The sequence below is a fragment of the Bos grunniens genome, chromosome 18 (genome assembly GCF_055505025.1).
Source record: "Bos grunniens cultivar Pamir isolate PY7600 chromosome 18, Bosgru_T2T1.0, whole genome shotgun sequence".
Classification (NCBI taxonomy): domain Eukaryota; kingdom Metazoa; phylum Chordata; class Mammalia; order Artiodactyla; family Bovidae; genus Bos; species Bos grunniens.
Window position 1 is genome coordinate 45,485,196 of NC_141182.1, and position 135,060 is coordinate 45,620,255.

At 42.9% G+C, this 135,060-nt stretch overlaps 3 protein-coding genes and 1 long non-coding RNA gene across 6 annotated transcripts; 2 read left to right on the top strand and 2 right to left on the bottom strand.

Moving 5' to 3' along the window:
• Positions 1–8,216: 8,216 nt before the first annotated feature.
• On the top strand, positions 8,217–67,339 carry LOC147353623 (major allergen I polypeptide chain 2-like). Its single transcript, XM_086352240.1, has 3 exons — positions 8,217–8,300; positions 65,265–65,449; positions 67,103–67,339. The coding sequence occupies exons 1-3, from the start codon at positions 8,231–8,233 to the stop codon at positions 67,202–67,204; spliced, it is 357 nt and encodes a 118-aa protein (XP_086208366.1). The 5' UTR covers positions 8,217–8,230; the 3' UTR covers positions 67,205–67,339.
• LOC147353624 (major allergen I polypeptide chain 1-like) lies at positions 57,281–58,646 on the bottom strand. The gene is made up of 3 exons (XM_086352254.1): positions 58,586–58,646; positions 58,260–58,448; positions 57,281–57,309 (listed from the first exon to the last, which is right to left on the bottom strand). Exons 1-3 carry the CDS (start codon positions 58,644–58,646, stop codon positions 57,281–57,283), a joined length of 279 nt encoding a protein of 92 aa, XP_086208380.1.
• Positions 67,340–71,126: 3,787 nt separating the features above from the next.
• LOC147353625 (zinc finger protein 792-like) lies at positions 71,127–74,409 on the top strand. Its single transcript, XM_086349383.1, has 3 exons — positions 71,127–71,138; positions 73,625–73,752; positions 74,304–74,409. The coding sequence occupies exons 1-3, from the start codon at positions 71,127–71,129 to the stop codon at positions 74,407–74,409; spliced, it is 246 nt and encodes an 81-aa protein (XP_086205509.1).
• Positions 74,410–89,925: 15,516 nt separating this feature from the next.
• Positions 89,926–96,415, bottom strand: LOC147353626 (uncharacterized). Of its 3 annotated transcripts, XR_015145877.1 has the most exons (4): positions 96,178–96,407; positions 92,299–92,472; positions 90,800–90,886; positions 89,926–90,479 (listed from the first exon to the last, which is right to left on the bottom strand). It is a non-coding gene; the product is annotated as an uncharacterized LOC147353626 (long non-coding RNA). The 3 variants fall into 3 exon arrangements; XR_015145876.1 differs by lacking the exon at positions 90,800–90,886 and having other exon boundaries at positions 96,178–96,415; XR_015145875.1 differs by lacking the exons at positions 90,800–90,886; positions 92,299–92,472 and having other exon boundaries at positions 96,178–96,390.
• Between the last annotated feature and the right edge of the window lie 38,645 nt (positions 96,416–135,060).

A 135,060-nucleotide genomic window follows, 5' to 3' on the forward strand; every position in this document is an offset into this window, starting at 1 on the left:
CTTAAAAAGACTGTCTTTTCTCCATTGTAGCTTCCCTCATAGGTCAGTTGGTAAAGAATCCACCTGCAATGCACAAGACCCCAGTTTGATACCTGGGTTGGGAAGATCTGCTGAAGAATGGATAGGCTACCCAGTCCAGTATTCTTGGGCTTTCCTTGTGGCTCAGCTAGTAAAGAACCTGCTGCATTGTGGGAGACCTGGGTTCAACCCCTGGGTTGGGAAGATCCCGTGGAGAAGGGACAGGCTACCCACTCCAGTATTCTGGCCTGGAGAATTCCACGTACTGTATAGTGCATGGGGTGTATAGTGCAAAGACTTGCACATGACTGAGCAATGTTCACGTTCACGTAGTCTTGCCTCCCTTGTTAAAGATAAAATGCCCATAGGTGTGTGTGTGTGTGTTTTTTCTGGTTTTCTATCTTGTTCTGTTAGTCTATGTTTCTGTTTTTCTGCCTGTTCCATACTGTCTTGATGAGTGTGGCTTTGTAGTATACTCTGAAATCAAGAAGATTGATTCCTCCAGCTCCATTCTTCTTTTGCAAGATCACTTTACCTATAAGGGGTCTTTGTGTTTCCGTATGAATTGTGAATTTTTTTGTTCTAATTGTGTGAAAAATCCCATTGGTAATTTGGTATAGATTGCATTGAGTAGTATAGTCATTTTCACATTAATGGTTCTTCCCTTCCAAGAACATGGTATATCTTTCCATCTGTTTATGTCATCTTTAATTTCTTTCATCAGTGTCTTGTAGATTTCTGTATACAGCTCTTTTGTCTCCTTAGGTAGGTTTATTGCTAGGTACTTGATTCTTTTTATGTCAATGGTGAATGGAATTGATTCCTTAATTTATCTTTCTGAATATTCATTGTTAGTGCATAGAATTCCTTTATATGAGTATAAAAATAAATTTACTGTTTAGGTCTAGTAATTTTTTGATACTATCTTTAATATTTTCTATGTATAATATCATGTCAGCTGAAAACAGTGAGTAATTTTTTCAAGTAATTCCTTTATATAACTATAAAATACAAGTAATTCCTTCCTATGATTATAAAAATAAATTCACTGTTTAGGTGTAGTAATTTTTTGATAGTATCTTTAATGTTTGCTATGTATAATATCATGTCATCTGCAAACAGTGAGTTTTACTTCTTCCTTTCCAGTGTGTGTTCCTGTATTTCTCTTTCTTCTCTGATCGCCATGGCTAGGACTTCTAAAACTATGCTGAATAGTAGTGGTCAGAGTGGGCACCCTTGTCTTGTTCCTGATCTTGAAGGAAATGCTTTCTGCTTTTCACCATTGAGAACAACGTTTCCTGTGGGATTATGGTACATGAGTTTTATTAGGTTCAGGTAGATTCCTTCTATGCCAATTTTCTTGAGAATTTCTATCATAAAAGCGTGCTGAACTTTGTTGGAAGTTTTATTGCCTTTATGGAAATTATCATTAATTTTTATGTTTTAATTTGTTAATATGATGCATCACATTGATTGATTTGCATATATTCAAGAATCTTTGCATTGCTTAAAATTACCTGACTTGATCATGGCATATGATCCTTATCTATTTTCAATATCACAGTGTGTACATGAGCATCCCAAACTCCATAACTGTTCCTACCCTCATCCTTCCCTTTCTTTTTTTAAAATTTATTTACTTGAATTGGAGGTTAATCACTTTACAGAATTGTAGTGGGTTTGCTATACACCGAAATGAATCAGCCATGGGTGTACATGTGTTCCCCATCCAGAATCCCCTCCCACCTCCCTCCCCATCCCATCCGTCTGGATCATCCCATGCACCAGCCCCGAGCACCCTGTCTCATGCACTGAACCTGGACTGGCGATATGTTTCACATACGATAATATACATGTTTCAATGCTATTCTCTCAAATCATCCCACCCTCGCCTTCTCCCACAGAGTCCAAAAGACTGTTGTATACATCTGTGTCTCTTTTGCTGTCTTTCATATAGGATTATCATTAACATCTTTCTAAATTCCATAGATATGCGTTCAGTTCAGTTCAGTTCAGTCGCTCAGTCGTGTCCGACTCTTTGCGACCCCATGAATCAGAGCACTCCAGGCTCCCCTGTCCATTACCAACTCCCGGAGTTCACCCAAACCCACGTCTGTCGAGTCGGTGATGCCATTCAGCCATCTCATCGTCTGTCATCCCCTTCTCCTCCTGCCCCCAATCCCTCCCAGCATCAGAGTCTTTTCTAATGAGTCAACTCTTCGCATGAGGTGGCCAAAGTACTGGAGTTTCAGCTTTAGCATCATTCCTTCCAAAGACCACTCAGGACTGATCTCCTTCAGAATGGACTGGTTGGATCTCCTTGCAGTCCAAGGGACTCTCAAGAGTCTTCTCCAACACCACAGTTCAAAAGCATCAATTCTTCAGCACTCAACTTTCTACACGGTCCAACTCTCACATCCATACATGACTACCGGAAAAACCATAGCCTTGACTAGACGGACCTTTGTTGGCAAAGTAATGTCTCTGCTTTTGAATATGGTATCTAGGTTGGTCATAACTTTCCTTCCAAGGAGTAAGCGTCTTTTAATTTCATGGCTGCAATCACCATCTGCAGTGATTTTGGAGCCCCCCGAAATAAAGTCTGACACTGTTTCCACTGTTTCTCCATCTATTTCCCATGAAGTATTGGGACCAGATGCCATGATCTTTGTTTTCTGAATGTTGAGCTTTAAGCCAACTTTTGCACTCTCCTCTTTACTTTCATCAAGAGGCTTTTGAGTTCCTCTTCACTTTCTGCCATAATGGTGGTGTCGTCTGCATATCTGAGGTTATTGATATTTCTCCTGGCAATCTTGATTCCAGCTTGTGCTTCTTCCAGTTAGTACGCTGTATTGGTGTTTTTCTTTCTGGCTTACTTCACTCTGTATAATAGGCTCCAGTTTCATCCACCTCATTAGAACTGATTCCAATCTATTCTTTTGAATGGCTGAGTAATATCCCATTGTGTACATGTACCATGGCTTTCTTATCCATTCGTCTGCCAATGGACATCTAGGTTGCATCCATGTCCTGGCTATTATAAACAGTACTGCAATGAACATTGGGGTACATGTGTCCCTTTCAATTCTGGTTTCCTCGGTGTGTATGCCTAGCAGTGGGATTGATGGGTCATATGGCAGTTCTATTTCCAGTTTTTTAAGGAATCTCCACACTGTTCTCCATAGTGGCTGTACTAGTTTGCATTCCCACCAACACTGTAAGAGGGTTCCCTTTTCTTCACACCCTCTCCAGCATTTATTGTTCCCTCTAGCAATCATAAGTTTGTTCTCTAAGTCTGTCATCACTTTCTGGCTTGTAAATAAATTCCTCTGTATCTTGTCTTTTTAGGTTCTGCATATAAGAGATGTCCTAGGACATTTCTGCTTCTCTGTCTGACATTTCAGTCAGCATGACAGTCTTTAGGTCCCTCAGTTTTTGCAAACTCTTTCACCTCTTGAGTGTCTCTGTACTGTTCCCACCAGACCTCTCCTCTTGACATAAAGCCAAGCCCTTTCTGGGCCACAATCTCTGGGCCAGTTGCACAACCAGCCCTGCACTGTTGCTGCCTCTATGAAGTTATCCTTGCCTTTCTCTCTCCCTCAGTGTCTCCTGTCTGCTTCTTTTTTTTTTTTTTAAACTTTACAATATTGTATTAGTTTTGCCAAATATTGAAATGAATCTGTCACAGGTATACTTGTGTTCCCCATCCTGAACCCTCCTCCCTCCTCCCTCCCCATACCCTCCCTCTGGGTTGTCCCAGTGCACCAGCCCCAAGCATCCAGTATCGTGCATCAAACCTGGACTGGCAACTCGTTTCATACATGATATTATACATGTTTCAATTTCATTCTCCCAAATCTCCCCACCCTCTCCCTCTCCCACAGAGTCCATAAGACTTATCTATCCTGACCAAGTGTGTTCCTGCAGTAGGGCCTCTGCATGTAGAGCCCTCCTGGCCTGGAAGGCTCTTCCTCCAGTGGCTCCATGATTTGCTCCCTCATCCTCAGGTGTCTTCAGGTATCACAAAGCACAGATTTCCCAAACTACTGAGCTCTAATATCAAAGCCTTCTGCCCGTCTTCTCCCCCCACAGCCATCTGTCTTGTCCCCCTGCTTCATCTTCGCCCAGACCACTTCTACTTGTGGGGTCACTCTCTTTCACTCCCTCTTAGGTGATGAAGAGCAGCAGGAGAGCAAAAGCTGTGCTGTGTGCTGCTGCATCCCAGGACTAAGAGAGGGTCCAGCATTCGGTAGATGTTGCACAGTGTTTGTTAGAATAATGGCAGAAATATTGCCTTTCTCTGGAGTCGATAAGCAGGAATATCTTTCATGCTACTTACTGTTGATGTGTTTATGAATATTGCCTGGAATTAATGAGAAATGCTGGCCAGGATTGAGCACACGCTGGAATCAAGATTTCTGGGAGAAATATCAATAACCTCAGATATGCAGATGACACCACCCTTATGGAAGAAAGTGAAGAAAAACTAAAGAGCCTCTTGATGAAAGTGAAAGAGGATAGTGAAAAAATTGGCTTTAACCTCAACATTCAGAAAACAAAGATCATGGCATCCAGTCCCATCACTTCATGGCAAACAGGTGGAGAAACAGTGGAAACAGTGGCAGAGTTTACTTTTGTGGGCTCCACAGTCACTTCAGATGGTGACTGCAGCCATAAAATAAAAAGATGCTTACTTCTTGAAAGAAAACTTATGACCAACCTTAGACAACATATTAAAAAGCAGAGACATTACTTTGCCAACAAACGTCCATCTAGTCAAGGCTATGGATTGTCCAGTAATCATGTATGGATTTAAGAGTTGGACTATAAAGAAAGCTGAGTGCAAAAGAATTGATGCTTTTGAACTGTGGTGTTGGAGAAGACTCCTGAGAGTCCCTTGGACTGCAAGGAGATCCAACCAGTCCATCCTAAAGGAAATCAGTCCTGAATATTCATTGGAATGACTGATGTTGAAGCAGAAATTCCAATATTTTGGCCATGTGACACAATGAGCTGACTCATTTGAAAAGACCCTGATGCTGGAAAAGATTGAAGGCGAGAGGAGAAGGGGACAACAAAGGATGAGGTGGTTGGATGGCATCACCAACTCAATGGACATGAGGTTGAGTAAATTCTGGGAGTTGGTGATGGTCAGGGAGGCCTGGCGTACTGCAGTAATTGGGGTCACAAAGAGTCTGACATGACTCAGTGACTGAACTGACCTGAACTGAGCTGAGCTGAATAAGGTAAATGTTTAAAATGTTTGATAAGTCAGAATCAACTAACTTTTTGCTGGAGGCACCTGGCTGTCCCTTCTCTGAGCCACCTGTGGCAGATTAATGTTTGCTGAAGAGCTAATCTGACACAGGTTCTGTGACAGAGGTTCTGACACGTGGTGTGATAATAGGCAGAACCTTGTGCCAAATAGGATTCACATCCGGTAACTGCTCTTGGCAAAGAGGCACCAAGTACTGAGCTGCAGTGTCAGCTGACCTCCGTGGAGACCTTCCTCACCATGGCTCCTGCTGCCTGGGGTCCACCCCTCTGAAGGTCTCCCCAGGAGGGCCTCAAGTGGCTGCAGGTGTGAGTTAAGGTTTCCTGGGCAGGAAGGTGAACACCACATGGCCCAGGCTGCACATGTTGGCTCTTTGTCTGTGGTGGCAGGACTTCTGTGTGGTGAGACAGCTGCCCATGGATCCCATGCCTCCTGTCCTTGAGAAGACACTGCCCCCAAATGCCCTCTGCAGCTCTATGAGGAGAGGAACCATGGCCTGGAGTGCTGAGTAACACAGGTGGCTACTATGGATCCAGCCCAGTGCCCTTTCAAGGGTGCCACAGGGTCCTCTGAGGCATCCCCAATCATGGGAACATTTGGTGACATCAGAGTGAAGAGCTGGTTAGGGTCAATGTAGAAATGCTGCTGCTGTAGCCCTGTCCTAATGCAGGTCGTTGTTGTTGTTTTTAATGTATTTTAAATTGGAGGATATTACTTTGCAATAGTGTATTGCTTTCTGCCATACAACAACAGGACTCAGCCATAAATAAACATATATCCGTTCTATCTTGGATAATCCCCATCCTCCACCACATCTCACCCCCGTAGGTTGTCACAGAGTACAGAGTTGAGCTTCCTGTTTCAACTTGTTATTAGGAAAATTTTAAGTTGGAATAATTTTAGTTTTATAGAAAAAGTGCAAATATTTTTCAAAACTGAGAGACAACATTGGAACTTTACTGCTAAATAAATGTTACAATTTATCTGAATTTCAGCAGCTTGTCCATTAATCTTGGATTCCAGGATCCTATCCAGACCCAAAACTCACTGCATTCACTGTCATGTGTCCCTAGTGTTCTCTGCTCTGTGGAGTTACTCATTCTCTCCTGGTCTTTCATGGCCTTAACAGTCTTGAGGAGAACTATCAGGGACCAGGGATGGTAGAAGGCCCCCAAGCTAAGTTTAGCTGCTATTGTTCTGATACTGTCGAGTGGGGTTCAGATTTTGGGCTTTGAGGAAGACACCACACAGGTGAAGCTCCCTTCCAGTCCCCTTACATCAGGGTACATGTGACAGCAGTGTGCCTTACCACTGGGAATAATCAGCCTTGCTAAGTCACTTCAGTCGTGTCCGATTCTGTGCAACCCCATAGAAGGCAGCCCACCAGGCTCCCCCGTCCCTGGGATTCTCCAGGCAAGAACACTGGAGTGGGTCGCCATTTCCTTCTCCAATGGATGAAAGTGAAAAGTGAAAGTGAAGTCGCTCAGTCATATCCGACTCTTAGCGACCCCATGGACTGAAGCCCACCAGGCTCCTCCATCCATGGGATTTTCCAGGCAAGAGTACTGGAGGGGGGGTGCCATTGCCTTCTCCTAATCAGCCTTGAGTAGCTGATTATTTGAGTAGCCAGGTTTTTGCAGTGCTTTCTTCTCCTCCTCTTTTCTTTGGAGACGAGTTCCTAAGTCTAGCCCACACTCAGGGAGGGCAGGGCAGTAGGTTCTTCCTCCTGAAGGGGATAGTCTATGTCTATTATTTAGGATGTTTCTGTAAGGAATGGTTGTCTCCTCTCCCACATTTATTTATTTAGACAGTAATTTATATCAGTATGGATTCACACATATTACTTTTTACATTGGTTTATCATCGAATACTCTGTTACTTATTTTGTCTGTCAAACCCTTTCCAGTTTGGCCATTAGGAGATTCTCAGGCTTCCTTCTATTGTTTTCAATGGCCGTCTCAAATGGTTTGTCCCAACAAACTGCTTTCCTAACGTGGAAGGTTGAGTTTGACTCTGAAAGAGTTTTCACATACAGACTGCCAACTCTGATCAACCCAGCCCTCTGGGCCTTAGAACTCCCGTCCACAGTGGCCTGTAGGGCTGTGCACCTCAGAGTCTCTGCCCCAGGAGATAAACCCTCAAACCCACAGCTTCTTCCTGATGTTCCTGGATAGACTGCGCAGTGCAAGCACCTCCTGAGACCAGGCTCACTGTGGAGGAGGAAGGAAAGCCAGGAGAAGGCACAAGGCTGGAGCCTGCTCAGGAACCAGCAGGCTGAAGGGTCTGAGGAAAGCTGGTGGCATTACCCAAAAGTACAGAATTATCAGCACTTGAGAAAAGCCACATGGCCTTAAATCCTGCGAGTTCTTTGTTGGGCATGAATCAGAGCCCAAGGCTGCTGACCAGCGGTGTCAGGGCCCTGTCTAGAGACTGCAGATGTTAAGACATCTGGGGGCTTCAGTAAGGTCCAGCTCCATGTTCTTATTTACAGGAATTAAAGTGTGGGAGAAAAGCCAGAATTCTGGATGACCTTTTTTCTACCTTACAGTGGCGTAGATATGTCCTTGACATTTTTGTGATTCCATCTGCTCAGTTTGGGCAGTGCTTTCCTCAGAGCCAGGTTAGGTTGGGGGAAGGATGATCAGGAAAACAGGTGATGGTTGCGGACCAGAAAACAGAGCCTTTGGCTCCAAATGGAGTCATTTAGTTCCACTCGTTCTTTGGCAAAGATACCCCCACATGTCCTCCAAGAGTTCTGCTCTCAGAGTAGGATGGTCTCCCACAGTAAACATCCCAAGGGCCAAGGGAGTCACATGTGCCTGGAACCTGGCCACAGGCCTGTGGTTCCACTGGGAGGGAAGTGGGCTGGACTTGGGGAGCTAATGGTGTATAAAGCAGGCAAAACCCTGCCCTGAGCAGAGCACTCCAGCTGCCGCCATGATGAAGGGAGCACTGCTTGTACTGGCCTTGCTGGTGACCAGAGAGCTGACCTTCAAGACAAGTGAGGGTAGGAAGGAGGGTCCAGATGGCCCTCCTGATCCATGCCCGTTGCTGTCGCACTGTATTCTTCCCAGTCCTGTCCAAGCTGATTCTAGGGACAGATTCCGAGGGCAGGTGGCAGATCAGTGGTCAGGAGTCCTGCACAAACTCCCTGGGGCTTTCAGTCTTTGAATGGGGGAGGGGGATGGCATGGAGCTGGAAGGGTCATTATCTGCACACACCCTGGGGGATAGTTTCTTGGGGGTAGTGGTGCTCGTTAGCAGGCTGGTATGCCTGCGGGCAGTGGTCAAGGACAGAGGGATCTCCAGGCCTAGCCCCTCTTGCTGCTCCCTTCCGTTGGGAGTGCCGCATAGGGAAGGCCTTCTTCCCTATGTAAGCAGTCCTGGGAGAGGCAGAGTCTCTGTGGAATGTGAATCTGGAAGCTTTGGATGTGTGAGTTCTTACCAAGTGGTGGGAACCAGGAACCTCTGACCTAGTGATTCTTTCAATGAGATGTTTTGTCTCTGCCTGTAGCGGAAGCCTGCCCTGTGTTTTATGAAGCCCTTAGTGCTGTGATCCTTGCACTCCCAAGTAAAGCATTGAATGAAACCTTGGATTCGATTGATTTAGCATCAATGAAGCTGAAAAAGCAGCTGCTGAAAAAATCCGGCAGTGCTTTGTTGAAGCAGGACCTGAGAACAGGCTTATTGATCTGAAATTTAAGGTAACTTACCTTACCCACAGTTACCTTGAGAACTCACATGCAGCATAGTTCAGTATGCCACAAGGTAATAGATCATTCAATCATGGAATGTGTGATAGAGCTATAAACAGAGAAGCACATAAAACTTTTGCCCCAACCTGCAGCACCTGTAATATGCAAGCACAGTCCACCTGCACCCCCAGCCTCTTGTTACCAAATATGTCCATATCATGTCAATCAGCTCACACAGAATAGGGGACTACTGTCAGTGCACTAGGACAAGTGTGTTGACTTCTGTAATTTTCTTTTCTCACTGAGAGGAAGTAGCATGGGAGGAGTAGCACTTTAATCTTTGCAGGAAAAGAAGCATTCAGCTCACACACGTGTAGCAGTCCTGTCATCTCTACTTTAAGAATATTTAAAAGGAGCCCCAGCTTTTAGGTCTTCTTCCAGCATGGGACTCCCTGGCTTATGATCTTTCTGACTTGTGGTCACATCACCTCCTCTTTATCCCTTTTTGATGGCCATTGCTCTGGCTCAGAGCCCCATTTCCACTGACGTGTTCTCAGTGCCTACGAGCCAGAATTTCCACTCTGGGGTTTTGGTGCCTAATATCCTGGGGCAGCTTCTAGGTACGTGCGGCCACTCACTTGGGCTAACAGTATCTCTTGAAGAACCATCTTTTTGCTGTGGTTGTTTTTCTTGTGATTTAGTATTTGAGATTTTGAACAGTCTCTGCATATTTTCCACAAATTGTTAATCATTCAGAAAAGAGAGGTTTGCCACAATCCAGAGTTTCGTGCACTAAATGAAGCTTCCAGGGCACAAGGAGTTGTTTACGACACCTGCATGCACATTCCGTGCACCCGCACACCTGAAAGAATAGGCTCAGGTGCAGGAGGTGTGACCCAGGCCCAGTCTCCAGCACCTTACTCCTCCTTCAGGACCAGCCCCAGCTGTTCCCTGCTGACCCTTGTCATCTCCTCTCCTCCCTGGTGTTACTGGTGTATCTGTCTCCCTCCTGACACCTGTGCCTGGGCTAATAGGGAGCCATCCTCATCCTGGTGCCTGCTGGCAACCCCCTCTCCAGTGGTGGGTCTGTGGGTAGAGGTTCTTGTTGGGGATGGGGCTGAATCCCTGAGAGTGAGGTGTGAGTTGATCCTGGGGAGACAGGATAGCCCAACTGTAGCCTCAAGTGTCCCTCTGCCTCCTTTTCTCTTGCAGCTGTCCATCATCTTCAGTAATGATTGCATTGGCTATAAATTGTCCTTGGTGGTGAATGGTGTTAGAGGATTGGCTTCCAATCTGCTATCTTTGTTGTGATAAGCTCTGCCAGTTGTGCCAGGTCTGCACTTGATCTTCCTGCCCAGTTCTCCTTCTGTTCCCAAAGCTGGAATCCAGACACCTTCCCCACCTGATGTGGCCTCTCTCGGGCTGAAATAAAATCACTGCAGCATTGTTCATTGTGCCCAGTGTCTGTGTTCTGTGCAGGGAGGATGTGAGGCAGGAGGTCTTCAGTGATGGTGAAAAGTGACACACGTGGTCATTGAGAGCTTGGGGACCAGGGTCAGACAGAACCTACACCCCATCCCTGGCAAACTGTGGGAGTATGAGCAAGGTTGTTGTAACTTTCCAAGTCATTCTGTCATCTGCTACATGGGGATTTTGTGTGAAGATTAAGCAAAATAACAAATGTGTAACCCATGACATCACCAGCCTGGGTCGATAAAATTGTTGTTTTGGGGCACAGATAACATGTCTCACTCTGGCCTTCAGCACAGTTTCAAAGTCTCCAGTCCCTCTGGTTGTTGACAGGTGACTTCAGAGATGACCTAAGAGGGTCATCACTGGTCCCCTTTTTCTCCCAATGGCATTCGCCATTTTATGCTTCTTAGGTGGGTGTCTTCTGAGGAGCCAGCATTTCTTCAGGGACACTTAGTGCCACTGATGTTCTTGGTCCTGCACTGAGGACCAGGAACCCTAAGAAGTGTTGAACCAGGATGAAGGGAGTGGCTGGAAGAAGCTACCCCAGTGAGAAATTTGTTTCACTGGAAATAGCTCATGCTGTGAAGTGTGAAATGCAGATATGTCCACTTGGTCTCCTGTCCCAAATCCTCCACCCACTTCTAAAAGCATAAAATGGGTAGTTGCATTACCATAGGAGATTTATGAGGCTAAAAGGGAGGGACTAGATTTTAGCCCTGTGTTCTAGGGTCTAGCACAAAGTCAGGCTACAGTCAGCATGACCCACATAAAGAGTGGCATAACTGGTAAGATATGTCTACCTTCTAACCAGCAGGCATAAGTTTACACACTGGGAACTAAACTTGGGACTTGGGACTAGTGGCTAGGGCCTTGAGTCTCAGCTCTTCTCTGACCTGCTGTGTGAAATTAGGTATTAAATATACTGAATCACTCTTCTACACCTTGATTTTGCATGTACCAAGTTCTGTGTGCTCTGCTAGATTGAGTATTTTGTGTTTGTGCAGCTCGGTTGCTTCAGTTGTATCTTATTCTGTGACTTTATGGGCTGTATCCTGCCAGGCACCTCTGTCATGGGATTCTCCAGTCAAGAATACTCAAGTGGGTTGCTGTGCCGTCCTTCAGGGGATCTTCCCAACCCACATATCACTCCAGGTCTCCTGCATTTTGGGCAGATTCTTTACTATCTGAGCCACCAAGGAAGCCTCTGACTCACCTCCCCATAAATAAATTTTTGTTCTAATGAAATTTGACTTAAAGTTTACCTCCAAAACTAAATTCTTCAAGTCAGCCAAGAAAATTGAGGTAAATAGGAACTGTAAGGAGGATTGTTTTCACCAAATATTACAATAAAAGTTTGTCTCCATAAATAATCTAATTTTAGTGGAATAATAGATATCTGGTCATTGTGACAGAAGACAAAACACATAGATAGAATCAAAGATAGTTTAACATATAATAATAAGTTTATTGAATCATGGAGTGGCCTTTTAAAAAATGACATTGAGAAAAATGACCAAAAGTTAAAACAATCTAGATCGATCTCCCAAGCATTTTCCTCTGGATTTATGTGGAGTAATTATTTAATTGCCATCATCCCAGTAATTAATTATTCATTTTTCACAGCTCATTTCTCCTCCACCCCCACCCCACTCTTTCACTTTGACTTTCATGACATCACAGTTTGTTTTCCTCCTGCTTTACTGGAAGATCCTTCTCAGGTCTGTATGGTTGAGTCCTATACTAGGGATCAGTCTCTGCATGTCTTTCCTTCTGTATATGTGTTCAGTTTGTTAGTGATATCATCCAGCCTCATTTTAACCTTAGTCGTAACATTTGAATTTAAATCTCCAGTCCCAAAACTAAAACATTGAAAAGCACAGAATTGATCTTTGCTTAATATTTATTTACTTAATGGATCTTTTTAAACTTCTAAAATTTTCATGAGGGCCAAATATACACACAATTTATATAAACGGATAGATTATTCAAAGGAAATTTTCAAGCAAATAATGTTTTCCCTTACAAGTAGCAGGTAGTTTGCACTTCCCTGATGGTTCAGTGTTTATGACTCTGAGCTTCCACTACAGGGCACACAGATTCAATGCCTGGTAGAGAACTAGTATCCTGTATTGTCCCTAGCCAGAAACATACAAACAGCAGTTAGTTTAATGTAATCCCAATTTTAAAAAGCAAGATTTTTTTTTGAAGTGGTTTCACATAAGAGTCTATGTTTGTCTTTGCATGTCATTTATTTATTAATTCATTATTGGTCCCACTGTGCAGCATGCAGAATCTTAGTTCCCTAAACCAGGGATCGAACTCTAGCCTGCTGCAGTGGAAGCATGGAATCTTAACTAAGGGACCATCAGAGCAGTCCAAAAAAATTTTTTTAAGTGGTACTCTTATAAAATTGATCTTGTTGTTATTGTTGTTGTTCAGTCACTCAGCCATGTCCTACTCTTTGTGACCCCATGGACTGCAGCCTGCTAGGCTTCCCTGTCTTTCACTATCTCCTGGAGTTTGCTCAAACTCATGTCCATGGAGTCAATGATGCCATCCAACCATCTCATCCTCTGTTGCTCCCTTCTCCCGCTGCCCTCAGTCTTTCCTAGCTTCGGAGTCTTTTCCGATAGTCAGCTCTTCACATCAGATCACCAAAGTATTAGATCTTCAGTTTCAGTATCAGTCCTTCCAATCAATGTCCAGGGTTGATTTTCTTTAGGATCGACTGGTTTGATCTCCTTGTATCCAAGGGACTCTCAAGAGTCTTCTCCAGCACCACAGTTTGAAAGCATCAATTTTTTGGCTTTCAGCCTTCTTTCCGGTCCAACTCTCATATCCATAAGTGACTACTGGCAAAACCATACCTTTGAATATATGGACCTTTGTCAGCAGTGTTGTCTGTGCTTTTTAATACTCTGTCTATGTTTGCCATGGCTTTTCTTCCATGGAGCAAGCATCTTTTGATTTCATGGCTGCAGTCACCATGCACTGTGATTTTGAGGCCCAAGAAAATAAAGTCAGTCACTGTTTCAATTTTTTCCTCATCTATTTGCCATCTATTTACCTCATATCTGAGGCAATTGATATTTATCCCAGCAATCTTGATTCCTGCTTGTGATTCATCATCAGTCCTGAAGCTAAAGCTCCAACACTTTGGTCACCTGACGCGAAAACCTGACTCATTAGAAAAGATCCTGATGCTGGGAAAGATGGAAGGCAGAAGGAGCAGGAGACAACAGAGGATTAGATGGTTAGATGGCATTACTGACTCAATGGACCTGAGTTTGAGCAAGCTCTGGGAGTTGTGATGGACAGGAAAACCTGAAGTGCTGCCATCTATGGGATTGTAAAGTTTTGGACACGACTAGATCTGACAGATAGAGTGCCTGATGAACTATGGAATGAGGTTCATGACATTGTACAGGAGACAGGGATCAAGACCATCCCCATGGAAAAGAAATGCAAAAAATCAAAATGGCTGTCTGGGGAGGCCTTACAAATAGCTGTGAAAAGAAGAGAAGCGAAAAGCAAAGGAAAAAAGGAAAGATATACCCATTTGAACGCAGAGTTCCAAAGAATAGCAAGAAGAGATAAGAAAGCCTTCTTCAGCGATCAATGCAAAGACATAGAGGAAAACAACAGAATGGGAAAGACTAGAGATCTCTTCAGGAAAATTAGAGATACCAAGGGGACATTTCATGCAAAGATGAGCTCAATAAAGGACAGAAATGGTATGGATCTAACAGAAGCAGAAGATATTAAGAAGAGATGACAAGAATACACAGAAGACCGGTACAAAAAAAGATCTTCACGACCAAGATAATCACGATGGTGTGATCACTGACCTAGAGCCAGACATCCTGGAATGTGAAGTCAAGTGGGCCTTAGAAAGCATCACTACGAACAAAGCTAGTGGAGGTGATGGAATTCCAGTGGAGCTATTTCAAATCCTGAAAGATGATGCTGTGAAAGTGCTGCACTCAATATGCCAGCAAATTTGGAAAACTCAGCAGTGGCCACAGGACTGGAAAAGGTCAGTTTTCATTCCAATCCCAAAGAAAGGCAATGCCAAAGAATGCTCAAACTACCGCACAATTGCTCTCATCTCACACGCTAGTAAAATAATGCTCAAAATTCTTCAAGCCAGGCTTCAGCAATATTTAAACCATGATCTTCCAGATGTTCAAGCTGGTTTGAGAAAAGGCAAAGGAACCAGAGATCAAATTGCCAACATCCACTGGATCATGGAAAAAGCAAGAGAGTTTCAGAAAAACATCTATTTCTGCTTTATTGATTATGCCAAACCCTTTGACTGTGTGGATCACAATAAATTGTGGAAAATTTTTCAAGAGATGGGAATACCAGACCACCTGATCTGCCTCTTGAGAAATCTGTATGCAGGTCAGGAAGCAACAGTTAGAACTGGACATGGAACAACAGACTGGTTCCAAATAGGAAAAGGAGTTCGTCAAGGCTGTATATTGTCACCCTGTTTATTTAACTTCTATGCAGAGTACATCATGAGAAACGCTGGACTGGAAGAAACACAAGCTGGAATCATGATTGCCGGGAGAAATCTCAATAACCTCAGATATGCAGATGACACCACCCTTATGGCAGAAAGTGAAGAGGAACTCAAAAGCCTCTTGATGAAAGTGAAAGTGGAGAGCGAAAAAGTTGGCTTAAAGCTCAACATTCAGAAAACGAAGATCATGGCATCCGGTCCCATCACTTCATGGGAAATAGATGGGGAAACAGTGGAAACAGTGTCAGACTTTATTTTTGGGGGGTTCCAAAATCACTGCAGATGGTGATTGCAGCCATGAAATTAAAAGACGCTTACTCCTTGGAAGGAAAGTTATGACCAACCTAGATAGCATATTCAAAAGCAGAGACATTACTTTGCCAACAAAGGTTCGTCTAGTCAAGGCTATGGTTTTTCATGCGGTCATGTATGGATGTGAGAGTTCGACTGTGAAGAAGGCTGAGCGCCAAAGAATTGATGCTTTTGAACTGTGGTGTTGGAGAAGACTCTTGAGAGTCCCTTGGACTGCAAGGAGATCCAACCGGTCCATTCTGAAAGAGATCAGCCCTGGGATTTCTTTGGAAGGACTGATGCTAAAGCTGAAACTCTAGTACTTTGGCCACCTCATGCGAAGAGTTGACTCATTGGCAAAGACTCTGATGCTGGGAGGGATTTGGGGCAGGAGGAGAAGGGGATGACAGAGGATGAGATGGCTGGATGGCATCACCGACTCGATGGACATGAGTCTGGGTGAACTCCGGGAGTTGGTGATGGACAGGGAGGCCTGGCGTGCTGAGATTCATGGGGTCGCAAAGAGTCGGAAACGACTGACCGACTGAACTGAACTGAACTGAACTGTGCAACTGAAATGAACTTATTTGTCATGAAGTCATGGGACAGGATGTTGAGTTTTAAGCCAAGCTTTTCATTCTCTTCTTTCACTTTCATCAGAGGCTCTTTAGTTCCTCTTCATTTTCTGCCATAAGATTGGTGTCATCTGCATAACTGAGTTTATTGACCTTTCTCCTGGCTATCTTGATTCCAGCTTGTGCTTCATCCAGCCCAGCATATTGCATGATGTACTCTACATATAAGTTAAATAAGCAGGGTGACGATATATACCCTTGATGTACTCCTTTCCAAATTTTGAACCAGTTTGTAATTCCATGTCCAGTTCTAACTGTTGCTTCACTCACTCAGGGTACACATTGACAGCTGTGTGTCTTACCACTGGGGATTTCAGCCTTGATTAGTTGATTATGTTGTGTTTGCCAGGTTTCTGCACTGTTTTCCCCCTCCCCTCCTCTTCTCTTTGAAAATAAGTTACTCTGTCTACTGATATTCCAGAGGGGGAGAGCTGTCAGTTACCTGTCCTGGAGGGAATAATCTCTGTCTGTTATTTGGGATGTTTCTATAAGGAATTGTTGTCTCCTCTCCCACATTACTTCAGGTTAGTTTAGGGGTGCTGGGTCTTTGTCTTGCTGTGTCAGCTCTATGTTTCAGCACAAGGACCCTCTGTTTGCAGAGCACGTTCTCTCTAGTTGGTGTGTGAGGGTTTTATAGTGCCCCAGGGCATGTGGATTCTTACTTCCCTGACCAGGGCTTGAACCAGTGTCTACTGCAGTGAATGGTGGGTTCTTAACCACTGGACAACCAAGGAAGTCTGCATTTATTTAATCATTTATTTATATCAATATGGACTCACAAGTATTACTTTATGCTTTGAGTTATCATCTAATACTCTTATTTATTTTGTTTGTCAAACTATTTTCAGTTTGGCCTTTGGGAAGTTTCTAACACTTCCTTCTAGAGTTTTCAAGGACCATCTCATCTTGTTGTGCTAACAAACTGCTTTCCCATCCTGGAAGGTTGAGTTTTCTCTTCAGAGAGTTTTCACACATGGAGTGCCAACTCTGGTGAACTCAACCCAGTGGGCCTTAGAACTCCTGTCCTCAGTGTCCTATAGGGCCGTGGACCTCAGAGTATCTGACACAGGACACGCCCAAACCCAGCAGCTTCTCTCTGGTGTTTCTGCATAGACTGCAGTCCAAACACTTTTGAGACCAGGTTTACTGATGGAGGAGGGTGTGAAGGGGTAAGGCTGGAGTCACTGGGGGTCCAGAAAGTGCCCAGGGACTTGCTTCCTTAAGTACCTGAGAAAAGCTGGTGGCATGATACAAAATTACAGAATTACTAGCACCTGAGAAAACCCATGAGGCCTCAAGTCCTTCTAGTTTCCAGGTTGGGATGATTTGGAGCCCAAGTTTGCTGTCCACCAGTCCTCAGGGTCCAGTCTAGAGACTTTAACCATTAAGATATTTGGGGGCTTCAGTAAGACCTAGCTCCACATTCTTATCTCCAGGACTTAACCTTGGGGAAAAAGGAAGGATGCCCAATCACCTTTTTTTCTACCTGATAGTGGTGTAGACTTGTTGTTGATCCTCCCATGATTCCATCTTCTCAGTTTGGGAGAGTGCTGACCTCAGAACCTGGATAGGCTGGGGGAAGAATGATCAGGAAAACAGGAGATGGTTGGGACCCAGACAACAGAGCATTTGGAAATGTCAGCTCCAGTTGGTTTTTGGCAAAGGTACCCCTACATGTTCTCCAGTAGCTCTGATCTCAGAGTACGATGGGCTTCCACTATAAACACCCCGAGGTCCGAGGGAGCCACGCCTGGCCACAGGCCTGTGGTTCTCCTGCGAGGGATGTGGGCTGGCTTAGGGAGCTAGTGGTTTATATAGCAACAAAAATCCTGCCCTGAGCAGAGCGTTTCAGCTACCACCACAATGAAGGGAGCACTGCTTCTGCTGGCCTTGCTAGTGACCAGAGAGTTGACCTTTGAGATGTTTGAGGGTAGGAAAGAGGGTCCAGATGGCCCTCATGATCCTTGCCCAGTGCCGTCTCACTGCATCCTTCCCAGTCCTGTCCAAGCTGCTTCTGGGGGCAGATTCTGAGGGCAGTTGTCTGATCCGTGCCCAGGAATCCTGCACAAACTCCCTGAGGCTTTCAGCCTTTGAATGGAGGGGGTGCTGTGGAGCTGGAAAGGTCATTATCTGCGCACATCCTGGGGGATAGTTTGTTGGGGGTAGTAGTGCTCGTTGGGAGGGAGGAAGCAGGATGGTATGCCTGGGGGTGGTGGTCAAGGGCAGCAGGGTCTCCAGGCCTAGCCCCTCTTGCTGTTCCCTTCTGCTGTGAGTGCCCATAGATAAGGTTTTCTCTCTGGGATGTAAGAAGTCCTGGGAGAGGGCACGTCCCTGTGGGAGGTGAATCTGGAAGCTTTGGATGTGTGAGTTCCTATCAAGTGGTGGGAAACAGGATTCTTATGACCTGGGAATACTTTTGATGAAGTGTTTTCTGTTGTGCCTTCAGCAGAAGCCTGCCCTATATTTTATGGAATGTTTGGCACAGTGGGCCTTGGAAACAAAACACTGTTAAACACAACACTCGATTTGGTTGATGCTACTGATGCAGAAAAAAACAGCTCTAAGAAAAATCCAAGATTGCTCCAATGAGGTGGGATTTGATGCCTAAGTGTCAGATCTGAAACTCACAGTAATTTACTCTCCCTTGACCCCCACCCTGAGAATTCACATGCCCCACAGTGCAATATATACATGGTAATATATCATGCAGTCATGGGATATATGACAGAGAAGAGCTAAGAACAAAGAAGCATAATAAAACCTTTGTTCCAGCGTGCATCACCTATAACATGCAAGCACAATCCACCTGTATATCCCGTGTCCTGTTACCAACCCTCTTCATATCATGCCAATTAACTCACACAGAGTAGGGGACTGATATCAATGCAATACGCCAAGTGTGTCGACTCATGCGTGTGTGCGTGTGTTTTTTGTTTTGTTTTGTTTTGTTTTGTTTTTGTCCCCCTAAGTGAGAGATGATAGCATCGGAGGACTAGAATTTTAATCGTTGGCAGGAAAGACAGCATTCAGCTCCCACACCTGTAGGAGTCCTGTCAGCTCTACTTTAAGAATATTGAAAAGGAGCTCCTGTCTTTTGAATCTCTTTCCAGCATGGGACTCCTTGGCTTTGTGAAGTTTCTGGCCCATAGTCAATGTCACCTCCTCTTGTTCCCACTCTATTGGCCATTGCACTGGCTCAGAGCCCCATTTCCATCAACATAGTCTCTGTATCTACAAGCCTGATTTTCCACTGTGTTGTTTTGGTGCCTGAAGCTCCTGAGGAGGCTTCTAGTACCTGTGGCTGCTCACCTAGGCTAACAGTGTATCTCCCGAAGGCCTGTCTTTTCTTTCTTGTTCTTGTCATACAGTATTGGAGATTGTGAATAGTCTGTCTCAGCAAATTTTCCTCAAGTTGTTGATTTTTCAAAATGAGAGGTTTTCCACGAACAGAGTTTCATGCACTAATAGGACCTCACAGGACACATGGGGTCATTTACAACAGGCACATTTACTGCATGTACATTCTGTCCACCCAACACACATAACAGAAGAGGCTCGGGTGCAGGAGGTGTGACCCAAACCCAGACTCTAGAACCTTGCTCCTCCCTCAGGACCAGCCCTGGCTGTGTCCTGATGACGCTTTTAATCCCCTCCCTGGCATGGCCAGTGTCTCTGTTTCTCTCCTGATGCCTGTGCCTGGGATGTTAGAGAGCCATCTTACCCCTGGTGCCTGCTGGCAGCCCCTTCTCCAGTGGTGGGTCTGTGGGCAGAGGTTCTTGCTGGGGATGGGGCTGAATTCCTGGGGGTGAGGTGTGAGGTGATCCTGGGGAGACAGGATAGCCCAGCTGTGGGCTCAGGTCCTGTGCATCCTTCCTTTCAGGCTTCCATCAACTTCAGCAAGGATTGCATCAAATATTCAGTGTCTTTGCTGGTGAGTGCAAATCTTCCCTGTTCTCATTCTCAACTGAAACTGGAATCCAGACACCTTTCCCACCTGATGTGGTCTCTGTCAGGCTGACTCTAATAAAATAACTGCAGCATGTTCAGTGTGCCCAGTGTCTATGCGTGATGGTGAGAAGTGTGTGTGTGATGATGATAAGTGACCTATGTGGTTATTGTGAGCATGGTGACCAGGATGAGACAGAATGAGGTAAACCTGTCCCTGGAAAGCTGTGGGACCATGGACAAGTTTTTTGTAGATTTCTCAAAGAATTGTCATCTGCTAAGTGTGGATTGTGTGTCAAGACTGAGCCAATAATGTATAAGTAACCCTGGACTTTACCAGCCTACCTGGATGAGGCTGTTTTTTGTGGGCACAGATAGCATATCTCACTCTGGCCTTTAGCACAGTGGCAGAGCTTCCAGTCCTTTAAATGTCCTTCTAGTTATTGACAGGTGACTCAGGATGTGACCTGAACAGGCTCGTCAGAGGGCCCCTGATCATCCCAGTGGTATTCAAAATTTCCTGCCCCTTAGGAGGGTGACTTCTGAGGAGCCAGACCTTTTCTCAGGGACACTTAGTACCACTGCTGTCCTTGGGTTCTGCCACGGGAACCAGGACCCCCAGTTAAGTCTTGACCAGGAAGAAGGAAGTGAATGGAAGAAGTTACCCCATTGGAGATGTTGTTTCCATGGAAACACCTCATGCTCTGAAGTGTGAATTGCAGAATGTGCCACACAAGCACATGTCCTGAACCCTCCAGCCTACTGCTTTTTTAAAATTTATTTATCTATTTTAATTGGAGGCTAATTACTTTACAATATTGTGGTGCTTTTTGCCATACAATGGAAACAGTGTCAGACTTTATTTTGGGGGGCTCCAAAATCACTGCAGATGGTGATTTCAGCCATGAAATTAAAAGACACTTACTCCTTGGAAGGAAAGTTATGACCAACCTAGATAGCATATTCAAAAGAAGAGACATTACTTTGCCAACAAAGGTCCATCTAGTCAAGGCTATGCTTTTTCCAGTGGTCATGTATGGATGTGAGTGTTGGACTGTGAATAAAGCTGAGCACCGAAGAATTGATGCTTTTGAACTGTGGTGTTGGAGAAGACTCTTGAGAGTCCCTTGCACTGCAAGGAGATCCAACCAGTCCATTCTAAAGCAGATCAGTCCTGGGTGTTTCTTGGAAGGAATGATGCTAAAGCTGAAACTCCAGCTGAAATGCCACCTCATGAAAAGAGTTGACTCATTGGAAAAGACTCTGATGCTGGGAGGGATTGGGGACAGGAGGACAAGGGGACAACAGAGGATGAGATGGCTGGATGGCATCATCTACTCGATGAATGTGAGTTTGAGTGAACTCCGGGAGTTGATGATGGACAGGGAGGCCTGGTGTGCTGCAATTCATGGGGTCACAAAGAGTCAGACACGACTGAGCGACTGAACTGAACTGAACTGAACTGACATGAATCAGCCACGGGTGTACATGTGTCCCCCATCCAGAACCCCTCTCCGATCTCCCTCCTCATCCTATCCTTCTGGTTTGTCCCAGTGCACTGGCTTTAAGTGCCCTGTTTCATGCATGAAATTTGAACTGGTAATCTATTTCACATATGGTAATATACATGTTTCAAAGCTATCCCCTCAAATCAATATGGTAATATACATGTTTCAAAGCTATCCCCTCAAATCATCCCACCCTCACCTTCTCCCAGAGTCCAAAAGGCTGTTCTTTATATCTGTGTCTTTTTTGCTGTCTTGCATATATAGGGTCTTTGTTACCATCTTTCTAAATTCCATATATATGTGTTAATATACTGTTTTGGTATTTTTCTTTCTGGCTTATTTCACTCTGTATAATAGGCTCCAGTTTCATCCACCTCATTAGAACTGATTCAAATACCTTCTTTTTAATAGCTGAGTAATATTCCATTGTGTATATGTACCACAGCTTTCTTATTCATTCATCTGCCGATGGACATCTAGGTTGCTTCCATGTCCTAGCTATTATAAGCAGTGCTGCAATGAACATTGGGGTACACGTGTCTCTTTCAATTCTGGTTTCCTCAGTATGTATGCCCAGCAGTGGGATTGCTGGGTCGTATGGCAGTTCTTTTTCCAGTTTTTAAAGGAATCTCCACACTGGTCTCCACAGTGTCTGTACTAGCTTGTATTCCCACCAACAGTGTAAGAGAGTTCCCTTTTCTCCAAACCCTCTCCAGCTTTTATTGTTTGTAGACTTTTTGATGGCATCCATTCTGACCAGCATGAGACAGTACCTCATAGTGGTTTTGATTTGCATTTCTTTAATAATGCGTGATGTTGAGCATCTTTTCATGTTTGTTAGCCATTTGTATGTCTTCTGTGGAGAAATATCTGTTTAGTTCTTTGGCCCATTTTTTGATTGAGTTGCTTATTTTTCTGGTATTGAGCTGCATGAGCTGCTTGTATATTTTTGAGATTAATTCTTTGTCAGTTCCTTCATTTGCTATTATTTTCTCCCATTCTGAAAGCTTGTCATTTCACCTTGCTTATAGTTTCCTTCATTGTGCAAAAGCTTTTAAGTTTATTTAGTTCCAATTTGTTTATTTTTGCTTTTATTTCCAATATTCTGGGAGGTGGGTCATAGAGGATCCTGCTGTGATATATGTCAGAGAGTGTTCTGCCTATGTTTTCCTCTAGGAGTTTTATAGTTTGGGGTCTTACACTTAGATATTTAATCCATTTTTAGTTTATTTTTGTGTATGGTGTTAGAAAGGTTCTAGTGTCATTATTTTATGGTGGTTGACCAGTTTTCCCAGCATCACTTGTTAAAGAGATTGTCTTTTCTCCATTGTATATTCTTGTCTCCTTTGTCAAAGAAAGGTATCCATGGGTGCATGGATTTATCTCTGGACTTTCTATTTTTTTCCATTGATCTTTATTTCTGTCTTTGTGCCTGTACCATACTGTCTTGATGACTGCCGCTTTGTAGTGCAGTCTGAAATCAGGCAGGTTGACTCCTCCAGTTCCATTTCTCAAGATTTCTTTGGCTATTCGAGTTTTTATTTTTTTCCATACAACATGTGAAATTATTTGTTTTAGTTCTCTGAAAAAATACCATTGGTAGCTTGAAAGAGATTGCACTGAATCCATAGATTGCTTTGGATAGCATATTCATATTCACTATATTGAGTCTTCTGACCCATGAACATGGTATATCTCTCCATCTATTTGTGTCCTCTTTGATTTCTTTCACCAGTGTTTTACAGTTTTCTATATATAGGTCTTTTGTTTCCTTCATTCCTAAGTATTTTCATTCCTAAGTAGATTCATTCCTAAGTATTTTATTCTTTTTGTCACAATGGAGAGTAGGATTGTTTCCTTAATTTCTCTATTTTCTCATTATTAGTGTATAGGAATGCAAGGGATTTCTGTATATTAATTTTATACCTGAAACTTTACTATATTCATTGATTAGCTCTAGTAATTTTCTGATAGTGTCTTTAGGATTTTCTATGTAGAGGATCATGTCATCTGCAAAAAGTGAGACTTTCACTCCTTCTTTTCCAATCTGGATTCCTTTTATTTCTTTTTCTTCTCTGATTGCTGTGGGTAAAACTTCCAAAACTATGTTGAACAGTAGTGGTGAGAGTGGGCACTCTTGTCTTGTTCCTGACTTTAGGGGAAATGCTTTCAATTTTTCATTGAAAAGATAATGTTTGCTGTGGGTTTATCATATATGGCTTTTATTGTGTTGAGGTATGTTCCTTCTATGCCTGCTTCTGGAGGGCTTTTTTTTTTTTTTTTATCATAAATGAGTGTTGAATTTTGTCAAAGGCGTTCTCTGCATCTATTGAGATAATCATATGGATTTTATCTTTCAATTTCTTAATGTGGTGTATTACACTGATTGATTTGTGAATATTGAAGAATCCTTGCATCCCTGGGATAAAACCCACTTGGTCACGATATATGATCTTTTTAATACACTGTTGGATTCTGTTTTCTAGAATTTTGTTGAGGATTTTTGCATCTGTGTGATATTGGCCTGTAGTTTTCTTTTGGGGGGGGGCATCTTTGTCTGGTTTTGATATTAGGGTGATGGTGGCCTCATAGAATGATTTTGGCAATTTACCTTCCTTTGAAATTTTCTGGAAGACTTTGAGTAGGACAGGCGTTAGCTCTTCTCTAAATTTTTGGTAGAATTCAGGCATGAAGCCATCTGGTCCTGGGATTTTGTTTGTTGGAAGATTTCTGATTACAGTTTTTATTTCTGTGTTTGTAATGGGACTGTTAAGATTTTCTACCTCTTCCTGGTTCAGTTTTGGAAGGTTATACTTTTCTAAGAATCTGTCCATTTCTTCAAAGTTGTCCATTTTATTGGCGTATAGTTGCTGATAGTAGTCTCTTATGATCCTTTGTATTTCTGTGTTGTCTGTTGTGATTTCTCTATTTCCATTTCTAATTTTGTTGATTTGATTTTTCTACCTTTGTTTCTTGATGAGTCTGGCTAATGGTTTGTTTATTTTATTTATCTTCTCAAAGAATTAGCTTTTACGGATTTTTTCTATAGTCTCCTTTGTTTCTTTTTCACTTATTTCTGCTCTAATTTTTATTATTTCTTTCCTTCTACTAATCTTAGAATTCTTCATGTCTCCTTTGTCTAGTTGCTTCACATGTAAGGTTAGGTTATTTATTTGATTTTTCTCTTGTTTCATGAGGTAAGCTCATATTGCTATGAACCTTCCCCTTAGCACTGCTTTTACTGAGTCCCATAAGGTTTTGGGTTGCTGTGTTTTCATCTTCATTTGTTTCTATGTATATTTTGGTTTCTTTTTTTTATTTCTTCTGTGATTTTTTGGTTACTCAGAAGTGTGTTGTTCAGCCTCCATATGTTTGTATTTTTAACAGTTTTCGTTTCCTGTAGTTGACATCTAATCTTACTGCATTGTGATCAGAAAAGATGCTTGGAATTAATTCAATTTTTTTGAATTTACCAAGGCTAGATTTATGACCCAGGATGTGATCTATCCTGTAGAAGGTTCCATGTGCACTTGAGAAAAAGGTGAAATTCATTGTTTTGTGGTGAAACGTCCTATAGATATCAATTAGGTCTAACCGGTATATTGTATCATTTAAAGTTTGTGTTGGCTTGTTAATTTTCTGTTTAGTTGATCTATCCATAGGTGTGAGTGGGGTATTAAAGTCTCCCACTATTATTGTGTTGCTGTTAATTTCCCCTTTCATACTTGTTAGCATTTGTCTTACATATTGTGGTGCTCCTATGCTGGGTGCATATATATTTATAATTGTTGTATCTTCCTTTTGGATTGATCCTTTGATCATTATGTAGTGCCCTTCTTTGTCTCTTTTCACAGGCTTTATTTCAAAGTCTATTTTATGTGAGTATTGTTATTTCTGCTTTCTTTTGGTCTCCATTTGCATGAAATATCTTTCTGCACACCTTAACTTTCAGTCTGTATGTGTCCCTTGTTTTGAGGTGGGTCTCTTGTAGACAACATATATATGGGTCTTGTTTTTGTATCCATTCAGCCAGCCTTTGCCTTTTGGTTGGGGCATTCAACCCATTTACGTTTAAGGTAATTAGTGATAAGTATGATCCCATTGCCATTTACTTTGTTGGTTTGGGTTCGAGTTTATACACCCTTTCTGTGTTTCCTGTCTAGAGAAGATCCTTTAGCATTTGTTGAAGAGCTGGTTTGGTGATGCTGAATTCTCTCAGCTTTTGCTTGTCTGTAGAGCTTTTGGTTTCTCTTTCATATTAGAATGAGATCCTTGCTGGGTACAGTAATCTGGGTTGTAGGTTTTTCTCTTTCATCACTTTAAGTATGTCCTGTCATTCCCTTCTGGCCTGAAGAGTTTCTATTGAAAGATCAGCTGTTGTCCTTATGGGGATCCCTTTGTTCTTTGCTGCTTTTCCCTTGCTGGTTTTAATATTTGTTCTTTGTGTTTGATCTTTGTTAATTTGATTAATATATGTCTTGGCATGTTTTGCCTTGGTTTATCCTGTTTGGGACTCTGGGTTTCTTGGACTTGGGTGGCTATTTCCTTCCCCATTTTTGGCAAATTTGCAACTATTATCTCCTCAAGTATTTTCTCATGCCCTTTCTTTTTGTCTTCTTCTTCTGGGACTCCTATGATTCACATGTTCAGGCGTTTAACATTGTCTCAGAGGTCTCTGAGGTTGTCATCATTTCTTTTAATTCTTTTTTCTTTCCTCCTCTCTGCTTCATTTATTCCCACTATTCTATCTTCCATCTCACTTATCCTATCTTTTGCCTCAGTTATTCTACTTTTGGTTCCCTCCAGAGTGCTTTTGATCTCATTTATCACATTATTCATTATTTATTGATCCTTCTTTATTTTTTTCTAGGTCCTTGTTAGACATTTCTTGCATCTTCTCAATCCTTGTCCCTAGTCCATAACTCCGTTTTGTTTTCAAGGTTTTGGATCATCTGTACTATGATTATTCTGAATTATTTTTCAGGTAGACTCCCTATCTCCTCCTCTTTTGTTTGGCTTGGTGGGCATTTATCATGTTCCTTTATCTGCTGAACATTCCTCTGCCTTTTCATTTTGTTTAGATTGCTGTGTTTGGGGTGCCCTTTCTGTAGGCTGGAATTTCGTGGTTCCTCTGTATATTGTGGAGCCTGCTCCCTGTGGGTGGGGTTGGACTAGTGGCTTGTCAGGGCTTCCTGGTTAGGGGAGCTTGCGTCTGTGTTCTGATGGGTGTTAATGGATCTCTTCTCTCTGGAGTGCAATGACGTGTCCAGTAGTAAGTTTTGGGGTGTCTATAGGTTTGGCATGGCTTTGGGAAGCCTGTCTTTTAATGTTCAGAGCTTTGTTCCTCCTTTGCTGGAGAATTAGCATGGTATGTCTTGCTCTGGAACTTGTTGGCTCTTGGGTGGAGCTTGGTTTCAGTGTAGGTATGGAGTCTTTTGGGTGAAAAGCCTCCCTGAAATTATGTTCCCTGAAATCAGTAGTTCTCTGATGTTCTCAAGTTTTGAAGTTAAGCCTCCTGCCTCTGGGTTTGTGTCTTATTCTTATAGTAGCCTCCAGACTTCTCCATCCACACAGCACAGATGATAACCATCTAGGTTAATGGTGAAACAATTCTCCACAGCGAGGGACACCCAGATAGGTTCACAGAGTTACATGGAGAAGAGAAGAGGAAGGTAGGAGATAGAGGTGACCAGGAGGAGAGGAGGGGGAGTCAAAAAGGGAGAGAGCCATCTAGCCAGTAATCAGTTCCCTAAGTGCTGTAAACAGTATGGAACATCCAGAGAGATTCACAGAGTTACATAGAGAAGAGAAGAGTGAGGAGGGAGATAGAGGTGACCAGGAGGAGAAGAGGGGGAGAGAGCAATATAGCCAGTAATCAGTTCCCTAAGTGTTCTCCACAGCCCAGAACACCCAGAGAGAGCCATAGAGTTAAGTAGAGAAGAGGAGGGTGGTCCTAAGATGGCAGAGGAATAGGACGGGGAGACCACTTTGTCCCCCACAAATTCATTGAAAGAACATTTGAACGCTGAGCAAATTCCACAAAACACTTCCGAATGCTGGCAGAGGACATCAGGCACCCAGAAAGGCAGCCCATTGTCTTTGAAAGGAGGTAGGAAAAAATATAAAAGATAAAAAAGAGAGACAAAAGAGGTAGGGACAGAAATCCATCCTGGGAAGGGAGTCTTAAAAAAGTGAAAAGTTTCCAAACACCAGGAAACACTCTCACCAGTGAGTCTGTGGCAAGCCTTGGAACCTCAGAGGACAACATAACCGGGAGGAAAAACAAATAAATAATAAAACCCCACAGATTACGTGCCTAGGCAACTCCCAGCGGAGAAGCAGCACAGACGCTCACGTCCACCACTAGCAGGCTGGGACTGGACAGGGAGGCGCTGGCTGCATTGCTTAGGGTAAGGAACGGGCCTGAATGCCCCGAGGGCAATCTGAGGGAACTAACTAGAGATAGCAACCCAGATTGTGGGATAGCTATCCCGCAAAAAGCCCTAACAGAAGACACCACCAGGCCTGCTCACAGAACAAAGAAATGAACAAAGCTAGCCAGCTGCAGATCAGCCTATCCCCCACCGGAGACAGGCAGGCTAAGGCAGCCAGAGCTGCAAGGGGGCAATCACAGCCCCAGAGAGGCATCATCTACCAAACTGCAAGCAGGCTTTGTAGCTAACCAAGACTTCTTGGGACTCTGGACGGTCGACATCAGTCAGGAGGGTTGCAGCCAGAGACCAGCTCCCCAGAAGAGACACACGGCACACCTGAGAAGGCGCACCAGTTGTACACCCAGAAAACTGAGTGGCAGGGACGGGGGAGGCGATAAGTTGCAGCCCTCACCTGGGGGTGACCGTGCTCGCCAAGCACCTGGTCACCTGACCTGCTCGGACCTGGGAAGGGCACAAAACGCAGGCCCAACCAAGTCTGCCCTTTGTGGAGTATCCAAGAACCTGAACCTGAGTGGTTTAGAACTGGGAAGTGCATGCAACCCAGGGTGCACCTCAGACAGTTTCTGGCAGAGCAACCTAGAGCCTGAACAGGGTAGACTGGGAAAGCACACACGCCGTGAGCGGGGACAAACCCAGTGTGGCCGAAACACTGTGAGCACTCTCCACACATGCCAGTGATATTTGTTTTCAATGTTCCTCCCTCCCCACAGCACAACTGAACAAGTAAGCCTAAAAAAGTGACCACCACTACCCTCTTGTGTCAGGGCAGAAATTAGACACTGAAGAGGCCAGCAAACAGAAGAAGCTAAAATAAACAGAGGGAACCGCTTTGGAAGTGACAGGTGCAATAGATTAAAACCCTGCAGTTAGCACAAACTACATAGAAAGGGACCTATAGATCTTAAGAAGTGTAAGCCAGATCAAGGAAATTTCTGAACATGAACTGACCCCACACTGTCCACAACAACACCAGGGAAAGTCCTAGATATATTTTTGCTATTATCATTTTCTAAATTAAAAAAAAAAATTTAACCTCTCAGTCCTTTAATTATTACTCCTTTAATTTTCATTTGTATAACCTACTACTTTGCAAAAAAAAAAAAAAGAAAGACCCTATTTTTAAAGCAAACTTCATATATATATATATATTTTATAAGTTTTGTGACTTTGTTTTTTTCTTTGATATTGTATTTTTGAGAATCTAACCTCTACTCTAGATTTTTAATCTTTGTTTTTTGGTATTTGTTATCAACGTTGTACCTTTAAGAACCCAATCTTCAGTATCCATTTTTACCTTGGAGCGAGATTACTGGCTGGATTGCTCTATCTTGCTTGGACTGTCCTTTTACTCCACCAGGTCACCTCTATCTCCTCCCTCCCCCTTCTCTTCTCTACCCAACTCTGTGAATCTCTTTGTGTGTTCCGGACTGTGGAGAACACTTAGGGAACTGATTACTGGCTGGATCTATCTCTCTGCTTTTGATTCCCTGCTTTCTCCTTCTGGCCACCTCTGTCTTCTTCCTCCCTCTTCTCTTCTCTTCTCTGTGTAACTCTGTGAACATCTCTGAGGGATCCAGACTGTGGAGAGCACATATGGAAGTGATTACTGGCTAGCTTGCTCTCTCCCCTTTTGATTCCCCCTCTTCTCCGCCTGGTCACTTCTATTCCCCTCCTCCCCCTTCTCTTCTCCATGTAACTCTGTGTACCTCTCTGGGTGTCCCTCACTGTGGAGAAACTTTTCATCTTTAACCTAGAGGTTTTATCATCGGTGCTGTGTAGATGGAGAGGTCTTGAGGATACTGTAAGAATAAGACTGAAAACCAGAGGCAGGAAGCTTTAGTCCAAATCCTGAGAACATCAGAGAACTGACTCCAGGGAACATTAATTTATAGGAGCTCAACAAATGCCTCCATACCTACACTGAAACCAAGCACCACCCAAGGCCCAACAAGTTCCAGAGAAAGACATATCACGCAAATTCTCCAGCAAAACAGGAACATAGCCCTGAGCTCCAATATACAGGCTGCCCAAAGTCACACCAAACCCACTGACACCTCAAAACTCATTACTGGACACTTCATTGCACTTCAGAGAGAAGAAATCCAGCTTCACCCACCAGAACACCTAGACAAGATTCCCTAATCAGGAAACCTTCACAAGCCACCCGTACAACCCCATCCACAATGAGGAACCTCCACAATAAAGAGGAACCACAAACTGCCAGAATATGCAAAGGCCACCTCAAAAACAGCAATATAAACAAAATGAAAAGGCAGAGAAATACCCAGCAGGTAAAGGAACAGGATAAATGCCGACCAAACCAAACAAAAGAGGAAGAGATAGGGAATCTACCTGGTAAAGAATTCCGAATAATGATAGTGAAAATGATCCAAAATCTTGAAAACAAAATGGAATTACAGATAAAGCGCCTGGAGACAAGGATCAAAAAGATGCAAGAAATGTTTAACAAGGACCTAGAAGAAATAAAAAAGAGTCACTCAATAATGAATAATGCAATAAATGATATAAAAAACACTCTGGAGGGAACCAACAGTAGAATAACGGAGACAGAAGAGAGGATAAATGAAGTAGAAGGTAGAATGGTAGAAATAAATGAAATAGAGAAGAAAAAAGAATTAAAAGAAATGAGGACATCAGAGACCTCTGGAACAATGTTAAATGCACCAATATTCAAATCATAGGAGTCCTAGAAGAAGAAGATAAAAAGAAAGACCATGAGAAAATACTTGAGGAGATAATAGTTGAAAACTTCCCTAAAATGGGGAAGGAAATCACCCAAGTCCAAGAAACCCAGAGAGTCCAGGTGAAACACCCCAAGACACATAATAATCAAATTAACAAAGATCGAACACAAAGAACAAATATTAAAACCAGCAAGGGAAAACAACAAATAACACACAAGGGGATTTCCATAAGGATAACAGCTGATCTTTCAATAGAAACTCTTCAGTCCAGGAGGGAATGGCAGGACATACTTAAAGTGATGAAAGAAAATAACCTACAGCCCAGATTACTGCACCCAGCAAGGATCTCATTCAAACATGAAGGAGAAATCAAAAGCTTTACAGACAAGCAAAAGCTGAGAGAATTCAGCACCACCAAACCAGCTTTCCAACAAATACTAAAGGATCTTCTCTAGACAGGAAACACAGAAAAGGTATATAAACTCGAATCCAAAACAATAAAGTAAATGGCAACGGGATCATCAGTTCAGTTCAGTTCAATTCAGTCACTCAGTTGTGTCCGACTCTTTGCGGCCCCATGAATTGCAGCACACCAGACCTCCCTGTCCATCACCAACTCCCGGAGTTCACTGAGACTCATGTCCATCGAGTCAGTGATGCCATCCAGCCATCTCATCCTCTGTCATCCCCTTCTTCTCCTGCCCCCAATCCCTCCCAGGATCAGAGTCTTTTCCAATGAGTCAACTCTTTGCATGAGGTGGCCAAAGTACTGGAGTTTCAGCTTTAGCATCATAACTTCCAAAGAACACCCAGGACTGATCTCATTTAGAATGGACTGGTTGGATCATACTTATCAATAATTACCTTAAATGTAAATAGGTTGAATGCCCCAACCAAAAGACAAAGACTGGCTGAATGGATACCAAAACAAGAACCCTATATATGTTGTCTACAAGAGACCCACCTCAAAACAAGGGACACATATAGACTGAAAGTGAAGGGCTGGAAAAAGATATTCCACGCAATTAGAGACCAAAAGAAAGCAGGAGTAGCAATACTCATATCAGATAAAATAGGCTTTAAAACAAAGCCTGTGAAAAGAGATAAAGTAGGACACTACATAATGATCAAAGCATCAATCCAAGAAGAAGAGGTAACAATTATAAATATATATGCACCCAACATAGGAGCACCGCAATATGGAAGACAAATGCTAACAAGTATGAAAGGGGAAGTTAACAATAAACAATAATAGTGGGAGACTTTAATACCCCACTCACACCTATGGATAGACCAACTAAACAGAAAATTAACAAGGCAACACAAACTTTAAACGATACAATAGACCAGTTAGACCTAACTGATATCTATAGGACATTTCACCCCGAAACAATGAATTTCACCTTTTCCTCAAGCACACACAGAACCTTCTCCAGGATAGATCACATCCTGGGCCATAAATCTAGCCTTGGTAAATTTAAAAAAAATTGAAATCTTTCCAAGCATCTTTTCTGACCACAATGCAGTGAGATTAGATGTCAATTACAGGGGAAAAAAAAAAACTATTTAAAATCCCAACATATGGAGGCTGAACAACACACTGCTGAATAACCAACAAATCACAGAAGAAATCAAAAAAGAAATGAAAATATGCATAGAAACGAATGAAAATGAAAACACAACAACCCAAAACCTAAAGGAAAAAATGAAGAACCCTAGGGTTAGTAGAAGGAAAGAAATCTTAAAAATTAAGGCAGAAATAAATGCAAAGAAACAAAAGAGACCATAGCAAAAATCAACAAAGCTAAAAGTTGGTTCTCTGAGAAGATAAAATTGACCAACCATTAGCCAGACTCATCAAGAAACAAAGGGATAAAAATCAAATCAACAAAATTAGAAATGAAAATGGAGAGATCACAACAGACAACACAGAAATACAAAGGATCATAAGAGACTACCATCAATAATTATATGCCAATAAAATGGACAACATGGAAGAAATGGACAAATTCTTTAAAAAGTACAACTTTCCAAAACTGAACCAGAAAGAAATGGAAAATCTTAACAGACCCATCACAAGCATGGAAATTGAAACTGTAATCAGAAATCTTCCAGCAAACAAAAGCCCAGGACCAGAGGGCTTCACAACTGAATTCTACCAAAAATTTAGAGAAGAGCTAACACCTATCCTACTCAAACTCTTCCAGAAAACTTCAGATGAAGGTAAACTTCCAAACTTATTCTATGAGGCCACCATCACCCTAATACCAAAACCTGACAAAGATGCCCCCCAAAAAGAAAACCACAGGCCAATATCACTGATGAACATAGATGCAAAAATCCTTAACAAAATTCTAGCAAACAGAATCCAACAACATATTAAAAAAATCATACATCATGACCAAGTGGGCTTTATCCAAGGGATGCGAGGATTCTTCAATATCTGCAAATCAATCAATGTAATACACCACATTAACAAATTGAAAAATAAAAAAATATAATTATCTCAATAGATACAGAGAAAACCTTTGACAAAATTCAACATCCATTTATGGTAAAACCCTCCAGAAAGTAGGAATAGAAGGAACATACTTTAACGTAATAAAAGCTATATATGACAAACCCACAGCAAACATTATCCTCAATGGTGAAAAATTGAAAGCATTTCCCCCGAAGTCAGGGAAAAGACAAGGGTGCCCATGCTCAACACTACTATTCAACATAGTTTTGGAAGTTATAGCCACAGCAATCAGAGCAGAAAAAGAATTAAAGGGAATCCAACTGGAGAAGACGAAGTAAAACACTCACTGTTTGCAGATGACGTGATCCTCTACATAGAAAACCCTAAAGACTCCACCAGAAAATTACTAGGGCTAAGACTCTGATTCTGTGAGGGATTGTGGGCAGGAGGAAAAGGACAGAGGATGAGATGGCTGGATGGCATCACCGACTCGATGGACGTGAGTTTGATTGAATTCCGGGAGTTGGTGATGGACAGGGAGTCATGGCGTGCTGCAATCCAAGGGGTTGCAAGGAGTCAGACACGACTGAGTGACTAAACTGAACTGGACTGAATGGAATCAATGAATATAGTAAAGTTACAGGATATAAAATCAACACACAGAAATCCCTTGCATTTTTATACACTAACAATGAGAAAACAGAAAGAGAAATTAAGGAAACAATTCCATTCACCATTGCAATGAAAAGAATAAAATACTTAGGAATATACCTACCTAAAGAAACAAAAGACCTATATATAGAAAACCATAAAACACTGACTTCACATCCCAGGATGTCTGGCTCTAGGTCAGTGATCACACCATTGTGATTATCTGGGTTGTGAAGATCTTTTTGTACAGTTTTGTGAAGTCAAGTGGGCCTTAGAAAGCATCACTACAAACAAAGCTAGTGGAGGTGATGGAATTCCATTTGAGCTATTTCAAATCCTGAAAGATGATGCTGTGAAAGTGATGCACTCAATATGCCAGCAAATTTGGAAAACTCAGCAGTGGCCACAGGACTGGAAAAGGTCAGTTTGCATTCCAATCCAAAAGAAAGGCAATGCCAAAGAATGCTCAAACTACCGCACAATTGCACTCATCTCACACGCTACTAAAGTAATGCTCAAAATTCTCCAAGCCAGGCTTCAGCAATATGTGAACCATGAACTTCCAGATGTTCAAACTGGTTTTAGAAAAGACAGAGGAACCAGAGATCAAATTGCCAACATCTGCTGGATCATGGAAAAAGCAAGAGAGTTCCAGAAAAACATCTATTTCTGCTTTATTGACTATGCCAAAGCATTTGACTGTGTGGATCACAATAAACTGTGGAAAATTCTCAAAGAGATGGGAATACCAGACCACCTGATCTGCCTCTTGAGAAATTTGTATGCAGGTCAGGAAGCAACAGTTAGAACTGGACATGGAACAACAGACTGGTTCCAAATAGGAAAAGGAGTTCGTCAAGGCTGTATATTGTCACCCTGTTTATTTAACTTCTATGCAGAGTACATCATGAGAAACGCTGGACTGGAAGAAACACAAGCTGGAATCATGATTGCCGGGAGAAATATCAATAACTTCAGATATGCAGATGACACCACCCTTATGGCAGAAAGTGAAGAGGAACTCAAAAGCCTCTTGATGAAAGTGAAAGTGGAGAGTGAAAAAGTTGGCTTAAAGCTCAACATTCAGAAAACGAAGATCGTGGCATCCGGTCCCACCACTTCATGGGAAATAGATGGGGAAACAGTGGAAACAGTGTCAGACTTTATTTTGGGGGGCCCCAAAATCACTGAAGATGGTGACTGCAGCCATGAAATTAAAAGACACTTACTCCTTGGAAGGAAAGTTATGACCAACCTAGATAGCATATTCAAAAGCAGAGACATTACTTTGCCAACAAATGTTCATCTAGTCAAGGCTATGGTTTTTCCTGTGGTCATGTATGGATGTGAGAGTTGGACTGTGAAGAAAGCTGAGCGCCGAAGAATTGATGCTTTTGAACTGTGGTGTTGGAGAAGACTCTTGAGAGTCCCTTGGACTGCAAGGACATCCAACCAGTCCATTCTGAAGGAGATCAGCCCTGGGTGTTCTTTGGAAGGAATGATGCTAAAGCTGAAACTCCAGTACTTTGGCCACCTCATGCGAAGAGTTGACTCATTGGAAAAGACTCTGATGCTGGGAGGGATTGGGGGCAGGAGGAGAAGGGGATGACAGAGGATGAGATGGCTGGATGGCATCACTGACTCGATCAGTCTCAGTGAACTCAGGGAATTGGTGATGGACAGGGAGGCCTGGCATGCTGCGATTCATGGGGTCGCAAAGAGTCGGACATGACTGAGCAACTGATCTGATCTGATAAAACACTGGTGAAAGAAATCAAAGAGGACACATATAGATGGAGAAATATACGGGGTTCATGGATCGGAAGAATCAATATAGTGAAAATAAGTATACTACCCAAAGCAATCTATAGATTCAATGCAATCCCTAATGCAATGCCTAGCAAGCTACCAACTTGGTATTTTTCAGAGAACTAGAATAAATAATTTCACAATTTGTATGCAAATACAAAAAAATCGAATATCCAAGACAATCTTGAGAAAGAAGAATGGAACTGGAGGAATCAACCTGCCTGACTTCAGGCTCTACTACAAAGCCACAGTCATCAAGACAGTATGGTATTGGCAGAAAGACAGAAATATAGATCAGTGGAACAAAATAGAAAGCCCAGAGATAAATCCACGCACATATGGACACCTTATCTTTGACAAAGGAGGCAAGAATATACAGTGGAGAAAAGACAATCTCTTTAACAAGTGGTGCTGGGAAAACTGGTCAACCACTTGTAAAAGAATGAAACTAGAACACTTCCTAACACCATACACAAAAATAAACTCAAAATAGATTAAAGATCTAAATGTAAGACCAGAAACTATGCAACTCCTAGAGGAAAACTTGGCAAAACCCTCTCCGACATAAATCACAGCAGGATCCTCTATGACCCACCTCCCAGAATATCGGAAATAAAAGTAAAAATAAACAAATAGGACCTAATTAAAATTAAAAGCCTCTGCACAACAAAGGAAACTAAGGAAGGTGAAAAGACAGCCTTCAGAATGGGAGGAAATAATAGCAAATGAAGCAACTGACAAAAAACGAATCTCAAAAATATACAAGCAACTCCTGCAGCTCAATTCCAGAAAAATAAAAGACCCAATCAAAAAATGGGCCAAAGAACTAAACAGACATTTCTCCAAAGAAGACATACAGATGGCTAACAAACACATGAAAAGATGCTCAACATCACTCATTATCAAAGAAATGCAAATCAAAACCACAATGAGGTTCCATTTCACACCAGTCAGAATAGCTGCTATCCAAAAGTCTACAAGCAATAAATGCTGGAGAGGGCGTGGAGAAAAGGGAACCCTCCTACAGTGTTGGTGGGAATGCAAACTAGAACAGCCACTATGGAGAACAGTGTGGAGATTCCTTAAAAAAACTGGAAATAGAACTGCCATACAACCCAGCAATCCCACTGCTGAGCATACACAGCGAGGAAAGCAGAATTGAAAGAGACATGTGTACCCCAGTGTTCGTCGCAGCACTGTTTATAATAGTCAGGACATGGAAGCAACCTAGATGTCCATCAGCAGATGAATGGATAAGAAAGCTGTGTTACATATACATAATGGAATATTACTCAGCCACTAAAAAGAATACATTTGAATCAGTTCTAATGAGGTGGATGCAACTGGAGCCTATTATACAGAATGAAGTGAGCCAGAAAGGAAAACAACAATGCAGAATCAGTTCAGTTCATTTCAGTCGCTCAGTCGTGTCCGGCTCTTTGCGACCCCATGAATCGCAGCATGCCAGGCCTCCCTGTCCATCACCAACTCCCGAAGTTTATCCAAACCCACGTCCATTGAGTCGGTGATGCCATCCAGCCATCTCATCCTCTGTCATCCCCTTCTCCTCCTGCCCCAAATCCCTCCCAGCATCAGAGTCTTTTGCAATGAGTCAACTCTTCACATGAGGTGGCCAAAGTACTGGAGTTTCAGCTTTAGCATCATTCCTTCCAAAGAAATCCCAGGGCTGATCTCCTTCAGAATGGACTGGTTGGATGTCCTTGCAGGCCAAGGGACTCTCAAGAGTCTTCTCCAACACCACAGTTCAAAAGCATCAATTCTTCGGCGCTCAGCTTTCTTCACAGTCCAACTCTCACATCCATACATGACCACAGGAAAAACCATAGCCTTGACTAGATGGACCTTTGTTGGCAAAGTAATGTCTCTGCTTTTCAATATGCTATCTAGGTTATACTAATGCATATATATGGAATTTAGAAAGATGGTAATGATAACCCTGTGTGCGAGATAGCAAAAGAGACACAGATGTATAGAATAGTCTTTTGGACACTGTGGGAGAGGGTGAGGGTGGGATGACTTGGAAGAATAGCATTCAATCATGTATATTATCATAAGTGAAACGAATCACCAGTCCAGGTTTGATGCATGATACAGGCTGCTTGGGGCTGGTGCACTAGAATGACCCAGAGGGATGGAATGGGGACGGACGTGGAAGAGGGTTCAGGATGGGGAACACATGTACACCCATGGCAGATTCATGTCAATGTATGGCAAAACCAATACAATATTGTAAAGTAATTAGCCTCCAATTAAAATAAATTTGTATTTTTTTTAAAAGTGAGAGAATAGAAAGGGGAGGGAGGAGATAAAATTGACCTGGGGGAGAAAAGGGAAAGTCAAAAGGGGAGAGAGCAATCAAGTCAGGAATCATACCCATAAGTGAAAATGGATACTGAAGATTAGATTCTTAAAGGTACAAAATTGATAACAAATACCAAAAAGCAAAGATTAAAAATCTAGTGTACAGGTTAGACTGTCAAAAAAGCAATATTAAAATACAAAGCAAAATCACAAAAACTATAAAATATATATATATATGAAATTTGCTTTAAAAATAGGGTCTTTTTTTGCAAGGTAATAGTAGATTATAGAAATGAAAATTAAACAAGTAATAAAGAACTTAAATTTAAAAAATTTTTAAATGATAATAGTAAAAATATATATAGGGATTTCTCTGGAATTGTTGTAGGTAGTGTGGGGTCAGTTCAGTTTCACATAGTTCATTGTTCCAGCTTGTACTCAAGGTCGTTGTTCTCAAGGTCTATAGGCCCCCTCCAATGCTTAGTCAATGTTAACTACAGGCTTTTAATCTGTTGCACCTGTCACTTCCAGAGCAGTTCCCTAATCTATGTTTATTTTGACTTCCTCTGTTTGCAAGTCTCTTCAGTGTCTAATTTCTGCCCTGACACAAGGGGGTGAAGGTGATCACTTATTTAGGCTCACTTTTTCAGTTGTGTTTTGGGGAGGGAGGAACACTGCAAACAAATATCACTGGCCATGTGTGGGCAGTGCTCACAGTGTATGAGCCACACTGGGTTTGCCCCAGCTCAAGGCAGTGTGCGCTTCCTGGGTCTGCACTGCTCAGGCTCCAGGGTGTTCTGCTAGGGCACTGTCCAGAGTGGGCCCTGCATTTCATGCACTTCCCAGGTCTAAGCCGCTCAGGTTCTCAGGTACTCTGCACAGACTCAGTTAGACGTGCGTTTTGCGCCCTTCCCAGGTCTGAGCAGCTCAGGAGACCAGGTGTTTGGCAAGTGTACTGTCCCAGGTAGGCTGAGCATCTTAATCATCTCCCTGGTCCCAGCCACTTGGTTTCCTGGGTGCACCATGAGAGCACTGTCTCAGGTGTGCCATGTGTCTCTTCTGGGGAGCTGATCTCAGGCTGCAACCCTCCTGACAGATGTCAAACGTCCAGGATCCCAGGAAGACATGATTAGCAATTGGGAGCCTACTCACAGTTGGGTGGAGGATTCCAGTCTCTGGGGCCGAGATTGGAGCAGCCCCTTGCCTTCCAGCTCTGGCTGTCCTTGCCTGCCTCTCAGCCTTTGGCGGGGGAGAGGGGCCTCTATGCAGCCAGCTAGCTCTCCTTTGGTATTTGCTCAATCCTTTGTTCTGTGAGCAGGCCAGGCTGCATGTTACAGCCTTTCAGGAGAAAGTTCTCTTTTTTTCTGTCTCTCTGGTGATTCCACAGTTTGGGTTGCTATCTCATGTTAGCTCCCTCAGATTGTCCTCAGGACATTCAGGACTGGTACTTACCCTAAGCACCGATTGTGCAGCCCACGCCTCCCTGTCCAGCCCCTACTCACTGGTGGTGGATGCGAGCATCTGGGCTGCTTCTCCACTGGCAGTTGCAGTTAGGCATCTATTCTGTGGGTTGTTCCCCGCCCCCGCCCACCGCCGGTTATAATGCCCTCTGAGATTCCTAAATTCCTTACAGACCCGCCTGTGAGAGGGTTTCCTACTGTTTGGAAACTTCTCCTTCACTAGTGCTTCCCCAGGATGGGTCTCCATCCCTAAGTCTTTTGTCTCTCGTTTTGTCTTTTATATGTTGTCCTACCTCCTTTTGAAGACAATGACCTGCCTTTCTGGGTACCTGGTGTCCTCTGCCAGTTTTCAGAAGTTGTTTTGTGGAAGTTTCTCATCATTCAAATGATCTTTTGATGAATTTGTGGGGGAGAAATTGGACACCCTGTCCTATTCCTCTGCCATCTTGGAAGCGCACCCCCCAGCCTACTTTTAAAAGCATGAAATGGATAGTTGCATTACCTTAGGAGACTTGTGAAATTACAAGGACAGGACAAGGTTTTATCCCTGTTTCCTAGGGTCTAGGGTATTGTCAGACTAGAGTCAGCATGGCCCATATGAAGTGTGGCATAAGTGGTAAAATGTCTCTATCCTCTGGAACAGAGAGAAGAATGACAGGACACTTCTCTTAGGAAACTATGCAATTTAGTCAAGTAAAAAAAAAAAAAAAAAGATACATTGTGAAGCTCTAATTCTCCACCTGGTGAAACTATCTTTTAAAAATAAAGGAAAAAGAAACACTTTTTCACAGAGGCAAAAGCTTGAAATCATTCAGCACCAGCATACCTGCACTATAGAAAATATTAGGGGAAGGCCTGCAGGAGGAATGGATGTGGTGCAAGGTGGAAATCTAAAACTGTACTATAGGAGAGAGACATGGAGGATTGTCAGTCTGAGGATATGTATCCAAATCTTTTTATATCTCTAGCTCTAGCTCTAATTTAGAGAGAATTTAATACATTCACAGTGCATTTTCTTGGACTAAAATATTCAAATAGTACATTCAAGAGCAGATTAATTACAGTTGCTGAGAAAATCAGTAAATTGTAATTTAACTCAGAGAAAAGTATCCCAAATAAAACAGAGAGACCAAAATGTAATAAAATATGGGAAAGTGTGTAAGAGGTAATACGGGATACATTGAAAAGACCCTCTGTAAGTAGGGTCCTGCATTGGAGGGCAGATTCTTTACCACTGGCATCACCAGAGAGGAGGGAATTAGCTGTATATTTAAATATATCCTCCACCACCACATCACCCCCCGTCTGTATTTCCTTCCCTTTTAGGTCACCACAGAACACTCTTACAGTTCCTATACAGTATACAGTAGGTGCTATAGAGTACGTTCTCATTAGTTATGTATTTTGTACATAGTATCAATGTCAGATCAGATCAGTCGCTCAGTCGTATCCAGCTCTTTGCGACCCCATGAATCGCAGCACGCCAGGCCTCCCTGTCCATCACCAACTCCCGGAGTTCACTGAGACTCACGTCCATCGAGTCAGTGATGCCATCCAGCCATCTCATCCTCTGTCATCCCCTTCTCCTCCTGCCCCAAATCCCTCCCAGCATCAGAGTCTTTTGCAGTGAGTCAACTCTTCGCATGAGGTGGCCAAAGTACTGGAGTTTCAGCTTTAGCATCATTCCTTCCAAAGAAATCCCAGGGCTGATCTCCTTCAGAATGGACTGGTTGGATGTCCTTGCAGGCCAAGGGACTCTCAAGAGTCTTCTCCAACACCACAGTTCAAAAGCATCAATTCTTCAGCACTCAGCCTTTTTCACAGTCCAACTCTCACATCCATACATGACCACAGGAAAAACCATAGCCTTGACTAGACGAACCTTTGTTGGCAAAGTAATGTCTCTGCTTTTGAATATGCTATCTAGGTTGGTCATAACTTTCCTTCCAAGGAGTAAGTGTCTTTTAATTTCATGGCTGCAGTCACCATCTTCAGTGATTTTGGGGCCCCCCAAAATAAAGTCTGACACTGTTTCCACTGTTTCCCCATCTATTTCCCATGAAGTGGTGGGACCGGATGCCATGATCTTCGTTTTCTGAATGTTGAGCTTTAAGCCAACTTTTTCACTCTCCACTTTCACTTTCATCAAGAGGCTTTTGAGTTCCTCTTCACTTTCTGCCATAAGGGTGGTGTCATCTGCATATCTGAAGTTATTGATATTTCTCCCGGCAATCTTGATTCCAGCTTGTGTTTCTTCCAGTCCAGCGTTTCTCATGATGTACTCTGCATAGAAGTTAAATAAACAGGGTGACAATATACAGCCTTGACGTACTCCTTTTCCTATTTGGAACCAGTCTGTTGTTCCATGTCCAGTTCTAACTGTTGTTTCCCGACCTGCATACAAATTTCTCAAGAGGCAGATCAGGTGGTCTGGTATTCCCATCTCTTTGAGAATTTTCCACAGTTTATTGTGATCCACACAGTCAAATGCTTTGGCATAGTCAATAAAGCAGAAATAGATGTTTTTCTGGAACTCTCTTGCTTTTCCCATGATCCAGCGGATGTTGGCAATTTGATCTCTGGTATCAATGTATGTCAATTCAAATCTCCTGATTCAACCCACCCCCTCCTTGGTACACATAAATTTGTTCTCTGTGTCTGTTTTTTATTTCTGCTTGCAATATGATCATCTATACCATTTTTCTAGATTCCACATACATGTGTTACAATATTTGTTTTTCTCTACCTTACTTAAATCTGTATGGCAGTCTCTAGGTCAGTCCACATCTCTGCAAATGACATAATTTGGTCCTTTTTATGGCTGAGTAATATTACATTGTATATATGTATAGCATCTTCATTTTTTACAATAAATTTATTTATTTATTGGCTGTGTGGGGTCTTAGTTTCAGCATGCAGGGTCTTCGTTGCAGTATGTAGGATCTTTCCTTACATTTTGTGGGCTTAGTAGTTACAGGGTGTAGGCTTAGTTGCTGCATTGCAGGTGGGATCTTAATTCCCCTACCAGGGATCCAACCCAAGTCCCCTATTTTGGAAAGTGGACTCTTAATCACTAGACCTGTACCATATATTTTTTACAGGAGTGAGTGTGTTGAATTAAGAGTGATAAAACTACAGTCATCTGTTGCAGAGTCCTGGAAGCACCCCAGGGTTCTACTTGGTACAGATTTAGTTGAGAAGTCAGCAGTTGGTTTGACAGGCACAGGAGGCATGGAACTTACAATACCTGAGACAACAGTGGTGGAGGGACTCTTAGAATGTTACAGCAGCAATTATTATGCAAACATGTACAAGTATTTCAGCATTTTTCAAACCAAAACAAATACACTGGAAATAACCAGCTGAAAGTCAGCTCTTCCTGGAACCCATTCCTGATTCCTGTTTACACATGATCCTATCTTTGCTGACATCATTCACTCCCTAATCAGCCTGTATCCTTTGAGAAGCCATAAGTTCATAAGTACCTGTTTCTTGTACTCTCACAACAATTGCTTGGAACATCCTCATTTCATGACAAGTCCTACATGTTCACTGAACTGCGAGCATTGTTAAGGAAAGTCAGACAATAGAGTTGAATGACTTCTCTATACTTTCATGACATCTAATCTCAGCTTACTTCACATTTCTTCTCAAACATCTCTTTTAACTTTTGTGTTGATTCTCATCTTACTCCATTTTTTGGTCCCAAATATTTCCCATTCTTCCTTTAGCCTCCAACCAGATACATTTTGACCATAAAACTGTAAGCTTTAGGGCCACTCACCTTCCTGGGACAGTTTCAATTACTAGAAAAGTATATAGTGATGTGTTGACATAGTCGTATATTTTTAAGTAAAATTTTAAAAAATAAGGTATTTTAAGAACAGTTAAAATAGCAATTCTTTTTATTCATATTTGGCCTCTTTTACGTTGTTGAATGTTTGTAGTTACTTTTTTGTGTAAGTTTTTTTTTTTTTTAATGTATTTTTTAATTGGAGGAAAATTGCTTTACAATGTTATGTTGCTTTCTGCCATACAACCACACAAATCAGTCATAATTATATATATATATATAATTATATATATATTATATACATAATATATATAATATATATAGTGTGTATTATATGTTTACATATATTATATGTTTACATATATTATATGTTTACATATTACATATTACATATATATTACATATTACATATATATGTTTACATATATATTATATGTTTACACATAATATATTACATGTTATAATATGTATTTACATATGTTTACATATTATGTTTTACATATATATGTATTTACATATGTTTTTACAAATATATGTATTTACATATGTTTACACATATGTTTACATATTACATATATATTATATGTTAACATATATTATATGTTTACATATAATATATTACATATGTTTACATATATTATATGTTTACATATTACATATGTTTATATATATGTTTACATATATATTATATGTTTACATATAATATTTTTATTATATGTATGTTTATATTTATGTAAATATATATGTAAACATACATATATATTATATGTTTACATATACATTATATGTTTACATATTACATATGTTTACATATATGTTTACATATATTATATGTTTACATATGATATATTACATATGTTTACATATTATGTTTTTACATATACATGTATTTACATATGTTTTTACAAATATATGTATTTACATGTGTTTACATATTATATATTACATATATGTTTACATATATATTATATGTTTACATATAATATATTACATATTATAATATATGTATTGTGTATATGTATATTGTGTATATATATTTGTGTAAGTTTTTTTTTTAATGTATTTTTTAATTGGAGGAAAATTGCTTTACAATGTTATGTTGCTTTCTGCCATACAACCACACAAATCAGTCATAATTATATATATATATAATTATATATATAATATATATACATAATATATATATATAATATAATAAATATTATATATATATATATATATATTCCTTCCCACTTGAGCCTCCCTCCCATCCCCCCATGTCCTGCTAGGTCATCATAGAGTGCCAGGCTGGGCTCCTTGTGTTATATAGCAACTTCCCACTAGCTATCTGTTTTACACAAGGTAGTGTATATATGTCAGTGCTACTTTCTCATTTCATCTCTTGGTCTCCTTCCCCTGCTGTGTCCACACGTCTGTTTTCTACATTTGAGTCTCCTATCCTTCTCTGCAAATAGGTTCATTACTACCATTTTTTTTATATTCCATATTTCTGAGTTAATATACAATATTTATTTTTCTGTTTCTGGCTTACTTCACTCTGTGTTATAGGTTCTAGGTTCATCCATGTCACTACAACTGACTCAAATTCATTCTTTTAATGGCTGAGTAATATTCCATTGTATACATGTACCACTTCTTTATGCATTCATCTGTTGATGGACATCTAGGTTGCTTCTATGTCCTGGATATTGTAAATAGTGTTGCAATGGACATTGGGGTACATGTGTCTTTTACAATTGTGGTTTGCTCAGGGTATATGCACAGTAGTGGGATTATTTTGTCATTTGTTGTTCAATCACTAAGTCATGTCCACTCTTTGTAACACCATGGACTGTAGCACACCTGGCTCTTCTGTCTTCCACTATATCCCACAGTTTGCTCAAATTCATATCCATTGAGTCATTTATGCTATCTAACCATCTCATCCTCTGTCACCCCCTTCTCCTCCTGCCCTCAATATTTCCCAGCATCAGGGTCTTTTCCAAAGAGTTGGCTCTTTGCATCAGGTGGCCAAAGTTTTGGAGCTTCAGCAGTTGTCCCTCCAAAGAATATTCAGACTTGATTTCCTTTAGGATTGACTAGTTTGATCTTGCAGTCCAAGGGACTCTCAAGACTCTTCTCTAGCACCACCATTCAAAAGAATCCATTGATCGATGTTCAGCCTTCTTTATGATCCAACTCTCACATCCATACATGACTACTGGCAAAACCATAGCTTTAACCATATAGACTTTGTTAGCAAAATGTTATCTCTGCTTTTTCATATTGTATCTAGTTTTGTTATCACTTTCCTTCCAGTGAGCAAACATCTTTTAGTTTAAAGAATGCTGTCACTGTCTGCTGTGATTTTGGAGTCCAAGAATATGAAATCTGTCACTGCTTCTACTTTTTCCCAATCTATTTGCCATGAAATGATGGGACTGAGTGCTGTTATATTAGTTTTTTATTTTATTTTATTTTATTTTTAAACTTTACAATATTGTATTGGTTTTGCCAAATATCGAAATGAATACGCCACAGGTATACATGTGTTCCCCATCTTGAACCCTCCTGCCTCCTCCCTCTCCATACCATCCCTCTGGGTCATCTCAGTGCACCAGCCTCAAGCATCCAGTATCGTGCATCGAACCTGGACTGGCGACTCGTTTCATATATGATATTATACGTATTTCAATGCCATTCTCCCAAATCATCCCACCCTCTCCCTCTCCCACAGAGTCCAAAAGACTGTTCCATACATCAGTGTCTCTTTTGCTGTCTCCTATACAGGGTTATTGTTACCATCTTTCTAAATTCCATATATATGCATTAGTATACTGTATTGGTGTTTTTCTTTCTGGCTTACTTCACCCTGTATAATAGGTTCTAGTTGCATCCACCTCATTAGAACTGATTCAAATGTATTCTTTTGAATGGCTGAGTAATACTCCATTGTGTTATTGTACCAAGGCTTTCTTATCCATTCATCTGCTGATGGACATCTAGGTTGCTTCCATGTCCTGGCTATTATAAACAGTGCTGCAATGAACATTGGGGTACACGTGTCTCTTTCAATTCTGGTTTCCTCAGTGTGTATGCCCTGCAGTGGGATGCTGGATCATAAGGCAGTTCTATTTCCAGTTTTTTAAGGAATCTCCACACTGTTCTCCATAGTGGCTGTACTAGTTTGCATCCCACCAACAGTATAAGAGGGTTCCCTTTTCTCCACACCCTCTCCAGCATTTATTGCTTGTAGACTTTTGGATCGCAGCCATTCTGACTGGCGTGAAATGGTACCTCATAGTGGTTTTGATTTGCATTCCTCTGATAATGAGTGATATTGAGCATCTTTTCATGTGTTTGTTCACCATCTGTATGTCTTCTTTGTAGAAATGTCTGTTTAGTTCTTTGGCCCATTTTTTGATTGGGTCATTTATTTTTCTGGAATTGAGCTGTAGGAGTTGTTTGTATATTTTTGAGATTCATTCTTTGTCAGTTGCTTCATTTGCTATTATTTCCTCCCATTCTGAAGGCTGTCTTTTCACCTTGCTTATAGTTTCCTTTGTTGTACAGAAGCTTTTAAATTTAATTAGGTCCCATTTGTTTATTTTTGCTTTTATTTCCAATATTCTGGGAGGTGGGTCATAGAGGATGTATGTGATGTATGTCGGAGAGTGTTTTGCCTTGCATCCCTGGGATAAAGCCCACTTGGTCATGGTGTATGATCTTTTTAATGTGTTGTTGGATTCTGATTGCTAGAATTTTGTTAAGGATTTTTGCATCTATATTCATCAGTGATATTGGCCTGTGGTTTTCTTTTTTTGTGGGATCTTTGTTAGGTTTTGGTATTAGGGCGGTGGTGGCCTCATAGAATGAGTTTGGAAGTTTACCTTCCTCTGAAATTTTCTGGAAGGGTTTGAGTAGGATAGGTGTTAGCTCTTCTCTAAATTTTTGGTAGAATTCAGCTGTGAAGCCATCTGGACCTGGGCTTTTGTTTGCTGGAAGATTTTTTATTACAGTTTCAATTTCCTTGCTTGTGATGGGTCTGTTAAGATTTTCTATTGCTTCCTGGTTCAGTTTTGGAAAGTTGTACTTTTCTAAGAATTTGTCCATTTCTTCCAAGTTGTCCATTTTATTGGCATATAATTGTTGATGGTAGTCTCTTATGATCCTTTGTATTTCTGTGTTGTCTGTTGTGATCTCTCCATTTTCATTTCTAATTTTATTGATTCGATTTTTCTCCCTTTGTTTCTTGATGAGTCTGGCTAATGGTTTGTCAATTTTATGTATCCTTTCAAAGAACTAGCTTTTGGCTTTGTTGATTTATGCTATGGTCTCTTTTGTTTCTTTTGCATTTATTTCTGCCCTAATTTTTAAGATTTCTTTCTTTCTACTAACCCTGGGGTTCTTCATTTCTTCCTTTTCTAGTTGCTTTAGGTGTAGAGTTAGGTTATTTATTTGACTTTTTTCTTGTTTCTTGAGGTGTGCCAGTATTGCTATGAGCTTTCCCCTTAGGACTGCTTTTACAGTGTCCCACAGGTTTTGGGTTGTTGTGTTTTCATTTTCATTTGTTTCTATGCAAATTTTGATTTCTTTTTTGATTTCTTCTGTGATTTGTTGGTTATTCAGCAGTGTGTTGTTCAGCCTCCATATGTTGGAATTTTTAATAATTTTTCTCCTGTAATTGAGATCTAATCTTACTGCATTGTGGTCAGAAAAGATGCTTGGAAAGATTTCAATTTTTTAAAATTTACCAAGGCTAGATTTATGGCCCAGGATGTGATCTATCCTGGAGAAGGTTCCATGTGCGCTTGAGAAAAAGGTGAAATTCATTGTTTGGGGATGAAATGTCCTACAGATATCAATTAGGTCTAACTGGTCTATTGTATCGTTTAAAGTTTGTGTTTCCTTGTTAATTTTCTGTTTAGTTGGTCTATCCATAGGTGTGAGTGGGGTATTAAAGTCTCCCACTATTATTGTGTTATTGTTAATTTCTCCTTTCATACTTGTTAGCATTTGTCTTACATATTGCAGTGCTCCCGTGTTGGGTGCATATATATTTATAATTGTTATATCTTCTTCTTGGATTGATCCTTTGATCATTATGTAGTGACCATCTTTGTCTCTTTTCACAGCCTTTGCTTTATTTTTTTTTTTTCAGCCTTTGCTTTAAAGTCTATTTTATCTGATATGAGTATTGCTACTCCTGCTTTCTTTTGGTCCCTATTTGCATGGAAAATCTTTTCCCAGCCCTTCACTTTCAGTCTGTATGTGTCCCCTGTTTTGAGGTGGGTCTCTTGTAGACAGCATATGTGGGGGTCTTGTTTTTGTATTCATTCAGCCAGTCTTTGTCTTTTGGTTGGGGCATTCAACCCATTTATGTTTAAGGTAATTATTGATAAGTATGATCCTGTTGCCATTTACTTTATTGTTTTGGGTTCAAATTTGTACACCGTTTTTGTGTTTCCTGTCTAGAGAATATCCTTTAGTATTTGTTGGAGAGCTGGTTTGGTGGTGCTGAATTCTCTCAGCTTTTGCTTGTCTGGAAAGCTTTTGATTTTTCCTTCATATTTGAATGAGATCCTTGCTGGGTACAATAATCTGGGCTGTAGGTTATTTTCTTTCATCACTTTAAGTATGTCTTGCCATTCCCTCCTGGCTTGAGAGTTTCTATTGAAAGATCAGCTGTTATCCTTATGGGAATCCCCTTGTGTGTTATTTGTTGTTTTCCCTTGCTGGTTTTAATATTTGTTCTTTGTGTTTGATCTTTGTTAATTTGATTAATATGTGTCTTGGGGTGTTTCACCTTGGGTTTATCCTGTTTGGGACTCTCTGAGTTTCTTGGACTTGGGTGATTATTTCCTTCCCCATTTTAGGGAAGTTTTCAACTATTATCTTCTCAAGTATTTTCTCATGGTCTTTCTTTTTGTCTTCTTCTTCTGGGACCCCTATGATTCAAATGTTGTAGCGTTTAATATTGTCCTGGAGGTCTCTGAGATTGTCATTTTTTTTAATTCGTTTTTCTTTTTTCCTCTCTGATTCATTTATTTCTACCATTCTATCTTCTAATTCACTAATCCTATCTTCTGCCTCTGTTATTCTATTTGTTGCCTCCAGAGTGTTTTTTATTTCATTTATTGCATTATTCATTATATATTGACTCTTTTTTATGTCTTCTGGGTCCTTGTTAAACCTTTCTTGCATCTTCTAAATCCTTGTCTCCAGGCTATTTATCTGTGATTCCATTTTGATTTCAAGATTTTGGATCAATTTCACTATCATTATTCGGAATTCTTTATCAGGTAGATTCCCTATCTCTTCCTCTTTTGTTTGGTTTGGTGGGCATTTATCCTGTTCCTTTATCTGCTGGGTATTCCTCTGTCTCTTCATCTTGTTTAAATTGCTGAGTTTGGGGTGTCTTCTCTGTAACTGGCAGTTTGTGGAGTTCTCTTTATTGTGGCATTTCCTCACTGTGTGTGGGTTTGTACAGGTGGCTTGTCAAGGTTTCTTGGTTAGGGAAGCTTGTGTCGGTGTTCTGGTGGGTGGAGCTGGATATCTTCTCTCTGGAGTGCAATGAAGTGTCCAGTAATGAGTTATGAGATGTCTATGGTTTGGGGGTGACTTTGGGCAGCCTGTATATTGGAGCTCAGGGCTGTGTTCCTGTGTTGCTGGAGAATTTGCTTGGTATATCTTGCCCTGGAACTTGTTGGACCTTGTGTGGTGCTTGGTTTCAGTGTAGGTATGGAGGCGTTTGATGAGCTCCTGTCAATTAATGATCCCTGGAGTCAGGAGTTCCCTGGAGTCAGGGTTTGGACTTAAGCCTCCTGCTTCCAGTTATCAGTCTTATTTTTACAGTAGTTTCAAAACTTCTCCTTCTATACAGCACCATTGATAAAACATCTACGTTAAAGGTGAAAAGTTTCTCCACCATGAGGGTCACCCGGAGAGGTTCACAGCATTACATGGAGAAGAGAAGAGGGAGGAGGGAGTTAGAGGTGACCCGAATGAGATGAGGTGGAATCAATAGAGGAGAGAGTGGGTTAGCCAGTAATCACTTCCTTATGTGCACTCCACAACTGGACTGCTCAGAGATGTTCACTGAGTTATACAGAGAAGAGAAGAAGGAGGAAGGAGACAGCGGTGGCCAGGAGGATAGAAGAGGGGAATGAAAAGGAGGGAGACAGATCCAGCCAGTAATCAGTTCCCTAAGTGTTCTCCACCGTCTGGAACACACAGAAATTCACAGAGTTGGGTAGAGTAGAGAGGGGTTAGGGAGGAGACACAGGCGACCCAGTGGAGAAAAGGAGAGTCCAAAGGGAGAGAGAGCAGTCAAGCCAGTAATCTCGTTCCCTAGTGAAAAATGGGTACTGAAGATTGGGTTCTTAAAGGTACAAAATTGGTAACAAATATATAAAAGCAAAAATTAAAAATCTAGAGTAGAGTTTGGAATTTCAAAAATACAATTTTAAAGAAAAGAAAAAGGAAAAGAAAGATAGAAAAAAACAAACAAAAACAAAGTTGCAAAAATTATAAAGACAATATAGGTACAAAATTGATAACAAATACCAAAAAGCAAAAGTTAAAAATCTAGAGTAGAGTTTGGAGTTTCAAAATTACACTGTTAAAAAAAAAAAAGAAGAAGAAAAAGAAAGAGAGGGGGGAAAAAGCAAAGTCGCAAAAATTATAAAGAAAATATAGGTACAAAATTGATAACAAATACTAAAAAGCATAAATTAAAAATCTAGAGTAGAGTTTGGAATTTCAGATATACAATGTTATATAAAAGAAGAATAGAAAGAAAGAGGGGAAAAAAAGTCACAAAAATTATTTTAAAAAATATAGGTACAAAATAGATAACAAATACCAAAAAGCTAAAATTAAAAATCTAGAGATTGGAATTCCAAAAATACAATGTTAAAGAAAAGAAGAAAAAAAAAAACAAGGTCACAAAAATTATAAAAAATATATATATGAAGTTTGCTTTAAAAAAAAATAGGGTCTTTTTTTTTTTGCAAAGTAATAGTAGGTTATAAAAGTGAAAATTAAAGGAATAATAGAGGACTTAAAATTTTTTTAATTAAAAAAAATAGAAAGAAAAAATGATGGTAAAAATAGTAAAAATATATCTAGGACTTTTTCTGGTTTTGTTGTGGGTATTGTGGGGTCAGTTCATTTTCGGCTAGTTCCTTGGTCCGACTTATATTTCTCAAGATCTATAGGCCCCTTCCTATGTAGTCGGTACTAACCACAGGGTTTTAATCTATTGCCTGTAGCTTCCAAGGAGGTTCCCTTTGTTATAGCTTCTTCTGTTTGCTGGTCTCTTCAGTGTCTGGTTTCCACCCTGACACAAAGGGGATGGTGGTGGACACTTTTTTTTTTTTTTTAGGCTCACTTGTTCAGTCGCGCTGTGGGGAGGGAGGGATGCTGCAAACAAATAACACTGGCGTGTGCTCGCAGTGCCTCAGCCACACTGGGTCTGCCCCCGCTCACGGCGCATCTAGCCTCCCTGCCTACACTGCTCAGGCTCTAGGTTGCTCCGCCGGGAACCATCCGTGGCCGGCCCTGGGCTTCTTGCACCTCCTGGGTCCAAGCCACTCAGGTTCAGGCACTCGGGTAGTCCTCAGAGGCACAGACTTGGTTGGGCCTGCGTTTTGTGCCCTTCCCAGGTCTGAGCAGCTCAGGTGATGAGGTGTTTGGCGAGCGCGATTGCTGCGACTTATCGCCTCCCTGGCGCTCCGTTATCTAGGTGTACAACTGGCGCACCTTCTCAGGCGGATGTTGACCGTCCAGACCCCCAAGAAGTTTTAGTTAGCAAAGAAGCCTGCTTGCAGTTTTATAATGTCTCTCTGGGGCTGCGATTGCCACCTTCTGGCTCTGGCTGCCTGTCACTGGAGGGGGATGGTCTGCAGCCGGCTATCTCTGTTCAGTCCTTTATTCCATGTGCGGGCCTGGCTGTGTCTTAGGTTAGGGCTGGCTTTTCGCGTGGTAGATATCTCACAGTTTGGTTTACTAGCCCAAATTATTTTGCTCAGATAGCGCTCGGGGTATTCAGGTCAGATCCTTACTCTAAGCGATGCAGCCCGCGCAGTGCCTCCCTGCCCAGCCCCCACTTGCTAGTGCCATGTGCAGGCATCTGCGCTGCTTCTCCACTGGGGGAGTTACTGTAGGGCTCGCAATCTGCGGGTTTTAATTGTTTATTTATTTTTCCTCCCTGTTATGTTGCCCTCTGTGCTTCCAAGGCTCGGCACAGATTTGGCAGTGAGAAGGTTTCCTGGTGTTTGGAAACTTCTTTCTTTTTAAGACTCCCTTCCCAGGACGGAACTCCATCCCTCCCTCTTTTGTCTCTTTTTTTGTCTTTTATATTTTTTCCTACTTCCTTTCAAAGACTTGGGTTGCTTTTCTGGGTGCCTGATGTCCTCTGCCGGCATTCAGAAGTTGTTTTGTGGAATTTACTCAGCGTTTAAATGTTCTTTTGATGAATTTGTGGGGGAGAAAATGTTCTCCCTGTCCTACTCCTCTGCCATCTTAGCTCCTCTTCCCTATGTAAGTTTTTTTTTGTTCATTTTTCTTTTTTGTTTTTGGTAATGGGAAGAGCCCCTGGAGGAAGGCGTGGCAACCAACTCCAGTATTCTTGCCTGGAGAAACCCCATGGACAGAGGAACCCGGCGGGCTACAGTCCATGGGGTCACAAAGAGTTGGACACCACTGGGTGACTAAGAACAATGGGACTGTTGAGTCTCTTCAAAATAATTTATTCAGTAAGAATTCAGGTATAACATTGTTGTTGTTGTTCAGTCACTGTGCTGTGCCTAGTCACTCAGTGGTGTCTGGCTCTTTGTGACCCCATGGACTATAGCCTACCAGGCTCATCTGTTCATGGGAATTCTTCAGGCAAGAATACTGGAGTAGGTTGCCATGCCCTCTTCCAGGGAATCTTCCCAACCCAGGGATCAAACTTGGGACCCCACACTAAAGGCAGATTCTTTACTGTCTGAGCCACCAGGGAAGCCCAAGAATACTGGAGTGGGTAGCCTAACCCTTCTCCAGAAGAGTTATCCCTGTGCCCGACCCAGAGATAGAATTGGGGTCTCCTGCATTGCACCACAATTCGAAAGCATCAGTTCTTCAGAGCTCAGCCTTCCTTATGGTCCAACTCTCACATCTGTACATGACTACTGGAAAAACCATAGCTTTGACTATATGAACCTTCGTCAGCAAAGTGATGTCTTTGCTTTTAAATATCTTGCCTAGGTTTGTCAGAGCTTTTATTCCTGAGGAGTAGGCGTCTTTTAATTTCAAGGCTATGTCACCATCTGCAGTGATTGTGAAGCCCAAGAAAATAAATTTTTTTTTTTTTTTCCCCTTCTATTTGCCATGAAGTGATGGGGTTGGATGCCATGATTTTAGTTTTCTGAATGTTGAGTTTTAAGCCAGCTTTTTCACTCTCCTCTTTCATCAAGAGGTTCTTTAGTTCCTCTTCACTGTCTGCCATTAGAGTCATGTCATCTGCATATCTGAGGTTGTTGATACTTCTCCCGGCAATCTTAATTCCTGCTTGTGATTCATCCACCTGGACATTTCGAATGATTTCCTCTGCATAAAAGTTAAATAAGCAGGGTGACATTATACAGCCTTGATGAACTCCTTTATCATTACTGACCCAGTCCATTGTTTCATGTGTGGTTCTGTTTCTTCTTGGCCTGCATACAAGTTTCTCAGGAGATTGATAAAGTGGGCTGATATTCCAATCTCTTTAAGAATTTTCCACAGTTTGTTGTGATTTACACAGTCAAAGGCTTTTTTTTTTTTTTACGTAGTCAAAGAAGCAGATTTTTTTCTGGAATTCCCTTGGTTTTTCTATGAGCCAACATATGTTGCCAATTTGATCTCTGGTTCCTCTGCCCCTTCTAAACCCAGCTCATACATCTGGAAGTTCTCAGTTCATGTACTGCTGGAGCCTAGCTTGAAGGATTTTGAGCATAACCTTACTAGCATGGGAAATGAGTGCAATTGTACCATAGTCTGAAGATTCTTTGACATTGCCCTTCTTTGGGATTGGAATGAAAACTGACCTTTTCCAGTCCTGAGGCATCTACTGAGTTTTCTGAATTTACTGACCTATTGAGTACAGCAGTTTAACAGTATCATTTAGGATTTTAAATATTCAGCTGGAATTCAATCACCTCCACTAGCTTTGTTCAGAATAACGCTTCCTAAAGCCCCCTTGACTTCACACTTAAGGCTGTCTGCCTCTAGGTGAATGACCACACCATCTTGGTTATCCGGGTCATTAAGATTTTTTTTTTTTTTTTTATCGTTCTGCGTATTCTTGCCACCTCTTCTTAATCTCTTCTGCTTCTGTTAGGTTCTTACTGCTTCTGTCCATTATTATGCTCATCCTTGCATGAAATGTTCCCTTGATATGTCCAATTTTTTGAAGAGATTTCTAGTCTTTCCTATTCTATTGTTTCCTCTGTTTCTTTGACTTGTTCATCAAAGAAGGCATCCTCTTCTCTCCTTGTTATTCTCTGGATTTTGTTGGCTCTATCTTTCACATCTCTTCTTTCCTTGGCTATTTGTAAAGCCTCCTCAGACAACCACTTTGCCTTCTTGCATTTATTTTTCTTGGGGATGGTTTTGATTACTGCTTCCTGTACAATGTTACAAAACCTCCATCCATACTTCTTCAGGCATTCTGTCTACCAGATCTAATCCCTTGAATATATTTGTCACCTCCACTATTTAATGAATCATTAGGGATTGGATTTAGGTCATATCTGAAAGGTCTATGGATTTTCCCTATTTTCTTCAGTTTAAGCCCGAATCTTGCGATTATGAATGTTTTGATATTTTAAATTTTTATTTACTTTTAATTCTAGCATAATAGCTTTACAATATTTGTTGGTTTCTGCCATACATCTAGATGAATCAACCATAGGTGTATACATGTCCCCTCCCTCGGAACCTCCTTCCCACCTCCCACCCCATCCCACTCCTCTAGGTGAATGTTTCAATTTCTAAAACATATTTTCTGCACCTGTTGTGATGATCATATGACTTTTCTCCAGTATTCTGTTAATATGGGGACTTACTTGATTGACTTCGAATTGTAAGCCAAACATGCATTCCCAAGAGAAACATCACTTTGTCTTTATGTGCCAATTCTTTTATGTGCTGCTGGATTTGATATCCTAAGGTTGTGTTAACTTTTTATGTATATTTGTTTATGAATGGTATCAATCCATAGTTTTCCAGTATAATATTTTTCCTGAGATTATATAAAGTGAAGGATGATTCACACAGCTGCTGGTGAATTCAGCGTGGCCTAGGTGGAAATGAGTGGGGTTTCTATGATCTCAGATGGAAATTCATGTGAGAATCAGAGAACAAAAGCCACATGGTTTTGAGTGTTACCTTCCCACCCATCTGAGGTTTGCATGTCAGACAGAAAAGGATTTGGGTGAAATCAGATGCTCCCTTTTCTACTAACTTCAGATTAGATAAGGGTGCTGTAGATTGGAGGAAGGCAGGGAGAGGGGAGGGGACAGATGGGCAATATAGAGGTGTCTCCTCAGCAGCCCCAGGGAGCTCTGTGCAGCTGAGCAAGAGCCAGGAGGACCTATCTGTCTGTCTGTCCCAGGAGGACCAATTGCCCCTCCCTTGTCTTTGCCGCATCCTTGGATAGATCCCCCATAACACCTGTACACTCACTGCAGAGCAGGGTGAGTCTATATTCAAGACATTATAAGAATCACTTAATTCATCAGGGTGGCAACTGTCCTTTCAGAAGCTCTGGAGCTTTTACATCAGTTGGCTGGGGGTGGGGTGGAATATACATCCTGGGTCAGATAATGAGAAGGGTCCCTGCCCCAGGACCTGCTCACACCAGCTCAACTCACCTTAGCTCCCACAGAGGCAGGTCTCCATCTTAGAAGAGCCCCCAGACAGAGCCTAGTGGGGGTGGAGTGGTGGCCAGAGACAAGGGCCCACTGTCACTCTAGGCAAGGAGATCTCCCCTGCACCTCCCAGGGTCCCCTCCACAGGGAGAAGCAGTAGCTCTGAATCATCTTGGGGACCTGTCCTAAGCCTTCTAACTATGAGGACCTTAGAGATTCCCCATCCTAGACCCAGCCCTGTGTGGTAAGCCCAGCAGACTCTTTTCTGGAGGGGGCTGTTGGGTGGGAAGAAGCTCTTAGAGAGCGGGTGGGACCAGATGAAGAAGAATCAGACAGCGTGAGCATGGGATCAGGTTCACGGGCAGGCAGCAGAGGCATAGGAGGAGCGAGAAGCCCCAGACACCTGGACGTCCACTCTGAGCATGAGACCCAACTCAGTGTGTGTTTATGTGGAAGGAGCTGAGTCCACAACTTGGGGGTTGTATTTAGGATAAACTGAGGCCCAAGGAGTGACGGATTTCAGCACATGAACCTTGAGCCTTTGTTCTTCCTCTCCTGTCAGGAGCTTAGGAGAGGGGTCCCTTCTCACCCATTATTTTACTTTGGTTGTAGTTCAATTTTGTTCATGGAAACCAGAGGCCCAAAGAAGGACTATAATATGTGCACAGTCACAGGGTGACCACAGCAGACGTCATCTCCCCAGCATGGATGGGTGGGGGAAGCTATGTATCTTCAGCAGATGTTTTACCTCCTCTGAGCCTCAGATTCTCCCTTGTAAGATGAGGATGGTTATTCCTACCCCTCGAGATTGCTGGGAGGAAGAAATTTGGTGGATGATGCTCTTAACCTGTGGGTCCTGTTGACAGAAGTGATCAGACACTCTGGCTGATGTAATGATCATTAACCCTCCCCCACCTATTGAATTTGTGAAAGGTCAACATTTGGTGGCTCAGACAGTAAAGAATCTTCCTGCAAAGTGAGATCCATGAGTCCAGAAGATCTCCAGGAGAATGGAATGTCTTCCCATTTCAGTATTCTTTCCTATCTGGAGAATTCCATTGACAAGGAAGCCTGTTGGGCTACAATCCATGGGGTCACAAAGAACTGGACATGAATGAGCAACTAACACTTTCACTATCTTTCAGCATCTCACATCATTGAAATCCAGCTGCAGGTGGAAGGCACACTGGTGGTCTCCACTGTGGCCATGTCCTCCCTCTCCCCAACCCCCAAAACCCAATCTCCAGTAAGCACTCTGTTGTGAATTGCAAGGCCTTTTATTTCTGGTATTACCTACTCAGACACTTGGACATGGTGGGTTGCTGACACCACTTAGTGATCAGCCAAGTGACTTCCTTGGGCTCCTGGCAGGGACAGTTCCATCAGCAGAGAGAACTTGAGTATATTTTATTATGTAAGAGGAAGTGCAGAAATCTTGTGGGGCCTCAGGGTTGGATGAGATGTGAAGCTGCACTGAACACAGGGGAGGGGCCTGCAGGTTTGTTTGGAGGGAGGCTTCTGGATGTGAGCAGGTAAAGGTGGATATGTCCCAGGGAATTTTCCTCCAATGGAACAGAGACTGTGGGGTCTCCCTAGAGGGCTGAGGGCAGTCTTCTGGGATAGAATGGAGGACACTGTTGAGGACCATCTGGCAGAGCTCTGGAGTGACATCTGGGAGTCTTCAGGGATGAGCTGACCCCTGTCTGCTTCCTCCCTCTGGCCCTTGTATACTTAAGAGCTGAAATAGCTCCTTGTCTCACCACCTCTAGGGCAGCAGAGAGAGGATTCACCCTTATCCTCAATTCTGGGCATCCCAGGCCTGGGGAGAGCAGGAGGGTAGCTTTTGGAAGCAGCCTTCTCTTAGGGCATGTGAGGCATAAATGTCCCTTTGGGGTCCAGGGAACAATGAGAAATGTAGGGTTAAGTGAGGTGGAGTAGGAACTTAAAAGCAGGAGGGAAAGAACTGATGTTTGGAGAAAAGAAAGACTCAATGTGAATGGATTACAGAAGATTCAGGTTCCTCTGCTGGAGAGGCTGGAGTCAAGGAGGTCAGTGCTGAGGGCCTAACTCCAAGGGTAGGTGGCGCCACAGAGTCAGAAGGGCCTAGAGGGTCCCAGGCGTGTGACCAGGCAGAGCTGAGCACTCAGGGCCAACTCAGGAGCTCCAGGGCTAGACTGAGTTTTCCTGCAGGATCCTTCCCCACCCTGTGGGTGTCCGCCATATCCTCTCTGCCTCCACATTCATGAGGTTCTTTCTGCTCTCAGGTTCTCAGGGAAGAGCCAGGGTGGAGAGGAAATGATCCCCTCCCCCCAACACCTCCCAGTGCCCACACACAGGCACATCCACACACAGCCTGACCTACCAGGACACTGAAAGCATTCTGCTTATCCTCTTCTGTCAACTTCTCATCAACTCTGTCTTTCAGCCTCCTGGCATTGGCCACTATCGCACTGTTTGTGTTGTATTCTTTCACTTTAGCAATGTATTCTTCAGGGGTCCCCCTCACAAACAGGTAAACATCCTCCCTCACTGCTGGGCAGATGTCACAGTCTTAAACAGAAAGATAAGGGGTCATGCCCTGAAAGGCATTTATCAGAACACGCTCTTCCCTTCTCCTCTGGACATGCTCAGTGCTGCCCTGGGAAAGTGTCAGAACCCTTGGGGGAGCCCAGGTCGCAGCCACTCACTTCTGCCCGTGATGAGGAGCAAGGCAGCGCAGAGCAGCAGGACAGCTCCAGCCTGCATCATGGTGCTGGGGGCAGGTGCTCCCTACTCACCTGGACCCCTTTTATACCTGTGCTTGTCCTCACCCCAAGGGACCTTGTGTCGGATGCTTCCTTTTCCGGAAGATTCTGCCAGGCCACAGCCTGATGTTTCCCAAGGCTGCACAGGAGGAGCTGTGTGTGTTGGCAAGATGCTAGTCCTTGAGTCCACAGAGGGCACTGGCTCAGCCTCCTCCCCACTGGAAGGCTCTGTGGGAGGGACAGCTGACACAGGAAACTTAACAACTGAAAATCCCCAGGTTGACTAAATAGGGCAAAAATGCTCAAAAATCAGGCCTCCTGAATGCTGGCCTATGACAGCCCGTCAGAACGACACTTGATCTTAGAAACAGACTGGTATGGACTCTGAGCTTAGGAATGGTCTCACAGGGAGTAAGTGCCAGGCAAGCCAGAGCACAAGGCCTGACCCCTTGGTCAGGCTCTCTGGTGGCTCCTGCCCTGCCCTGCTGTTATCACTGTGTCCTTGATCTTGTCAGTGGCCTCTGCTGGGCCACTTCCCCTGAATCAGTTTCTGGAAGCTGGAAAACTCTTCTAGTGCTGGCTCAGAAATTTCTAGTTTTCTCTTGACCAAGTCCTTCCACTTGGCAACTTTGATAGTATCTCATTCTACACAGAAATATTTTCTGCAACTTCTTTCTTCTTTTCTTTTGAGACTTTTTTTTATTGGATTATAGACGATTAGGAAGGTTATGATAGTTTCGGGAGGACAACAAAGGGACTGAGCCATATATATGCACATGTATCCATTCTTTCACAAACTCCCCTCCTATCCACGCTGCCTCATAACACTGAGCGGAGTTCCCTTGCAATAGTAGGTCTTTGTTGGCCATCCATTTTAAATACAGCATCGTCCATCCCAAAGTTCCTCACTATCTCTCACCTTTCTCCTGGCAACTATAAAATTCGTTCTTTAAGTCTGTGAGTCTCTTTTTGTTTTATAAATAACTTCATTTATATTATGTATTTTTAGATGCCACATATAAAAGGTGTCATAAGATGTGTCTGCTTCTCTGTCTGACTTTCTTCACTCAGTATGACAGTCTCTAGGTCCACCCATTTTCTGCAACCTCTTTCTACTCTTGAGTGTCTCTGCACTGTTCCCCCATCTCTTCTCCAGAGCTACCACTTGAGGAAAAGCCAGGCCCACTCTAGGCCACAATGTCTGGGCCAGTTGCACAACCAGCCCTGCACTGCTGCCGCCTCTATGAACTTATCCCTGCCTTTCTCTCCTCCCTCAGTGCCTCCTGTCTGCTCCTTTACCTGACCAAGTATGCTCCTGCAGCAAGGACTCTGCATGGGGAGCCCTCCTGGCCTGGAAGGCTCTTCCTTCAGTGGCTGCATGATTCATTCCCTCATCCTTCAGGTGTCTTCAAGTATCACAGGGCACAGATTTCCCTGGACTATTGAGGCCTCATATCAAAGCGTGCTGCCCTCTGCTCCTCCCCCTACAGCCCTCTGTCTTCTCCCCCTGCTTCATCTTCGCCCAGAGCACTTCTTCCTGTGGGGTCACTGTCTTTAACTCCCTCTTAGGTGATGAGGAGCTGCAGGAGAGCGAGAGCTGTGCTGTGTGCTGCAGCATCCCCAGGATTGGAGAGGGCCCAGCATTCAGTAGATGATGCACAATGTTTGTTAGAATAATGACAGTAATATTCCACTTTTCTGGATTCAATAAATGAGAATATTTTTTAGTTTTATTTACTATAGCATGTGCTTATAAATACTGCCTGGGAGAAAATAAATAAGGTAAAGATTTAAAATATTTCATAAGTCAGAATCAAATGGCTTTTGGCTGGAGGCACCTGGCTGTTATTTCTGTGAGTCACCTGCAATGGATTAAAGTTTACTGAAGACATGATCTGAAATTGGGACACAATGTATGACCACAGTCAGAACTCTATGCCAAATAGGATTCACATCCGGTAACTGCTCTTGGCAAAGAGTCACCAAGTACTGAGCTGCAGTGTCAGCTGATTTTCATGGAGCCCCTCCTCTCCATGGCTCCTGCTGCCTAGGGCCACTGCTCTGGAGGTCACCCCATCAGGAGCTCAGGTGGCTGCAGATGTGTCTCAGAGGTTCCTGGGCAGGAAGGTGAACACCACATGGCCCAGGCTGCACATGTTGGCTCTTTGTCTGTAGGGGCAGGATTTCTATGTGGTGGGACCCCTGCCCATGGATCCCATGCCTCCTGTCCTTCAGAAGACACTGCCCCCGATGCCGTCTGCAGCTCTGTGAGGAGAGGAGCCAGGGCTTAGAATGCTGAGTAACACAGGTAGCTGCTATAAATCCAGCCAAGTGCCCTTCCAAAGGTGCTACAGGATCCTCTGAGATGTCCCCAAATCGTGGGGACATTTGGTGACATCAGGGTGAAGAGCTGGTCAGGGTCAATGGAGGAATGCCACTGATGTGGCCATTTCCCAATGCAGATTGTTTTTTTAATGTCTTTTTACTTGGAGGATAATTACTTTACAATACTATGTTGGCTTCTGCCATAAAACATGACTCAGCTGTAAGCATAGGTATGTCTCCTGCCTCTTTAATCTACCTCACCTCCCATCCCACCCCATCCCTTTAGCTTTTCACACAGTACCACATTGAGCTTCTTGTGTCAACTTGTTATTAATAACATTACATTTGGAATAATTTGTGATGTATAAAGTAGTTGCAAATATTTGCCGAACCTGAGAAAAAACATTGAAACTTTACTACTAACCGAACCTCATATTTTATTTGGATTTCACCGGAGTGTCCATTAATGTCACTTTGGGTTCCAGGATCCAACCCACAACTACACACAATGCATTCATTGTCATGTGTCCCCAGTATCCTCTCCTCTGTGGATTACTCATTATCCCCTACTCTGTTATGGCCTTGGTAGTCTTGAGGGGAACTGGCCAAGGATGGTAGAGGGACCCTCAAGCTGAATTTGTGTGCTGTGGTTCTCATAATGTACAGTGGGCTCAGACTTTGGGTTTTGAAGAAGACACCACACAGGAGAAGTGCCCTTTAATCAGTGTACACATGACAGCAGTGTGTGTTACCACTGGAAATATCAGCCTTGATTAGTTGATTGTGTGTTTGCCAAGTTTCTGCACTACTTTCCCCTTCCACTCCTCTTCTCTTTGGAAGGTGAAGTCGCTCAGTCGTGTCTTCTCTTGTGTTGTTGGAAGAGGGTGTTTGCTATGACCAGTGCATTCTCTTGGCAAAACTCTATTAGTCTTTGCCCTGCTTCATTCCATACTCCTAGGCCAAATTTGCCTAACAGAAGCAGAAGATATTAAGAAGAGGTGGCAAGAATACACAGAACTGTACAAAAAGATCTTTACAACCCACATAATCACAATGGTGTGATCACTCACCTAGAGCAAGACATCCTGGCATATGAAGTCAAGTGGGCCTTAGAAAGCATCGCTACAAACAAAGCTAGTGGAGGTGATGGAATTCCATTTGAGCTATTCCAAATCCTGAAAGATGATGCTGTGAAAGTGCTGCACTCAATATGCCAGCAAATTTGGAAAACTCAGCAGTGGCCACAGGACTGGAAAAGGTCAGTTTGCATTCCAATCCCAAAGAAAGGCAATGCTCAAACTGCCACACAATTGCATTCATCTCACATACTGGTAAATTAATGCTCAAAATTCTGCAAGCCAGGCTTCAGCAATACACGAACTGTGAACTTCCAGATGTTCAATCTGGTTTTAGAAAAGGCAGAGGAACCAGAGATCAAATAGCCAACATCCGCTGGATCATTGAAAAAGCAAGAGAGTTCCAGAAAAACATATATTTCTGCTTTATTGACTATGCCAAAGCCTTTGACTGTGTGGATCACAACAAACTGTGGAAAATCCTGAAAGAGATAGGAATACTAGACCACCTGACCTGCCTCTTGAGAAACCTATATGCAGGTCAGTAAGCAACAGTTAGAACTGGACATGGAACAACAGACTGGTTCCAAATGGGAAAACGAGTATGTCAAGGCTGTATATTGTCACCCAGCTTATTTAACTTATATGCAGAGTACATCACGAGAAATGCTAGGCTGGAAGAAGCACAAGCTGGAATCAAGATTGCTGGGAGAAATATCAATAACCTCATATATGCAGATGACACCACTCTTATGGCAGAAAGTGAAGAGGAACTCAAAAGCTTCTTGATGAAAGTGAAAGTGGAGAGTGAAAAAGTTGGCTTAAAACTCAACATTCAGAAAACGAAGATCATGGCATCTGGTCCCATCACTTCATGGCAAATAGATGGGGAAACAGTGGAAACAGTGTCAGACTTTATTTTGGGGGGCTCCAAAATCACTGCAGATGGTGGTTGCAGCTATGAAATTAAAAGACGCTTACTCCTTGGAAGGAAAGTATGACCAACCTAAACAGCATATTAAAAAGTAGAGACATTACTTTGCCAACAAAGGTCCGTCTAGTCAAGGCTATGGTTTTTCCAGTGGTCATGTATGGATGTGAGAGTTGGACTGTGAAGAAAGCTGAGCGCTGAAGAATTGATGCTTTTGAACTGTGGTGTTGGAGAAGACTCTTGAGAGTCCCTTGGCCTGCAAGGAGATCCAACCAGTCCATCCTAAAGGAAATCAGTCCTGGGTGTTCATTGGAAGGACTGATGCTAAAGCTGAAACCCCAGTACTTTGGCCACCTGATGTGAAGAACTGACTCATTGGAAAAGACCCTGATGCGGGAAAGATTGAAGGCGGGAGGAGAAAGGGAAAACAGAGGATGAGATGGCTGGATGGCATCACTTACTCAATGGACATGAGTTTGAGTAAACTCCGGGAGTTGGAGATGGACAGAGACGCCTGACGTACTGCAGTCCAAGGGGGCAGAAAGAGTCAGACACAACTGAGCGACTGAACTGAACTGATATGTATATCAGTATGGACTGATACATATTACTTTATACTTTGGGTTATCATCTAATTCTCTTTTATTTATTTTGTCTCCAAACTGTTTCCGGTTTGGCCACTGGGAGTTTCTCAGACTTTGCTTCTAGAGTTTTTAAGGACTATCTCAAACTCTTTGTCCCAAAAAACTGCTTTGGTAGCGTGGAAGGTTGAGTTTGTCTCTTGATAGAGTTTGCCCACATGCACTGCCCTCTTTGGTGGACCCAGCCCTCCGGGTGGACCTCAGAGCCTCTGCCCCAGGAGATAAACTCTACAACCCCACAGCTACTCCCTGATGCCTCTGGATAGACTGAAGTCCAAACATCTCTTGAGACCAGGTTCACAGATGGAGGAGGGTGGGACAGCCAGTAGAAGGGGAAAGACTGGAGCCACTAGGGGTCTAGCACATAGGAACTTTGTCTCTTGAATATTTGAGAAAAGCTGGTGGCATGATTCAAAATTGCAGAATTACCAGCCCCTGAAAAAACCCACATGGACTTAAGTCCTGAGACTTCCTAGATCGGAATGATTCAGAGCCCAAGGCTACTGTCCACCAGTCATCAGGGCCCTGTCTAGAGATATTTGGGAGCTTCAGTAAGATGTTAAGATATTCAGGGGCTTCAATAAGGCCCAGTGCAGCATTCTTATCTCCAGGACTTAAATTTGGGGAAAAAAGGAAGAATTCTGGATGAACTTTTTTCTACCTGACAGTGCTGTAGAGCTGTCTTTGGCCCTCCTGTAATTCCATCTGCTCATTTTGAGAGAGTGCTGCCCTTGGAACCAGGATGGACTGGCGGATGGATGCTCAGGAAAACAGATGATGGTTGGGCTGGGACAACAAAGCACTTGGCTCCAAATGGAGTCAGAAATGTCAGCTCCATTTGGTCTTTGGCAAAGATATCCCCACATGTTCTCCAGAAGCTCTGCTCTCAGAATAGGAAAGGCTTCCGACAGTAAACACCCCCAAGGACCTAGGAAGCCACCTGTGCCAGCAGTATGGCCACAGGCCTTTGGTCCTCCTGGGAGGGATGTGGGCTGGGCTCAGGAAGCTTGTGGTTTATAAAGCAACAGAAACCCTGCCCTGAGCAGAGCACTCCAGCTGCCGCCACAATGAAGGGAGCACTGCTTGTGCTGGCCTTGCTGGTGACCAGAGAGCTGACTTTTGAGACTCGTGAGGGTAGGAAGGAGGGTCTGGATGGCCCTCCTGATCCTTGCCCGGTGCTGTCTCACTGCATCCTTCCCAGTCCTGTCCAAGTCACTTCTAGGGGCAGATTCTGAGGGAAGCTGGCAGATCAGTGCCCAGGAGTCTGGCACAAACTCCCTGAGGCTTTCAGTCTTTGAATGGAGGGGGTGGTGTGGAGCTGGATGGGTCATTATCTGCACACACCCTGGGGGATAGTTTGTTTAGGGTAATGGTGCTCACTGGAAGGGAGGAAGTAGGCTGGTATACCTGCGGGTGGTGGTCAAGGGTGGAGGGATTTCCAGGCCTAGCTCCTCTTGCTGCTCCCTCTGCTGAGAGTGCCTCATAGGGAAGGTCTTCTGTCTAGGATGTAAGCAGTCCTGGGAGAGGGCAGGTCCCTGGGGGAGGTGAGTCTGAATCTTTGGATGCGTGAGTTTCTATCAGATCATGGGAAACAGGAACCTTCTACCTTGGTTATTCTTGTGACAAGGTGTTTTCTGTTGTGCCTTCAGCCGAAGCCTGCCCTATTTTTTATGGAGTCCTTACCACTGTAACCCTTGCATTACCACCGCCATTGTTGAACAAAACCCTCGATTTGGTTGAAGCTACTGATGCAGAAAAAGCAGGACTAGAAAAAATCCAGGATTGCTTCACTGAGAATGGACCTGTGAACAGGTTGAATCATCTGAGAATCACGGTAATCTACTCTCCCCCAGCCCTCACTCTGAGAACTTGTATGCATAGTGCAGTATGCCACATGGTAATGAATTCTGCTGTCTTGGGATGTGTGACAGACAAGAGCTATTAACAGAGAACTACATAAACCTTTGGTCCACCCTACAGCACCTATAATGGGCTTCCCCAGTGGCTCAGTGTTGAAGAATCCACATGCAATGCAGGAGACATGGGTTCCATCTGTGGGTCATTTAGATGCTCTGGAGTAGGGAATGGCAACCCATTCCAGTATTCTTGCCCAGAAAATCCCAGGGACAGAGGAGCCTGGTGGATTGCAAAGAATCAGATATGACTGAAGCGACTAAGCTCTTACACCCCCACAGCACCTATAATATGCAAGCGCAGTCTACCTGCACATCCAGACTCTTGTTACTGAGTATGTCTGTATCATGCCAGTCAGGTCACAGAGAGAGGAATAATAGTGCAATAGGCCAAGTGTGTTGATTCATGTGTTTTTTTTTTTTTTTTTTTTTTTTCCCTCTTCGGTTTTGGAGCCAGCATTGGAGGAGTAGAATTTTAATCTTTGGCAGGAAGGGAAGCATTCACCTCACACATGTGTAGTTTTGTCAGCTCTATTTTGGTGTAGGTGATTTACTCCCTAAGTCATGTCCAACTCTTTGCAATCCCATGGACTGTCACCTCCCAGGTTCCTGTGTCTATGGGATTTTCCAGGCAAGAATCCTGAAATGGGTTGCTATTTCTTTTTCCAGCAGATCTTCCCAACCCAGGGATCAAACCCATGTCTCCCGCTTGGCAGGCAGATTCTTTACCGCTGAGCCACCTAAGAAGCCCCAGATCTATTTTAGGAATATTGAAAAGGAGCCCCTGTCTTTAGAGTCTCTTTCCAGCATGGGACTCCCCGGCTTTGTGAAGTTTCTGGCCTGTGATCCTGTCACCTCCTTTTGCTCCCACTCTGTTGGCCGTTGCTTGGGCTGAGAGCCCCATTTCCACTGAAATGGGCTCCATGTCTACAAGCCTGATTTTCCACTGTGGTGTTTTGGTGCCTGAGGCTCCTGAGGAAGCTTCTAGGTACCTGTGACTGCTCACCTGAGCTAGCAATGTATCTACTGATGGCCTATCTTTTCTTTCTTGTTCTTGTCAGACAGTATTGGAGATTCTGAATAGTCTGTCTCTGCATATTTTTCTGTAATGAAGTGTTTAAAATGAGAAGTTTGCCATGAGCCAAGTTTCAATCACTAATAGAAGCTCACAGGGCACATGGAGTTGTTTACAGCACCTGCATGCACATTCTGTCCATGCAGCACTCCTGACAGAAGAGGCTCAAGGTGCAGGAGATGTGACCCAAACCCAGACTCCAGCACCTTGCTCCTCCCTCAGGACAAGTCCCGGCTGTGCCCTGCTGACCCTTGCCATCTCCTCCCCTTCCTGACTTGGCTGGTGGCTCTGTCTCCCTCCTGGTGCATGTGTCTCAGCTGTTAGGGAGCCATCCTCCCCCTGGTGCCTGCTGGCAACCCCCTCTCCAGTGGTGGGTCTGTGGGCAGAGGTTCTTGCTGGGGATGGGGCTGAATCCCTGAGGGTGAGGCATGAGGTGATTCTGGGGAGACAGGATAGCCTGGATATGGGCTCATATCCTGTCCCTCCTCCTCCCTTCCAGCTTTCCATCATCTTCAGTAAAGACTGCACTGGCTATAAGTTGCCCTCGGTGGTGAACACTGGTTTAGGATTAGGTCTCAGTGTGACATCTTTGCTGAGATAATCTATGCCAGGGATGCCAGCCTGCACTTGGACTTCCTACCATGTTTTCCTTCTCATCTGAAGCTGGAATCCAGACACCTGTCCCACCTGATGTGTCCTGTATCAGTCTGACTCTAATAAAATAACTGCAGCATTACTCAGTGTACCCAGTGTGTGTGTTTGTGCTGTGGGGAGGATGTGAGCCAGGAGGTCTTGGGAGATGGTGAGAAGTGACACATGTGATCATTGAGAGCATGGGGACTAGGGTCAGACAAAACAAAGTAAACCTAGGCCCTGTCCCTGACAAGCTGTGGGACCATAGGCAAGTTTGTGGCAACTTTATCAAGTCGTTCTGTCATCTGTTGAATGGGGATTGGGTATCAACATTAAGCAAAATAACACGTACACAACCCCCCTACTTCAGCAGCCTGGAAGGATTAAAGTGTTGTCCATGGCCACAGATAGCATGTCTCCCACTCTGACCTTTAGCACAGTGGCAGAGCCTCTAATCCTTTAACTGTCCCTCTGGTTATTGACAGGTGTCTCAGGCAAAGACTAAGCAACTTCATTACAGGTCCCTTCTCCCTCCCAGTGGCATCTACTATTTTCTACATCTTAGGTGAGTGACTTCTGAGGAGCCATCATTTCTTCAGGAACACTTAGTACCACTGGTGTTTTTGGTCCTGCCATGGGGATCAGGACCCCCATGAAGTGTTGAACCAGGAAGAAGGGAGTAGATGGAAGAAGCTACCCCAGTGGGAATGTTGTTACCATGGAAACATCTCATGCTGTAAGTGCGAACTGCAGAATGTGCCACATGGGAACACATCCTGAACCCTCCAGCCTACTTCTAAGAGCATGAATGGGTAGTTGCATTACCACAGGAAATTTGTAAGGCTCCAAGAAAGGGCCTAGATTTTATCTGACTCCTAGGGTCTAGTGCAATATCAGGCTATAGTCAGCATGACCCACATAAACAGTGGCATAACTGGTAAAAATCTCTCTACCTTCTGGCCAGGTAGGCATAATAAAATCACATACTGAAAGCTGAACTTGGTACTTGGGGCTAATTGGCCAGGACCTTGAGTCCTGGCTCTTCTTTGACATGCTGGCTAGACTTAGGTTTTTAAATTCACCCATTCACTCTTTCTACACCTTGACTTTACATCTATCAAGTGTTGGATGCTCTGCCAGACCTTGTATTAAAGTGTTCAAGTCATACTAAAAAGGTCTAAACTTTTTTGAAAAGTACAAAATAAAAATTTAATAGATAAAGAGCTAAATCATATCCTTGTATGAGATGAATTGACATTGTAGAAATGTCAACAATTCCAAAATTCATCTACATTTATCTTTGTTTACTCCCCCAAACTAAATTCTTGAAATCAACCAAAAGTGAAACTGTTAGTTGCTCACTCATGTCCATAGCCTGCCAGGCTCCCATGTCCATGGAATTTGCCAAGCAAGAATGCTGGAGTGGATAGTGATTCTCTTTTCCATAGGATCTTCCCGACCCAGGGATTGAACCCGGATATCTTGCATTTCAGGCAGATTCTTTACTGAAGCCACCAGGGTAGCCTCCAAGGAAATTTCAAGAAACTTGAAGTAAAAGGAGACTTGCTCTCACCAGTTATTTCAACAAAATTATAAGTCTGGTGTTTGTGACAGAAAACATATGGCTAGAGTCAAAGATAATTTAAGATATAATAATAGTTTTTTGAATCAGGCCAAGAATCCTGGTGTCTTTCGTGACTCAGCAACAACCTTTCATCTTGGCTTGTCTGGGACTCTTCAGGGAAAGGTAAGGATGCTTGGCGATCTAGTGCTTTCTTCTCTTATCAAACTCATTTTCTACTGTACTTTACTAACTCTACAGTGTGCTTGTGTGTGTGATTGATTCAAAGAGACACACATGTGTGAACCAAGAGCTGGGTCCTAATCTGTGATTCCATGGTGACCTCATACGGCTTATGGCAGAAACCCTGTCGGGGGATTATACCGACTTGCTAATATCAAGAGGCACCCAATGTCTCCTTTGGGGAATGGCCAGAGATGGACAAAGCATGTGGACCGAACTCTCCTTTCGTGGTCTCTTTGACCATTTCATAACTTCCTGGGAATTAGAACTACTAACCTAATCTGTCAGATCATAGACTTTCAAGGGACTTGTGATCTATGTTGTTACTGTGTATTGTTACTTAGTTATCAAACTTGAAATAGTAGTCAGAAAGTGCCTAGCCTCACTAGGAGTCGAAAGTTCATAAGCTAGATGGAGCTCTAGCTCCAAGAGCATCTCTCAGGTTAAAGGTTACTCAGATAGAAAGTACAGTGGCCTTCTTCCTTTGGTAACACTAGTTCTTGGTGGACAAGGGAAGGCTCTGCAGTGGCTTTTGTCCCAACTCCTTAGATATTCTTTCTGTGGAATCTGTGGGAATGAACTGGAAGGACTGGCCTTAATAACTCAAGGACAAAATCACTTTTTCCTCACTGGCCAGCCCTTCACCATCTCTTTTGCTATCGCTTATATCTATATGGTGATGCTTGGAAAGAACATCTTAGTTTTATGTTCATACTAGTCTTATTGTGGTTAGGAATATACTCAGGGATGTGTATAGGCACTCAGGAGAATAATGTTTCCCCCAGTGGTCTTAGCTTGGGAGGCATTCTGGAAGGTTACTCTGTTTGCACCCCAAGTGGCATCAGAGGCGATAAATGTTTTGATGGTGAGGAATTGGACATTAATTAGTCTGGGGTGCCATCAGGTCTACCCCTGGAGAATCTCCACCCGCCTCAGTGGTAGAACCAGGAGGACAAGTACAGTGCCTGCATTGGTAAGGGACAGACTAAGTCTGACCAGGGAAAGAAAGCTTCAGTGGAAAGTCTGTCTACACCCCCATCTTGGCGGAGGCGGGGGTGGGGGGGTGCCTCCAGTGGAAAGATGGTGCTGGTCACTTTTTTCCTCTTACACATGGGAGCTAACAATTCCAGCCTCGCCCTCTTTGAACTATATCCTGAAAAACTCGAGTAGATTTGATCCCCAGAGCTTAAAGAAGACACATCTGATCTTCCTATGTGATACTGCATGGCCACAATATCTATCGAAGAATGGCGAACGGTGGCTGGTTGGAGGGTCTCTTAATTATAATACTGTTTTACAATTAGACTGGTTCTGTAGAAAACAAGGGAAATGGGTAGAAGTAGAAAATGTGTTGCCCTTCTTCTCTCTGTGAGACATGCCAGCCTTTTGTCCTAAGGGTGTAGATTTGGGTATTAAATCTTCAGCTCCATCCTGTCCTCCTACTTTGCCCCCGTAGCCGGGGCTCCAAACTGAACAAACTGAAAGTGTGGGAACCCGCCCCCCACCCCCATCCCACCCAGAAGGGCTGCCTTGGTCTCGGTAAAAACCCAAACTAAGATTCAAACTGCCCAAGTAGAGGTCCAAACAACACATCTCAGTACAACCTCAAACTACTTTAGTTTTAATAGAAACTCAGACAATCAAAGTAAGAGAAGCTCAGACAGCAAAAAACTAAGGGTGAAATACAGGATGAGATGGAGGACAGGAGACAAAGAGATAAAGAAAAGCAGATTTCTCCAATCTATCCTTGGGATATATATGCACAGAGCATATATATTTCCTTGGGATCATATGCACAGAGCAGCCAGAGAGGCTGAGGAACAGCCACACAAGCTGTTGCCTCTTCATGAAGAACTCACCAGGGGAAATAATCAGTCTATGAGAGTTAATAAGCCCATTTCCTATCAAGAAATACAAATAATCAAGGAGGATCTGGGAGACTATTTAGACAACCCAGAAAAATATATTAGAAGTTTTAAGGTGTTACTCTATGACCTTACTTGGAAGGATGTGATGTATATCCTGGGACAAACAGTAACTCCTGACTCAAAAACTTGAGTTTTGGGGAAAGCCATTGCCTATGGAGATGAATGGCTTGGTAATGAATTAGTAAGGAAGAGGGAGGACAAGACAGCCGCCCTCCCTACTGGGAATCAGGTAGTCCCAACTATAGAACCAGATTGGGAATAATAAAGGAAGATGGGATCAGAGTCATTTTGTCAGATGTATTCTTGAAGGACTCGGGCAAGCACATGCTAAGACTTTAAACTATGCCAAATTGGCAAACATAGAACAGGAGGAGAAGGAAGCTCCTGGTAAATTCCTAGATAGGCTGAGGGAAGCTGTTTGCAGATTCACTGAGATTGATCCTGAAAGTGAAGAGGGATGAGTGATCTTAAAAGATAGATTTCTCACTCAGTTGGCTCCAGATACCTGCCATAATCTATTAAAACAGCTATATGGACCAAATCAGTCTAGATAATCTGTTGCAACTGGCTAAGACAGTCTATTAAGGCAGGGAATATGAGGAAAAGAAAGAAAGGCAGAGAAAGGCAAAGGAACTAGTGGAAGCCTTTGTAATGGCTGTCAGAACTGTTCTTAAACAGTCTGATAAGAATTCTTGGAGGGATCCAGGTGAAAAAAGATGGACTTGCTATTACTATGGAAAGAAGGGACACCTCAAGCAGGATTGCCCTCAGGCATCCAAGCCACCCCCGGCTCCACGTCTGGTCTGCAAGGGACCACACTGGAGGAGAGTCTGCACCCAGAGGCATAGGACCCAGGGGTTGGACTCTCAAGACAATCAGGACTGAAGTTGCCTGGGGGTCCCCACACAAGCTCCCAGCATAATTACACCTGGGGAACCCCAGGTATTAATAACTGTTGGGGGCCAATCCATCGATTTCCTTTTGGAACTCGGGAAACTTACTCTGTGCTTACTGAAGCCCCTGTCCCACTTTCTCCCCCATCCGCTTCCATAATGGGACTGTCTGGGTGAGCCAAATGTTATTATTTCAGCCATCCTCGAAGCAGCAGCTGGGACCCTGTGCTATTTTCAAACGTGTTTCTGATCGTGCCAGAGTCTCCCTCACCCATTTTGGGGAGGGATATACTGAGCAAGGTCCATGCCTCTGTTTTCATGAATATTGAGCCCTCCCTTTCTCTCCCTTTAGTTGAACAAAATGTAAATAATCCTAGAGTGTGGGTTGATGGAAAATCTGTGGGTTGACCACAAAATACTATTCCTGTAGTTGTCAAGGTCAAAGACCCGCACTTATTTCCACATAAGCAGCAGTATCCACTGAAACCTGAGGTTAAGGAAGGGTTAAAACCTATCATTGAGAATTTAAAGGAGCAGGGGCTATTAATTGCCTGTAACAGTCCATTCTACATGCCTATTTTGGGTATAAAGATCTCAAATGATAAATGGAGATTAGTTCAAGACTGACAAATAATAAATGAGGCTGTAGTTCCTTTATACCCTGTGGTGCCTAATCCTTATACTCTATTGTCTTCAATAGAAGGTTGTTGCTAAGCTGTGAAAGACGCCAGGATTCTTGGTCTCTGGAGGAGAGGAATTCAATCCGGGGCCAGTGATGAGGCTTCATCACTCAGAGCTTTTGTGTAATAAAGTTTTATTAAAGTATAAAAGAGATAGAGAAAGCTTCTGACATAGACATCAGAAGGGGACAAAAAGAGTGCCTCCCCCTGCTAGTCTTTAGCTGGATGTTATATAGTTACTGCTGCTACTGCTAAGTCGCTTCAGTCGTGTCCGTCTCTGTGCGACCCCATAGACGGCAGCCCACTAGGCTCCCCCGTCCCTGGGATTCTCCAGGCAAGAACACCGGAGTGGGTTGCCATTTCCTTCTCTATAGCTACCAGCAGGCTGCTTATTAGAGAAAGGAAATGTCTCAAAACTCAGAGACTGTTACCAGGCCCGTCACCCACAACATGCATTTTGGGATAACACTGGCACAAGGTGAGCTGTCCCAGGCCAAAAAACGATTGACATGAATCTTGAAGAAAGGCAGGTTCCCAAGCAAAGAGGTAGTCTTATTAACATAGCTTAAGAGAACATTTGCATAAGCAAAACATACTGATTTGTCAAGTTAGTTCTAAGTCTTAGGCAGAACCGACTTGAAGACAGAGTCTAGGGTAAATACATAGTTTATTAACACAGCTTAAGACAAACATTTCTGCGAGAAAAATACATTGGTTAGCTCAAGGTTTAAAAAGTTAAGTTCAGGTGGAACCAGGTATCATTACAGCAACACAGAATTTTAAAAGAAACCTCTTTTTAAATTTGTATAGAGAAGGGGAAAAAAGTGTAACACTTGTAGTTTGTTTCCTCCTGCTACTTAAGAGAGAGAAAAAAATGTTTGACACATGCAGCCTATTTTCTCCATTTGCAGACCCCTGGCCTTCCTGCCTGTTACTCTCTCATTGGCACCAGTGGCCTCTGGGCATGGTAATATCCTAAGTGTTGGAGCTGTAGAGGAGGATGGGCAGGGAGTGGATGTTTGTGGGACTAACTGTCCTGGTGAGAGAGGCTGCTCAGGGACACTGCACACCCCATCATGGTAGGACAGTGTAACCTTTGAGGATGTGGCTGTGGACTTGTCTCAGGAGGAGTGGGAGCTTCCTGATGTGACTCAGAGACTCCTGTACTGTGATGTGATGTTGGAGAATTTTGCATTTGTGGCCTCAACTCAGCATCCTTGACTAAGTTCTTTCCTTCCTTGTGTCTCCATGGACCCCTCTTTTCTTCTAACAACCAGACTGTGGACATTGCTCCCTTCCAATTTTTTCTTACTTAGGTGCTGTGGGTACCAGACCAGACCACAGTGTTGAGTGTATATTCTCATCCTCTCCCAGGCGATCCCTCAGCATCCCTGAAGGCTTGCCGGGAAGATTATGGGAGTAGGAAGTCTGCAGTGAAACCAATGGATCCTGAAGATTTGGTCACCCTGGCAGAGTGACTGTCCAAATTCACTGTACCTCTCTGCCTCAGATTCTGCCCCCTTCCCTCTAGCTGGCATTTCCTCATGCCTGACTGTTCCAAGAATTGGAGGCACCAATATGGTCACTACTTGGAAGGACCACTGTGCTATTCCTGTAAGACACTCCTCCAAGGTTCTTTTTGTAACATTGATTTTTTGGGTTGTTGGTTTTTGTTGTTGGTGGTGGTGGTGGTTTTTATGGTTATGGAGTGTGTTGCTCTGCACCAGTGCTGTATACTCACCAGCCTTTTCTTTCCCTTAAGATCTGCATCTTCCAGGTTCTATGTTGTTACCCAACTGGAGTTGCATGGAGAAATGTGGGTACCTGACAGGGAAGGTATGACTCCAGACATGGCAAGAGGGCCCTAAAGGGGAACTGGCCTTGGGTAGTGGGATAGCTCCATGCCAGGGCTGTCTTCAGATCATACCAAGAACCTCTCCAGCATCTATTGTTTTCATACCAATGTCAGGGGCCATAGCTTAACTTCTACATTGAACCTGTTTTTGACATTTTGCCTGTTTATCATTTCTACTTTGATTTCTGGCCAAGGTTACGTGACACCTGTCCAAACTTCATGTCTGCCCTGTTCCTCTCCACTGCTCTCTTTGAAGTGTTCTTCAACACTGAGCTACACATAATGAGAGTTATAGACATAGTCTAAGCAGTCCACGAACACCAGCTGCTTGCTTGCTGTCAATTTCCTCTGTTGTTCAGTGCTCTTGTCACCAGGAGACAAGCCCCCGCTAAAAGCCATTCATAGAAAAGTGAGTTGGAGACCCAGCCTTTCCTTCCTGTACTGTATCTCACCTCTGTGTATCTGTATCTCACAGTAGACCTCCCCATTTTATGATCTTGCCAGGCTCGGAACTGCACAGCAGACCCTTTCTCATCCTCACTTCAGCCCTCTGACCTCCTTACAGTCCTATGTGCTGATTTCTGAGTTTGTAAGAAGTACATTTGTGATAGGACTGCCCCCTCCCACAGAGTCTATGTGTGCTTCCCCAACATTTCTGTGCTTTCAGGTTGTTGGTTTTGAATGGAGGATGAGAAGGCACCTTCTCAAGGCATGCCCTAACTCCGGGCTCACAAGGTAGGTCCAACCTTGTGGGATGTGTGGCCCAGTCTTGAGACATTTTGTACCTGACTGAGCACCAAGGAATATACCCTATGAAGAAACTGCATATGTGTGAAGCATGTGGGAAACAATTCAGGTTCAGTGTAAGCATTCACCATCACAGTGAAGAGAAATACCTCAGAAGGATTGAGGTCTGGCTTTTGTTGCTAAGAATTGCAGAGTCCAGATGTCAGAGAATCCCTTTATGTGTGGGAGTGGTGGGAAGGGCCTTCTCTCCAGCTTAGGCCTTCTCCAGCACCTTCTCAAGCAAACCTTGTGTGCACCAGGACCCAAAGACCCCACAGAGATGGAGACAGAACAGAGTTTGAGTGTCTCCTGTGCGGATACAGGTCAGCAGTGGACTGCTGCAGAGGCAGGGGCTCTGGGTGCATCAGACGGGTATGGCATAAGCCCTCTTGGAGGAGGTCGCCATTAACCCCACCATAGAGCTGCCAGAACTTACACAGAACTGGGGAAATAGACTCTTGGAGGGCACAAACAGAACTTTGTGTGCACCAGGACCCAGGAGAAAAGAGTAATGACCCCACAAAAGACTGACCAGACTTGCCCATGAGTGTCCAGGAGTCTCCAGAGGAGGCATGGGTCGGTGCTGGCCTGAGGCAGGGTTGGGGGCATTGAGCGTAGCAGTGCCTGCATGGGACCTTTTGAAGGAGGTCACCATTATCTTCATTACCTCCACCATAGTTTGGCCCCAAGTAAATAACAGGGAGGGAACACAGCTCCACCCATCAAAAGAAAATTGGATTAAAGATTTACTGAGCAGGGCCCCACCCATCAGAACAAGACCCAGTTTCCCCCTCAGTCAGTCTCTCCCATCAGGAAGCTTCCATAAGCCTCTTATCCTGATCCATCAGGGGGCAGACAATCTGAAAATCACAATCACAGAAAACTAGCCAATCTGATCACATGGACCACAGCCTTGTCTAACTCAATGAAACTATGAGCCATGCCATGTAGGGTCACCCAAGATGGACGGGTCATAGTGGAGAGTTCTGAAAAAATGTGGTCCACTGGAGAAGTGAATGGTAAACCACTTCAGTATTCTTGCCTTGAGAACCCCATGAACAGTATTAAAAGGCAAAAAGATAGGACATTGAAAGATGAACTCCCCAGGCTGGTAGGTGCTCAATATGCTACTGGAGATCAGTGGAGAAATAACTCCAGAAAGAATGAAGAGACAGAGACAAAGCAAAAACAACACCCAGTTGTGAATGTGACTGGTGATGGAAGCAAGGTCTGATGCTGTAAACAGCAATATTGCGTAAGAACATGGAATGTTAGGTCCATGAATCAAGGCAAACTGCAAGTGGTCAAACAGGAGATGGCAAGAGTGAACATTGACATTTTAGGTATCAGCAAACTAAAATGGACTGGAATGGATGAATTTAACTCAGATGACCATTATATCTAGTACTATGGGCAAGAATCCCTTACAAGAAATGGAGTAGCCACCATAGTCAACAAAAGAGTCCAAACTGCAATACTTGGATGCAATTTCAAAAACGGCAGAATGATCTCTGTTTGTTTCCAAGGCAAACCATTCAATATCACAATAATCCAAGTCTATGCCCCAACCAGTAATGCTGAAGAAGCTGAAGTTGAAGTTCTTAGAACTAACGGTTCTAAGACCTTCTAGAACTAACACCCCAAAGAAGATGTCCTTTTCATTACAGGGGATTAGAATGCAAAAGTAAGAAGTCAAGAAATATCTGGAGTAACGGGCAAATTTGACCGTGAAGTAGAAAATGAAGCAGGGCAAAGGCTCATAGAGTTTTGCCAAGATAATGCACTTCTCATAGTAAACACCCTCTTCCAACAACACAAGAGAAGACTCCACACATGGACATCACCAGATGGTCAATACCGAAATCAGATTAATTATATTCTTTGCAGCCAAAGATGGAGAAGTTCTATACAGTCAGCAAAAACAAGACTGGGAGCTGACTGTGGCTTAGATCATGAACTCCTTATTGCTAAATTCAGACTTAAATTGAAGAAAGTAGAGAAAATCACTAGACCATTCAGATGTGACCTAAAACAAATCCCTTACGATTATACAGTGGAAGTGACTAATAGATCCAAGGGTTTAGATCTGGTAGACAGAGTGCCTGAAGTACTATGGATGGAGGTTCATGACACTGTACAGGAGGCAGGGATCAAGACCATCCCCAAGAAAAAGAAATGCAAAAAGGCAAAATGGTTGTCTGAGGAGGCCTTACAAATAACTGTGAAAAGAAGAGAAGTGAAAGGCAAAGGAGCAAAGGAAAGATATACCCATTTGAATGCAGAGTTCCAAAGAATAGCAAGAAGAGATCAGAAAGATTTCCTCAGTGATCAATGCAAAGAAATGGGGAGAAACAACAGAATGGGAAAGAGTAGAGATCTCCTCAACAAAATAAGAGATACCAAGGGAACATTTCATGCAAAGATGGGCACAATAAAGAACAAAAATTGTATGGACCTAACAGAAGCAGAAATATTACTTTGCCAACAAAGGTTGGTCTAATCAAGGCTATGATTTTTCCAGTAACCATATATGGATGATGAGAGTTGGATTATAAAGAAAGCTGAGCGCCAAAGAATTGATGCTTTTGAACTGTGGTGTTGGATAAGACTCTTGAGAGTCCCTTGGACTGCAAGGAGATCCAACCACTCCATCCTAAAGGAAATCAGTCCTGAATATTCGCTGGAGGGACTGATGTTGAAGCTGAAACTCCAATACTTGGGCCACCTGATGTGAAGAACTGACTCATTGGAAAAGACCCTGTGAAGAACTGACTCATTGGAAAAGACTCTGATGCTGGAAAAGATTGAAAGCAGGAGGAGAAGGGGACGACAGAGGATGAGGTGGTTGGATGGCATCACCGACTCAATGGATATGAGTTTGAGTAAACTCCGGGAGTTGGTGATGGACAGCGAGGTCTGGTGTACTGCTATCCATAGGGTTGCAAAGAGTCGGACACGACTGAGCAACTGAACTGAACTGTAAGCATTCACCAGCACAGTGAAGAGAAATGCATCAGAAGGATTGAGGTCTGGCTTTTGTTGCTAAGAATTGCAGAGTCCACATGTCAGAGAATCCCTTTATGTGTGGGGCTGGTGGGAAGGACCTCCTGTCCAACTTAGGCCTTCTCCAGCACCAGACCACTCACAGCAAGGGGAATTCACCTGGAAGCACTGAATGCAGGGAGACTTTCACATTAGAGAAGGGCATTATAGCTTCAGTGAATGCAGGAAAGACTTTAGCTGCAAAAATAGGCTTGTTGAACACCACAGAGCTCACATGAGGGAAAGACCGTATTAGTGCATTGAATGTGGAAAAATCTTTAGCCATAAGTCTAGTCTTATCATATACCAGAGAGTTCACACTGATGAAAAGCATGAGTGCAACAAGTGTGGGAAAACCTTCAGCCTTGTTTAACACCATAGAATTCACATTGGAGAATGGCCTTATGAATGCCGTGAATGTAGGACATTCTTTAGCCACAAGACCAGCTCATTAAATATCAGAGAAGTCACACTGCAGAAAAGCCTTAAGCTAATGGCCTTTCCTCATTTATAACCAGAAAGTTCAAACTGGAGAAAGGCCTCTGCAGTGCAGGATGTTTGCTCTTTGCTTAGTCAGTGAAAATGACAGCAGGAGAATTTCTGAGAGTAGTCTTTATAAATTAGCCATCAACCAAAAATTATATCATACATCTGAACATCCATAGTGGGGAGATTCCCTGTGAGTACCAATTATGTGGGAAACTCCCAGATCTGTATTGCAGTTCGACCTGCCCAAGGCCCTTGCCTGAGTTAAATCACTGCCAGTACTTGTGGCAGAAGTCTTCTCTCCTCTGGGTGTGCTCAGTCAGTAAGTCATGTCCAGCTCTTTGCAACCACGTGGACTGTAGTCTGCTAGGATCCTCTATCCATGGAATTCTCCAGACAAGAGTACTGAAGTGGGCTGCCATTTCCTTCTCCAGGGGATCTTCCTGATCCAAATGTGCATCAGTTTACCCAGTATGCCCAGGAAAGGCACACCTCTATATTCCCCTCTTCCCTGGAGGAAATCATGAGTGTTCTAAGGTCACTGGAATCCATCATAATTACATTCACACACTGGTTGTGATTAGATTCACACACCCAGCTAAAGAGGATACCCCATCTAAAGTGCTTCCAAAAATATTCTGGTCACTAAAGTTGTGAGGGATGAGCATTAATAGATGCTCTCAGAGTTCTAGATTTACATTTTTCCTATGGACAAGGTCACTGGCAAAGCAAAAATTCTTAAAGCTTTCTGGATTCCTGGGGTTACTTGGACTGTTTACTTCAAAGCCACTGTTTTGAAGTGGCTTTGTAGGCAAGAAAATGGAGACTGAAAGAAGAGACATATTGTAGTTCAAGAATGTGACTTCTGTGACTCACAGTGTTTGTTGCTTGTCATTCTTTCCTTTTATTTTCCTTTTATTGAAGTAACAGAGTCCCACAAAAGGGATGAGAATAGTTATGGTCAAGTAAATAAGTTAGTCAAATCTTCCAGTTCTTCAAGAGAAGCAGGAGATCCAGGTTTTTATGTCAAATCATTTTTTGAAAGTTCTATTGATACAATTGGTGGTCAGTAAACTGCAAACATTTAAGGTATAAAGTGTGATGTTTTATCATATTTATAGGCATATATATGTGGAATATGAATATATATATATCTGGAATGTGAAGTCAAGTGGGCCTTAGAAAGCATCACTACGAACAAAGCTAGTGGAGGTGATAGAATTCCAGTTGAGCTATTTCAAATCCTGAAAGATGATGCTGTGAAAGTGCTGCACTCAATATGCCAGCAAATTTGGAAAACTCAGACGTGGCCACAGGACTGGAAAAGGTCAGTTTTCATTCCAATCCCAAAGAAAGGCAATGCCAAAGAATGCTCAAACTACTGCACAATTGCACTCATCTCACACGCTAGTAAAGTAATGCTCAAAATACTCCAAGCCAGGCTTCAGCAATATGGGAACCGTGAACTTCCAGATGTTCAAGCTGGTTTTAGAAAAGGCAGAGGAACCAGAGACGAAATTGCCAACATCCACTGGATCATGGAAAAAGCAAGAGAGTTCTAGAAAAACATCTATTTCTGCTTTATTGACTATGCCAAAGCATTTGACTGTGTGGATCACAATAAACTGTGGAAAATTCTCAAAGAGATGGGAATACCAGACCACCTGATCTGCCTCTTGAGAAATTTGTATGCAGGTCAGGAAGCAACAGTTAGAACTGGACATGGAACAACAGACTGGTTCCAAATAGGAAAAGGAGCTCGTCAAGGCTGTATATTGTCACCCTGTTTATTTAACTTCTATGCAGAGTACATCATGAGAAACGCTGGACTGGAAGAAGCACAAGCTGGAATCAAGATTGCCTGGAGAAATATCAATAACCTCAGATATGCAGATGACACCACCCTTATGGCAGAAAATGAAGAGGAACTAAAAAGCCTCTTGATGAAAGTGAAAGTGGAGAGTGAAAAAGTTGGCTTAAAGCTCAACATTCAGAAAACGAAGATCATGGCATCCAGTCCCACCACTTCATGGGAAATAGATGGGGAAACAGTGGAAACAGTGTCAGAATTTATTTGAGGGGCTCCAAAATCACTGAAGATGGTGACTGCAGCCATGAAATTAAAAGACGCTTACTCCTTGGAAGGAAAGTTATGACCAACCTAAATAGCATATTGAAAAGCAGAGACATTACTTTGCCAACAAAGGTTCATCTAGTCAAGGCTATGGTTTTTCCAGTGGTCATGTATGGATGTGAAAGTTGGACTGTGAAGAAGGCTGAGCGCTGAAGAATTGATGCTTTTGAACTGTGGTGTTGGAGAAGACTCTTGTGAGTCCCTTGGACTGCAAGGAGATCCAACCAGTCCATTCTGAAGGAGATCAGCCCTGGGATTTCTTTGGAAGGAATGATGCTAAAGCTGAAACTCCAGTACTTTGGCCACCTCATGCGAAGAGTTGACTCATTGGAAAAGACTCTGATGCTGGGAGGGATTGGGGGCAAGAGGAGAAGGAGACGACAGAGGATGAGATGGCTGGATGGCATCACTGACTCGAAGGACGTGAGTCTGAGTGAACTCTGGGAGTTGGTGATGGACAGGGAGGCCTGGCGTGTTGTGATTCATGGGGTCGCAAAGAGTCGGACATGACTGAGTGACTGATCTGATCTGATCTGATAGACATATACACAGGGCTTCCCAGATGGCACTAGTGGTAAAGAACCCACCTGCCAATGAAGGAAACATAAGAGATGCAGTTTCAATCCATGGGTTGTGAGGATCGTCTAGAGGAGGGCATGGCAACCCACTCCAGTATCCTTGTATGGAGAGTCCCATGGACAGAGGAGCCTAGTGGGCTACAGTCCATGGAGTTACAAAGAGTTGGACAAAAGTGAAGCAGCTTAGCATGCATGCATGCACAGTATCTGTATCTGTACACATATGATATTTAATAAATTCATAACCCTGTAAGTTACCTCATCCTCCTTTATAATCCCTCCTGTCCTCCCTCCCTTGCACCCTGTTCCCATGACCTTTGATTTACTGTCTTTCACTAAAAACTTCCAATTCTAGACTTTTGTACAAATGGAATTTAAAAATGTTTTAACATTTAACATTAAATAACAAATTCATTTTTGCTTTTTTTCGCTTCACACATCATAATTATTTTCAGATTTCTCCCCATTGCATGTACGGGTACATCATTTGCTTTATTAGATGCTAGTATTTGCTTGTATGTATATATCGCAATTTGTTTTTCTATTCATCTTTTAATGGACCTTTGGATTGATACTAGTTTGGAGTTATTGCAAATAATGCTGCTGTGGACATTCATGTATTAGTCTTTCTGTTGGGTTTGTCGACTTAAAGAAAAACATAGCATAAGAGTTGTGAGTTAAAGTTTTATTCAAGGTCTTACTGAGGACTATAGCCTAGGAGACAGCTCTAAGGAACTGCTCCAAAAGCATAGAGGAGCCAGTGTATATATATGAATTTTTTGGCTATGAAATACATGTAGTCAAGTGTACATCTTGGTAAAAGATAACTGTTAACACAAAGAATAGGTATCTCAAGTTAAAGATTTTAGTGCTTTTATGTGTATGAGAAGATGCAGGAATCTGGAGTCACTAAAGTTTTTCCTGAGATATGCATCTACTTATCTAGGGCCTGTTTAATCCAAAGCACAGCATGCCTCATCCTGTTTTTTCATCCTGAATTCCCCTCAAGGTACACCATTGGTGGTGGCTGCAGTTACACAGCTTAATCTCTGTATAACTGGATGATGAGGGATGTTTGTTCTTTGTTGTTGTGGCTACATGGAGATCATCACTGTTGGTCAGAAGGCAGAAAACAAGTGTGGAGAAAGCAGAGGCCACAGCTTTTATTGGGGTTTTCATGGGAGAAACAAGGCATGGCAGAATAAACAGTTTAGGATTGGCTGGTTTGAATAACCACAGCAAGTTTTGGACTAAAGAAATGGTCTCAGATTGTCTGTGACCTTGTGTGGATTTAGGGCAGGGGAAATATTGGCTTGCGGTATGACTTAATCAGTGTTTGGGGCTATAGATTTGGATTAGTTTGTGTTTAAGAGACCTATTTCTGGCTAAACACATTGCTATCTCCAGAATGGGATAGCCCTGAGAGGGGTGATCTTTCCAGCAAGCTTCTTGAGATGTCAAAACATCAGAAAATACAGAAAATAAAGAACATGATAAATACATTGAATCAGGAAGTTCATGTGTATCTTTTTATGACATGACAAACTGTGTTCCAAGGTGGTTATAGCATTTTACCTTCCCACCCACTGCGTATGAGTGTTTTGTTTGTGCTCTGTCTATTTTTTTAATTTATTTGGCTGCATCAGCTCCTAGTTGCAGCATGCAGGATGTTCATTGCATCACGTGGAGTCTTTTGTTGTGGCATGCAGGCTCCAGAGCATGAGGGCTTCAGTAGTTGCAGCATATAGGGTGCTGGCTTTAGGGTGCATGGGCTTCAGTAGTTATGGTACAGGGGCTCATTAGTTGTGACTCTCAGGCTACAGAGTGTGGGCTCAGTAGTCAGGGCACAGTAGTTGTTCCACGGTATGTGGAATCTTTCTGGACCAGAGATCAAACCTGTATCCCCTATACTGGCAAGTGGATTCTTTATCCACTGTGCCACCAGAGAAGTTATCTATTTCAGATTTCTTCTGGCTATTTTGAATCCTTGCATTTCCATAAGTTGTATCTTCTATTTTAATTTTCTGTTTCTTTATTTGGTATTAAGATAGTGATCCATTGTTTGTTTATTTTCTGGATAAGGTAAAAAAAAACTCTTAACATTGAGGTGTTTGTACAAGGGGTCTGGCAGGATGGGAGGGTGAGGGTCAGTCTATGTGCCAGGAAATTCAGAGAATCTATCATAGCTCAGATTCAGGCCTTTTTCAGTAATAGGCAGATGGAAGAGTTCAGCTTTGAACACAGCAAAACTAGTTAGCACCTCAGTAGTCACCACAGAAGTTTCCTTGGCTTGGGCAAAAGGAGTCTCTTTACCTAATTCCACTAAACCTTGAAGAATTCTGGGTGTGTGTGGATGCTAATATCTTACTTGAGATCTTCCTCTGGGAGTAGAGATTTTAGTTCTGAGTTTCTAAATTCTAGATGGATCAGGTAAGAGGAGAAAAAAAAAAAAAAAAGATAAATGATTCAATTCTGCTAACTGAGGTATACTTTACCAAATTGCTATAAAACTTTTAAGGTTTTTTACTTGTATCTGTTGGTCTTGGAGAGCCTCCCAGAGAGGCAAGAAGTGGCTGTGACTCATCCTAGGGACATAGACTCTGGCAGTAGCCATTTCTGGGAGCTCCTTCCACAGCATGGAACTCCAAATGAATTCTAGAATCTACCTGTTCTAATTGGGATAATGATACATAGTAGATATTTTTAAAAATATGTCTAGTGGGAGGTTCAAGATGGTAAATTAGGAAGCTCCTGAACTCATATCCTGCCACAGATACACCATATCTTCAGCTAAGTATGAAACCATTTCCTCTGGAATAAACTCCAAACTACCTGAGCAACTCCTACACACCGAGTGAAAGAAAATATATCTACATGACAGTGAGTAGAAGGGACTGAGACAAGTCTTGTTATAAACCCCACCCCCAGCATGGTGACTCAAAATTGGGAAGAAACTCTAAACATTGAGCTTTTCCTCGAGCAGGGAAGGATTTGAAAAATACATCTGACATCCCAACTTTTAACACCTGCACCTGAAAGGTGAGCCCCCAAAGCAACTAACTTTGAAAGTAGAGGGGACTTCCTCAGTGAGACAGTGGTTAAAAATTCATCTTGCAAAGCAGAGGACCATGGGTTCAATCCCTGGTCCGAAAACTAAGATCTTACCTGCTGCAGGGCAACTGAGCCTGTGGCCACAACTAGAGAGATGCCCATGCACCACAATGAAAGATCCCACATGCTACAACTACAGCCTAACACATCCAAGTAAATAAATAAATATTTTAAAACTAATGGGGATTGTGTCCATGAGAGCCACAATGCAAGCTCAGAAAGTTTTTAAAGGGTGTGCAAGTACGGACTCACCCACACAAAGCCCATGACAAGAGCCCATGACTGAAAAGTGGACAGACTTTCCGTGACAGAGGCTTATTTACTTATCTTAAGGCATTCGCCTCAGGAGCAGGCATCTAATTTAACACACATCTAAGGGCCACACACCTCGGGGCTTCCCTGATAGCTCAGTTGGTAAAGAATCTGCCTGCAATGCAGGAGATCCTGGTTTGATTCCTCAGTTGGGAAGATCCGCTGGAGAAGGGATAGGCTACCCAATCCAGTATTCTTGGGCTTCCCCTGCAGCTTAGTTGTTAAGGAATCTGCCTGTAATGCAGGAGACCTGGGTTCCATTCCTGGGTTGGGAAGATCCCCTGGAGAAGGGAAAGGCTACCCACTCCAGTATTCTGGCCTGGAGAATTCCATGGACTGTATAGTCCATGTGGTCGCAAACAGTCAGACATGACTGAGTGACTTTCACTTTCACAAGGGCCTACTGAAATATTCTCTAAACACAGAGGCCAATGCAAATCATCTTTGTGCTCTTCCTCTGCCTCGTCCATCTTACTGGTATCTCCAGGAAAGGAATTTGTACATTCATCTGGCACCCTGGTTTTTGTGGCTGCAGCCCAGAGGACATTTCTAGATCCCTTGGCACCAGAAGGGCATACACTTCAGGTCCCACAGGACTGTAACAAACAGAAAGAGTTCTTAACCAGCTACCTTACCTAAGACAGAGGAGAGATGCAACAGATTAAGGAGCCTACTCTTTCTGTGAAAGAGGCCTATTAGCGTATCTTTCTAGTTGTAGCCTAAGGGAAAGGCTTCTAATTAAACACAGATCTAACTTCAGTTCCGTCGCTCAGTTGTGTTCAACTCTTTGTGACCTCGTGGACTGCAGCACACCAAGCTTCCCTGTCCATCACCAACTCCTGGAGCTTGCTCAAATTCATGTCCATTGAGTCAGTGCTGCCATCCAACCATCTCATGCTCTGTCATCCCCTTCTCTTGCCTTCAATCTTTCCGAGCATCAGGGTCTTTTCCATTGAGTCAGTTCTTCACATCAGGTGGCCAAAGTACTGGAGGTTCAGCTTCAACATCAGGCCTACTAATTAATATTCAGGACTGATTTCCTTTAGGATGGACTGGTTGGATCTCCTTGCAGTCCAAGGAAGTCCCAAGAGTCTTCTCCAACACTACAGTACAAAAGCATCAATTCTTCAGTGCTCAACTTTCTTTATAGTCCAACTCTCATATCCATACATGACTACTGGAAAAACCATAGCTTTGACTAGACAGACCTTTGTTGGCAAACTGCCTCTGCTTTTTAATATGCTGTCTACGTTAGTCATAGCATTTCTTCCAAGGAGCAGCATTTTTTAATTTCATGGCTGAAGTCACCATCTGCAGTGATTTTGGAGCCCAAAGTAATAAAGCCTCTCACTGTTTCCATTGTTTCCCCATCTATTTGCCATGAAGTGATGGGACTGGAAGCCATGATCTTAGTTTTCTGAATGTTAGGTTTTAATCCAACTTTTTCAATCTCCACTTTTACTTTCATCAAGAAACGATGAACCATGCCATGTAGAGCCACCCAAGATGGACAGGTCATAGTGGAGAGTTCTGAAAAAATGTGGTCCACTGGAGAAGTAAATGGCAAACCACTCAGTATTATTGCCTGGGGAACCCCATGAACAGTATGAAAAGGCAAAAAGATAGGACACTGAAAGGTGAACTCCCCAGGTCAGTAGGTGCCCAATATGCTACTGGAGATCAGTGGAGAAATAACTCCAGAAAGAATGAAGAGACGGAGACAAAACAACACCCAGTTGTGGATGTGACTGGTGATGGACACAAAGTCTGATGCTGTAAATAGCAATATTGCATAGGAACCTGGAATGTTAGGTCCATGAATCAAGGAAAATTGGAAAGGGTCAAACAAGAGATGGCAAGAGTGAATATCGGCATTTTAGGAATCAGTGAACTAAAATGGACTGGAATGGGTGAATTTAACTCAGATGACCATTATATCTACTACTGTGGGCAAGAATTCCTTGGAAGAAATGGAGTAGCCATTACAGTCAACAAAAGAGTCCAAAATGCAGTACTTGGATGCAATCTCAAAAACGACAGAATGATCTCTGTTCGTTTTCAAGGCAAATCACTCAATATCACAATAATCCAAGTCTATGCCCCAACCAGTAATGCTGAAGAAGCTGAAGTTGAACGGTTCTATGAAGACCTCCAAGACCTTCTATAACTAACACCCCCAAAATATGTCCTTTTCATTATAGGGGATTGGAATGCAAAAGTAGGAAGTCAAGAAACACTTGGAGTAACAGGAAAATTTGGCCTTGGAGTATAAAACAAAGCAGGTCAAAGGCTAAGAGTGTTTTGTCAAGAGAACGCACTGGTCATGGCAATACCCTCTTCCAACAACACAAGAGAAGACTCTACACATGGACATCACCAGATGGTCAACACCGAAATCAGACTGATTATATTCTTTGCAGCCAGAGATTGAGAAGCTCTATACAGTCAGCAAAAACAAGACTGGGAGATGACTGTGGCTCAGATCATGAACTCCTTATTGCTAAATTCAGACTTAAATTGAAGAAAGTAAGGAAAACCACTAGATCATTCAGGTGTGACCTAAACAAATCCCTTATGATTATACAGTGGAAGTGATAAATACATTCAAGGGTTTAGATCTGATAGAGTGCCTGAAGAACTATGGACGTCCCAGTGCACCATACCCGAGCATCCTGTATCATGCATCGAACCTGGACTGGCGATTTGGCACTGGGATTACCCAGAGGGATGGTATGGGGAGGGAGGTGGGAGGGGAGTTCAGGATGGGGAACACATGTAACCCATGGCGGATTCATGTTGATGTATGGCAAAACCAATAAAATACTGTAATTAGCTTCCAATTAAAATAAATAAATTTATATTAAAAAAAAAAAAAACTATGGATGGAGGTTCATGACCTTGTACAGGAGGCAGGGATCAAGACCATCCTCAAGAAAAAGAAACGCAAAAAGGCAAAATGGTTCTCTGAATAGGGGTTACGAATAGCTATGAGAAGAAGAAAAGTGAAAGGCAAAAGAGCAAAGGAAAGATATACCCATTTGAATGCAGAGTTCCAAAGAATAGCAAGGAGAGATAAGAAAGACTTCCTCAGTGATCAATGCAAAGAAATAGAGGAAAACAACAGAATGGGAAAGACTAGAGATCTCTGCAAGAAAATTAGAGATACCAAGGGAATAGTCCATCAAAGATGGGCACAATAAAGGACAGAAATTGTATGGACCTAACAGAAGCAGAAGATATTAAGAAGAGGTGGCAAGAATACACAGAAGAACTATACAAAAAAATCTTCACGACCCAGATAATCATGATGGTATGATCACTCATCTAGAGCCAGACATCCTGGAATGTGAAGTCAAGTGGGCCTCAAGAAGCATCACTACAAACAAAGCTAGTGGAGGTTGTGGAATTCCAGTTGAGCTATTTCAAATCCTGAAAGATGATGCTGTGAAAGTGATGCACTCAATATGCCAGCAAATTTGGAAAACTCAACAGTGGCCACAGGACTGGAAAAGGTCAGTTTTCATTCCAATCTGAAAGAAAGGCAATGCCAAAGAGTGTTCAGACTACCACACAATTGCACTCATCTCACACGCTAGTAAATTAATGCTCAAAATTCTCCAAGCCAGGCTTCAACAGCATATGAACCGTGAAATTCTAGGTGTTCAAGCTGGATTTAGAGAAGGCAGAGAAACCAGAAATCAAATTGCCAACATCTGTTGGATCATCGAAAAAGCAAGAGAGTTCAAGAAAAACATCTATTTCTGCTTTATTGATTATGCCAAAGCCTTTGACTGTGTGAATCACCACAAACTGTGGAAAATTCTAAAAGAGATGGGAATACCAGACCACCTTACCTGCCTCCTGAGAAATCTTTATACAGGTCAAGAAGCAACAGTTAGAACTGGACATGGAACAAAAGACTGGTTCCAAACTGGGAAAGAAGTACATCAAGGCTGTATATTGTCACCCTGCTTATTTAACTTATATGCAGAGTACATCATGTGAAATGCCAGGATGGACAAAGCACAAGCTGGAATTAAGATTGCCGGGAGAAATTTCAATAACCTCAGATATGCAGATGACACCAGCCTTATGGCAGAAAGCAAAGAAGAACAAAAAAGCCTCTTGATGAAAGTGAAAGAGGAGATTGAAAAAGTTGGCTTAAAACTTGACATTCAGAAACACAGATCTAAGGGCATCTATAATCCACTCCAGAAACCTCAGAAGATGGGTCTTATCTTCGGCTCTTCCTGTACTCTAGAATGCACCCAGTAGGGAGCTTGTAGACACATCTGGTGTGTCCCAGTTCTTATGACTGCCACACGGGGTGTACCATAATTGCCTGGCTCTGGTGGCTAACAGGGCTTATGTTTATGAGTTTGATGGGATGGTAGAAAATAAACAGTTCTTAATTGGCTATCACTCCAGGCTCAGTGTAGAGGAATGGACAGAAATACCTATCTTCTAGTATTCCTTTGGAGGAGGTATATTTCCAAACTGTAAAAGCTGCTGTGTGGGAGTCTGGCTTCCAATCAGCCTGAATCTAGGTACTGACTGAGGTCCTCTCATCTGGGATTCTGATAGGTCTTGACACACCCTCAACTACTGGAAGCCACCAAAAATGAAGTAGGTTGCTTAGACAATCACAAAGGTTTGAGAGGACAAAGAATTAGGGCAGAGTTGGAAGCCTTATCTCCACAAGGCCACTCTTTCAAGACTGAGAGAGGTGACTATTTTATCTAATGCATAAAATGACTCTTGTAGAAAGTCAAGGAAGATGAATAAACAGGAATGTATTCCAAATGAAAGATCAAAATAAAATCTCAGAAAAGATCTTAATGAAACAGAGGTAAGTGCTTTACATAATAGTTTAAAATAATGGTCATAGCAGTGTTCACCGAGCTCAGGAGAAGAATAGATAAAATTTAAACAAAGAATAGAAAATATACCTGTCACACAAGTGTATGTTCCTTGGTTCTTTGTCTCGTCACAACAAAGATTTGGAGCGACGGACATTAAAGCCCTCTGCGCGTCACAGCTCTCGGGTCTTGGACAAACTGTGCTACAGCTCTTAGGCAAATCAGTGTTACAGCTCCATTTTATTTAGAAGATAGCAGGAGAATCCAAGACTCAAAGAGAAGAGAGTGAAGGAGTGAGTCGGGAGGGGGTGGGGGGAGAGAGAGAGAGCGCGTGCACGCGGGAGAGAGAGTCTGAGAGAAAGCACTTTGGCTCCTCCTTTTGTATGTTTTTTTCCTCCACCTGGGCCTGCCCTATGCAAATTGGGCTTAGCCAGGAGTGCTGTTTGTTCTGTTTGTTCTGCCTGAAGTCTTCACTCTGGTCTTCGGACCTTCCTTGTCTTTTAGCCACCGCCATTTTGGACTCCTTTTCCCTATTCTACCTACCTAACATTCCCCTAAGAGATGGGAGGCCCAATTCTTTGGAAATAGGGGCGTCAAGGTCTTTCTGGCTACTTCCTGCTGAACTGGGGTGGCGAGGGGTATTGGGCCTCCCCCTCTTGCTAGTCTCAATCCTCAGAGTCCTTATAGCAGTGTCCAAGGGTGTGTGATATTTTCCGTGGTCAGCTGTAGTTTTATATCTTTGTTGAACTGGCACTGCATGTTGTAGCTGGTTGACCTGGGCAGAGACAAAACAGGTTAGACAATTGACAGTACATGGAATAATCATAGACATCATCAATATAGCATAACGAGGACTAGTAGGGACATCGGTCAATTTTAAATTCACATGGCCAGGATAGCTCAAGTCCCTCCTTGTTCAGGGATCAGAAGATCTATCTCCTGTCTATTTTGGAGTACAGTCTCTGTCAAGCTGTGTTGGCTCTTTAGAGTTATCTTGAGAAATCTTATCCCCAGAAACCAGATTTTGGGGGTGTTCATTAGAATGACACTCATTGGTAGTCCTGAATAGGTATCTGAGATCTCCCAGGGGCTCACATGTGTATTGAGTGTCCTCTTCTGTTTTCTTCCATGGCTTGACTCGTGAGTAGTGAATCCAGGAGTCATGTCCTGGTACCTTGACTGCTGTGGGGGTAGAAAGTATTACAGGGTAGGGGCCCTTCCATGTGGGCTGGAGTTGAGCCTTTGGGGACCCATCTTTCCAGACTGTATATTAGGACTTGAGTCCCTGGAGCATATAGTGGTGACTCTTCAGAATCTTCTGGGTCCTGGTTCATACCCCACAAGCGTATATCCTGTTGGAATTGCCCAATGGCTATGGTATAAGACTGGAGGGTCTGAACCTCTGGATCTAGGAAGAGGTCATTGACATAAACAAAAGGTCTCCCATATAGCATCTCATAAGGACTAAGACCAACCTGTTCCTTAGGGGCAATGAGGGTGCGGAGGAGAGCTATTGATAAAGCCTCCTTCCATCCCAGGGAGGCCTCCTGGGTTATCTTTTTTATCGCTGATTTTAAGAAGTGATTGGCTCTTTCTACTTTTCCTGAAGATTGAGGTCTCCAGGCACAATGGAGATAATAAGTAATGGCCAATGCTTTTGAGACCCCTTGGGTGACCTTAGAAGTCAATGATGTCCCATTGTCACTTTGTAATGACCTGGGCAGACCAAATCTTGGAATGATTTCATGGAGCAGGTTTTTTTACCACCTCCTCAGCCTTCTCAGTCCGGGTGGGAAAGCCTTCAATCCATCCTGTGAATGTATCTATCCTAACTAATAGGTATTTATACCCTTGAGAAAGTGGCATCTGGGCGAAGTCCATCTGCCAGTCCTTTCCTGGGTAGGCCCCACATCATTGGACGGGCTTGGCCAGCTGGGGTCTTCGAGCTCCTTGGGGGTTGTTTAACTGGCAAGTGGGACAAGAGGAGACCACCTGTCTTATAGTTGTTTGGAAGCCTGTTCCTCTAAAGGACCTTTCTAGTAATCTTTGGAGGGCCTTTTCTCCTAAATGAGTAGTGGCATGTAAGGAGTTAACCAACTTCCATTGGAGGTTTCCAGGAAGAAAAAGGAGTCCCTCCTTTTGGAACCACCCCATATGATCTTCTTGAAAGCCCTCGCTCTTAGCTTTAAGAGTTTCACCTTCAGTATATGAAGGAGTTTCTGGCAAATTAGTCTGTGGAACTAAGGTGGCAATCCCTATTAGGTCATGGTTCTGTAATGTTGCAATCTTGCCTGCCTGATCAGCTGCTTGGTTCCCTCGTGCCACTTCTGTGTCCCCTTTTTGGTGTCCTTTACAGTGGGAGACTGAAACCTCAGTGGGCAGATGGACTGCCTCCAAGAATTGAAGAATCTGATCACCATATTTGATTGGAGACACTCGAGTGGTCAGGTGGCCCCTTTCTTTCCAAATAGCCGCATGTGCATGTAGCACCAGAAAGGCATACTTGGAGTCAGTGTAAATGGCTATTCTTTTTCCTTTTCCCAGCTCTAAAGTTCAAGTCAGGGCTATGAGCTCAGCTAATTGGGCTGAAGTACCTGGTGGCAGAGGCTTAGCCTCTATGGTCTCAAAATTGGAGACTACTGCATACCCGGCTCTTCTTTTTCCATCCAAGACAAAGCTGCTTCCATCAGTGTACCAGATTTCCTCAGGATTGGTCAGAGGATCTTCTGACAATCCCTCTCAGGGTTTTGTCCAGTGGCCCAAGGTTTCTAGACAAGAGTGAAACGGGAGACAGCCCTCGGGGGTAGGTAGGAGGGTGACTGGGTTAAGAACCTCACAAGGGGATATAGTGAGGCCTGGATTTTCCATCAGCATTACTTGATATCTGAGGATTCTTTGATCAGACATCCATAAATGGCCTCTCCCATTTAGGAGTTGTTTTACTTGGTGGCTGGTAAAAATAGTTTGCCCCCAAAGGAGAGTTTTAAAGCATCTTCTGTCATGATTGCAATAGCTGCAAGATTTCGAAGGCAGGGGGGCCAACCTTGGGAAGTTGGATCGAGCCTCTTGGATAAGTAAGCTACAGGCTGGGGCTCAGATCCCAACCTTTGAGTTAACACTCCCAAGGCTATTCCCTCTCTTTCATGGACATAAAGTTGGAATGCTTTTTCTGGGTCTGGCAACCTCAAGGCAGGTACCTGAGTTATGGCCTGTTTTAGTGTAGCCTCTGCCTCCATTTGAGGAGTTCCCCACATTAGTGAGATTGAATCATCTCGTCCCTTTAAGCTTTCATATAAGAGCTGGGCAATTAGACCATAGTTGGGTATCCAGATTCCACAATAACCAGTTAGCCCCAGGAATGCTCGCAATTGTTTTCGAGTCATGGGGGAGGGCAACTGGAGGATTTCTTGTACCCGATCAGAGGACAGCCTCCTGGACCCATGTGTAATCTGAACTCCCAGGTAAGTGACCTTTGTCTCGACCATCTGTGCCTTAGCATGGGAGACTTTATATCCCCTTTCTGCCAAGAAGTTTAGAGCCTGAATTGCATGTTGTTGGGCACTTTTCTCATCTGGAGAGCAGATTAGTAGGTCATCTACATATTGTAATATTTTCCCATTAGGTCCCAGGTCCAGATCTAAGAGATCCCAGCTAAGGGTCTGTCCAAACAGGTGGGGGCTATCTCTGAACCCCTGAGGTAATACTGTCCAAGTCATCTGTTGGTGTTTTTCTCCTGGGGCCTCCCACTCAAAGGCAAAAAGGTATTGGGATTCTTTAGCCAGTGGTATGCAAAAAAAAAAAAAAAAGCATCTTTGAGATCCAAGACTGTAAACCACTTGGCACTGGGTGGGATTTCTCCCAAGATTACATAGGGATTGGGTACTGTGGGATGGAGGGGGACTACAGCTTCATTTATGATCTGGAGATCTTGAACCATTCGCCAGGTTCCATCTTTTTTTTTTACTGAGAGGATTGGGGTGTTACATGGTGAACTGGTGGGGACCAATAGCCCACAAGCAAGGAATTTATTTATTAAAGGCTGTAGTCCCTCCCAAGCCTCTCTTTTGAGAAGATATTGTTTCCGGTTAGGAAACCGAGTGGGATCTCGGAGGACAATGATGACCGGTTCAGCCTGGTGGGCTAGTCCAGGAATCCCCTGGTCCCACACCTGGGGGTTAATTTTGTCTTCCCATAGTTTTTGGTCCCTATTGAAGGTGTAATGGGTTCTTCAGTAGTAACCAGGAGCTGTAGAGCTCTAGGGGCTGAAAAACTTCCCATCACAAGGGTGGCCCCCAGTTTAGTGAGTGTATCTCTTCCCAATTAGGGGGTAGGACACTCAGGGACCACCAGAAACTGGTGGGAAAATATTTGTCCATCCCAGCAACAAAGAAGTGCTCGGGTGAATCTTTTAGTAGTTGCTTTTCCTATAGCACCCAAAATAGTACAGGTTTGGGAGAAGAAGGCTCCGGAGTAGGAGATCAAGACGGAGTAGGTAGCCCCTGTGTCAACCAAGAAATTCTCGGACCTACCTGCCACATCCAGTTGCACCCTTGGCTCCAGCCCCGTGATGGTTATCTGTGACAGGCGGCTGGCTGGAGCGGGCCACTTCAGTCCTCTTGAACCATCGTGAGGGTAGGCTTAGCACTTGACCTTGAGGCTCTTGGGTCCCGAGGGCAGAGTGCCGCCCAATGTCCCAGTTGATGGCATTTGTGGCAAGCTGTTCTAGGAGACTTGTCACGGTTTGGACACTCTTTGGCCCAATGCCCCGCCTGTCTACAGATCAGGCATCTGTCTAGTGCCTTGTCCCTCAAGGACTCGGGGTTTGCCATAGGGCTTCTCTGGAGGGCGGCCAGCATCTGGGCATGCCTTGTCTCTTTCTTTCTCTCCTTCTCCTGGGCCTTGGCCTCCTTCTCCTGCTCTCTGTTATAAAAGGTATTAGTGGCTGTCTGGACCATCTCATCTAAAGAGGCAGCAGGATCCTGCTGTTGTAGCTGCTGTAACTTAATTCTGATATCTGATGTACATTGGGACAGGAATTTGTCCTTTAAAATCACCCGTCCCTCATAAGAGTCTAAGTCCAGGTTGGTAAACTTTTGGAGTGCCTCTTTTAGCCTCTCCAGAAAGGCAATGGGGTTCTCATTGGGCTCCTGAGTTATTGCTGAGACTGGGCACAGTCCCCCAAGTAATAGGCTTCTTTATGTTTCCATGGGTGGACTTCCTTAGGGGTGAGTCTTTCTGAAGCTTATCCTACCCAGAACTGTTGCAACCTGAGAGCCAGGCGTCCCCGGGTCAGGGTGCAGAACCCCAGAGAGGCTGAGGCGTGACAGCCTCCTAGAGATCGAATCCCCGGGCAAGTCAAGGCGTGACGGCCTCCCGAGGATTGGGTCCCTGGGCAGGTCGAGGTGTGATGACCTCCTGGAACCCCTGGGACTAGAGGATCCCCGAACAGGTTGAGGCGTGACAACCTTTCGAAGACGGATCCCTAGGCAGGTCAAGGCGTGATGACCTCCTGGGATCCCCCGGACTGGAGTTTGGGCATCCCCAAGATCTCCAGTGTGACCAGTATTGGGTAGGATTAGGGGGTTCAAGAGGGGGGAAATGTTACAGAGTATTTCCCTCCCAAGGCCAACTATTTTCTGGTTGTCTCTCCAGAAGATTGTAGAGGCAGCCTTGTGGGTCTCGATGGGGCTCAGGAAAAGAGCATGAAACAGGAGGGAAGGGGGCATTTGAAAGAATGACATAGCACAAGGGTATAATGTAAACCAATTAAAATCAGTTGGGTCCAAGATGACAAGTCAACTTCAAGTAAACCTTAATCCCCAATCAATAAGCCAACAGACACACCCAGAGGTGGCAGGACACCTCCAAGGCACAAGGTAAAAGAGGGAGGAGTGGGTGGTTCCCCAATGGCTGGGATGATCCTCTCACTCATTAGCATATGAATTCCATCCCCTCACAAAACCTAGCCAGGCCTAATACCATGGCCCTTGCCCTCAGCAATGGTTCACACCCTGAAGGGTGGCTTCTCTCTGGATTCTAACAAATCTACCTCTTATCGCTTTGTCTTTCAATGAATTTTTGCAATGAGACATCAGAGCCTGAGTTTCACTAGTTTTGGCCAGGCTTGAGTCCTGGGAGAGAGCTGAAGGACAGGAGGAAAAAGCATTGGGGAAAACATGCCAAGGAATCCCCTTCATAGCCGGCTGGAAAATTTGCTAAATATCTGACCGGTGCTCACAGTTTCATTGGTCTAATCTTTGGCACAGAGAAGAGAAAGGACAGAAGAACCCCCACCGGCTTGTGTAACAGCTACTGGGGCTCAGCAGATAGCACCTTTGGGACATGCTGAGGAGTAGCCTCTCCAGAGTCCCTCAATTGTGCCCCTGCTGCCCGCCTGTTTGTGGGAGGTTCGAGGAAACAAGAAACCAGAGATTGTAAAGGTCCCTCCAGCCATAGGAGTGAGGACCTCTTACCTTAACCGGAGGTCTTCTGGAATCTGAGACTGGGCCGTGTGAGCTTTCTGCTGAGTTTGTTTTTCGTTGTCCCGGTTTCCAGCATGATGGGCCTTCCCTTGCCCTGGGTTTCTTCGCCTTCCGCTTCTAGCGTGGGAGCTTCGCTGAGTTGGGCTCCTGCTGTGCTTGGCCTCTTCCGCACAGAGGTTGTTTCAGCCAGGTTATATCCGAGTCACGGCACCATAGATGTCACACGAGTGTATGTTCCTTGGTTCTTTGTCTCGTCACAACAAAGATTCGGAGTGACGGACATTAAAGCCCTCTGCTTTAATGTCACAGCTCTCGGGTCTTGGACAAACCGTGCTACAGCTCTTAGGCAAATTAGTGTTACAGCTCCATTTTATTTAGAAGATAGCAGGAGAATCCAAGACTCAAAGAGAAGAGAGTGGAGGAGTGAGTGGGGAGGGAGCGGGGGAAGAGAGAGAGAGAGAGAGAGAGAGAGAGAGAGAGAGAGAGAGAGCGCGTGCACGCGGGAGAGAGAGTCTGAGAGAAAGCACTTTGGCTCCTCCTTTTATATGTTTTTTCCTCCACCTGGGCCTGCCCTATGCAAATTGGGCTTAGCCAGGAGTGCTGTTTGTTCTGTTTGTTCTGCATGAAGTCTTCACTCTGGTCCTCGGACCTTCCTTGTCTTTTAGCCACCACCATTTTGGACTCCTTTTCCCTATTCTACCTACCTAACATACCCAAGTACCAAACAAAAGTCACACAACTGAGGAATACAGTAACTGAAATGAAATACAATAATGGGGCTCAACAGTAGACTAGATGCAGCAGAAGAAAGGATCAGTGAATCGGAAATAAAGGCAGTGGAACTCACACAGTCAGCACATCGGAAAGAAAAAAAGAATGAAAAAGAGTGAAGACAAATTAGAAACTTATGGAACAACATAAAGCAGACCAACATTTTCATTATGGGGATTCCAGAAGAAGAGACAGAAAGGAAAAGATAATTTATTTGAATAATGACTGAAAACTTCCCCAACCTGAGTAAGGAAACAGACATTCAGATCCAAGAAACACAGAGAATTCCATATAAGACCACCAAAAGAGACCCACACCAAGACATTTTATAGTATGTGTCAAAAGTTAAAGGATAGAACCTTAAAAGCAACAAGAGAAAAATAATTTCTTACATATAAGTGAACTCCCATAAGATTATCAGCAGATTTTTCATTAGAAGTTTTGCAGGCCAGAAGGGAATGACACAGTATATACAAAGTACTGAAAGGAAAAACCATGCTAGGAAGCTGAATGGTAAAGAATCCATCTGACAAGCAGGATACGTGGGTTTGAGCCCTGGCTTGGCAAGATCCCTGGAGAAGGAAATGGCAACCCACTCCAGTATTCTTGCCTGGGAAATCCCATAGACAGAGGAGCCTGATGGGCTACAGTCCACTGGGTCACAAAGAGTCAGACACAACTTAGTAACTAAACAACAACAAACCAATGATATTCTACCAGGCATGGTTGTCCTTCAGAACTGTCCTGCAGACAAGTAAAAGCTAAAGGAATTTATCACCACTAGACTGGACTTACAAGAAATGCTAAAAGGACTTCTTTACAATAGAAGTGTGCTAGTTAGTAATAGTTAAATATATGAAACTATACATCTCACTGATACAGATAAATATATAGTAAAATTCAGAATAATGTTAAGGTAGTGGGTCAAACACTTATAAAGCTAGTATGAAAATTAAAAGACAAAAGTAGAAAAAATAACTATAATAGTTTGTTAATAGGTATACAAGGTAAAAAAATGTAAATGGTAACATCAAAAACAAAATGTTGGAAGGAAAGTAAAACTGTAGAACTTTAGAATGCATGCAAACAAATAATTTTCAGCTTAAAATGGACTGGTATATAAGTTGTTTCATATAAGCCTCACTTAAACTACAAGTGAGTTTAAGCAAAAATAAACAGAAAGCAATAATTGTATACAACTACAGAAAATCATCAAATCACAAGTGAAGAGGGCAAAGAGGAAGAAAGGAACAGAGGTATTATAAGCAGCCAGAAAACAGTTAACAAAATGTCATCAAATACATACATATCAATAATTACTTTAAATGCAAATAGACTAAATTCTCAAAATAAAAATAGAGAGAATGAATGGTTAAAAAACAAGACATAAAAAATAAAAATAAAAAACAAGACCCATCTATATGCTGCCTACAAGAGACTCACTTCCAATGTAAGGACACAAATAAGACTGAAAAGGACAGGAATGGAAGAAGATATCTCTTGCAAATGGAAACCAAAGCAAAGCTGGAGTAGCTTTTCTTATATATGACAAGATAGACTTTAAGAGAAGGACTGTAATAAGAGACAAGGTAATTACATAATGATAAAAGGGTCAGTCCAACAAAAGAGTATCACATTTGTGATATATTTGATACCCATCCTTCTCTAACTCTTCTGGAAAATTGAAGAGAAGGGAGTGCTTCAAAACACATTTATGAGACCTGCATCGCCCTGATATCAAAACCAGACAAGGACAAAAGTCTGTGGATTAGTTAATAAATGAAATTTTACATATGTGGTATATTTATACAAGATATCAACATAAGGAGTAATATGTGAAAGAAGTATATGGAAACCCTGTACTATTAATAGACCTTTTCTGTAACCCTCAAATAATTTTAAAATTAAAAGTTTACTTAAAAATGAACTTTTGAAGGTGGCTTTAAAAGCTACACAGTGGTTGTTATATGTGCTGTGCTGTGCTCAGTCACTTCAGTCATGTCTCTTTGCAACCCCATGGACTATATAGCCCACCAGGCTCCTCTGTCCATGGGATTCTCCAGGCAAGAATACTGGAGGGTTGCCATGCCCTCCTCCAGGAGATCGTCCCAACCTGGGGATCGAACCTAGGTCTTCCGCATTGCAGGCAGATTCTTTACTGTCTGAGCCAAATACTGTATCACTGTTGTAGCCAAACGCCTCAGGAAGCAAACTCACTCAGAAGGACAACGCAGATAGTGAAATGCAGTTTATTACACCGGCGGGTCCAAAGCAGTTTCCTCTTAGCCAGGGACTCCAACCAAATTTTGTGACAACCTTTTATATCTAAAGTGTACGTGCCAAAGCCCACATCCCCAAATTTCTCAAGTCTGCTCTCAAAAATGTTAGAAAGAGATACAATCAGGTTACAGTCGTGATTCACACTCCAAAGGTCATCTAGTCATGCAGTGTAGCCCACATCAACGGGCATTTCAATGATTACAGAAGGTGATTGATTACATAGTGGATTATTACATTCTTCTTGGTTCCGGGGAGTCTAGGTAGGAGGTCAGCCTGGTCTAGTGTTTGTCCGTTCGGGAGGCTGCTCAGCTATTGGTATGTTGTCTCCATGGTTACCAAATATGTAGTCCAAAGCTCGCCTACAGTGCAAGATGGAGTTTTCTTCCTTTTAAAATGGAGTCAGTTTAGTCAAGACAACCTGGTTCTTTCCTCCTTCATCCCCCCTCTTGATGCTCTCTACTTCCAAGGTGCGCATCATTCATCGGAATGTATTATACCTTAGGTCTTCTGGCATATACTTGGGTGAATGAAGTCAATCTCAGTGAAACAAAGTTGACAATACATTGGAGAATGCAAGGTCCACATAGCAGAATCAATACAACAACTGTAACAATAGTTAATATAGTTTTGCACCGATCACCCTTTATCCATGATAGAACAGAAGTCCAAAAAGGAGGATTATCATCAGACATAGCTTTTACCTGACTTTTCATCATCTAGAGCGGCTGATACATTGACAAATAAATCAGGAATATATACACAACATTTAACTTTAATTATAGCACAGGTCCCTCCTTGAGCAGCTGTATGTCCATCTAAAGCCATCCAATTTTGAATTACTGCTTTTCTCATCTGTATTTATTTAGTATTTAATGCTTGAATTGCCCTCAGGCTGTCATTTAGGGCTCTTTGGGTGAAATTAGTTAGGGCTTCAACCCTAATCATATCTTTAGTGCCCAATGAAGGAACAAATATAGCAGCCAAATAATCATACCAATGGAAAACCAATCGTGACCATCTGGCCCATAGGGAGGGTAGATTTAAAGGCTTCTGTATTATTGGCCTAATGTTTCCATGGGCAAAGGCCAGACCTAAAGTACATCTTCCTATCCATCCTGGGGGCAGCCATGGCCACAGGTTGGTTCCACATAATCAATGAGTGCCATTAGGGGCAATCCACCTGATTCTGGGGTTGAATTTCTAGTCTCTCCCAGGCCATTGGGGGGATTGATTGGGATCATAAGTAACTTTATAGGTCTTATAGCACTGTTCTGTCTGTAGAAAGCCCATTGGCTTTAAGTTCTTTTTGTCTATCATCCAGTTATTATATCCAATAGTGTGTACATCTTGTTCCCAGCAAATGTCAGCTATCATAACAAGTTGTCCTTTTTCTGGAGTAACCCACATGTAATCATCCCATATCTGGTAAAACTGACCAAAATACCTCTTAACTTTTGATTGGTTGGACCTGCTGGCTAAGCATTTTCTGAGCTAAGAGTATAATTAAAATGTATCTCATGGCTTTCTGTCAGACCATCAGCCTTTTTATCGCACCAGTGGATAGTGGCTGATGTAATTACAGTTTCTGCACTCAGCTTTTGTCATTTTGTCTGAAGCAAAAAAATCACATAAACTAGGCATGTCACCCCTTTGAAGAGGTGATATCCCCCATGGAATTCCGTCCATGATGGACAGGGGCATAGGTCCATACACCCAGCAATGAGATTTGTTATGGAAGTCAGCATAGGAACGTGCCTATGAAATGAAAACATTGTCTTGTGCTAAAACTATGGCTAGACCCAACATGATACCAGAAAGTCCATGTAGCAGGAGTTGATTGTAGAGCCTCGTCTTTTTTCCTTCCTTTTTAAGTTGACCTTTGTTTCACGGGGATCAGTGGGGTCCTTCTGTATAGTCCACTCGGCGTCCTCTGGGTCTGTGTGGTATGTCCTCTTCTCGTATGATGGATCCAGAGAGTAATACTTGTGACTCTAACTGCCATAGGTGTAGTTAGAACAACAGTATATGGACCTTTCCAATGTGGGGCTAAGGAGTTATGTCTCCAGTCCTTGACCCACACCTGATCCCTGGGCACAAACTCCTGAATCTGTTCCCCAAGAGGGAGCGGCACCCTCTCTTGGACAAATTTAGTTACCTGGTTTATTACTTTACCTAACTGTTCCATTTGCTGTGAAATCCCACCCCCTCTTACCTGTGGCAAATTTTCCGACACCTGCCTCACATGGGAGGGGGTCTCCTGTAGACAATTTCATAAGGAGAATAACCATGGGAATGTGGGGTCACTCTTAATTTGATCAAGGCCACTGGAAGCAAGTCCACCCATGAACAGTCAGTCTCTATGATCCATTTTAAGAGTGTCTCCTTAAGAGTTCGGTTAGTTCTTTCCACCATTCTGGAACTCTGGAGCCAATATGCTATGTGTAATTTCTATTTGACATTTACAGCTTTACAAACTTGTTGAATTAAGTCGGCTAGAAAGCAGGGCCACTGTCTGATACTATGCTAGTCAGGAACCCGAATCTGGGAATTATTTCTCGAATCAGACAACAAGCCACTTCATTTGCTTTTTCAGTTCGGGTGGGAAACGCTCCCACCCAACCTGAGAAGGTACATACCATGACCAGTAGGATAGCGATAATGCTAGTAGCTTTGATTTCAGTAAAGCCCACCTCTAAACATTCAAAGGACAGGGTATCCTTTGACTGTATTCCCAGGGATTTCTGCTTATGTCCAGGGGCAGCATTGACCTGTAAGCAAGCAGAACAGTTCTGGGGTTCCATTCTACACAAGGAAGAAAGCCGTGGAATTAAGAAATATTTCCGAATTAATTCTTCCATTTTTTCATACCCCAAGTGGGTTGTCTGATGAACCTGAGACACTAAGCAGAGGGTCAATGCTTCAGGCACCAGCAACATCCCAGCCAGCAGTTTCCACTAACCTTTTTCATTTTTGGCGGCCCTCTCTGTCTCAGCCAGTTGATCTTGGGCCAGGGTATACTGCGGGAGAGTTGAAACCAACTCAAGCATTTTTGAGAGCACAAAGGTTCTAATAAACCCACCGCCACTGGCCCCAAGTTCCTCAGCTGATGCCTTTGCGATTTTATCTGCCAGTCAGTTTCCTTGTGCCTGCAGGGTGTCCTCCTTTTGGTGACCCCAGCAATGCATCACTGCTACATTTTCCAGTTCCCATACAGCATCTCCCATACAGCAGAGTCAAGATTTCTTCCCTGTTCTTAATGTCCTTTCTGTTAGCTGTCAGGAGCCCTCTTTCTTTATATAAAGCCCCATGTACATGCAAAGTAGCAAAGGCATACCCGGAGTCAGTGTAAATGTCTGTCTTCTTACTTTTTGACAACTGGAGGGCCCAAATTAGAGTCCATAATTCGTCCCACTGAGCAAACCAGTGATGGCAGGGAGCCAGCCTCAATGATAGTTTCTTCTGTGACTACCGGATACCCCAACAACTGTTGTCCTCGTTTCACCAGGTTGGCACCATCAGTGTACAGGACCCAATCTGGGTCTGGGATTGGCTGGTGTCTCAGGTCAGGTCTGCTAGAATAGACTTCTTCCAGGATTTCCCCACCCTTATGTGAGGGTCCACCTTCTCCCACAGGAAGGAGGGTAGCCAGATTCTGGGCCTGACAAGGCTCAGTAGTAACATAGGGGTTCTCATATAAAAGTCCCTGGTATTGAGTAATCTGGAATGTTGACAGCCATTTGTGGGGGTCCCCTCATAGGAGAGCATTGATTTCATGGGAGACCTTTATGGTTAAGTTCTGGCACAAAGTCAGCTTGGTCACTTCCTGGACTAGTAAGGCAACCTCAGCAATCGCCTGTAAGCATTGGGGCCACCCGGTGGCAACATTGTCCAGCCATTTCTAGAGGTCGGCCACCAGTCTGTTCCATGTCCCCATAGACTGGGTTAATACCGTAGTCACCTTGTCCTTTTCAGGCACATAAAGAGTGAACGGCTTAGTAAGTTCTGACAGACCCAACAAGGGTGCTAATGTGATTGCCAATTTTAATCTTTCAAAGGCCCATTTGTTGTCTTTCAGTTCAACCTAGTGAATCCCCTTCTGGCCCTGTGAAGGGTTCATATAAGGGCTGGGCCATCTGAGAGTATCCTGGGACCCAAATCCTACAAAATCCAGCTGCTCCTAAAAATTCCAGACCTGTTGTCAGGTTTCTGGTCCTGTTGTCAGGTTTCTGGTCAGGGGATTCTCAAGATTACTTCTTTTCTGGACTGATTCAACAGTCTTCTGCTGTCTCTTAGGACGAACCCCAAATACCTTCCTTGCAGATCTGTGTCTTTTTCCTCAAGACTCGACAGCCAGACAGCTAGAACTCCTCAGCAGTTCTAGCAAAGCCTGGTTCCTTTCCAGCAGTCCTCCTTATTTTCGGCAGCCAACAGCAAGTCACCCACGTATTGTAGCAGCCAATATCTAAACCTTTCTGGTTGGAATGAGTCCAAGTCAGAAGCCAAGGCTTCCCTGAAAATGTTTGGGGAATTCTTAAATCCTTGTGGGAGGCGAGTCCAAGTGAGTTGTTGTTTGGTGCCCCCTGCTGGATCTTCCCAGTCAAAGGCAAAAATGGGTTGAGATACTAGAGCAATGTGGATACAGACGAATGCGTCTTTCAGATCCAGGCAAGTATAGATCTTAGCATTCAGTGGGAAAAGGCTGACCAAGGTGTAGGGGTTAGGAAGAGTGGGGTGTAGAGTCACGGCTGCCTGTTTGACCAGTCTGAGGTCTTGTACAGGCCTATAGTCCTGTCCCCCTTCTTTTTTAACTGGCAGGATGGATGTGTTCCAGGGTGACTGGCATTCAATCAGGATGCCCACCTGCTGTAGCCTATTTATATGTGGCAAGATGCCGACTCGGGCCTCCAGTGGAGTGGATAATGATGCTTTCTGACTGGTATGGCACCAGGTTTGAGTTCTATTATCACCAGAGCTTGATGTTTGGCGAGCCCGGGGCGGGGTTATCTTCCACCCAAACCTCAGGGAATTGTCAGATCAGTTCTCTCCCTCCGTTGTCTAGTTCAGTTCAGTCACTAAGTCGTGTCCGACTCTTTGTGACCCCATGGACTGCAGCATGCCAGGCCTCCCTGTCCATCACCAACTCCCCGAGTTTACTCAAACTTGGCTGTCTAGCCCGTCTGGATTTCCTTTCAGAGGGTCACGTAGCCTCCACTCTTGAGGGGTTACTGAGAGGGAGAGCAAATAGGTGGCTGAACCCACCTAGAGAGTGGGTTTTTCTTGGGGGGAAAAGGTCACTTGTGCCCCCAATTTAGACAACAAGTCTCTCCCCAACAGAGCTACTGGGCATTCAGGAATATACAGGAATTCATGAGTCACTTGATTCCCCACCTCATCTGGCATTTCCTGGGTAGACAGAATGGTCTGAGCAACTTTTCTTTGGTTATTCCTTCTATGGCAGTGGCCTTTACTGAGAGGGGTGCCACCAGTTCGGTCTCCACTGACATTTCTGCTCCAGTGTCCACCATAAAGTCAATAATTTGGTCCCCCACTTTTAATTTTACCATGGGCTCTTGGGGACCTTGCATCTTTGAGTCCTAACACTCCTATTCAGTTTCTAGTTCGGCCAGCCCTGTAATAGCCGATGCTAGTTCCTTTTCCCCATTACCCTGAGGGCATTCATTTTCCCAGTGGCCAAATCCCCGGCATCAAGAACATTGCTTTGGTTGCAGGGTGGCCCTGGGCTTTCTTGTAGGAGGCTTACTGGGAGACCAGCCCTGACTCGGAGGGGATGGGAGTTTGGGGGAAGGCCCAGACAGGGGCCTTCCCAAAGCCGCAGCCAGTACCGCAATCCTCTGGTCTGCTCTCTTACTATTTTCTCTCCGCTTTTTCTCAGCTTCCCTTTTTGCCTCCATGTCTCTGTTTCTGAACACCTTATCAGCAATCTGAATTATTTGTGAGCTGGTCATGGCTAATACACCATCTGCCTTTTGGAGCTTGTGTCTAATATTGGAATAGACTTGAGATACAAAGGCTGTATTTATCACAATCTGAAACCCAGTGGCCTCTGGATCTATTGGTGTATAAAGTCTATAGGTCTCACATAGTCTTTCAGAAAATTCAGTATGGAACTCAGTTTCTTTTTGGATCACCTCAGTAGGTTTTGCCACATTCATAGGCTTATGGGCCCCCCCTCTTGAGACCTTGTAAAATAGCCACCTGATATCTTTCTAGGTGGCCCCTTCCTTCTTCTGTGTTATAGTCCCAATTGGGCCTTTCATCAGGAGTGGCTAATTCGGCCCACCTCTGCGGGTTTGCGATACCCTCTAGGGCCATCTCTCGTAGCCACTTTCTAGCCTCAGTACGGATCCTGTGTCTTTCTTCAGTGCTGAAGAGGGAGACTAGCAGTTGAAGTATGTCGTCCCACTTAGGACAATGGATTCAAAAAATAGTCTCCGTCAGCCTGATCATGCCTTGTGGCTCTTCTGCGTAGGGTGGAATATGTCTTTGCCAGTTTAATATACCTGTAGAGGAAAATGGCTAGTAATAATAGGCTACAGGGGGCTGGTGGTAGTGACCATTTGCTCCCTGAACCAGAGGTTGTGGTAAATCTCTGAGGGACATTTGTAGCGGGGCCCTTTCCCCCAGCTCCTTAGTGGAGCACAGCCTCTGTCTGATTCCAGTCTCCTTCCCTCTTCCGGTCAGTACTCACCAGGAGAGGAGGGTATAGCTTAGAAGGTTCGGCTGAGGCTGAATCCTGGGAGCACTGGCTTCTACCACCGGGGTTGGAGCCTGCCGAGATGGTGGCTCTACGAACTCCAGGGGAGCTGACGGGGGAGCAGCAGCTGCTGGGACCCCAGCAGGCTCTGGATCAGGTATTAAGGTGGCCTCCGGTCCCAGTGGAGCATTAGGTGGCAGGCTCATTATCCAGTATGGGGAAGGGGGCAGATGGTCTCCATCTGAATCCTGCAGAATTTCTTTTTTGTCATCAATCAATTTTTGTGCCATTAATATTTTTCCTTTCCCTTTTTGAAGGGAAATAGAATCTCGCCCAAGGGGGAGGATCATGAGTCAACCACAACCATGAATCAATATACAGATATTGATCCGGGTGTCCTGGCTCTCCTGTGACCACTGCATAGACTGCTTTTACTACATTTAAGTCCATGGTGCCCTCTGATGGCCATCCAACTCCCATAGAGGGCCAATCAACTTCACAGAGTACGTGGAGCCAGTTAGACATCATCTTCACCCCATAATCTCCTCCAAATCCCTTTTTAAAATTCTTAATCATGCACTCCAATACAGCTGCCTTAGATTCACTTTCTCCCATTTCGCTTACCTTCTTGGATCTTCTTTCTTCCCTTTTTGTTCTGTTTACGAAGTTCTTGGCATCCTAAGTACTTCTAATATTTCCACTCAATGAAACATTTAAATTGCCATTCCGCCTCTTTCCTAATTGGGGTGAGAAGAGCCTTACCTGCCAAATCCCAGAGGGAGAAAGGAGATCCACGTGTCTTCACCTGCCAGTCGGCATGGCTAAACCAGAACACCAGGTGGTCCTAGAGTGTTTCTCCTCTGATATTAAGAATCCGTTCTTAGTGGGCTTGATCGGGTGTGGATGAAAACATAGATGGATTAAATATCCCACGTCCCAGGCTACCCCTGGAAAGGCCAATTTGCATATTCATTTGCATATCCCCCTCCCTCTCACCTGACAGTCCTGAGAGGATTAAGAATTTCACAGCAAATGGGACACCTCCTAGGGGAGGGTAGAATATGAGCGCACAAAGACCAAGTTTCTTCCCCCAAAAGCCCTCTTGCAATTGCTTGGTAGCAATTTACCCCAACACGGGCGTGGACACCACCTCCTTTGTAACATTCACCCAAGTTCTGTCCTTCAAAAGCCCTCTCACAATCACCTGGTAACAATTTATCACCAGACCACGTGGACATCACCTCCTTTATAACATTCAAGGTCAGTGTGTGTCTCCCATTCCCTCCCAGGGGGTTGATCAGGGCCCCTCTTCCACCGTTCTGGGTGGGAACCTCCTCACCTGAGTGTTCAGTTCCCTTTACTGCTGTCCACTATTCACTTAACATGAGGGGTCCGGGTGCCAGGAAGTGGGATTTTTCCAGAAGGGCAAGGCGCCTTCCCCCTTCTAGAAGATCCCAGTTGCGAGGCCTCAGAGTAGCCCCAAACAGGACTTGTCTCCTCAAAGTGAGGAGCTTCCCAGCCCATGCACCAAATGTTGTAGCCAAACACCTCAGGAAGCAAACTCACTCAGAAGGACAACGGATAGTGAAATGCAGTTTATTACACCGGCGGGTCCAAAGCAGAGTTTCCTCTTGGCTAGGGATCCTGACCAAAATTTGTGACAACCTTTTATACCTAAAGTATACGTGCCCAAGCCCACATCCCCAAATTTCTCAAGTCTGCTCTTGAAAATGTTAGAAAGAGATACAATCAGGTTACAGTCGTGACACACTCCAAAGGTCATCTAGTCATGCAGTGTAGCCCACATCAATGGGCATTTCAAAGATTACAGAAGGTGATTGATTACATAGTGGATTATTACATTCTTCTTGGTTCCGGGGAGTCTAGGTAGGAGGTCAGCCTGGTCTGGTGTTTGTCCATTCAGGAGGCTTGCTCGGCCATGGGTATGTTGTCTCTATGGTTACCAGATATATAGTCCAAAGTTCACTGAGAATGCAAGATGGAGTTTCCTTCCTTTTAAAATGGAGTCAGTTTAGTCAAAGGACCAGGTTAACCTGGTTCTTTTCTCCTTCATCGCAACTGCACTTAATAATGAATTCTCCTAATGCTAATATAAAGGGAACTTGTGGGGGGTAAAAAAAAAAAAAAAATCTCATGTCAATTATGATTTATCTCAAACAAAACAGACAGGAGAAAAACGAAGTGGCAACACCAAAGCTGAACAGCTGCATGAAATTACTACATAAATTGTCAAAAAGTATTCATAAAAAGTTCTATTCAATGAAAGACAGGTAAACAAAAGACAAAAGATACAGTAAAAAACTAGAACATATCTGTAACATATATAGTTAATAGAATATTAATATAAGGAGTATATTAAAAAATTTCTTAAAAATCTAAACCAGAAGTCAAAACCTTTAGTAGAACAACAGGCAAAAGATCATGAACTTATATTTCACAGAAAATACACACTGGCCAAAAAAATGTGATAAAGGAGTTCAACCTCAACAGTAATGTGGTAAATGCAAATGAAAACCAAAGCGAGAAACCAGTTAGCACTCATTCAACTGGCAAAAATTATGATAGTCTCAAACTATCACGTGTGGGAGAGCATGAGATCTGTGAAATCTCACATCCATTACTGGTGAAGTTAAGTTGGTAAAGTCACTTTAGAAAACATTGGGCAACATCTTGCAAAGCTGTTTTCGATCTTCCAGTCACTCCACTCATAGGAAGAGTCACAGCTAAAACTCCCACACACCTGCATGATTACACACATACAAGATTACATGATTACACACATACAATATTACACGTGCATGATTACATACATATAAGAATCTTCATGGCAGCAAAGTGGGCGACCACCAAAAAAATAGGAAACAAGTATCTTTTCATTGAAAAATGTAGTATGGTCAGAATCTTTGGATATAATTATGGAAACAGGTGATCCACAAAAATCAATAAGTACATTGTGATATACTGATATAACAATATTTTGAGAAGGAAAAAAATCTACAGCTCACACATCATGATTCTTAATAACGCTAAATTTTTTAAAAGCATGTATCAGAAAACTACATTAACGTCTTGGTCGATATGGGCTGCTGCAACAAAATACCAAAGCCTGGGCTGCTTACAAACAGCAACATTTGTTTCTCACAATTCTGAAGGCTGGGGAGTCCAGGATTCAGGTGCTAGCATGATCCCGTGCCTGGTGAGGGCATTCTTTCTGATTCATAGTCAGTGCCTTCCTGCTGTGTCCCCACATGGTAGAAGGGAACCTACCAGATAAGACACTGAACCCTCACGACTTTTTCTCCTCCCAAAGGCCTCACTTCCTAACACCATCATCTTTGGAGGTGAGGATTTCAACAAATGAATTTGAAAGCTACACGTTCCAGCAGCAGCATGAACTATGATAAACACTTATCAGAAGTTAAAAAACAGAAAACCATTTAATATATTGTTTAAGTATGCTTATAAACAGGTATAATAATTAAACTAAGGAATGAATTGACAGCCAGATGAAAAAGACAAATTGTTTGAAAAATGCAAAATAACAAATCCAACAGAAGAAAAAAAAATCTGAAAGGCACCACAATCTACAAAAGAAATTCAATTTATAATACAAAACACTCCCACATATAAAGTAATGAAATTATTAAGGTAAATTCAAGACAGTGATTAACAAGAAGAGAGAAGATGGAAAAGGGGAGAAACATACAGACTGAGGTAGGATACTGGTTAGTTATACTCCTTCCTGTTCTTGCACTGGCTAATGGTAATCTTTTAGAGGAAATAAATAAATGACTGGAAAAAGTTTAAATATAAACATGATGGTACAATGACAAGTGATGAATGTGACATAAAACAAGGTTTATGTGAGATGTGAGATGCCGAACAGTATTGTGGTTAATGTCAAGCATCTGGGGGTTGTGGTTACTGTCAAGCACCTGGGGAGAATCAACCTGGGCTCAAATCCCAGCAACACCCCTTGCTAGTCTTCTGCCCTTCAGCAAGTCATTCAACTTCCACAAGCTTCTGCTCCCTCAACGACAAATCAGAGTATAAGCAGAGTCTCAAAAATCACCATGAGAGTGCACTGAAACAGTGCATACACACTGTTTAGTATGATACAAGCACCAAAAAGCAATGAATACCTAACTATCCCACCTACACTACAGCATGAACATGGACACAACATACATGCACTGAAGAATGAAGTAGAGGTGCATCATTAAGGGAAATTAATCACAGTTGAAAGAAGAAAGAGCCATGAGATGCCCAGCAAAGCAAATACTGAGGAGGCAATCAGAGTAAGAGGCCTCTGATCAGAATTGGAGAAGAGGGACCACTGGGACTAAGGGACAAAGAAAGTGAAACATGTTTCTGCTGCATCAGAAACCAGTACAGCGTGGTGGTGTAGGCTGTGACTTTAGTTCAGATCCTGCCTGTACCAGGCACAGTCATCCTGACAATTATTAATTGCCTCTAAATCACCACTTCCTAATCTGAAACACTGGGAGATGCACAGTTCTTAATTCGCTAGCTGCCATGAGGGTTAACAAGACAACATCTGTAAAATACCCTGGTGGTCCAGTGGTTAAGAATCCCCCTGCCAATGCAGGGGGCAAAGGTTCGATTCCTGGTCCAGGAAGATCCCACATGTACAACTAAGCCCACATGCTGCAACTACTGAAGCCTGTGCACCTAGAGCCCATGCTCCACAGTAAGAGAAACCACTGCAATAAGATGGCACACTGAACTAGAGAAAGCCCATGTGCAGCAACGAAGACCCAGCACAGCCAAAAAGAAATAGAAAAATATTTTTTAATAAAATAGTCAGCATAGTGCCTGGCACAGGATGAATGTTTAGCAAATTGAAGGCCATTACTGTTATTACTATTATTGTTTAGTCACTAAGTCATATCTGACTCTTTGCGAAGACCCCATGGACTGTAGCCCACCAGGCTCCTCTGTCCATGGGATTTCCCAAGCAACAATACTGGAGTGGGTTGCCATTTCCTTCTCCAAGGGATCTTCCCAACCCAGGAGTCAAATCCAGGTCTCCTGCTTGGCAGGCAGATTCTTTATCAGTGAGCCACCTGGGAAGCCCATTATTGCCGTGACATTTGGCAATTAGGATAAAAGCTACAACCACATCAAGAATGGTTTCAATGCTATGGTTCTGAGCCACCTCACCCTTGGGCATCAGAAAGGAACAGGGAAGATACCAAGTGCTCATGAGAACATGGAGCAATGAGCACTCTCATTCATGGCTGGTGGGAGCATGAAAGGGTGCAGCCACTCTGTAAAACTGTCTGACAGTTTCTGTTCAAGCTATACACACACACACACACACACACACACACACACACACCCTAAGACCCAGTCATGCCTATCTTGTGTATACTTCCAACAGAAATGAGTATCCCAAAGTAACATGAAGAGACTGTCCATAAATCAGATACATGAAAAAACTAAAATGGCAATCATGGCAGAATGGACATACTTACAATGAGATACTGCTGAGTACTGAGAAAGAACAGAGGTGAGCTATATACAACCACAAGAAGGACTCTCACAGTATAATGAAGATCAGAAGACAGACATAACAGAATAAACTGTGGGGTTCCATTTGTATCAGTTCAAGAACAGTCAAAGTTAATCTGTGATGACAGAGTCTAAGTACTGGTTACCTTTCTAGAAGGAAGCATGAGACGCCTCCTAAGTTGCAGAATTTGTGATTTATTCTCTGGTGCAGGAAGTAGCCACTGCAGGGGGCAAGACCTCTTCCACAAAGTTGGGAAAGGAAACTATAGGTACAAGACAGAGATAATCTATAAGGTTGAAAAGCAAGAAAAAAGGGCATGAAGTGGCTCAGGGAGTGAATGTTTGGATCAGTGGTTGTATACATGGGACCAAGCTGACCAAAGACACAGTGGATGTGGGCTAACCAGTCAGAAATGTCTTGGCATCATCTTGGCAAAAGATAATGAGAGCTAAGATCAGGAGGTTTGTGGTTGGAGTCCATGGAGGTGGTGGAGGTGATGGATTCACCCAAAGTGAAAAACATAAACAAGATGATGGTGGCTGAATGCTGGATTAGGTGGAATGTTTGTGTTGGGAGGTACAGTGCTAAATAGCCTTGAAGGAGAAAGTCCATGGGAAAATGGCGAAGGGCCAGAAGTACCCAGGCATTTTGTACTGATAGCTGAAAAACATTTCCTGCCTTTGGCTATGCTCGGCGCCAAGATTTAACAATTAAACATTAAAGACATTGCTTGAGAAAATGGGTCATGGATAAATACATGGGTCGTTAAGAATGCGCTGTTCCTTGAAGTATCTTTTACTGATTATATCCTAGCCTTGTACGTGTTCTGCTGGCTGTATGCTCTAAGCTCTTTGTTCCTTGCTCCTATAAAAAGGCTTGACTGCAGAAATAAACTTGTCAGTCCTTGCGGAGACTGTCCAAGTGTTGTTCTTTCAGGTTCGCCGTTTCCAAGTCCCAGAGACATATCTCCAACAGTTTGTACAAGGTCATTTCCCACCTTCTCAACTGTCTGAATAACAGGACCATCCACTGACACTGTGGAAAGTGGAGTGGGCAAGATCATGATTTCCTTCCAAGGTATGAAGGATCTGATGGAACAGGTGGAATGCAACTGAACGTTAAATATTTGGGAGAGATGCCATTGAGCTATGGAAGGGACTAGACACATACATGAACTGGCTGAAGACGGCCAAGGAAGCAGGAGAGGGGCAAGACCATGACTCTGCAGTGGTGACAGTCAACACACTTGGTGACTCCACCGGTTCTCAGCTGCCCAGATGTGGGCCTGACAAAACCAAAGGCTTCCTTGCGACTCCACAGTAAAGGAGGGCCAGGAAGACAAGGCAGCTAGGGACTGCTTCCATCTGACAAATGAGAGTATGGATGAACAGATAGAAAAGGGTAGGATGCAGAGTAGAGACAGAGACAGTAACATAAACTTTTTTTTCTGAGTTCAGAAGGATCTGGGAGATACTATGCATCATGACTGACACTGTTAAACGAAAGATCCTAATAACTGACTTTTTCTGAGCTTGTAACTGTAACTCAGGCAAGGTGCTAAGCAGTTTCATGCATCAAATGATTACATCTTCACAGAGCCTAGTTAGTTAGAAATCATCATCACTTTTATTTTTCAGGAGTAGGCCAAGTGCACCAGACTGGTTTGAGGTAAACGAAACCCAGAAACCTGTCTTGGACATACAGCTCTCAGTTCCCAGCTGTATTGAAAGAGGCACACAAAGACTCACAGTCACAGAGATGAGACCTGTGGTTGCTGGAGGAAGCGGGGTGTAGAATGGGAGTTTGGGATTAGCAGATGTGAACAATATTTTATATTTTATATATATATATATATATATATATATATATATAACTGGATCACTTTGTTGTACACCAGAAACTCACAGAACATTGTAAATCAACTATACTTCAATAAAATTTAAAAAAAAATTTTTTTTAAAGGGATGGCCAACTGCTGAGTTCTTGTTAGCAGAATATGAGGGGAAATTAATGTGGGTGTTACTTCCATCCTTCTCTCATTTTCCCTCTGCCAGTGGAATGATGCCAAGGTAACTATAAAGCCAGACAGGTGACACCTGGGTCTTTGAAAACTGTGTGATATGAACTCCCATGCTGACACATGAACCCTGCCCTGAGAAAAATCCTTTTTACGTGTTGAGCCACTTAGCTTTTGGAGATTATATGTCACAGCAGTGAGCATTAACAGCAAAACAAGGCCTCTCCAAATTATGCCACTTCTCTATTGCCACTGGGCTGGTGACCACAAAGGCAGACTTTAATACTAAGCAGTTGGAGTCCACAGCCTCACCCTTACATAAAACATCTCCTTTACCCTGTGGCGGAAAAGAATGTGTTGAGGTGGGAGGACAGAGAGACCTCAAGATGGAGAGCTCAGGACTTCCCTAGTGGTCCAGTGGCTAAGACACCATGCTCCCAATGCAGGGACCTAGATTCCATCCCTGATTGGGGAACTAGATCCCAAAAGCCTCCACTAAAGCCTCAGCTTGCTGCAACATAAAGATCTAAAAACTACAAGTCATGTGTGCTACAACTAAAACCCAGTACAAATAAGTAATAAACATTGAAGAAAAAAATAAAGGAGAGAGCAAGCTCTACACTGACCCAGGCACTTAAGAAGGCCACAACAAGAAGTCTCCCACAAAATTTCAGAGGCAGTGGTCCCCTCAGTCACAGCAGCCATGACCCCCACTGCCTAACACTTGGCCACCCAGCTGGCCAGGCACTTGGGGGGACGCGTCTCTTCACCACCCACAGCTTCTGCCTGTGCTTCAGTGGGTGGGTCAGAGCTGGTTTGGGAATCGGACAGCCTGTCCAGAACTTTGAGTGGAGACAGGGCCTCAGAATGGGCTACTCTTGTCCAAACTGATCTGTGACCTGGGAAGCAGAGCCAAGAACATCAGCATTAGGCCCTAAAGGCTGAGACCCTAGACAACAAGCACTCTATGGAGAGGAATAGGAACAGATGATAACGATCATAATACTTATCAGTAGTTAAGCATAATACTAATCAACTGGTCCTCACCGCCTACCTGACCACACTGAATGTTTATGTGCTAAATTCTAGCAATTACTCAATCCTTTCCAACCATGGAGCTAGACTCCCACTTGGAACACAGTCTACTGAAATGACAGCTGCCTCTTCTATAACCTGGCAAACATCAACTTATTTCTCTGACTCTTGACTTTTCAATCAAAACAATAATAGCTCCCACTTCACCAGGTGAATTAAAAAGAATTAAAAAGAAAATGTTCAAGAAGCAAATACCAGAATGCCTGGCACATATAAGTGCTTGTCATGTCTTCCTACTTCAGAGCTGTGTGACCTTTGGCAGGCCTCAAGTTCCTCTTCTATATAGTAGGGATGCTGCTGCTGCTGCTGCTGCTAAGTCTGACTCTGTGTGACCCCAGAGACAGCAGCCCACCAGGCTCCCCCGTCCCTGGGATTCTCTAGGCAAGAACGCTGGAGTGGGTTGCCATTTTCTTCTCCAAGTAGGCATGCTACTAGAAGCTAATTCTGGGGAGGTGGGGTGACTCCACCTTAGCACAGATCAAGTGCTATATGGAGGCCAGCTGTTACAACTGTTTTCATTGTTATTTTCCCTCTTTGCTCCCAGAACACCCTGCAGAGAAAAATCAACCACGCCCCATCTCTGCTTTGGAAACTACCAGACTCTGTGCACAAAGATTTCAAAAGACAGGCAGATGGGGATAGGGGTACTTTATCTAGAACTAGTAAGGGCAGGGAAAGACCCTTCTAAGAGGCGACACTGATGGAGAGCTGTGAAGGAAGTGAAGAAACAGCTCTGCAGAGATCTGGGAGCAGTTTCCTAAACTGAGGAAACTGCAGAAGCTGGGAGGTGGGAAAGAGCTTGGAATGTTCAAGACAACTTAGCAAGACAGCAGTGAGCAAGGGAACAGAAAGGGAGAACAGAAGGTGGTGGGGAGGGGAGATGGATACAGCAGGACCCCACAGGCCATGATGGAAGGTTTGGATTTAAGTGTGATGGGAGTCCCTTATTTCAAGTGTGATGGGTCTATTCACTCATTAACCACTTGTGGAGCACCAGTTACAGGCCCTGTACTGTTCTAGGCCTGAGAATAGAGCAGAGAGCAGGAGTGATGCTCCAGGGCTGGGGACAGGCTGTCCCCAAGAAGGAATGCAGAAAACCATCTCAAATCACAGTTGAGAATTCTGCAGACAGAAAAAAGAGAGAGGTATCCAAGACTAGATGACTTTAAATGGAGTGAGTGGGGAAAGACCTCCCCAAGGAGGGGACTCTGGGGGGAGCCTGAAATGACGTGAGAAAGGCAATCACGTGGAGGACAAATGAACAAATAAAAGAAGTCCTGACAGTGATTAGGGCTATGACAAAGTAAACATGGTACCAAGCTAGAGAGTAACCCAGGGCCTGTTGCGTGTTCATGTGGGAAAAGACACAACACTCCTGCACACCACCATTACTGAATATGTAATGGATTTGCCCTTCAAATGTGAGTGTCTTAAACAGGTCGACTGATTCAATACTGTCGCTGGCAAGTTAACCCCACTTGCAAGAACCAAATAGCAATTGCAAAGATGCATTCAGGGGCCTCCTTGGCTCACCACCTGATGTGCCATCTTCTGTACCCTGGCAGAGGAGCAGCAATTCCAAACACGTTATTCCCACCCACCTTTTCTGCAGGCTTATCCCTACTCTTCAGCGGCGCAGAGGCTAGAGCTCAGAAAGGCCCACATGTCAGATTCTTCTTGGGGTAAGTCCCGAAGATCTGCCCAGAAACGCACCTCCGTAACAACACAATACAGAACGATGCTCCCTCGGCAGTGCTGGGGGACAGGAACAAACCATGCAAGTAGCCTCCCCATCTACCGACACCGAGAGGGAGCCACTGTAAACACTCCCATTTTGTACCCAAGGAAGTGGAGGCCAAGCTCAGCGATGGTACTCAGGCAAGGGCACAGCCCTGGGATAGGCGATACCTGGAATCCACACTAAGGTTTCCGCACTCAGCAGCCCACATTCTGCCGAGCGGGCAGCGGGAAGGTCCACGTGTATCGAGCGTACTGGAGATTCTGAGAAGCCGTATTTCCTCCTTGCATGCCGCAAACCGGGTATTGCCAGAAATGAGACCCTCTCCACGTAAGCTCCATCCTGGATTTCATATTGTAGGCTGCGAGTGATCCCATGCCAGGGCCCCCAGATCCAACGGCAGCGGGGACAAAGTGAAGACCCTCCCCCCCGCATACCACCATCTCCCACATGGGGCGCCAGACAATGAAGGTAGTGACCCGAGTAGGTAAGGACACCGGGCACCCGCTACGTACCAGCACTGGGTCCATGAGGGCCAGTGCCGTGCCCTCCTCGAATTCCCTGTGCGAAGCGGGGCCAAGAGAGTCAGCGACCGAGACCGGTTCCGTGGGCTCTCTCGAACCCCTCCCTCCCAAGGTCTCCCAAAGCGCAGAGGTGGCTCCTGTCTCTTCAAGGTGCTTCTCTGGAAAGTTCTGAAAAGTCACCTGGTCAGGAAAGTCGGGAAGCGCAAGACAACCACGTTTGAAAAAGACACGCCGTGGACGCCAGAAGTCCGGGAAAACATCGCAGGAAATGCCCGATTTATGATCCCTATTGGCCCAATTCTCACCGCTTCCTCCTAGCACAGACTTCTGGGCAATCTAGTTTCTTTTCTGCACGCTGCTACCTATCCAAGCTCTCTGGAGACCCCTGGGAACCCCGGCTTGGGGGCTGAGAAAAGGTGGCCAGAGGCTTTTAGGAAGGGGCGGGGCCTCGCATCTTCTTAAAGGGGACGCAACCAGATTTATCCACCACCTCTCACAGATGACTTTAAACATTTCAGGCGGATTCTTTACCTGCTGAGCCACAAGGGAAGCCCAAAAATACTGCAGTGGGTAACCTATCCCTTCTCCAACAGATCTTCCCGACTGCAATGCAGGAGATGCGGGTTCAATCTCTGGGTCAGTAAGATCCCCTGGAGGAGGTCATGGCAACCCACTCCATTATTCTTGCCTGGAGACTCCCCATGGACAGAAGAGCCTGACGGGATGGCCAAGAGTCGGACACGATTGAGCGACCAAGCACAGCACAGCACATGCCACAACGAAGACCGAAGATCCCGCATGCCCAACTAAGCCCCAGCACAGCCAAATAAATAAAGCTAAATATGACACAAGAGAAAATATCGATCTGAAAGCCTGTTCTGCCAGTTTTTCCCGGAGTGTGCCTCATCCCTGATCTCTGCCTTGAGCTCTGTTCAAGATGTGATGAAAGTCAGCAACTACAGTGGCTGTGACCTATTCTTTGAGAGGCCGATAGCTAGTGACAATTTTTATTTGGCAGTTTTGTAAATTTCAGAATGCTTTGTTAGGGATAAGAAAGAAAAGACTCCAGCAGAGACAGAAAGATGGAGGGGAGGGGAGGACTTTCAGAGGCCCTGAAGCTGGGGAACATGGGTGGCACTCTGCTTCTTGTTGCCTCTGGTTGCCTGTCCTGTTGGTATAAACAGTAATGTGTCCCACCCAGCTAGCAACATTGTTTTACCCAGGTGCTATTTTGTTATCCACATCCTTTGCTGCTGCTCAGTCCAATGCTTTGTGACCCCATGGACTGCAGCATGCCAGCCTTGCCTGTCCGTCACCATCTCCCAGAGCTTGCTCAAACTCATGTCCATTGAGTCAGTGATGCCATCCAGCCACCTCATCCTCTGTTGTCCCCTTCTCCTCCTGCCTTCTATCCAGGTCCTAAAACATATTAAATTTCTTTTAGGAATCTGGAAAGTGAAACCACTTGCAAAATGCCATTTCCTGCCAGGAAAGAAGCTATCACAACCCCTGCAAGTATGCCAAAGGGGTCTCTGAAAACTGAGACAAATATTTGTGACTCCAGTATCTCAATTCCTTATTAAGAAGTGATTATCACTTTACCTGTAATTTCAGAAACAGTAATATCTGCATAGAGGAAATTGCCAAAACACACGTGTAAATTATTTAAATTCCTGAAAGTCATTAATGATAATTAAGTATTTATTTAAAGATAGAGGCAGAAATACCCCCTGTGAAAGCACACTGTGACAAGTGAAAAAAAGTTAACATTTTAAGAAACTTTGAACATAAGAAACAGAAGCGTGAGGATTAATATTATGAGAAGTAGCATGTGCTATGCTTCAAATTTTACCACACCTGAGGATTTCTCTTCAAATGATCTGCCTTTTTTTATTCTTAACACATTGAGGCAAAACCCACTAGAAGAAAGTGGTAAAGAGGAAATTTGGAAAGATTTTCTAAAACAGTGAAAATGAAGGGAGGGGACTGTTATGTTTAGTCACTGCTCTAAAAGACGCTTACTCCTTGGAAGGAAAGTTATGACCAACCTAGATAGCATATTCAAAAGCAGAGACATTACTTTGCCAACAAAGTTTCGTCTAGTCAAGGCTATGGTTTTTCCTGTGGTCATGTTTGGATGTGAGAGTTGGACTGTGAAGAAGGCTGAGCGCTGAAGAATTGATGCTTTTGAACTGTGGTGTTGGACTCTTGAGAGTCCCTTGGACTGCAAGGAGATCCAACCAGTCCATTCTGAAGGAGATCAGCCCTGGGTGTTCTTTGGAAGGAATGATGCTAAAGCTGAAACTCCAGTACTTTGGCCACCTCATGTGAAGAGTTGACTCATTGGAAAAGACTCTGATGCTGGGAGGGATTGGGGGCAAGAGGAGAAGGGGACGACAGAGGATGAGATGGCTGGATGGCATCACTGACTCGATGGACGTGAGTCTCAGTGAACTCCGGGAGTTGATGATGGACAGGGAGGCCTGGCGTGCTGCGAGTCATGGGGTCGCAAAGAGTCGGACACAACTGAGCAACTGAACTGAACTGAACAAATGTTCAGTGAGTAAATAATGTAATTTTTGGTAATTTCATCCATATATGGGAGACAAAGGAAATAAGAGACACAAAGAAACCTACCCTCATGATATTTACATTCTATTTGATAACAACAGGCAGGAAAAATGAAAAAAATTATGAAATTAAATATTATGTAAAATATGGTAGACAAAATGGGGAAAAAGAGAATAAGTGAAGGTGTCAAAAAGGTAGTAGAACAAACGCTGAGTCAAGGAGTGAAGGGAAATAATTTTTCAAGTAGAAAATATGAATTAATGATCTGCTTTTAAAAAGAGCTTATGTAGGTGTACATGAAGTAGGAAGCACCAGGATTCTAGCTGCCTGCCCATGTAGTCAACAGTTTCAGCAGAATCTGTCTGATGTAACTATTTTGGAACTCTGTAGTCTACTGAATGCTTGCAAATTCCACAAGAAAACTTGAGCAGTAAACTGTGGTTAATGTAAGTCAATTTCAGCCCTCACACAGTAGCTGCTACCAATCTACCACCTCCAGGCCTGTGACAGGCAGCTATACATGTGTTCCTGGAACAAGCTGAAGAGTGTTACCATTGTTACTGCACCTCTCTTCATTGTTGATACCCTCCCACTCTTGCGGATGTGACTTCTGGGAGGATGTAAAGGGCTAGAATCATTTTCTCCTCCTTCAGTTCAGTAGCTCAGTTGTGTCTGACTCTTTGTGAGCCAATGGACTGCAGCACACCAGGCCTCCCTGTCCATCACCAAGTCCCAGACTTGCTCAAACTCATGTCCATCGAGTCAGTGATTCCATCCAATCATCTCATCCTCTGTCGTCCCCTTCTCCTCCCACCTTCAATCTTTCCCAGCATCAGGGTCTTTTCCAGTGAGTCAGTTCTTCACATCAGGTGGCCAAAGTATTGGAGTTTCAGCTTCAACATCAGTCCTTCCAATGAATATTCAGGACTGATTTTCTTTAGGATGGACTGGTTGGACCTCCTTGCAGTCCAAGAGTCTTGAGACTCAAGAGTCTTCTCCAACACCACAGTACAAAAGCATCAGTTCTTCGGCACTCAGCTTTCTTTATAGTCCAACTCTCACATTCATACATGATTACTGGAAAAACCATAGCCTTGACTAGATGGACCTTTGTTGGCAAAGTAATGTCTCTGCTTTCTAACATGCTGTCTAGGTTGGTCATAACTTTCCTTCCAAGGAGTAAGCATCTTTTAATTTCATGGCTGCAGTCACTACGTGCAGTGATTTTGGAGCCCAAAAAATAAAGTCAGCCACTGTTTCCACTGTTTCCTCATCTATTTGCCATAAAGTGACGGGACCAGATGCCATGATATTGTTTTCTGAATGTTGAGCTTTAACCAACTTTTTCACTCTCCTCTTTCACTTTCATCAAGAGGCTCTTTAGTTCTTCTTCACTTTCTGCCATAAGAGTGGTGTCATATGCATGTCTGAGATTATCGATACTTCTCCCAGCAATCTTGATTCCAGCATGTGCTTCATCCAGCCCAGCATTTCTCATGATGTGCTCTGCATATAAGTTAAATAAGCAGGGTGACAATATACAGCCTTGAGGTACTCCTTTCCCTATTTGAAGCCAGTCTGTTGTTCCATGTCCAGTTCTAACTGTTGCTTCCTGACATGCATATAGATTTCTCAAGAGGCAGGTCAGGGGGTCTGGTATTCCCATCTCTTTCAGAATTTTCCACAGTTTATTGTGATCCACACAGTCAAAGGCTTCGGCATAGTCAATAAAGCAGAAATAGATGTTTTTCTGAAACTCTCTTACTTTTTCGATGATCCGACAGATGTTGGCAATTTGATATCTGGTTCCTCCGCCTTTTCTAAAACCAGTTTGAACATCTGGAAGTTCATGGTTCAAGTACTGTTGAAGCCTGGCTTGGAGAATTTTGAGCTTTACTTTACTAGCATGTGAGATGAGTGCAATTGTGTGGTAGGTTGAGCATCCTTTATAATTACCTTTCTTTGGGATTGGAAAGAAAACTGACCTTTTCCAGTCCTGTGGCCACTGCTGAGTTTTCCAAATTTGCTGGCATATTGAGTGCAGCAATTTCATAGCATCATCTTTTAGGATTTGAAATAGCTCAACTGGAATTCCACAACCTCCACTAGCTTTGTTCGTAGGGATGCTTCTTGAGGCCCATTTGACTTCATATTCCAGGATGTGTGGCCCTAGGTGAGTGATCACACCATCGTGATCATCTGGGTCATGAAGATCTTTTTTGTATAGTTCTTCTGTGTATTCTTGCCAACTCTTCTTAATATCTTCTGCTTCTGTTAGGTCCATACCATTTCTGTCCTTTATTGAGCCCATCTTTGTATGAAATGTTCCCTTGGTATCTCTAATTTTCTTGAAGAGATCTCTAGTCTTTCCCATTCTATTGTTTTCCTCTATTTCTTTGCACTGATCACTGAAAAAGGCTTTCTTATCTCTCCTTGCTATTCTTTGGAACTATGCATTCAAATGGGTATATCTTTCCTTTGCTTTTCATTTCTCTTCTTTTCACAGCTATTTGTAAGCCTTCCTCCGACAGCCGTTTTGCTTTTTTGCATTTCTTTTTCTTGGGGATGGTCTTGATCCCTGCCTCCTGTAGAATGTCATGAATCTCCATCCATAGTTCATCTGGCATTCTGTCTACCAGATCTAGTCCCTTAAGTCTATTTCTCACTTCCACTGTATAATCATAAAGGAGTTGATTTACGTCATACCTGAATAGTCTAGTGGTTTTCCTACTTTTTTCAATTTAAGTCTGAATTTGACAATAAGGAGTTCATGATCTGAGCCACAGTCAGCTCCCGGTCTCATTCTCCTTATGTTTCTTACTTTCTCGTTTTGGGAGCTAGAAATCAAGGATTAGGACAGTGAAAACCAGCTTTCATGTTTGCGAAAAATTAGTAAGTGATTGTATGTGATGGGGGAAAAGTACAGGTCCAGTAAAGACCTGAGAAGACTGAAAGTTTAAAACCTCAGGGATCCTATCCACAGAGATAGCCTAAAGAATCAAAATAAAATAAACAAAAACAACAAGCTCTGACAAAAGGGGAGAGTATGATTCCAGCATTACCAGATTATGAGATTTTAAATGTCCAGGGTTCAACAACAACAACAAAACTATGAGGGGAAAAAAAGAGTCAAAGAGAACTGTCAGTTACCACTAAGAACACTAACACACATTGTGGGATTCCCTGAAAAAGAGAGAGAGAAAGGGGTGCAGAGAATATCTGAAGAAACAGTGGCTGAAATATTCCCTTATTTGATGAAAGACATAAATATAAATATCCCAGGAGTTCAACAAACTTCAAGTAAGATAAAGGAAGGAGACCCATTACAAGATACAGTATATAAGAAAACTTGTGAAAGTCAAAGACAAAAGAGGGAATTTTAACTTATCACACGCGAGGGATCAACAATAGTATCATCAGCCTATTTCTCTTTAGAAATTTTGAGCGCCAGAAGACAGTGAACCAATACACTGAAGTACCAAAACAAAACAAACTAACAGTACTCCCACACCATCAACCAAGAATCTTCTATTCAGCAAAATGTTCCTTCGAAAGTGAGCAAGGAAATATGATCTTCCTACATAAGTCAAAACTGTGGGAGCCTGTTACTAGACCTGTCCTGTGAGAAATGTTCAAGGCAATCCCACATGTGAAATAAAGGGAAATTAGACAGTAACTTGAAGCCACTTGAAAAAATAAAGATCACAATAAAGGTAAATACATGGGAAATTATAAAGTCTAGTATTACTATAATAGCAATGTCTAACTCCACTTTTTGTTTTCTACATCACTTTTAAAATTTTTTGACTAAAACTAGTACTATTATAACTTTGGTTTATAACACTGCCTTTTGTATTCTACATATCTTAAGATACTAGTGTACTTTAAAGAGTTATTAGTTTATATTTTTAGTCACACAATGTATAAAGATGTAATCTTGTGATACCAAATACCAGATGTGGGATGAAGTTTTAAAGGAGAAGAGTCTTGTATGTTATTGGTTAAGCTGGATAAATTCAAATTAGAATTTAATGACTTTAATATGTTAAATGTAATCCCATAGTACCCACAACAAAACAGCTAGAAAATATATATAACAAAAATGAGTCCAGGCAAGAATACTAGAGTGGGTTGCTATGCCTTCCTCCAGGACATCTTCCCAACCCAAAGATCAAACCCAGGTCTCCTGTATTGTGGGAAGATTCTTTGCCATTTGAGCCACCAGGGAATCCCAAGAATGTAGATGATTCACTATAAAAAAAAAAAAAAAAAATTGACAAAATACAAAGGAATACAGTAATGCAGGAAATTAGGGATAATTACATCTTTGTTTTCTTTAAGTTATGTGGAAAACAAACAGAAAAATGACAGAAGGTAGAAGATGAAACCCTAGAAGAAATTACTGAAGTAGATCTAGGTAATCTACTTGATAGAGAGTTCAAAGTAATGGTGGTAAACATGTTTAAAGAACTGGGGGGAAGGTTGGATGAACAGAGTGAGAAGTTAGGAGGCTTTAACAAAGTTAGGGGCTTCCCTTGTAACTCAGTTGGTAAAGAGTCTGCCTGCAATACAGGAGACCTGGGTTCAATCCCTGGGTCAGGAAGATCCCCTTGAGAAGGAAATGGCAACTCACTCCAGTATTCTTGCCTGGGGAATCCCATGAACAGAGAAACCTGGGAGGCTACAGCCCTTGGGGTCACAAGAATTAGACACAACTTAGTGACTAAATCACCAACAAAGTTAAATATAAAGAAGAACCAAGCAGAGATGAAAAATACAACTAATATTAAAAATACACTAGAAGGAATTGGAAATTCCCTGGTGTCCAAGGGCTAAGACTCTGTGGTCCCAGTGAAGGGGGTCCAAGTTCAATCCCTGGTCAGGGGACTAGATTCTACATGCCACAACTAAGACCTAGAATGACCAAATAAATATTTTTAAAAATACACCAGAAGGAGTAAACAGTAGACTAAATATATAAAGAAATAGATCAATGAGCTGGAAAACAGAAAAGTGTAAATCAGTGATGCTGAACAGAAAATGAAACGAGAATAAAAAGAAATGAGGACAGTTTAAGAGACCTCTTGAACAACATCAAGCATACTAACATTCTCATTAGAGGAGTCCCAGAAGGAAAAGAAAGAGAGAAAGTGGCAGAGCACATATGTAAAGATATCATAGCCAAAAACTTCCCTACCATGGGAAAAGAAACAGACATCCAGGTCCAGGTAGCACAGAGGGTCCAAACAGGATCAACCCAAAGAAATCAACTGTAACTAAAAAAAAAAAAAAACAACTGCAAAAAAACACAAATGAACACTAAAAAGTATGCTACTAAATACCAATAGGTCACTGAAGAATCAAAGAAGAAATTAAAATAATACCGGAAAGAAGGAAAATGAAAACACAATAATCCAAAATCTTTGAGACACAACAAATGGAGTTCCAAGAGGGAAGTTTATAATGATACAAACTTATATCAGGAAACAAGAGGATCTCAAATAAACAGCCTAAACTTACATCTGGTGGAATTAGAAAAAGAAAAACAAACAAAACACAGAGTTAAAGAAGGAAAGAAATCATACATCTCAGAGCAGAAATAAATGAAATAGAGACTTTTAAAAACCCACAATAGAACAGATCATTGTAACTAAGAGTTGATCCTTTGAAAAGGTAGCAAAAAATGGTAAACTGTTAGCCAGTCTCATAAAAAAAATAACAGAGGGCACAAATAAATAAAACCAGAAGTGAACATGAGAAATTACAAATGATACCACAGAAATACAAAGGGTCATAAGAGTTTACTACAGGTATATACATGTCTATATTTAGATACTAAAATTTAAATTATATGCCAATAAAGTGGGCAACCCAGAAGAAATGGACAAATTCTTACAAATCTACAATTTCCCAAGATTGAATCAGAAAGAAACCAATTACCAGTAATGAGACTGAATCAGTAATAAAACAGCTCTCAACAAACAGAGGTTTAGATCACAGTTGAATTCTACCAAACATTTAGAAGATAGTTAACACCTATCCTTCTTAAACTATTCCAAAAAAATTCAGAGGGAGGAACACCCCCAAATTCATTCTGTTACACCAGCATCATCCTGATACCAAAACTAGATGAAGATATCACCAAAAAAAGAGAAAATTACAGGCAAGTATCACTGATGAACACACAAGCAAAATCCTCAACAAAATATTAGCAAATGGAATCCAATAATATATTAAAGGATCATACACCATGATCACTGGGATTTATCCTAGGGATGCAAGGATGATTCAATATCCACAGATCAATCAATATGATACAACATATTAGCAAACTGAAGAATAAAAGCCACACAATCATTTCAATAGATGCAGAAAAAATTTTTGACAAAATTCAACATAAATTTCTGATAAAAGCTCTCAACAAAGTGGATATAGAGTAAACATGCTGCTGCTGCTGCTAAGTCGCTTCAGTCATGTCCGACTCTGTGCAACCCCATAGAAGCCAGCCCACCAGGCTCCCCCGTCCCTGGGATTCTCCAGGTAAGAACACTGGAGTACACACACCTCAACATAATATAGGCCACATATGAAAAATCCACAGCTAACATCATATTCAATGGTGAAAATCTGAAAGTACGTCCTCTAAAACCTGAAACAAGACAAGGATACTCACTCTCACTACTTTTATTCAACACAGTATTGGAAGTTCTAGCCATAACAATCAGACAAGAAAAATAGATAAAAGGCCTCCAAATTGAAAACAAAGAAGTAAAATTGTAACTGTAGACACAATACTATACATAGAAAATCCTAAATAGTCCACCAAAATACTACTAGGACTTCTCAATTAATTTGGTAAGCTTGTAGGATACAAAATTAATATATATATAAATGTTGTGCTTGTATATACTAATAATGAACTATCAAAAAGAGAAATTTAAAAAACAATGCCATTCACAATCGCATGAAAAAGAATAAACTACCTGGGAATAAATATAGCTAAGGAGGTAAAATACACGTACTCAGAAAACAGTAAGACACTGTTGAAATTCAGAAATGCAGATGGAGACATTACTTTGCCAACAAAGGTCCGTCTAGTCAAGGCTATGGTTTTTCCAGTGGTCATGTATGGATGTGAGATTTGGACTGTGAAGAAAGCTGAGCGCTGAAGAATTGATGCTTTTGAACTGTGGTGTTGGAGAAGACTCTTGAGAGTCCCTTGGACTGCAAGGAGATCCAACCAGTCCATTCTGAAGGAGATCAGCCCTGGGTGTTCTTTGGAAGGAACAATGCTAAAGCTGAAACTCCAGTACTTTGGCCACCTCATGTGAAGAGTTGACTCATTGGAAAAGACTCTGATGCTGGGAGGGATTGGGAGCAGGAGGAGAAGGGGACGACAGGATGAGATGGCTGGATGGCATCACCGACTCGATGGACATGAGTCTGAGTGAACTCCGGGAGTTGGTGATGGATAGGGAGGCCTGGCGTGCTGCAATTCATGGGGTCGCAAAGAGTTGGACACGACTGAGCGACTGAACTGAACTGAATGGATTGGAAGATATGAGATTGTTAAAATTTCCATACTACCCAAGGCAATATACAGATATAATGCAACCCTATCAAAATACCAATGGTATTTTTCACAGAACTAGAAAATATTCTAAAATTTGTATGGAAACACAAAAGAACTCAAATAGCCAAAACAATCTTACGAAGACAGAAGCTGAAGGTACCAAACTTCCTGATATCCAACTATACTACAATACTGCAGTAATCTAAACAGTATGATCCTGGCACAAAAACAGACACATAGATCAGTGAAACATGATAAAGAGCCTGGAAATGAACCCACACTTATAAGGGCAATTAATGAATGATAGAAGCAGGAATATACTATAGGGAAAAGATAGACTCTTCAACAAGTGGTGTTAGGAAAACTGGACAGCTACCATGTGAAAGAATCAAACTGGTCTACTTTCTTACAACATATGAAAAATAAATTCAAAATGGATTAAAGACTGAAACCATAAAACTTCTAAAATGAAACATAGGCAGTATGCTTTTTTTACAGTTGGTCTTAGCAATATTTTTTCTATGTTTCCTCAGGCAAGGAAAATAAAAGCAAAAGGGTAAACAACTGGGGCTACATCAAACTAAAAAGCTTTCTCACAGAAAAGAAACCATAAATAAAACTATAAGACAATCTACTGAATGGTAGAAGATATTTGCAAATGATATATCCCAAAAGAGGCTAATATCCAAAATACATAAATAACTCATAAAACTCAAAAACAATAAAATCCCCAAGACAACTCAAAAATTGGGCAGAGGAGTTGATTAGACATTTTTCCAAAGATGACATACAGATGGCCAACAGGCACATAAAAAGATGTTCAGCATCAGTAATCACTAGGAAAATGCAAGTCAAAACCACAATGAGATATCACCTCGTATCTGTCAGAATGACTATTACCAGAAACACAAGAAATGACAAGTATTGGTGAGGATGTGGAAAACAGGGCACACTTTAGCACATTTTGTAGGAATTTAAATTGCTCCAGCAACTATAGAAAACAGCACAGACATTCCTCAGAATAAATTGCTGCTGTTGTTCAGTCACTTAGTCCTGTCTTGAGTCTTTGCAACCCCATGGACTGCAGCACGCCAGTCTTCCCTGTCCTTCACCATCTCCCAGTTTATTCAAACTCATGTCCATTGAATCAGTGATGCCATCCAACCATCTCATCCTCTGTCGTGCCTTTCTCCTTGACCTCAATCTTTCCCAGCATCAGGGTCTTTTCCAATGAGTCAGTTATTTGTATCAGGTGGCCAACGTATAGGAACTTCAGCTTCAGCATCAGTCTTTCCAATGAATATTCAGGGTTGATTTCCTTTAGGATTAACTTGTTTGATTTCCTTGCAGTCCAAGGGACTCTCAAGAGTTGTCCCCAACACTGCAGGTCAAAATCATCAATACTTTCGTGCTCAGCTTTCTCTATGGTCCAACTCTCACATCTATAGATGACTTTCAGAAAAAAACATAGCTTTGACTATATGCACCTTTGTAGGCAAAGTAATGCCCTGCTTTTTAATACACTGTCTAGGTTTGTCATAGCTTTTCTTCCAAATTTCATGGCTACAGTCACAATCCACAGTGGTTTTGGAGCCCAAGAAAATAAAGTCTGTCACTGTTTCCATTTCCCCATCTATTTGCATCTGAAATGGTGGGACCAGATGCCATGATCTTAGTTTTTTGAATGTTGAGTTTTAAGGCCAGCTTTTTCACTCTCCTCTTTCACTTTCATCAAGAGGCTCTTTAGTTCCTTTTCACTTTCTGCCATTAAGGTGATGTCATCTGCATTTCTGAGGTAATTGATATTTCTCCTGGCAATCTCAATTCCTGCTTGTGCTTCATCCAGCCCAGTATTTCACATGATGTACTCTGCATATAAATTAAATAAGCAGGGTGACAATATGCAGCCTTGATGTTCTCCTTTCCCAATTTTGAACCCATCCATTGTCCCATGTCTGGTTCTAACTGTTGCCTCTTGACCTGCATACAGGTTTCTCGGGAGCAAGGTAAAGTGGTCTGGTTTTAAGAAATTTTTTAGAATTTTCCATAGTTTGCTGTGATCTACACACTCAAAGGCCTTAGTGTAGGCAATGAAGCAGAAGTAGATGTTTTTATGAAATTCCCTTGCTTTTCTATGATGCAATGGATGTTGGCAATTTGATCTCTGGTTACTCTGCCTTTTCTAAATCCAGCTTGTAGATCTGGAAATTCTCAGTTAACATACTGTTGAAGCCTAGCTTGAAGGATTTTGCGCATTACCTTGCTAGCATGTAAAATGAGTACAACTGAACAATACTTTGAACATTCTTTGGCATTGCCCTTCTTTGGGATTGGAATGAAAGCTGACCTTTTTCAGTCCTGTGATCACTGCATGGGTGCGTGTTAAGTCGCTTCAGTCGTGTCCAACCATTGCAACCCCATGGACCGTAGCCCACCAGGCACCTCTGTTAACTGGATTCTCTAGTGAAGAACACTGGAGTGGGTTGCTATTTCTTTCTCAAGGGTATCTTTCTGACTGGGGGATCAAACCTGTGACTCTTACGTCTCCTGCATTGCCAGGTGGGTTCTTTACGACTAGCATCACCTGGAAAGCCACCTGGGAAGCAGTAATCACTGCTGACTTTTCCAACTTTGCTAGCATATTGAAAAAAAGAAGGTATGAAAAATGAATGAGTTATGCATGATCAGGGCCTTTCCTGGTATCTCAGCTTGTAAAGAACCCACCTGCAATGTAAGAGACACCAGTTCGATTCTTGGGTCAGGAAGATCCCCTGGAGAAGGGATAGGCTACTCACTCCAGTTTTCTTGGGCTTCCCTCGTGGCTCAGCCAGTAAAGAATTCGCCTGCAATGTGAGATACCTGGGTTTGATCCCTGGGCTGGGAAATCCCCTGGAGGAAGTCATGGCAACCCACTCAAGTATTTTGCCTGGAGAACCGCCATGGACAGAGGAGCCTCATGGGCTACAGTCCATGGGGTCGCAAAGAGTCAGACACAACTGAGTGACTAAGCACACTGAGTGCAGCACTTAACAGCATCATCTCTTAGGATTTGAAATAGCTCAGCTGGAATTCCATCACTTCCACTAGCTTTGTTCGTAGTGATGCTTCCTAAGGCCCACTTGACTTCACACTCCAGGATGTCTGCCTCTAGGTGAGTGATCACACCATTGTGGTTATCCAGGTCATGAAGATCTTTTTTGTATAGTTCTTCTGTGTATTCTTGCCACATCTTCTTAATATCTTCTGCTTCTGGTAGGTCCATGCTGTTTCTGTCCTTTATTGTGCCCATCTTTGCATGAAATGTTCCCTTGTATCTCTAATTTTCTTGAAGAGATCTCTAGTCTTTCCCATTCTATTGTTTTCCTCTACTTCTTTGCATTGTTCACTTAGGAAGCCTTTCTTATCTCTCCTTACTATTCTTTGGAACTCTGCATTCAGATGGGTGGGCTCCTCTGGTGACTAAGATGGTAAAGAATCTGCCTGCAATGCAGGAGGCCTGGGTTTGATCCCTGGGTTAGGAAGATCCCCTGGAGAAGGAAATGGCCACCCACTCTAACATCCTTGTACAGAGAATTCCATGGACAGAAGAGCCTGGTGGACTACAGTTCATGGAGTCACAAAGAGTTAGACATTTATGCTTCATTGATTATGCTAAAGCCTTTGACTATGTGGATCACAACAAACTGTGGAAAAATCTTAAAGAAATGGGAATACCAGACCTCCTTACCTGTCTCCTGAGAAAACTATATGCAGGTCAAGAAGAAACAGAACTGGACATGGAACAATGGACTGGTTCAAAATTGGTTAAGGAGTACATCAAGGCTGTATATTGTGACCCTGTTTATTTAACTTATGTGCAGAGTACATTATGGGAAATGCCGGGCTGGATGAAGTACAAGCTGGAATCAAGGTTGCTGGGAGAATATCAATAACCTCAGATATGCAGATGACATCACACTTATGGTAGAAAGTGAAGAGGAACTAAAGAACCTCTTGATGAAAGTGAAAGAGGAGAGTGAAAAAACTGGTTTAAAACTCAACATTCAAAAAACTAAGATTATGGATCTGGTCCCATCACTTCATGGGAATAGATGGGGAAATGGAAACAGTGACAGACTTTATTTTATTGGGCTCCAAAATCACTGCAGATGATGACTGCAGCAGCTATGAAATTAAAAGATGCTTACTCCTTGGAAGAAAAGCTATGGCCAACCTAGATGGCATATTAAAATGCAGAGACATTACTTTGCTGACAAAGGTCATCTAGTCAAAGCTTTGGTTTTTTCCGGTAGTCATGACAGATGTGAGAGATAAACTATAAAGAAAGCTGAGCACCGAAGAATTGATGCTTTTGAACTGTGGTGTTGGAGAGGACTCTTGAGAGTCCCTTGCACTACATGAAGATCAAACCAGTCGATCCTAAAGGAAATCAGTCCTTAATATTCATTGGAAGGACTGATGCTGAAGCTGAAGCTCCAACACTTTGGCCACCTGATGTGAAGAACTAACTCATTGGAAAAGACCCTGATGCTGGGAAGGATTGAAGGCAGGAGGAGAACAGGACGACAGAAGATGAGATGGTTGGATGGCATCACTGACTTGATGGACATGAGTCTGAGCAAGCTCTGGGAGTTCTGAAGAACAGAGAAGCCTGGCATGCTTCAGTCTATGGAGTTACAAAGAGTCAGACACAACTGAGGGCCTGAACTGACTGATTCAGATGGGTATATCTTCCGTTTTCTCATTTGCCTTTTGCTTCTCTTCTTTTCTCAGCTATTTGTAAGGTCTCCTCAGACAACCATCTTATCTTTTTGCATTTCTTTTTATTGGGGATGGTTTTGATCACTGCTTTCATACAGTGTTACAAACCTCTTTCCATAGCTCTTCAGGCACTCTGTTTACCCTTGAATCTATTTATCACTTCTACCGCATAATTGTAAGGATTTGATTTAGGTCATACCTGAATGGCCTAGTGGTTTTCTCCACTTTCTTCAATTTAAGTCTGAACTTAGTAATAAGGAGTTCATGATCGGAGTCACACTCAGGCCCTGTCTTGTTTTTGCTGATTGTATAAAGCTTCTCCATCTTCTGCTGCAAAGAATATAATCAATCTGATTTCAGTATTGACCATCCAGTGATGTCCATGTGTAGAGTCATCTCTTGTGTTGTTGGAAGTGGGTGTTTTCTGCGACCAGTGCATTCTCTTGGCAAAACTATGTTAGCCTTTAATCTGCTTCATTTTGAACTCCAAGGCCAAACTTGCCTGTTTTTCTTCTGACTTTCACATTCCAGTCCCCTGTGATGAAAAGGACATCGTGGTTTTTTTTTTTTGGTGTTAGTTCTAGAAGGTCTTGTAGGTCTTCTTAGAACTGTTCAACTTCAGCTTGTTTGGCATGAGTGGTTGGGGCATAGACTTGGATTACATGATGTTGAATGATTTGCCTTGGAAACGAACTGAGAGCATGTTGTCATTTTTGAGATTGCACACAAGTACTGCATTTTAAACTCTTTTGTTAACTAGAGTACTACTGTATGATTCATCTATCTCACTTATGTATATTTATCCAAAGAATGTGAGAACACTATTCAGAGAAATATATGAACCCCCATGTTCATTGCAGCATTACTTACAATAGCCAAGACTGTGGAAACAGTCTAAGTACCTATAAAAGGATGAATGGATAAAGAAGATGTAAGATACACACACACACACACACATAATGGTATACTAATACTACTCAGCTATAATAAAGATGAGATCTTCTCATTTGGAACAACATGGATGGACCCTGGGAGTATTATGCTAAGTGAAAAGTGTCAGACAGAGAAAAGACAAATATTCTATGACTTCACTCATATGTGGAATTAAAAAAAACTAATAAAAACCAAAAACAAATACATAGATACTTAGAGAACATAGTAGTAGTACCAGAGGAGAAGGCACAGTGGGGAGGGAGGATAAAACTGGTAAAAGGGATCAATGTATGGGAACAAATGGAAAATAAATGATTGCAGTTACATTAAGTTCCCAGAATAGACAAACCTACAGAAGTGTAAAAGCAGTTTAGAGTAGGGAGGATGGGAAGACTGGGTAGAGTGGAAAGTGATAAAGCATATAAGATGTTTTCCTATCTTTGTCTTTCTTTGTTTCCCTTCCTTCCTTCCTTATAAAGTACCTTCAGTACTCCAGCATGGATCTTCATGTTGGAAATGCAGTGTTGAAAAGAGACCTATACTTTGTTTCAGTAAGTTTCAGTCAAGTGCTGCTGTCAAATAATAAACAAACTGGTGAATTACCATGAGAAACAAAAACTGGTGAGTGTTGGGTGAATAATTAAAACAGGATGGTATATAGAGGGACTAGATGGCACCTGTAGAAAGACTGGGAGAAATGACCCATTTGAGAAAGTGAAAATACAGCAAGAATCTAGAAGACAAGATAGAACAGCAGTGAGGTATGAGGAGGAACCTCTAGGCAAAAGTCTTTATTTAAAGGCTGGTATGCATGTGCTAAATCGTTTCAGTTGTGTCCAACTCTTTGTGACTCCATGGACTGTACCCCTCCAAACTCCTCTGTCCATGGGATTCTCCAGGCAGGCAAGAGCGTTGGAGTGCGTTGCCATTCTGTTCACCTGGGGATCTTCCTGACTCAGTAATCAAAACCACAACTCTTGTGTCTCCTGCATTGGCAGGAGGGTTCTTTAACCACTGAGTGCCATCTGGGAAGCCTGTTTAAAGGCTTGAAAGTGAAAGTCGCTCAGTCTTGTTCGATTCTTTGTGACCCCATGAATATACAGTCCATGGAATTCTCCAGGCCAGAATACTGGAGTGGGTCGCCGTTCCCTTTTCTAAAGGATTTTCCCAACCCAGGGATGGGACCCACGTCTTCACACTGCAGGCGGATTCTTTACCAGCTGAGCCACCGTTTAAAGGCTTAATGTTGCATAAATGTGAGCACTGAATTAACATGTGTATCTTTGTGAGCAAGAAAAATGGAAGGGAGCAGAACTTTTTCTTCTCCCAGTTCATATTCTAAAATGTGCCCTTAAATAGATAAATTCTAATAGCAAAATAATTTATTGTAAATATTGCCTAATATAAAAGGGAATAAAGGCAACTTAGGGTTAGTAGAAGGGAATGGGTTCAGTATGGCATGTGAAGTGTTTTCCTGTTTCCTTATTGATCTCTCTCAGCCCCATTTTCTTTCTCAAGTGACTGGCATATTTGTTTTAAACTGGTTTACCTATGCCTAAGTCCCCACTCCATCTGCCCCTGAATTTCTCCTCCTTAGTCTCTACTCATCAGAGTGCCTCTATCCTTCCTATCAAAAATTCAAACCATGTAGCATTCACACTTTAGCAGTTTAGCTTTGAAGTAATTTGTTCTTTTAAGTACTGGTCATAAATTGCTATTGAATCAGGACTAGCCCTACATATAAAGTTCTTCTCACCTCTGCTCCCTAATCACATCTAGTCCTTTAATGTTAACCCTGCTTCCCCATGAACTTATGTCTCAAATATCTGAGGACCCATAATGAGAAGTCTTCACAATTCTTCCAAAAAACTTGTAAGGAAAAGCAGCAACAATGAATTCCTATGTAAGATTTTCTGAAAGGACGGAGTAGAGACTTTATGTTTTAAAGTGTTTCCAGAGTGGTAGTAATCCCAGATCTTGTCTGAAAATCAAACTATATAATCTGTAGAAAAGAGATTCACTTTCATTCAAGGATACTGGGGAGACCAGTAAAATCTCTTTTCAGGGACTAAGTGGCACACAAAAGTAACCAACCAAAAAAGGAAACAGCATGAACTGAGTACATAAATTTAAAATTTTACAAAGATTCCTAAGATCTTCAGATTTCCTAGATGGTTCTAGTGGTAACGAATGCACCTGCCAGGAGACATAGAGATGCAAGTTTGATCCCTGGGTCAGAAAGATCCCCTGGAGGAAGGCATGGCAACCCACTCCAGTATTCTTGCCTAGAGAATCCCATGGACAGAGGAGCCTGGTGAGCTACAGTTCATAAGGTTGCA

Bases quoted from the DNA above. Each gene is read 5' to 3' on its own strand.
- LOC147353623 (XM_086352240.1), top strand. From the start codon at position 8,231: ATGATGAAGGGAGCACTGCTTGTACTGGCCTTGCTGGTGACCAGAGAG. The intron at 8,301-65,264 runs GTAGGAAGGAGG...TTGTGCCTTCAG, and splicing joins GACCTTCAAGACAAGTGAGG to CCGAAGCCTGCCCTATTTTT. The intron at 65,450-67,102 runs GTAATCTACTCT...CCTCCCTTCCAG, and splicing joins TGAATCATCTGAGAATCACG to CTTTCCATCATCTTCAGTAA.
- LOC147353624 (XM_086352254.1), bottom strand. From the start codon at position 58,646: ATGATGCAGGCTGGAGCTGTCCTGCTGCTCTGCGCTGCCTTGCTCCTC. The intron at 58,449-58,585 runs GTGAGTGGCTGC...TTTCTGTTTAAG, and splicing joins GCTCCTCATCACGGGCAGAA to ACTGTGACATCTGCCCAGCA. The intron at 57,310-58,259 runs TAGGTCAGGCTG...TCCTCTTACATA, and splicing joins GAATGCTTTCAGTGTCCTGG to ATAAAATATACTCAAGTTCT.
- LOC147353625 (XM_086349383.1), top strand. The intron at 73,753-74,303 runs GCATCCTTGACT...CTTTCCCTTAAG, and splicing joins GCATTTGTGGCCTCAACTCA to ATCTGCATCTTCCAGGTTCT.